We start from the raw sequence: 144,179 nt of genomic DNA, 5'->3' as shown, positions 1-144,179 counted from the left end.
TGTAAGTAAAACTTTCAACTAATGTCAAACATACAGTATTGGTATTAACGGCATGATAACGACACCAAACACACCGCCAAGATGACAACTGCCTTGATAAAGGTGTAGGTGATGGAGTGGCCAGTATGTCTCCAGATCTGAACCCTAATGAGCAACTGTGGGGCTTCCAGATGCAGAAGGTGGAGAAGCGCCATGTGTCTAACAGCCAGCAAATCTGTGATGTCATTATGGAGGAGTGGAAGAGGATCCCAGCAACAACCTGTGCAGCTTAGTCTTAGTGATGGGAAGTCCGGATCATTTTACTGACTCTCTTGTTTGTTCTCGTTCATCAAAATGAACAAATCTTTTTTTCAAGTCATTTCGTTAATTTAAGGGGCTTTAAATGTTATACTTTTAAAGGTGCTCTAAGTGATGTTGGGTGTCGTCACTTCTTGTATGAATGTGCTCAGCACCACTGCTCACTATACACAGAATACGCGCGATTTATTACCACTATAATTTATGCATTTAAGATTGAATTCAGTGTCTGGAGTTATATCCCTTTGTGGTGTGTATTCTTCTAATTTCAGCTCCTGAGTCCATTTTGGGGTGATGGTCAAGACAGAACCAAACGAAAGCTGGACTGTAACCTACTGGCCTATACATGGATTTCTCGGCGACGTCATCACTGCTTGCGCACACAACCAGGAGGCAGAAAAGACCCGCGGTCTTCGTACCAGAGTAAAGGGTTTAGGGTAGTCTAGTAGCATAGTGGTGGTGTTGTCGCTAAGTCAAAATGCTAATTATCATGTTAGACTAAGTTAGTAATGTAACAGCCAATGTTAGCAGTGCAGCATCTATAGAGCCCGAATTTGCTTTTATATAATTTAACCTTGTTTACGTTACTTTACGACCTGCAACATTTCATGACTGCACACACACATATAACGTGGCGATTATATTAAAAAAACTTACTCTCAGCAATGGTGAGATCTTGCCGGATCCCTACGCAATACATGACGATCTTTGGATTGTGGATGACAAGTGGCCAGCAATTGTATGGCCTGATATATATAAATATCTTATTCGAAATCCATGTATAGCCTACTGTTCAAAAGTTTGGGGTTGGTAAGATTTTTTTGTTTTTGAAAGCAGTCTCTTGTGCTCAAAAATACTGTAAAGCAGGAATATTATGAAATATTATTGGAACATACATTTTAAAATGCATTCAAAAAGAAAAAGTGTAATTTATCAAAGCTGAATTTTCAGCATCATTACTCCAGTCTTCAGTGTCACATGATCCTTCAGAAATCATTCTAATATGATGATTTGATGCTCAAGAAACATTTCTGATAATTATCAATGTTGAAAACAGTTATGCAGCTTCTTATTTTTGTGACATATTTTATTTAGGATTCTTTGATGAATAGAAAATTCAAAAGAACAGCATTTATTTGAATGTTTTCTTGTAGTATACTACACACTTGGTATACTAAATGTCAAATTTGCGATCTAAATAGCTGTTTGAAAAAATAAACGTATTTTTTTCACAGTTCATAACTGGCTGAGCAGTTAAACTCTAGTATGTGCTCATGACAGCACATAATCCATCGTCAAATCTTTGATTTACAGTAAAGTAACGTTATATGTGTGCAGTCATGAAATGTTGCAGGTCGTAAAGTAACGTAAACAAGGTTAACTTATATAAAAGCAAATTCGGGCTCTAGATGCTGAACTGCTAACATTGACTATTACATTACTAACTTAGTCTACAAAAAATTACAAACAATGCGAAATCTACGTTAATTACAATGTTCTTTTATTCTTTTATTACAGAACTCGGCATAACATAGCGTTTTTTTGCCTCCTGGATGCGCGCGCATCCGGTATTGTTTGTATACAAGAAACCCGTGTATATGCTTCCTATGCATGACCACATTAATATTAATTTATAATTATAAATATATATATTATTTAAATAATAAATATATATATATATATAATTATATATAATATATAATTTATCTGTTTTTGTTCACACAAAATAAATAAATAAATGACGGATCCCTGCTTTGTGTTTTATCTTTGAATGTGTGAAACGTGCATGCTTATTCCTGATTAAGGTTCTGCAAGAACAAGTGTATTCTAGTTTGGTTCCCTATAGGTCCCTACAGGTCTTTGACACCAGTGGGGACGTTCTGAGAACGTTCTGGGAACATCACATTTCCAAATAAAACATGGTCCCCTAAACGTTCCGATAACGTCACGAATGTTCCGTGGAGGTCCGCAAAATAACGTCCCCCGACCCTTTAAAGAACTCCACATCATGACCGTCTCCGAACGTTCCCGGAACGTTACTAGGCGACGTCTTTGACACCAGTGGGGACGTTCTGAGAACGTCCTGGAAACATTACATTTCCAAATAAAACATGGTCCCCTAAACGTCCCGAGAACGTCCCGAATGTTCCGTGAAGGTCCGCAAAATAACGTCCTCCGACCCTTTAAAGAACTCCACATCATGACCGTCTCAGAACGTTCCCGGAACGTTACTAGGCGACGTCCTTGACACCAGTGGGGACGTTCTGAGAACGTCCTGGGAACGTAACATTTCTAGCTGGGGAGAAGGAAATCGAGTCAGCCGACCTGCTGTATGTAGCAGATTCTGAACGAACTCGTCTTTGAGACGAACGTGTTCTAACGCATTTTAGTCAATAAAATGTTAATACAATAGTACATATTTGACCATTCATTTTTTTGACATTATAGGGTTTAGCCGAGCTTCCCTTGCAGTCTTAAAGAAATCGCCACTGGTGTGAACTGAATTTGGCAACAGTAGGCCTACAGTATATTACAGTGAAATTATTGAATATTCTTAATAAAAATCGGTAACACTTTAGAATACTGTTCCTTCATTAATGAATAACTACACAGGAACAAATGAGTAACGCACTATTAACATTGTAGTAACTACTATTAACTAACTAACAAAAAACTCTGATTAACAAATTAGTAAGTCATAGCATTCAGTCGAATGTGGTAGTTCACTATTAGCTAATCAATAACTACTATTTTTCATACCTCACTGAAGACTACTAATAACTACTATATACAGGTTCATATTAATATTAATAATGCATAATATATAATAATGTAATGGTAACTCATTAGTAATTAATCAAGTGTTACTACATCCTTCTAAAGGAACTAATAATAATTTGGATCAGTATCTAAAGTGAAAAACATGATAATTTGACTAATATTGACTGAAGTCACTGTAAGCTTTTAAGGCTTTTGTAAGGTTTTGGATAGTAATGAATCAAGTGTTACTACATCTTTCTAAAGGAACTACTAATTATTTGGATCAGTATTCTAAAGTGAAGATCATGGGAACACACTAGTAATGACTAAAGTGTTCCCAAATCCATTGAAAGGAATTACTTTTCAAAAGCTTACAAAAATCTCAAAAGCTTACAATGACTTCAGTCAATATTAGGTTGTTATCATGTTTTTCACTTTAGATACTGATCCAAATAATTAGTAGTTCCTTTAGAATGATGTAGTAATTATTGAGTTATTATTAGTGGGTTACCATTACGTTTTATTATAAATTATGCATTATTCATGTTAATTATGAACCTGTAGATAGAAGTTCTAGGAGGTATGAAAAAATAGTAGTTATTGATTAGCTAATAATGAACTAGGCTACTACATTCATCTAAGCACTATACTTACTAATTTGTTAATCAGAGTTCCTTGTTAGTTAATAGTAGTTACTAGAATGTTAATAATGCGTTACTCGTTTGTTCCTGTGTAATTATTCATTAATGAAGGAACAGTATTCTAAAGTGTTACCCAAAAATCTTAGAAATTATACATTTATATATACAATCAAAAATATATTTTTTTTCCTAAATAAGTGTTGTAGAATAGCCAACAGGACAGCAGTGGTGTGTAAACTGAATTTGGTGACATTGAAGTTATTGACTCTTTTCGTAGGTTTTGCACTTTGCAGACGCTCCCTTCAGCTCTGTCTCTCAGCCTGCGCATAGAGATCAATGTATTTTGTCCACTGCGAATAAAAGCTCGTTTCGAGGAAAAATATGTTGAAGCTGCTTGTCTACGTTACTACGATTACAAAGAGGTGTTATTTGTGTATTAAGGACGTTTAGCTCACGAGTTATTGACCCGGGAAGTTCGGATCTGTGAATTTATTGCTAACATAAACATGTCGACTTATTTTCTTAGCATCATTAGCAGGATTAGTTTTCCACAAACAGAAACACAACTATTGGTTTAATCATACAAAAACACACAGACTGGATATATATTTAAAAAAAATAATGAACACTTACTTCTGCATGAGTCTTTTGATCAGGCATTAAAACTTCATAAATTACTGCATTTAGCGAGTGGTGAGACCGAGAGGAAAAAACTAAACTGAAAGTAACTTTCCTGAAAGTTATGTGAATTCCTGAATCCTGAATCTGGGGATTGTCTCCACTAGAGGGCGGAGATTAATCCTTTTTGTCGTCTATGAGGAATGCAAAAACAGTAAAAATCTAAATTCTGCATCTTATCAGAGAATGTCTAATCTTATATCAAAATTCAATCATGCATGTAAAAGATCAAGTACTCTTGTCAACAGCACCTATAGACCAGAAACAGCAGTTTCAAGTTTCAAGTTTTATTTTAATCACACATTTGTATAATAAAAACGAAGCATTTAAGTTAATAATATATTATTGGTCCAGTTAAACAAGCTCTTTATTAAACAAGCTCTTTATTAAACAAGCTCTTTATTTTATAAAATAACACATATTATACAAAAACTTCATATTTAATGGTATTAGATGATTTGTTAAATGTATTTAATAGATTTTACTTTCAATAAAACATTTGTGATTGGCTGGTAAAGCTGTTTTATGCATGTTTTGACTGAGTTTCGCTGCATTTACACAGATTGTGGAAGAGTTTCATTCACAGTTTCTCCCGTCTCTAACCAAAAGTATCCCACAAAGATGAGCGATTCAAGAAAAAAATTAATAATATTTGGCCATTATTTATAGTATGATTGGCCAATATTTTCTTCTACTGGTTATTTTTTCGAAGCAGATTGAGCTGTAAAAAATACAGCATGATGTTTAGTGACTGACATGATTTAGTAAATTTTTTATTTAAAAATTTGCATATGATTTCATAAATTAACCTTTGATACCTTAAAATAAAGTGTAACCAAGTTTTCTTTATTATAAATCTATTTTCTATAAATACTTTATTAGGCTTGTTGCCCTAATGGCAGTTATGCAATAACTCTGTGTAACTGTGGAAACTATAAATTCATAAACACACTTTTGCAGGAACATGAAGGCGTAAGACATGAGCCCACATTGAGTGTGTTTTTTTTGTTTTTGTTTTTACAACTTACTGCATAATAACTTGATATTATGGATGGCATTGCAGTTTTTAAGTACACCAGCTCACCAAATACATTATTTTACTCATAAATGGAAAAACATCTTTATTAATTGACAAATCACACAACAATAAAATAAAAAATAACAATACCAGTAAAAATCAGTAAATAAATAATGATAATAAATACTGGAGGGAAGTGCTGGCGAATCAGTCTTCTGGGTTTTGACGTCATAAACCAGGTTAAACGAACATGTAACGCCACATTTAATGATCAGAAACTTCAGTGTTCTGAGTCTGAGCTTCAAAGAGACGCGTTGAGTTGTAAATGCAGCAAACGCAAACATTTAAACATTCTCTTCATATTTCATCATAATATTACAAATTATTTTATGACATGCTTGCTCACTGTTAATACTGTGAATACATTAAGATTATTATTCTTTTTTTTCAAACAATAATTGATCGATTCAATTCGAAGCAAAACTTCATGCATTAGACTTGGTCATCTTTCAGTTTCCAGCTGATCTTTATAGCTCACTTTAACCAGTGAACACACAGGAGTGCAGGCCAGATGTTGTAAATTACAGAAATGTTGGCAGAATCCTGATCAGATCTGTTGGTTCTCAAGGCAGTGACATTACTGGATGTTCTGGAGAATCTGGACCACTGTACAGCATTTCCCACTGGGATCCTTTGGTCATGATCCGCTTGGGAGGAATTATGTTCTGTTTTCCTGATCAAACATTTGTGTTTGTTGATGACAGCAAATATAATCAGAGCCAGCAGAACGCCAGAAGCACCGGCAGTCCAACAGACACAGTCCAAAACCTCATATCTGGAAAGTGGGAAGAGAAAACAGTGTTTAAAATGTATTTTTTTGTTGTTGTTTTTTTTAATCTCACTTTTTAAAGATCTCTCACTGTCTCCTATTCTACTTACTATGTCCAGTGTTCTCAGCTGCTCTCGTTGAGCGTGCACCAGATTCTGTAGAGAATATCAGAGGTTACTCACAGTTTCATATGTGCTGCTCAAATCATGATGAATAAACCTCAGCTGTCCAAAAATAATATCTCTCCTCATCCACTGATCTTCTCTCACCTGAGACTGAGACTGTGATCAAGATTTCATTATTATAATCCAGAACTCTGTATGTTCCAGTGTCAGTGACTGTAAACTCATTAATGGTCAGATTTCCATCTCGATCAGTCAGTCGATCACTGTTGACCCCGTGACCTCTTTCTCTCCACTTTATAGGCGTTGATCAACAGAACATTCATCTTTACTTTCTCTCCTTTCTGCACAGAGATCTCATCTGAGGAGGAACACAGACATTCATCATTATTATAATGATTATATATTATGCGGGACGTGTCTCATTCAGTGTCTCTGCATGCAGACCAACACTATTACTGAAGGAAATCTAGAACACTAAATAAAATAAAATAAATAAAAATAAACACTCAGTTTTGACTTTACCATGAATATGAAGTTGGTACTTCCGCTCCACTTCTGTTTGAGAATGGATTCTCAGAATGTATTTCCCAGCGTCACTGAAGATCAGATCCTTGATGAAGACGTCACATGATCCTTCTTTAAACACTCGACCATTTTTACTCTTACATTTTCCTTTCTCACAAACAAGGATGTGTTTTGAGAATCTGCTTAAAACTATATCTGAAATGTCTCTGTCCTAAAATTCACACGACAGGGTGGCGTTTCCTCCTTTCTTCCCCGTCACAGATCGAGGGCTGGTTTCTGCAAACACACAGAAAAATATGATGCATTTTAAACACCATAGCTGTGTCCCAAAGTGAAGGCTGCGTCCTTCGAAGGCCGGATTTGAAGGCCGGATGGCCGTATTTGAAGGCCGATTGCGTCACCGCGGCGCGACGAAACGTCACAGCGGCGCGACGAAGGACGTCCCAATTCAAAGACTGCATCCTTTGAAGGGCGCATTTGAAGGCCGATTGCGTCACCGCGGGCGCGATGAAGGCTGTCCCAATTCAGTTCGGCATCCTCCGAAGGCCGTATTCGAAGGCCAGTTGCGTCATCACGGCGCGACGAAGGCTAAAAGCGACGCCAAATGCACCCTTCGTTTCCCAGTGAGAGGAAGGATACAAAAACGGATTTAGTGGCCTATCCTACCCTATCCTACCCCATAAGTCATTGCGCGCCGGTGACGACAGGATTTTCATTTGAAAAAATGGCGTCCTCGAGTTCGGTGGTGGAGGGAAAATTCACTTTTAAATGCAAGTATTATGTTTTCATTTACTTAAATAACTAGCGAAACCACAGTCAAAAGCCACACGTTTTTCTTTCTTATAAACTTCATCTTAACTCCTTAAGATGCGTTAGACGCAAAAGTTGTGCTAATTACTTTAATAACTTTCAGGGAGCAAGGAGCAGACTGCTCAATTTATTAAATTGCGGTCTGAAAATGACCATCTATTTACTGGGGCAAAAAACTCTGCCAGCGTGGCTTGGAGGTAAGACAACAGTTGTAAAATTTGCAGTAGTCTGTCTCACTTGTGTATTATAATAAATATCACTCACCCTAGAAAACCCATAACATTAAGAAAAGCAGTAGATGATGCACAATGGGTTTCACTTTTATGTGTTTTTGTAGTGTTGTCATGCAAGTTATGTCTACAAAGGTTTTAACCACATTTGAGTATCCAGAAATACGATTTCTAAACTATTTTCAATGCATGTCCTGATGTGTCATTTTTCAATGTTAACAATGCACTCATGTTAATATTTCATTTGCACCCCTGTGTTATAATGTTTCATAAGTGCCCTTTTCTGCTTTTTTAGAGCAATTCTGGAGAAAATGAGGCTGCAGGGGAAGGTAACCCCCATGCAGGCAAAGAAAAAGTGGGATAACTTAAAAACAAAATATAAAGTAAGAAAGTTAATACACACATCTTTGCTGAAATGAATTGTGCTGTTGTTGTTAACAAGCCATGGTTAATTTGCTCTGCCTTAGGATTGCAAGTGTCCTGGGACAGGAGAGGGAGTGGATGGGAAACCCACTGCTGAAACTTGGCCCTGGTTTGTCCTCATGGATGAGGTGTTGGGACAGAGGCATTCTGTCAATCCCCCTGTCCTCATCGCCTCAATCAAATAAACATTTTTTTTTTCCATTTTTGTGCATTATTTTTTTAAATAACTTGTTGGGATATGAAATAAAAAGGAATAGTTATTGACGGTGCTTATTTTTTTTAATGACAGGTGCAATTTGAAAACAAACAATATTTTGGAATAACATTTGGAAAAAATAAATAATTATATAGATAAATAACATTTTATAAATAATAAATAACCATTTACAACATAACTTGTATATCATCTGACAACAATGTAAATGAACAGTACATAAAATGAGGTTTCAGCTGAGCAGGGAGACCCTGGTGGAGCTGCTGGACCCGGGTGGGCTCCACAATAGAGACCCTGGTAAGGCCTCTCTGCCGGTGGGTGGGGCATCATCTAGGATTGTCTCCAGAGTGTTTGACTGCATAATTCCCACTGTCCACTGCATTGTCTAACAGCAGGTTTGCAGGGCTGACTCAATCGACGGCTGCCATCTCACTGAGATCATTTCAAAAAGAGGGAAGAATAAAATAAATTAACTCACATCCTCAAATCAAAGCATCAAAAATTTCAACATGTAAACCCATTCTATGGACATTCATTTTTGGTTTTGGCCATTATAGCTTTAAAGTTCTCTGACTTGCCTGTTACAAATAATCATGGTCAATGGGAACCTCCTCCAGGGCAGACACCTCTGCAGACAGCTGGTCACGCCAGGGAGCCCCACTGACCGTCTCCAAAACATGCTCCCCCTCATCCTCCGCATCATCCTCCTCATGCTCCCCCTCATCCTCCACATCATCCTCCTCGTGCTCATCCTCCGGGGCCATGATGTCACCAACCCCAAGGCAGATGTTGTGGAGGATGGCACAGGCTGTGATGACCTGAAATGAAAAAACAAAACAAAAATTTATATGGTCTGGAAGAAAGAAGTTAATTATGTTTTTTGCAAATGTATTTTTCATTTAACTTACATGAGGTACAAAGGTGTGGTGCACCTCCAGCGCTTTCAGGAAGATGGCCCTGAACCTGGTCTTCATCATCCCAAAAGCACGCTCTATAATGGAGCGTGCCCTGGAATGATGAAGATTAAAGCGCTGGGCTCCCACACTCCGTACTGGCCTCTTGTAGGGAGTGATGAGGGGGAGTGGGTGTTGGAGACACGGGTACCCTCCGTCTGCGAGGATGAAGTGCCCTGGAGGAGGGTACACTGACCTCCTGTACAGTGGGCTGTACCGGAGCACCCGTGCGTCATGCACTGACCCGGGCCAGCCCACGTAGGTGTCAATGAAGCGGCCCTGATGGTCACAAACAGCCTGGAGGATGATGGACGGGAACAGTTTCCTGTTCCTGTAGCATTGACCATCAGGGCCGCTTGGAGGCTTGATGCGGACATGGCAGCCGTCGATTGCTCCTGCAGCTTTCAAGAAAGCCCTGTGTCTGGCCAGCCCTGCAAACCCACGGCAAACTGCCTCCAGGTCTTCTGGGGTGTTGGGGAACCGAATGACCTGGTGGCGGATGGCCACCACCTCTTCAGCGACTCGGCAATGCGGTGGACAGTGGAACGAGGTATATCAAATGCTCTGGAGACGACCCTGTAGGATGTACCACACGCCAGCCAGAAAAGAAATACCAGGGTCTCTATTGTGGAACCCCATCCGTGTTGCCGGTCACTTCTCAACAGGTCCAGCAGCACTCTCAGGGCCTCCCTGCTCAGCCGAAAATCAGGTCGTGTGTCCATGTCATTAAAAAACCTGTCCAGCACTGGGACATTCAGGTTTATCCTGCAGGACAGGGGTCTGGTCTGATTTAGAGAAACAAACAAAAGAGAAATTGTTTAGAGTTGTGACAATGTAATTGTTGGAAGATATTAAACTACTTTTAGTAAGTATTAATGGCACATTGGGGAAATCTAAGTAGTTATATTTAAAACCTTACTTATGTACAAGTGTTATCTTGTATATTTGTATTTAATTTACTTAAAATATTAAGAATAAAAGTACAGTTATGTATTCTGCATAAAAAAACTCCTTGTCAGGGTTTTTAGATATGTTGTTGCATTCATATTACTGCTTGGCTATGTGTATATTGCATTTTAATTCTGAATATGTTGAAGGTTGTTATATTTAAAGTAATTTACAATTTACTGTTGAGTAGTTTACTATACAACAATGCATCATATTGTAAAATACCATGGTTTTGTAGTGTTGCTGTCCTGTGAGATTAAAAAAAAAACTCATTACTTCACATTTGTATGTGAATACTTAGCGAATGTACTTGCTTACAGTCAACAACAGGTTATTTTGAAAATGAAACGAGCACAATTTTAAGGAATTGTTGCTATACAGATGCGTGCCATATAAAAGGTTGCATCCGAAGGTGAGCGGGAGTAGCCTACCATATATATATATATATATATATATATATATATATATATATATATATATATATACATTTATTATATATACATTTATTATATATAGGCTATATTTTTTTTTTTTAAATACATGTATGTATTTATTTATTTAAGAGGTATATTTCACTGTGTTTATGTATTATTTTGTGTTTTATGCTTCAACTGCGTAAAAACAAAGCACGCGCAAACATGCCTGAATAAGATCACTATGTTCAAGAGAATAAACTCCATAAAAATCGCATCTTCGTAAGGTTGCCTATAACTAAACATTTGAACAGCTTTATGTGTAATTGTGTATTTTGTATTTGTAGCCTATCATAACATGACAGTACACCCAATACTTGTGTACTCCAGCAATTAAGGACGCAACTTCTGAATTGGCATGCAGCAAACCAGTTTACTTTACCTGGCCACGGTCTTGACAAAGCCGGAGATACATCACCCGGCGGCGCCGGGGATGAAACATCCCCACCATCTCCTCCAATAAAACATAAAATAAAAAAAATAAAATGACGAAATCTCGCTCCATTTTTATTTTTAATAAATGCCGCGTAGGATGGCAGCTCTCCTATCGCACCGTTGCTAGGCGACAGCATAATTTGGAACACCTGGTGGCATTTACAATCAACTCGGAGCGTCCTTCGAATGCTGGGAAGGCTGGGTAGGCTGGGTCCTTCGAAGGACATGTCCTTCAAAGGACGCAGCCTACACTTTGGGACACAGCTTGTATGTTCCAGTGTCAGTGACTGTAAACTCATTAATGATCAGAGTCTCGTCACTGACGGTCAGTCGATCACTGTTGACCCCGTGACCTCTCGTCCACACCTCTGTCCAGCCTTCACTAGAGTTTCTCTCCACTTTATCAGCGTTGATCAACAGAACATCCAACTTCAGATCCTCTCCTTTCTTCACAGAGATCTCATCTGAGGAGGAACACAGACATTCATCATTAATCATTATTATAATAGTGTCATTTAATCAAGACCATAATCACATATAGGATTGGGGGACCAGATGTAAACATATTATTTAGATAAAATCATCCATTGGGAAACCCCAATCCACTCTGAATATTAAGCTTGTCCGCTTCAGTGTTTCTGCTGTTTCTAGTCCTGCACACAATACCAACACTATTAGAGGAGATCCAGAAACACATGATGATGGTTTGATCAGTTTTGACTTTACCATGAATATGAAGATGATACTCCAGGATCTCTCGCTTCACTTCTGTCTGATCATTATTGTAATAAACATGTATAAAGTATTTCCCAGCGTCACTGTAGATCAGATCCTTGATGAAGACGTCACATGATCCTTCTTTAAACACTCGACCACTGCAGATTTTCTTCTCACACACAGGGATGTTTTTTAACACACTCTTTAAAACAGTCGTGAGAGGTCTACAGACACTCGATTTTTATACTTTCTTTTTCAGAGTACTTACATTTTAATTATGTATTGATGTATAAATAAAGTTTAAACAAATTTGGAAAATAAGTTTTTTAGACAAATCCTACCTAAACACATACATGGTTCATGTACACATTGTAATCAACCTGAAACAGTAAAACATGTAATAATAGAATGTCATGCATATGAAAATAAGAGAATAATATTAAAAGAAGTATTTGAAAAATATAAAATTAAATTTACTTTGGAAAATATACTTGGGAAAGCACTAAGGGAAACACACGTACAGTTAATTTCATATCTAAAAGAAATAGGTATACTAGAATGAATATAAAGATCATATTTTTTTAAAAAAAAATTCGTTATCTTTCTCTGTTAAACTTTTGTTCCACACTCCAGTTCAGCAGGTGGCGGTAAAGCACCTTTCAGCTGGTTTGCCAACCGCCAAAAACGCTGAAGAAGAAGAAGAAGAAGAAGAAGAAGAAGAAGAAGAAGAAGAAGAAGGCCCTGTCCCAAATGGCACACTTCATGTGCACTTTCGGTCTTGTGGACTTACAATGGCTGCCGCGTGCGCATGTCCGTTAAGTCCGTGAGACCGCAGTGTGTCCCATTTCTCATTTTTAGACCTCAGAAGGGTGCTCGCGAGCGCCCTCATGTGGTCGATTTGCGCCCTTGATGCGCACTTTTGCCGAGCCCGCGCTGATGCAGCAGACTTCTTCCCAACAGTCAAAGCGGCATTACGTCACGAAAGTGTGGACTCAGAGGAAGACCGCGAGTGCGAGTCCATTTGGGACAGGGCCGAAGAAGGAGAGAGAGAGAGAGAGAGAGAGAGAGAGAGAGAGAGAGAGAGAGAGAGAGAGAGAGAGAGAGAGAGAGAGAGAGAGAGAGAGAGAGAGAGAGGCTCAACTTCATCATTAGTCAGTTTACAGAACAGTCATTCAAACAGCAGAGCCGATATTTTAATAGAAATACAAGTATTATATAGAATTCAAATGATGGGCATTGAAGTTATATTTGTGTGGGTACCAGCACATATTGGAGTCATAGGAAATGAAATGCAGACAAGGCTGCAAAGGAGGCCACAAAAAGAGAGTATGTTGAAGTCACAGTTAACATCAGTAAGATGGAAATGAAAAGCATTATTAAACAGAGGTTGAAGGAAAGGTGGCAAAAACAATGGGAGGAAGAGAGGAAAGGACGGTGGTTTTACAAAATTCAGAGGAGAGTGGGAGAAATGAGATGTGCAGGAAGGAGAAGGAGAGAAGAGACAATTATATCGAGACTTGGGGGCACATTACCTGTTGTTTAATTTGCTCATTGATTTACACTGAGTGTATTTTGCATTTTTATTTTGAGATTGTATTACTGATTTCTTGCTGATACAAAATTGAATATTGATATTTGAGTATTATATTTGAGTTTTGATTTCAGAGGAGCCAAAGGTGATTTTGTGTGAAAGACAATACACAACAGACATTTAAGAATTTCATTCAATTCTTTAATTTTTTTTAATTACAATATTTAATTCTTTCATCTGTTTTTACTTTAAATAAAATCACTTGTTAATTGATAAGAACTTACCTTTTTGTGATTCTATATAACAGTTTCTCAGAAGTATAAATCACCTAACATCTTCATTTAAGTAGTGTGATTAGGGGGACAGAAGAGGGCAGGGGCACTACATTAATCAAATCAAATCAAATCAAGTATATTTGTATAGCGCTTTTCACAATACAGATTGTATCAAAGCAGCTTCACAGTATTAAATTAAAATAAAATAATACAACTAAGTTTGTTTCTAGTGGAATTTATTGATTGATAGAATAAAATTAAATATCCCCAAAATATCCCCAACTGAGCAAGCCAAAGGCAACAGTGGCAAGGAACCGAAAAAACTCCATCAAGTGACCTAATGGTGTCCTAAAACTCATCAGGTGACCTAATGGAGAAAAAAAAAACCTTGGGAGAACCCAGGCTCAGTCGGGGGCCAGTTCTCCTCTGGCATTTATGAACTAGAGGCCGGATTGTAGTTTGAAACTGTGAGATTAACAATATTATATGAATGCCTGGCTGAAAAGATGCGTCTTTAATCTAGTTTTAAACTGGGAGAGTGAGTCCGAGCAAACAGTGTCAGGAAGGCAAATGTGAAAATGCTCTCCCTCCTTTGGTTGATCTGGATATCCTAGGTATGACCAAAAGCCTCGAATTTATTGATCTTAAAGAGCGCGATGGATTATAGGGTGATAGAAGATCCGTTAAATAGACTGGAGCTAAGCCGTTTAGGGCTTTATAAGTCAGTAGCAATACCTTATAATTAAAGGAACCGTATGTAGGATTGTGGCCAAAACTGGTACTGCAATCACTTTAAAAATACTTTAGAGCGGTGTATGTGTGACGATCACACAAGTATTGTAATTGTACTTTAGGTATATTCAAAATTATTGGTTTCATTTTGAATATGTTATTGTGTTATTTTAGAAAAAGAAACATTCGGAAGGGTTTTATTGTAATGTGATTCCTTGTAAAAAAAAAAAGAGAAGTGTGCAATGCTACTCCTGACCGTTAGGGGCAGAGTCGAGCGATGGGTGTTAAGCTGTGCGAGTCGTGAGTTTTTCATTACTCCAAAGAGCTTGAACGTGACACACTGTCTCCTCGTTTCTCTCCTGTGTGTTACAGGTGGGCAAATGTATAAAAACACTTTAAAGTTGAATTTAACCATGCTGAAATGTGTTTAGAGTATAAGTGAATTGTTTTAGAGAAGTGATGGTCGTCAGAGGTTGTTTTTGAGTTTGATTTAAGCAAGAGAGAAAAGCTCGACCGATTAGCGGCCTACTGAAAACGCACATGTAACGTCTGTGAGCGCGTCAGTTAAAAATATACATTTTTCCTTATACAAATGCACATGAAGGTATCCTATAAGCTTTAAAGGTTAATAAGTATTGTTTAATGTACTATATATGTGTGTTGAATGTCAATTGATAATGGTTAATGTGTAAAATAAGGTTTAAAGTTATATTTGAAGTATATTAATAATTCTGAGAGTGATTTGCAGCATCGTATTAATGTGATACTGGTAAAATATTGTGAATAGAAATGTTTAATCATTTAAGATAAGTAATTGAGGTATATTACTATGGTTTTTTGTATTTCTTTTTTGATGAATAGTGTGAAATATAAAAACACAGAGTCAGTGAACAAGAATGTGAAATTGAGAAGTTTATTTTATTGCAGATTGTGAATTGACATGAACACTGAAAGTCATTATAATGTTAAGAAGACATTGAAAATGTGATATGTGAAGCATAATGTGACTCTGAGAAACAGAGATTTGTTTAATGAACATATTGTGAATAAATTTACTCCAAAGAGCTTGAACGTGACACACTGTCTCCTCGTTTCTCTCCTGTGTGTTACAGGAGAATAATCTGTCCCTTTCGGGTGCCGTCGCCACGGTACCCGTTACAGATTTTTGGTGGCCCGTACGGGGAATGACAGTAGATGCGCAGGCTACAAGCACGTCCAGAATCAGCAGTTGACATGTTCCAGGGGCTGACGTCTCTTCAGGCTTGAAGTGAGAGGAAGATTGGGTGATGCATGGGTCCTGCTTTCACCAGAACGAGTACCGGTGAGGTGACGATTGTTCTGCACACGTGGAACCAGACCAGCAGTGGCGAGTGAAAGCGTGACCAAGACGAGCAACCGACGGTGGGGAAGAGAGAAAAGCAGTCATGGCGGATGGTGAGAGAAAAGGCTTGGTGTGGAGCATCAAGAAAAGTCTACTCATGCTGACGGCCGATGAACTTTTCCAACTAGCCCAGAGAGTTGGTCCGGTGCCAGGGAAGGACTCATCCAAACTTCAGGTTGGCGAAGAAGAGAGTTGCTTTGAGTACATTCTAACTTTTATGAACAGTGACATGTTGGTGGAATCTGAGGATTCAGGTATGGCAGTGCTGTTAGAGCTTAATGATACTGTGAATAATGTCATTCAGATTCGTTATGCTCAACCTAAATTAGGTGTTGGGGAGAATGTGAACGAGATAATGTCAATTCCAGTACTGAGTGAGAACAGGACAGTAGGTCAACTAGCGACAGATACTGATAACTTGACAACCGTTAACGTGACAGCCAGTGGTTCGAATATTACTCACACAGCTGCAGTTAGCGTGGACAACCCCCCACTCACACCTACTGAAGTCAAAAGCACACAGAACGCTGACACAGAGTTACAGAGAGTGCTTTCTAGTTACGCTGAGCTTAGCAATAAAGTCATGCAATACATAAACAGCCCCACATCCTCACTCACACCCACACCTCCGCCATTACAACCTACTCAACAATATGACAACACTCCCACACCAGAACAGCAGCCACATGGAAGACACGACCGAATAATTCCCCTTCGAGACCTCTCACTGCTTCGTCGCGAGTTCAAGATCCAAGGTGGACAGATCGGCGACCAGGGCTCAGATTTAAGCTACAATAGCATATGCAGACAAATCGATGAGGGTGTTAAAGAGCGATTCAGCGAGACTGAAATATTGAGAGGCGTTCTCAGAGCCATTAAACCGGGAAACTTTAAAGACATGCTAATACACAAAGACGATTTGACGATAGACGAGCTGAAAGGCTTTCTGCAATCCCATTTAGGTGGGCGAAGCAACACAGAACTTTTCCAAGAGCTCATGTGCACAAAACAAAACGACGGCGAGACTCCACAACAATTCTTGTATCGAGTGATAGGCCTCAAACAAAAGATCCTGTTCGCTTCAAAATACGCTGACACAGAAGTGAAGTATAATGCGAACACAGTTCAAGACGTTTTCCTTCACGCCGTGTATCAGGGTCTCAGCCATAAGCATAACGACATACGTCGAGAACTGAAACCATTTCTCTCAGATAGCAGCGTGTCTGACGAGACGATCTTAAAGCAAATGATGAAGATAACAAACATTGAGAATGAGAGACAGAGACGTTTGGGGTCGGTTGTGAAGCAGAAACAAATAAGTGTGAATAGCACAGAGCTTGGAGCGGCAGCAGTACAAGGCAGTAGTACAAAGAAAGATGTTCCAGACAAACAGTCAAAGACTGATGTACTTCAGCAGTTAACTGAGAAAGTAGAGGAGTTAATGAATAAAGTTGAACTACTGCAAAGACCCCAGCAGATTCAAAACCCAGAATGTTGCCATCATTGTCAAGTTAAAGTGGATCAAAGGAAAACCAGACCAAATAGCTGTGCTAATTGCCTCGAACAGAGCCGCCCAGGTTGCACTCATTGTTTCTACTGTGGTGAGGACGGTCACAGAGCAGTAGGCTGTTTGAAAAAACCCAAGCGTCCGGAAAACTGGAGCCGGTTTCTGCCACGGGACAAGCAGTGACCGGGCTTCACGTTCAGTCCCACAGTGCTGAGGGTAGCCTACGGAGCTCTGAGAGTCGTACAGAGACAAGTTCAGTTAATCAAAGACCAAAAGAAAACAATGAACAAGTCAATAACCAACTTTCTCTCTCTTTACCCACTCAAACCAGTAGACGTCTGGCCAAGTTCATTGGAGCCAAAGCCCTTGCACGATGTGACCTCAATGGGTTGACAGTCAATGCCTTACTGGACACTGGAGCCCAGGTGAGCATGATAGATAAAAGCTGGAAAGAGAAGTATCTACCAAACACACCCATTAGGCCGCTTAGTGAAATCTTTGATGAGAGAGAAGAGCTGGAAGTGCACGCGGTGAATGGAGAAATCCTCCCTTTTGATGGCTGGGTCCTTATTGCAGTCAGTTTCAGTGGAAATGGTGCGCTTAGCCAGTCAATCATGGTGCCTTTTCTCATCTGTAGCATTCCGCTTGCACAGCCACTACTTGGATTTAATGTCCTAGAGGAAGTGATTCAGAGTCGAACAAAAGAACTTGTTCCAGCACTTACCACGCTTCTATCTGACGCAATATCGGTTCCTGCTGAGAAAGTTGAGCTGCTGATGAACTTCATTCAGACTGACAAACCCTCCATGTATCAGAGATTGATAAGAACTGGTAATTATGAGACTACAGTCCCAGCCGGACAAGTAGCCTGGGTGAAGTGTCAGGTCCCATCCGCTGTAGACCAGTCAGACCCTCTTCTCTTGTTTGAACCTAACGAGAACAGTGGCCATCTCACCGAGCTTGAGATTGAGGAGGGCTTACTAGAACTACAGACCGCAAAGAGACCTTATGTCATAATACCAGTGAGAAATATCACGAAGCATCCTGTTACAATACCAAGGAAGACAGCCCTTGGTAGCGTCCAGACGGTGGCTAGAGTGATTGAGAACAATCCATTAGAGAGCCCCAGGCCCAGAGTAACAGTCGTTAAAGCAGCAACAGCCCCAGTTAAACAGAGTGTTCCAGCGTTATGGCAGCCCCGTGTGGACCTCAGCCACCTTAGTGTTGAGGAACAAGAGAAAGTCGAGAAAATGCTGTGGGAGGAATCGGCTGCTTTTGCACAAGACAGTCATGATATTGGATGTATTCCTAGTCTACAGATGTCTATCTCACTCAAAGACGAGATTCCAGTGCAGAGAGCTTACTCTTCGGTGCCCAAACCACTGTTCAAAGAGGTGAAGGAGTATGTACAAGATCTGCTCATGAAAGGTTGGATTGTGAAGTCAAAGTCCTCTTATGCTGCTCCAGTGGTCTGCGTCCGAAAGAAAGACGGTACACTCCGCCTCTGTATCGATTATCGTCTCTTGAATCAGAAGACCATCCCTGATCGACATCCCCTACCTAGGATACAAGACCTGACTGATAGCCTCGGTGGTTTTTCCTGGTTCAGCATCCTTGACCAAGGAAAGGCTTATCATCAGGGCTTTATCGCCAAGGACTCCCAGCACCTCACTGCTTTCATTACCCCCTGGGGGCTATATGAATGGGTGCGTATCCCTTTTGGCCTCTCCAATGCCCCAGCAGCTTTCCAGAGGAGTATGGAAGAGATGTTGAGTTCCTTGAGAGATGATTGCTGTCTTCCGTACCTTGACGACGTTCTCTGCTACGCAAAAACCTTTGATGAGCACGTGGAAGGGGTCCGTAAAGTACTCCAAGCTCTTCAGCGACATGGAGTGAAACTGAGACCTGAAAAATGTGAGTTATTCCGACGAGAAGTAAGATATGTGGGTCGTCTTGTGTCAGCTCAGGGAGTGAGAATTGATCCCAAAGACCTGGATGCAGTGCGGTCGTTAGCCAGCAGAACACCACAGACAGTGGGGAGATGTAAGAAAGCTCACCGGGTTCCTGGGCTATTACCGTTCCTACATTCAGGACTTCTCAAGGATAGCAAAGCCCATCTATGAGCTACTACAAGTCAAGCCAGGACAAGCAGCTGTAGCACGTGGAAAAAGTAAAGGTCCACAACTACCATCCAGAACACCTGTGGAGTGGGCCACCGAGCATCAGAAAGCCCTCGACCGACCGCGATTCTTTATCAATATCAGAATGGCAAGTTAAGAGTCATTGGGTACGGGTCTAGGACTTTGACTGCAGCTGAGCGAAACTACCACCTGCATAGTGGAAAGCTAGAGTTCCTAGCCTTGAAGTGGGCCGTGTGTGAAAAGTTTAGGGATTACTTATTCTACGCACCCCATTTCACAATATTCACCGACAACAATCCCCTGACCTACGTTATGACTACAGCCAAGCTAAATGCAGTAGGCCATCGGTGGGTAGGAGAACTCTCTGATTTCAGATTTGACATAAAGTACAGACCAGGAAAGGCTAACATCGATGCCGATACGCTGTCGCGTCTTCCTTTAAACATTGAGGCCTATGCTGAGTCCTGTACCAAAGAGTGTACCGAAGACGTGGTTCGTGCGATATGGGATGGAAGTAAAGTAGCCAAACTGAAAGATGTACCGTGGGTGGCGGCTCTCAACATCTCTTCCCAAGCCGACTCATCCCCCTCATTTGATCACTTGACTGCAATCAGCCACGATGAGCTTGTGGAGGCACAACATGCAGATGAAGCCATCGGTGAAATAGTCAAGTTAAAAGAGGCGGGTACACCTTTAACTGACGAGATACGGAAGGCGGCTAGTGGAGCCACTAGAAGACTATTTCATGAATGGGGAAAGTTAGTTTTGGAGAATGGTCTCTTGTACAGGCGTGCTAATGAAAGAAGGCAGTTGGTGCTCCCTGCTAAGTACAAAGACATTGTCTTGAAGAAACTCCATAATGAAATGGCCCATGTCGGCACGGAAAGAGTCCTCAATCTAGCCAGAGAGAGATTTTATTGGCCCTTCATGGCTAGAGAGATCGAAGAACATATCACGAGGAAATGTCCATGCATAAAATCAAAGAAGCCAGTTACTCATGTTCGCGCCCCAATGGGTAGTATCACATCAAGCTCGCCACTGGAGTTGGTGTGTATCGATTATCTACACCTAGAGACCAGCCGTGGGGGTTACGAATATATCCTCGTGGTCGTTGATCATTTTACAAGATTCGCTCAAGCATATCCGACAAAGAATAAGAGTGGGAAAACGGCAGCTGAGCGCATCTTTAATGATTTCGTCCTCCGCTTCGGGTATCCATCAAAGTTACACCACGACCAAGGCCGTGAATTTGAGAACGAGCTCTTTCGTACGTTGCAACAGTTGTCAGGTATTCGTCATTCGAGAACATCACCATACCATCCCCAGGGGAACCCGGCGGAACGGTTTAATCGGACGATACTCCAGATGCTAAGAACGTTGCCAGAGAAAGAAAAGGAACGATGGAAAGATCAAATTCCACAAGTCATTCATGCGTACAACTGTACTCGGCACGAGTCGACAGGCTACTCACCTTTCTTCCTTCTTTATGGTCGTCATCCTCGCCTTCCCGTTGACTTGCTGTTTGGGTTGGTTGGAGAAACAGAGCCTGACTCACCAAAGGGATATGCGAAGAAGTGGGCAAAGCAGATGTCGGAGGCTTATCGAATTGCTAACGAGAGTAGTAAACAGGCCAGTGCCAAGGGCAAAGTGCTTTATGATAAGAAAGCAAGGGGAGTGGTATTACAGCCTGGCGACAGAGTCTTGGTCAGGAACCTTGGTGAGCATGGTGGACCAGGAAAACTACGGTCATATTGGGAGAAATCGATCTACGTTGTGAAAGAACAGTTCGCGGATAACCCAGTATACGTAGTCTACCCTGAGTTTGGAGACAAGAGAAAGACAAGGACATTACACCGTAATCTGTTGTTATTAGCAAATGATCTTCCAGTTGAAGCTCCTCCATGCCATGACGCCCCTGAAAAGATCACAAAGAAAAGTAATTGCCAGACTCAACGTACCAACGGCCCAAAACATGCAGATCTGCAGGAAGAATCAGACTCCGACTCAAATTCTGATGATGACTCAGATGGCCATCGTTACTGGCTGAGGGTACCAGTAGAAAGGATACAGGAGATACCTACAGCAGCCCCACAACAACGACCTGCCATCACTCTGGGTCGCCCAACTCCAGTACCTGTCCAGGAAAAAGAGAGAGTTAGAATGCACTACTTACCTGAAGCAGACCTGATGCCCGAAAAAGACGCAGAGATAGAGGAACCCGGAGAGGAGGAAGACCAGTCTGTTGCTGCAGGACCTGAGGAACAAGATGGATATGATGTGGATCCAGCGTTCAGTCAAGAGGAACAGTTTCTAGTCAGTGCAGTGCCAGATAATCAGACCCAGGTCAGAAGGTCAAGTCGGGAGCGACGACCTAAACAGATTTTCACATATGAGAACTTTGGTCAGCCTACACAGACAACACAAGCCACAGTTAATATGGCAAACACACACTTACAATCACCTGTTTACCCTGTACCTCAGACTACTCAACCTTTGCACCCATTTATGCCTTATTCAACCCCAACATGTCCACTTAACCCTTATTCTACCCTTTACCCCCTATTTACATACATGCCTTATACGGTACCAGCAACACCATATATATTGCCAGTTCCGGTTGCTTGTTAAAAGAGGCTTTGAGTTAGATAAGTAGAGAAGAAAATGGTGGGACCCATTTCTTTCTGCTGGGAAGTGTGTGACGATCACACAAGTATTGTAATTGTACTTTAGGTATATTCAAAATTATTGGTTTCATTTTGAATATGTTATTGTGTTATTTTAGAAAAAAAAAACATTCGGAAGGGTTTTATTGTAATGTGATTCCTTGTAAAAAAAAAGAGAAGTGTGCAATGCTACTCCTGACCGTTAGGGGCAGAGTCGAGCGATGGGTGTTAAGCTGTGCGAGTCGTGAGTTTTTCATTACTCCAAAGAGCTTGAACGTGACACACTGTCTCCTCGTTTCTCTCCTGTGTGTTACAGGTGGGCAAATGTATAAAAACACTTTAAAGTTGAATTTAACCATGCTGAAATGTGTTTAGAGTATAAGTGAATTGTTTTAGAGAAGTGATGGTCGTCAGAGGTTGTTTTTGAGTTTGATTTAAGCAAGAGAGAAAAGCTCGACCGATTAGCGGCCTACTGAAAACGCACATGTAACGTCTGTGAGCGCGTCAGTTAAAAATATACATTTTTCCTTATACAAATGCACATGAAGGTATCCTATAAGCTTTAAAGGTTAATAAGTATTGTTTAATGTACTATTAGGCATGTGCCGGTATCACATTTTCATGCTGCGATTAATTGAGTGAGCTTTTATCACGGTATACGGTATTATCACGATATTTTAATTGCACATGAGAAACAGATGGATTGGGGGGGGGGTGTGTAAAAAATAAAATAAACTTGCATCACAAGGTGTAATTGTGATTGTCAAAACATTTGGTAACTAAACTAAATTTTATTAAGTTTAGTGACAACATGTTACAATGATTACATGGTGCAATGACTGGTAGGCTACTGTTTGTATTGCTTAACACAAATTTAACGATTTCAATTCAATACTTGGGATTTGATTTAAATCTTGATTCAATATTGGCTAATTTTGGATAAATATTAGGAAGGCTACAGTAGATAGCCCACAAGTTATTTTTTTCTCATGAAAAAAAATATCTCACATAATGCTATGTAACCATATAGAGCCCTATCAGCTGGTATTATTAAAGGTTACAAATAACTAATTAAATCAAATATACGGTGGTTTTCATTATAATTTACCTATTTATTATATTTTTACTTGTCATTACATAATTGTTATTATTAATAACAATTATGTAATGACAAGTAAAAATATAATAAATAGGTAAAAAAAAGTGCAGTGCACATAATCAGCAAAATACTCCTCTTTATCAATTTGTTTTAGTCATCTAACATGCTGCTGGTCATTAAATGGTTTAAATGTAACGTTCTGTGACACAATTGTTCTCCTGTTTCATATCAAAAGTAACCTGCTCTGTCTTGTTTGACGGTCTTCGTGTCCTCTTTGCTCCGCGATTTTTCTCTGCGTGAGAGAACGGATGTGTGGCGTGAGCGTGTGAAGAGTCTCGCGCTGAATGCGTCGAGTTGGCAGCTCTGCTTTTAGAAGCGGGATGGATCCGGATAGATCGGCGGCGGCCATAGACTGTAGGCGGCGGCGTTCCTCCTTCCACCGCTGATTCTCCGTGTGAGGACTGTTTACATTAGACTAGACGTGCGCACCGGCCGCATGCTTATACACGTGGCGATTGTTTACATCAGAGAGCGCGCGCACGCGTTTCGCGCAGCATATACGCAGTGTTTGTTTAAGTGGTTGATGGAAAATAAGCTATAATGCGCGTTCTAAAAATCTAAATTCAGATCTTTTATTTTTCACGGTATTTTGAAGTGCCCGCGATAACAATATCGTGCATATTCATTACCGCGATTTATCGCATTACCGAATACCGGCACATGTCTATGTACTATATATGTGTGTTGAATGTCAATTGATAATGGTTAATGTGTAAAATAAGGTTTAAAGTTATATTTGAAGTATATTAATAATTCTGAGAGTGATTTGCAGCATCGTATTAATGTGATACTGGTAAAATATTGTGAATAGAAATGTTTAATCATTTAAGATAAGTAATTGAGGTATATTACTATGGTTTTTTGTATTTCTTTTTTGATGAATAGTGTGAAATATAAAAACACAGAGTCAGTGAACAAGAATGTGAAATTGAGAAGTTTATTTTATTGCAGATTGTGAATTGACATGAACACTGAAAGTCATTATAATGTTAAGAAGACATTGAAAATGTGATATGTGAAGCATAATGTGACTCTGAGAAACAGAGATTTGTTTAATGAACATATTGTGAATAAATTTACTCCAAAGAGCTTGAACGTGACACACTGTCTCCTCGTTTCTCTCCTGTGTGTTACAGGAGAATAATCTGTCCCTTTCGGGTGCCGTCGCCACGGTACCCGTTACATATCTCCTCCCCCTACCCCCTGACTCAAGGTTGCCAGATAAGCTGGAGGATTCAGCAGAAACTTAGGCTGCTTCAATGATCTTCCAATGGCAAGTGACGACGAGACGTACACAGAAAGTTTTTTTCTGTTAATTATGTTTATGCTATAGATATTTTGATAAGTAATTATGTATTTAAAATATGTACTAATTGTCATTAGTTAAATATAATCGTAAAGATTTATGCTCGTATATAATCGTAAAGATGTATGCTCGTATGTGACAGCATAATCGTAAAGATGTAACTTATGCTCGTATGTGACAGACAGAACGGTAGCTGTTAGTCTAACTTGTAACGTTATGTATCTGTCATCAATGTAAGTACAAGCACAAGCCTATGTCACTATGTGTAACCATAGATATTATATATGATATCTATGTGTGTAACCAATATCAAAGATACAGCTATTCATGAAGTGAAAGTGGCCAGCTGTATTTTTTTAATACCCTGCAGCACACGTCCATAACACGCTAAAATATGTGAAATACAGGTCAACTTGCAGCATGTGTAACTTAGTCCACGGTATACGTGAAGAACGAATGACGAATCATTTCTTATGAGGTAAAGTTAGGCTTCTGTCTCAATTACGTTTCAAATTGCCATATGGGTGTGCTAATGTTGTTTTCCTCAGCGTCTCAGCATAATGACAGAGAAACGGGCTCCTATAATGCATTGCTGATGTTAGCATACGTCCATGTGAGCTAACGTTACATTACTTTGCACGAACAGGCATAACTTTGTTCGACTGTCATGAATATATGAAATGTCCATTGACATCAAGTACAAGTTAGCCAAGCATAGATGAATCTTACCTGTCCAGGAGAAAATTAGCAACGTTGGCGTCTGTGTTCAAATTCTTCTCCGTTTTCAGCCGTCTCCATCTTTCAAAAGCATCTCCAATACAAATTCTGGTTTTATTTCGGACTTTGTCACGACGAATTTCTGAATTATAACGATGTATTTTTGATTTAGTAACGTTAGACATTTTTATCCGACTAGAGTTAGGGTAGGTTAGAGCAAAGCTGGCAACCCGGATCCTGAAACACTACTGACTTCGTGATTGGTAGATAGGTGGAGGGAGGCGCGTCAGGCCAAAACACAAAATGACAACATCAACATCAGTTGAGGGCTGCAAGTCCACTTTTTAAATGACAATATCCTAGCCATACTACTGTTGTCAGTGATATAAGTATTTGAAATGAACATGATTTCTTAATGTCTAGTGACACATCAGGGCCATTTTATGATTAATTGAAATAGATTTCTTACATACAGCTCCTTTAATACGGAACTTTATAGGTAGCCAATGTAGTGATGATAAAATCGGTGTTATATGATCATAATTTCTTGATCTAGTAAGAACTCTAGCAGTGGCATTTTGGACTAACTGTAGCTTGTTTATTGAGGATGCAGGACAACCGGCTAATAAAGCATTACAGTAATCTAGTCTCGAGGTCATGAATGCATGAACTAACTTTTCTGCATCAGAAACTGATAGCATATTACGTAGCTTAGCAATGTTTCTAAGGTGGAAAAAGGCTGTTTTTGTAACATACGAAATATGATTTTCAAAAGACAGGTTACAACCGAGTATAACACCCAGGTCTTTTATTGTAGAGGATAAAGTAACAGGACATCCTACGATGTCAAAGTTGTATTGTGAGAGGTTCTGTGGGCGTTTTTTTGAACCGATAAGTCTGTCTTGTCTGGATTTAATAAAAGAAAATTACGTGTCATCCAATCTTTTATATCTTTAACACACTCTGTCAATTTGGATAATTTAGCGTTTTCATCCGGCCGTGATGAAATATAGATTTGTGTGTCATCAGCATAACAATGGAAACTAATTCCATGTTTCCTTATAATATTTCCAAGTGGCATCATATATTTTGAGAATAATAGAGGGCCTAACACAGATCCCTGCGGCACTCAATAGTTTACTGGAATTATGATCGATTTTTCTCCATTTAAATCAGGGGTGGGGAACCTTTTTCCTAACAAGGGCCATTTACAATTTTTTAACATTCTTTAAGGGCCATTGTAATGAGCAGGGGCGTTTCTAGGTTTTAAAAACACCAGGGGCTGAGCCCGAAACATCAGGGGCTGGGTAACAAGATAACATGATTCGATACAGAGAATAATGTATATTTTAGGCCTATATGCAGGGGGCAGACTGGTTAAAAAATTCAGTCCTGGCACTGTAGCCACACCAGCCCATATTAGCACACAGACACACACATTGAAAGGTGAGGTAGTTAGGGGGGTTCGGGGGCATGCCCCCCCGAGAAAAATTTGATTTCTCAGACCTACATATGTGCATTTTAAGGTGTTTGAAGGCCAACATTTTTTGATAACAATAGCTTTTAAAGCATGTCAGTGGGCAGTAGCATAAATTATTTGTCAAGCAGATAACAGATTCTTAAACATGAGAATGAGGATAAATGTTGTAATGAATGATCCACACTAGAAAATGGAAATGCAAAATGTTTCTGCTTATTGTTGACAATACACAATCACATATTCCAAACAGGAATGGCCTTAAATGAGAAATCTTTCAAGGATTATTTTGCATAATGTAAACTTTTTAGCATTAAAGATTGGTTTCAGCAACTTGTTTCTTTCTTGAGTTAATCAATGTTTTTGGCACTATTAAATCAGTTCAATTAAATTTCAATTGTTCACTCATAAAGTCACTTGTTGTCACCACCTACTGGCTTAATGATGCAAGTTGCGCAAACACAGACAAGCGGAGTGATACAAACTGTGAAAAGGCTGATGCTGGTGAAATATTCGAACACATTCGAGGACCTTATATATAGGCTACATATCAGAGTTAAATAGGAATACATTGTAATAATGTTATTCAAGCAGACTAAATCACACGACTGTGCAGCAATATTTAAGCTCATTATACAAAGGAAATAATACAGATCTAGACAAATTGGGTTGCTTATAGTTAAAAGAATGTCATGAACGATCATTTAGGCTAGATGTAGATGCTAGATTTTTCACATTTTTGGTCACAAAATATTTAGTCAGTTTTGATGACTTTGCAATATTGATAAAATGTTAGAATATTAATAATGAAAATTGAGTAGGGCTACGCCAAAATGTGTAACATTTATGTAGCCTACAAAGAAATACAAAAGCCCCGACATAGAGTTTTGACGCAGCTTTAATCTCACTTTTGGTTATTTCAATACTTAATTGACGACAGAACACGACGTTACATGCTAGTTTATTTTGCGTGATACAGGGCGCGCCGCATTTGCGTGATTGAAGAGTGCGCGCCGCGAGCAAACGGCTGGCACGACGTAAGTTAGTTTTTCTGAGTTTTACTGACATATAGCCTGACAACATCTGGTCTGACTCTGACAGAAGACTGTGCGGCGGTGCTGACTGCGTTATTTTTTTGAAACCGGTGCGGCGCGCGCGCCCCCGAAGTTCATCCGTGAGAAACTTGAAACCGGTGCTTGAACTTGAACTCAGGTGACTCATTAACACTCGCGCTACTGGCCACGCCCTGCTCTCACGGCTTGTGGACTCGTGCTGCTTGCCACTTTGCCTATTTTGTGTTTTCTATCACAGGAAAAGTAATTGCTGAGATTTTTGTTTCTGAATTTTTTATTTATTTATTTATTATTTTTTGGGGGAATTGACTTGCGGGCCGCATCAAACTCTTTTGCGGGCCGGACGTTTCCCACCCCTGATTTAAATAGACAAAATGGTAGCGGTCAGATAAGTATGATCTAAACCAGCTTAATACTTGTCCTTGAACACCAGTATAATTTTGTAGTCGATCTAAGAGTATTGTGTGATCTATAGTATCGAACGCAGCACTAAGATCAAGTAAAACTACTATTGAGATACAGCCTTGGTCAGAAGCTAAAAGTAAATCATTTGTGATTTTAACGAGCGCAGTTTCAGTGCTATGATGCGGCCTGAATCCTGACTGAAACTTTTCATAGATATCATTTTCTTGCAAGAAAGAGCCCAGTTATATTTAATATAATATCATATGGTCTGTTGTTTGGCAAATATAATTGGATGTGGTTCCCACTTATTTTTTGTGTTTCATTTTGTCTTTAATTTGAAGTGTTACAACGGAAAGCTGGAAATTTCCATCAATGGTGGGAAAAGAGATAATAGAGTTGTAATACAGTGTATTTTTGATTGTAAAATTACAATAATAGATTACCACAAATTAAAGAGGTAAAAGTAATGGTATAAGTAATAGAATAGTACAGATATAATAGAATTGAGACAAGCATTAATATAGTTAATTTGGCAGATAAACCTCACATAGAAGGATCTAGTTAGTTCTTTCTATCTCTCCATCCAGACATTAATGCTGTACCTCAGATCAGTTGATTTCACTGGTTTGTCCAGAACGGTCACTCTTCATGGACACACAGCTGGACTCTGAGTTTCATCTCTGACTGCTGAATTGACTTTGTTTTATGGTGCTTAATTTAACCCCTTGTTTGGGTCTTAAATATAGACACCTTCTACCTTATTTTGTTTATTCTCAGGTTAGGTAAAGTCAGTCGAATTCGTTCTAAACAATAAGTATATAAATTTCCATACTTACAATTCAGTCGAAAGACTGCTCCGTGGTTTAGTTCAGCTCAATAATTTGTAAAACAGGCGAGCTTCTTAATTTCAATTATATGTATTTTTTATTAAATATAGGTTAACTAGTTTACATAAACGGTACTAATATATACAATAAAAATAAAAGTAAATCAAAACCAAATAATTTACAAGCTTTAATCTTCATGAGGCACAATGGCAAGGCATCTAACACCGGAGAGGCCGTCCTTGGTGAATCAGCGTCTGACTGGACATGTCATTCCAGCTCTTTTAAAGTCCATCAACTTTTGGACATCTTTAGAAATCTCCTCCTGGAAACTCCCTAAAACTTGTTCATTGGTCATCCTCTCTTGGAAACCCCCTAGGACTTGGTTATAAAGCCTTTGTCTCTCCGTCCTCCTTTTTCTGGACCTTTTCTTCATCGCTGTATCTTCTGTGTCTCGTCCGCAACACCTAGACGGTAATGATTGCATTTTTCTTCTTTCTTTGGAAAAGCTCTTTTTAATACATTTTCAATTTCTCTCTACTCTGCCATATGCTTAATAAATGCTTACAACATTCAGTGTGGTCTGTTTTTCTTTATAAACCATCTTCTCAATAAATGACTTTACATCACCAATTGCAGTGTCTCTCTATAAACCATCTTCTCAATAAATGACTTTACAAACAACAGTTGTGGTGTCTTTTCTTAATGACAATTTCTTAATAAAACATGTTTATAAAACCAAGTCTCAGTGTCTTTTCTAATGAACCAGATTCAAGGGTTTCTTATAAAAACTCTTTACATTGTTTTTATTAACAATAAGGTTTCTTATAAAAACCTTTTACATTGTTTCCATATAATAAGGTTTCTTATAAAAACCTTATACAGTGTTTCCATATAATAAGGTTTCTTATAAAAACCTTTTACATTGTTTCCATATAATAAGGTTTCTTATAAAAACCTTATACAGTGTTTTCATATAATAAGGTTTCTTATAAAAACCTTTTACATTGTTTCCATATAAGGTTTCTTATAAAAACCTTATAAAGTGTTTTTCTTATACAACACTTTTCTTACACAAAGTTACAATTATACTTAATACCCTATTAGAAGCCTATATATTATGAGGCATAAAAGAACAAATTGCATGTTTCACACAACACGCCCCTTTATGCAAATTTATTCTTTTATTTCCAAAGTCAAGTAAGTCATGTAACACCCTCTCTTTTTGTCATATTTTGACAATTTAGCATATACTTGGCCTGTCTTAGTAGTGACATTCATCTGAAAAATGTTCATATAGTGCTCCACCCAAGGTCTCTTATTTTTGGTTTCATTCATTTACTCTCAATAATTTTTCCCTGTACCGGACTTCCAGAAGGCCAGATTTCTGTACTCTGTTTTATTATAACTAAATAACATCCAAATTTAACTCGCATTAGTTTGCCATTTGTCACTTCATGCAAACAAGCTCCGACCAATTGTCCACCAGGGGTTTCACAGATAAAGGGGCGGCCACATCCATCAATCAAACATTTCTTGCAGAAATTGACAGTTGGAATTTGGGCTTTCGGTATCTCTACCTTCCCATTGGCTGCACGACCCCTCCTGAAAATCTGGTGAGCCCATCGGATCGGGAGAGTCTTCCTTTCTTTCACTTGTGGATCCATCACTGCTTTGCTCTTATAAGATAAAATACCTCATCAAATTTGATTACTTTTATATTGTTCTCTGCACGTCTTGCACGTAATCTATGTACAAACAACTGGTCTTCTTTCCTCCAGACTTTATGAGCTGATAAATCACTATATATTTCTTGGGCCTCTGGCTAGAGCACCTTAAACATGTATTTTAAATTTGTCTGCTATTTCCACATGAAGATGCTCTACTAAGTCAAACACATTTACACAATACTCAATCACGCCTCGTTCAGTATACCAAATCACTATATTTGTTTTTTTCAAAACAGGTGTTACACAGACTTCCCATTGACAAGGCAACTTCTTTTTCCCATAACATTTCATGACATTTCATACATTCATCATTTCTAACTAAAATCCAATAACTCTGATTTTTGGATAACACTTGTCCCAGATATAATTAATGTATATCTACCAGTGTTGAACATGGCATGTTCCTTCAGGCCTCTAAAAGGTATTGTAGAGGTCAGTCTGCTGTATTTCAAGTTGAGATGTGCTGATATCTCAAGTCTCTAGTTCTCTGTCTATGTTATTAGACATTTGTTGCTTTATACAGTCTCACAACACCTATTCTCTTATGTGATGGTATACCCGTACGTAAGTCAATGTCATGGGGATGGCTAGTGCCTACGTCATCGTAGCCAAATACGTCACTTCCGTGTCCAAACCGAATTGGGCTAGAATGGTGCAGTGCTGTGTCCCAAGTTGTAACAACAGAAATGATGTCAATAAAACGATTAGTTACTACCGCTTTCCTTTGGATGACAACGAGAAGAGGAGATGGCTTAAACTGATACGGTAAGCTGGATATCTAACCATGAAAAATACATTTAAGTGCGGGCTAGCGCCAGTATTTGCGCTAAACGTTAGCCGAGATAACGTTACCTGTTGCTGTTAACGATGGAGTGGGGCCACATAAAATAATCGAGATTAAAGTCATTATTTACGGGAATAAAGTTGCCATTTACTAGTTTAATGTGACTGAGTTTAAAGTCGTTATTTATGAGAATCAACTAGCTAGTTATTTATGAAAAGTCATATTGTAAGATATTAAACTTTTTTACAAAAAACAAACATTTTACAAGAATGAACGAGATTAATTACGAGATATACGTAATATTTTACAGAATTAAGTCGTTTACAAGTCCTTTTTTTAGATTTACGTGACAATTTACCAGAATAAAGTCAGTATTTACATTTTTGAGAATGAAGCCATTAACAATATAAAAGTCACTATTTATGTATATACAGTTGCCAAATTGTGTTGCTTTTGTGGAACAGGGGTGAGAGGGACAAGGGTTCTGCACTGGCAGAACCTACTTCTTTTTGTTTATCGCCACAGAGTTCTTTATGTAATGTTTTTTTCTTTTATCCAGGCGTAAAGATTTCACACCTAACTACAACTCAAGGGTCTGTGGATGGCATTTTCCACATGGCAAAGCAGCGGGGCCCACACGGTTTGCCTGGAATGAGGGAAAGGCTTTTCCTCACATCAGCCAGCCGACCAAACGGCAAAAGAAAATGCTCCCGGCGACTGTAGAGGACGAAGGAGGAGCTGAACCAGGCCCAAGTCACCTTGACACTGCTCAGAAGACCCCAAGTAGTTCAAGTGTTTTGGTGCTTGAAATTGAGAATAAGATGCTCAGAAAAGAAAATGACAAACTGAAGAAAGAATTGGAGAAACAAAAACAAACATTTTCATTTAGTCAAATATCCTCCCACCCAGACATAGTCAACTATTACACTGGCTTGCCAGATGCTGCCACAGTCTTATTTTTGGAGACCCTTCTTTCCAAATTTGATCTCCAGTATCACTTTGATTGGAACGTCCAAAAAATGCCCTTAATCGATCAGCTGCTCTTGACTTTGATGAAACTCCGACTGAATTGTGGTCTTGTTGACCTTTCTGTGAGGTTTAACTGCTGCCGGGCCACAGTCACCAACATCTTTATCACCATCTCCAGTGCCCTGTATGACATTTTGTATGTCGGCATGATGGAAAACAAAATTCCTTCCAGATTCAAGAACCAAACCTCCCTGCCACATTGCTTCCAACCATTTCCCAATTGTCGGATTGTGCTCGACTGTACTGAAGTACCTGTGTCCAACACAGAAAGTTTGGACACCCAAAGTCATCTGTACAGTCATTACAAAGGAGGTACCACGCTTAAGGCTCTGATTGGTGTGGCACCTAATGGATTCATTACCTTCGCCAGTGACCTGTATGGTGGAAGCACATCGGACAAAGCAATAACAGCAGACTGCGGAGTACTTCAACAGCTAGAAGCAGGTGACATGGTGATGGCTGACAAGGGCTTCACTATTCGTGACATTTTACCTGCAGGTGTTTCACTGAACATCCCAACATTCCTTGTCAACGGACAGTTCACAATGGAGGAAATCAACCACAACAGACTTATTGCCAGTGCAAGAGTTCATGTGGAGCGTTCTATTCAGCGCCTGAAAACATTTCACATTTTGTCATACATTCCGTACCAGTATAAAAAGCATGCAAACAAGATACTGAAAGTGTGTGTTTCTTTCACAAATTTACAGACACCCATCCTCCGTGAAATAGCATGAATTTCCTCTCACTGTTTGCCACAATGCCATCATCAGCATTGAATTTTTCTTTAACTGTATTCCATATGAACTGTATCAATGTTGTTTTTTACTTGCTAATCAATTTTCCTAAACTCACATGTTAAATGTTATATTTTTTTAAAGGTTTGTTATACATATTATCAACACAACTGTGTTTGATCCTCCATAAGCTGAATGAATAATTTTGTTCCGTTTGACAGCCTGGATGCAACTGAAGCTGAACAAGACAATTAAAAAGTCTTCACACTGATTATGTTGCTCCCACTCAATTTATTTGAACTGCATGTTACTGCTTTTCTTTTTCTTTTTTAGAATAAATAAAACAACAAAACACACAAACATCATTTTAACTGGTACAAATGCACAGATATTGATATATACAAATTGGGAGAGGCTACAACATTCAAACTGAAAATAATGCTTTAGAACTAGGAATGTCAAGATTAACTGATTTTTACAATAACCGCGGTCCATAAATCCACTCAAACGCATGAAGTCAATGGCAGGTTCATAAGTTAAATGTGAAAATCTTATTTTCATAGCGGCCAAAGGAAGAGTTAAAAAAAAAAAGGATCATGTGCAGCCGCGTTTGTCACGTAAAAATGGACATGAACCGTGTAAGCACATGGAAAGACATAGATCTTTCAAAAACATCCACATAAATCTGCTTTCTTATAGCTAGCTAGGTAGGTATAGGTATTGCTAATAATGATAATAATAATAATAATAATAATGATATTCTACTGCCTATTTATAAGTTTACTTTTTATTATATTACTTTTTTATATATATTTGAATCCTGGCATCCCTATTTAGAACATGTAAACAAATGCAGGGTTAATCATTTAATATCGGAGAGAATATGGGGCAGGAAAATGTCCTTATAAAATATTTCTAAAACACTAATGTTGTTTGCCCAAGCTGGATCTTTATGGATGAACAGAATTACAACATCCAGCGGAGTCCATACCACCAGGTGGCATGTGCCAGCTCCCGTAAGGTACAGGTTGCCCTGAATTTGATGCCAGTAGTTGTGAGTCGGCTTCATTTTCAGTAGGCCAGTAACTTCATCCAGTTTGAGATAAAAGTCCTTTGCCTCTGCTGCCTGAATTATGGTCTTGTTTCTGGCTGCATAAGGACATTTCACCTCAATGATGCAGTCAGCAGATACTGTCCCATCTGGAGAGCCACCAAGCAGGCCACTGTCAGAGAGAAACACTCCGCTCTCCTGGATGGTCACACCAGTGCGCTTCATGTACTCTTCTTTAGCCTTTGGCTCATGAACGATTCCCCAATCACAAGCCTGGGGGTTGAAAGGGAATTTCATACACAATGGCATCACAAGGTGCTTTATAAAGGGAGAGAAGGAAAGAAATATCAGCCCAACCCTTGTAGTACAATCTTTGTTTACACTTGTTTGATTTAAAAATTACCCTAGGGTCTCTATGTGGGTTTTTTCTGCCACCAAAGGGTGATATGTAGAACTAATTGACAATAACCTTCACTGTATTTGAGAGTAAAAACATTTTTGGTGAAGAAACTTAATTGTACATAAATTTTGAATATGTGATAAAAAATAATGTAAACGGTCTAAAATACACTGTGGGCAAATTTACAACCCTTTCAAACCTAGTTTTGGCTGTTTAAAAGCCACAACCATTACAGCTGAAAAAACCTCTGATAAAAAAATTTGATCAACCTTTTTTCCCCAAACACTATTCATCAAGCTCAGACCTGATCAAAACAATTATTTTTTTGTTTTTAAATAATGGATTTTAACCTTGTGAATGCCTTTCATATGTGATTTCACTGCAGTGTCATGGTTGAATGAAAAATTGTGGTTATAATGGGAGTTGCTGGGGAGTATTACTTAAAATTTGATGCTGCAGAAAAAGTAATGTGCCAAAGCAGATGTTTTCACAAGTCTTTGGAAGATCCAGGAGTGTGATAGCATATAACAAATATAACTAAAGGATATGTTTTATTACAGTACCCAAGGGTTAAAAGAACTTTGTGTCCATCACTTACATGAGCTCCTTGCTTGAAGTTGTAATGACCAAGCAGCGTTTTGAATAATGAAGGAGGGTAAGAGTTCCTCTTCACTGCCGCCAACACAAGACCAAAGTTGCTGGCTGTAACTCTCTTCTTGCGATATGCCATCCTGTTATAAAGAAACACACAACAGTTAACCTCACAGTCACTAATGACTTTTAGTACACATGAAATCAATCGATCCTTGTATGTATTATTACCATAAGTCATTCTGAGTTTGCCCAACTGTGGCCCTCTCGATGGCTTCCTTTTGTTGTGGGCTCACAGCAAGGGATGAAAGGAGATGTTGAGCTTTGTCCTCACAATACCCGGAGTTGGCCAATATCCCATCAAAAGTTTTGACGTGATGGCAGGGGTCAAAAGTCTGTCCCAACAAATATCATTGAATCAGAATAACAACAATTAGATCCCTTCATGTCAACATTGTTCACAGACATACATATATTGAGTTGCCTTGTGTACGAAATGCGCGGTTTGAATAAAGTTAAAATTAAAGTCTGAACAGGTTTATGTCTGATTTGCAATTTAAATCTGTGGATATGTCAAACTAAATTTACCATCTTACTAGGGATATCGTCAATCTTTGTAACTGATTTAATGTTGTGTACATGTGAAGTTTCTGATAAAGCAGGACATGAAACAACAAAACACAAGTCAAACCTGAGGCAGTGCAGGAGGTTCTGGAGCTAATATCCAACCCAGACCTGTAAAACGGTCAAGCTGTGCCAGAGATGACGATGCCCATTCTCTGTCCTCCGGGGTGACAGGGCGTTTAATTCCAGCTGAAAAAATAGCATAAAGGATATGATGGTAACTGCTATCTAACCCAGGCTTAGATTTTACTATGAAAAGAAAACATATGGTCATTGTTTTTCCAATGATAACAAAACAGAAAGCATGACAGATATTTCCAAGTTACTCGAAGAACTAACCTTGTGATGTGGAAGGTGCAATCACAGACACTTTCTTGGCCGTGATTTGCTCTGTTTTGGGTGTCGTGGGCCTCTTCCACATACACTCGACATCCGTGCGGGTGAAGTTCTTCTCAGCCCAAATGAGGAGGGCTGCAACATGGTGGCACTTGGACCTCCCGATGGCACAAGAGCAAGAACTTGCCTTCACTTCCTGTCCCTCAACGTGTACCTGAGTGAAATCAACTTTGCTAACCCTCACAAAAAACTCTTAACAATGCTAAGAGGCAAAGCTTTGTAGTGCACTCTGTAAGCCTGCACTGCTAACTTTTTTTTATTATAGTATGTTTATTTTTTTATTGTTTATACTTTTTGCCCCCTGAAGTCTGGTAGTCACTGTATAAGATACCTCCTATATTTACTATTTAATTGTTCGTTTCCTGTCTATTCTGCACACCCTGAGTGTTTTCTTGAGAGCTGAATGTAACAAGTGAATTGTGAGATCAATAAAGGTTTTTCTTATCTTTGTGTTGCACTAGGTGGAGCCAACAACTAGTTAGGTAACGTCTAATCTGTATTGGGCGAGCAATACTTTTCCAGAGTTTTAAGTTGTCAACAAACCATAGGTACTTATTCTAACATAGCTAAGTACAATAGTTAACGTTACACTTGTACAGTAAAGTTAGCTTGGTGGCCGACAGCCTTATGTTAGCGAGGTAACGGTAGCTACTAAAAACTTGTAACGTTTGAACCGTGACAAATGTACAATCTTTTTATGGTAAAGGGCGACAGCTTAATGTTTGATTAACAATTTGTTTTATGCTCATATAAAACAACAAAAGTCATAGAAATTTGTGCCATTTGACGAGTCACTCAAGAGTCGGGACCTCACCTCAACCTCGTAAACTTTACTTTTCATTGAAGCCTGTACTTTCCCTTTCAGACTTCCACCTGCCAGCACACTAACATTTACAACTCTGTTGGAGTTGTACGAGTTCAAACCCTTTTTCACGGACTTTGGGGTGTCCGCAAAATACGATGTCACCGTAAAAAAAGTGACCGGTTCCTTAGCTACTGCCATTGTGTTTACATTAGACGCAGCGGCTTGGACACGGAAGTGATGTCGTGACGTCACACTAGCCATCCCTATAGGATTTATTCATACCCCTTTTTCATTCCTTTAACAATTTACATATTCCAGATAAACAAAATATTCTCAAAATCCTTCCTAAACCAGACAACTCAATAATAATCAAAACAGTATTGTAACTATATTTAATTTCATTCTAGTATTATTTACTATCCACTTCAGTGTTCTATATATTTGTTATTTTTCTTATTTAATTAGCAAAAGGATTTTTCTTGCTTCATCATTAAACAATGCCTTGTTTTATATCATTCCTTCTATTATTACTATCCAAGTCTAATGCCAATTCGTATATATGCTTTGATTCACTCCTCCAAAATACTTTACAGTCAAGAATTTATTCAAATTGAACAATTCCTCATCCTCTACCAAATTACCACTAAAATTCCATGTATATGCTTGTTGTGGCATATTTTGTCTTTTACATAATATTTTGTGATTCCTTTAGGAATCTCCCAGCTAATTATTACTTCATCTCATCAAGACTGTAGGTATGGGATACTATTTTACCCATTTTGTATCATTATACTGTATTCTTACTATCATGCCTTAACTTTGAGCCTTTTATCAGACCCTTAAGTTTTATTGTAATTATTTTTCCATACTTGTGCATTACATCATCCAGCACATTAAACAGTCTAAACTGTATTGTCATCTGATCAATACTGTATAATCTATGTTATTCAATTTCTCTACATTTGTAATTGCTTCAACTTTTTTTAGTTCTCACTCTTTGAGTCTTAATTTCATTTTCCTCTGAAAATGTTAGCCTTAAACATTCATCTTTTATATTTGTTATTTTCATTAGTTATTTTCACATTTCCAATTTCCTACCCATATACAGTTTCATCTCTCCAGCTTTTCAAGTTAGATTTTTACTTGATTGCTTAATCTTTCTTAATATCTTACAACTACACATTATATATGATTTCCTATTGCATCTTTAGCACATTGTCATCTAGAGTTATAACTTTAGTCATCTAAAGTAATGCTATCTTTAAAAACTTATTTTTTCCTTACTAAATACTTTTCACTTTCTTAAGGTTACTTCAGCTTTTATCGGTTTCACTATACCATTTTAAATTATAAATTAGATTTCTTAATTAGATTTCTTAATCTCTGCATACTACTTTTGTATACTATTGTATACTATTCCTCTCCATTGTTACTAAAATGTATTCACATTTTTTGTAATCAGGATCTATATATTATGGTATATCTCACTTTTTTTTTTTCAGTGTCTTAATTTATTATAGTCAAATTCTTCTTAAATGTTACTATAACCCAGAATACTAACACAACTACTGCTATGTTTATCATAAAATTTACCATAACATTTGATTTAAACAAGCCTTTCTCTTATCACTGTGTTATTCTGGAACATCTCTGTTAGTCCAACATCTCGATTCTCCCTTTCCTGAAAGATATAACATAAAGTTGAGCTTTCTGTAAGACATCTCTCAGTCATTAATCATTCGGCTTCTTCTTAGTCACTCTTCAGTATTCACTTCTAAAGTTCCAAGTTCTTAAGATTACAAGTTCTTGCTTTATGTGTTAGAAGATTTTTCACTTTAAATTGAGCTTCATTCCCCTTCTAGAAATTTACTAACACATATTCCCCTTCTGTCAAGGGTTGTCTTGTATACTTACGGTGTCAGATGTCCAAGCCATTACCAACAAATTTTACAGTATTTGTTTACAGCCTCATTTACTTGCTCTGCCAATACAGCCTCTTGTTTATTTTAGCTTTATTTCATTCATATCATGTTTTTAACCGGTTTTAATCCTGCATAGCTTTGCTTATTGTATTCCTTAACTTTAACTGGCTCCATCCAGAGACACACAGTAGTTTTATTACCCCATTACTCTGCATTCTTGCTGTCTCGCACACACAATGACAAGCTAGAATGAGTCTGTTCTGTTCTGTTCCATTTTAGGATTTTTAACGCAGTTATCACAACTATAGGTAAGAAACCTATATCTTTATATTGTTTTACTTTCTTTTTTCACACCAGAGCATGTTAGAGGTAATTCATAATCTTCTCTTCTCTATAAGTTATTCTACACTGTTGGTAAGAGCCTTTGTCTTTCCTTCCTTTCTTATTTCATCAAACTCAATTTTTTCTTAATCCAATGCTTCCTTTCTAATAACTTAATTGTATATTTATCAACTTTTTTAATACTTTATCTTTCGTAGTAATTAAATCCTTAAAAGGTTTAGTTGATAATAATGCTTAATTTATATAGCGCCTCTTCCAAGCTCAAGGACGCTTCACAACAATAGTAAAGAACAATCAGTTTATACTTAGATGGCCAATATAATGACTTCTCACTCTTTTCATTCAATCTTATGTTCTTATAATTTGCTCTAAATACACGTTGTAAAGTTCTTACTGCACATTACACTGTTTTCTGGTCCATTCCACAAAGCTTTGTGCAAAACTGTACGCTTTTCATATAACCATAACTTTCCTCTGACAAAGTACATTGTTTTATTAACCCTAATATTCTCGAGTCTATCTCATACTGTCAGTAACTCGATTGCTTTTATAAAGGTATTTACAATAGTGTTTTTAACAGTATTTGCCCAAAGACTATTTACTGCTACTAATATATATTTATTTTCAAACTTTAACCAAGTACTTAAAGGTCCAGCTATTTCCAATCAAACCCCTTGGTCGATTCTTTCTGGTGTGATTCTAACATTATTAATTTTTTCCATTTTACTCTTCCCCTTCTAACACAATTTCAACACATTACTCAAACTTGTCTCTATTTATTCCTCAAATAAAAAATACTAATATGCTTATTTGTATTATCACTTTTAGTTGTACAGAATATTGCATATAATCATGTATTTTTCAATACAACCGTCTCATTTTCTTTAATTTTAATTCTTCGTATTATTCTTGCTTATTTATTTAATTAATTAATTTTTTTATTTCTTAAAGCTATCTCTGTGTTTTACTTTGACTCTGGTAAATCACTGCTAGGTCTAAATTCCTAACGTGCTCATTAATCTTCTTCCTTAATTCAGCATATTCTTTTTCTGTTAAACTTAGCGCACCTATTCTGTCGTTAAATGTCTTAAGTTTTCATTTAAACTTGTCTCAACCTTTTTGTTATCCGTTATAATAATAATAATTTGTGTAGCTTTTATTTCTTTTAGCCCTTCTAGTGCTCTTAAATTAATACAGCTGTAACTTCTACATATTGAGCTGTACCCAGGACTATTCCCTGGTCTCTTATTTCTTCAAGAGTTTTTAATTTATCTATCTTGCCTTTAATTTCCTTTATATTTCTTCTGGCACAGCTTACGCTCTTTATTTAATATCTTCAAATTTGGATTTAAGAGTGTATTATCCTATACTTGCTCAAATAATTTGGGTTTTTGTATTTTATACTTATCTTTAGTTTAATGCCCCTTCATTATTTTATCGGTAGTCTATTCTAGTTCTATTTTATTTTAGTCTATTCCTTTATTTATTTATTTTATTTTCTCTTGCAAGATCTCGTAATTCTGCATATTTTTTACTAATATCTGCTAGTTTCTTCTCTACAGAAAGAAATTTCCTTTTTTTCAGCTTTAACACTTTATACATATTTGTATCATGCTCTTTTTATTCCTTGTTATTAATTGATAACCAATTAAATCTATATCTATAGATCAACTTCATGAGCTTTCTCCTCATCTCTTCCTTCTAAGAGTTTAAAATTGCTTTTTACACTCTTGAAGTGTTTTTCTGTCTATTCACTACAACACAATTTATTGCCTTTTATTGTATCATTCTTTTGTCTATTTTTCTGAATAAATTCAGGAATTATATTTCTCATATGATTCATGAGCCCCTTTCCTCTTTTTGTATCTTTCTAACACTCTCTGGGGTTTTTAGATCTGCTATCTGCTCTTTCATGGATTGCTTAATTCTTTTGTTTCCTACAGATACCCAAGATCCTAAATTAACCATATCTGCCATTACTACACTTTGTTTATTTATTTATTTAATTTTAATCCAGCCCTGGTAAGCCAATTAACTTAAAGCCTTTTTTCCACGGTTTCAATATGTTCTTTTTCCTTCTTTATAACCTAGCTCTAGCCAAATCCAATTTTAAGAGAAATTAACCTTCCCTCAATTGTTCAACCGTATTAATACCATAACGCCTATCTGACTTTGGTACCCTGTTTAATTTTTCATTTGTTCCTTATCTAATAGTTTTATCTATTTTTGCTATTAATTGTACAGGACTGTTTGTTATTACAGAAGTAATCTTCCTTAACTCCTTGCTCAAATAACTTCTGTATTGCCTTATTTACTTCTTCTGTATCCATGATACTAATTGGATATTATCGTGGTAGTTTATGTATCTCACTGAGGTTTTTATGAGCATATTCTTCACCAATTAGTCTTTACTCCAGAATCGTTTTTATATTTTAAGGAATTTCTCGTAAAGCTCATAGTAATTCTTTTTTTTTTTCATTCTATAATTTTACTCCATATTCATTTTTATTCTTATTCAATATTTACTTTTAATCTCAAGACTTTCTTTAAGTCTCTTCCTCCATGTAAATTGTCTGCACTTTCTATAATTTTAATGCCGAATTCTTCTCCTACTTATTCACTTTCTATTCTTTCATTGAATAAAAATTTTCATCTGTAAATAGAATTGGCTCTGCTGTTGAGGACACCTGAGCAGCTTTGTCTAATATAAATTCAATTTATTTAACCTATTTAATTAACAAAACAGTTTTTATTTTTATTATACTCTTTGGTCACACCGGTTTCTTTTTAACAACCTAAATATTTTCAATGTATCCTATCCTTCTTTTATCCATAGCTATTTTTATTCATTGAGCTGTATTTCCTTTTCTATTGACAATTTATTCTGTTCAAGTCTTTTTATACTTGATTTTTCTATTTTACTCATCACATATCTTCTTTGTTCTAGGGTTATCTCTTTCCATTTATCATTAGACATAACTTGTTTATTGTATACCATTTTTATTTTCATCCTCACAAATTCCTGTATAATTTTCTGCCAGGCTCTTGTATTCTATTCTTATGTATTAATTCAAGTCATCTTTATATACATTTTGTGCTATCAAAGGATATACTTTTTCTGTTGTTTTTATATTCATTTATTTGGAGGCTGCTTTTTCTTCACTATTCTCACATGCTGAGAGCTTAAATCATACTCAGCTATATTTTCCTCTATTTGTTTTTCAGTTACAGTATTCAAAATTGTTACTAATTTGTATCTATTTGATATTTCCTGACCTACTTCTCTTATTTATCTTACTTTATCTGTTATAAGTATTTCATCCTCTTTGGTAACCATACACTTAATAGTAATGTGGTCTTTAGATGCATTAACTAACATCTCCTCTCATTGCCAATATTTCACTTCTGTCCCTGGTAAACTTCTCATTTTGTCAATAGCTTCTTGCTTTTGTTATAGCTGTACTGACTTAATCAGTGTTATATCTTCTCCACTTAAATCCGCATTTTTAGATGTTTTAACAATCTGTATTAGCGTTGTGGTCTTCTCTTAAACATTTTAATTCGATCTGTTTTCTGACCGCATCTTTTAACTACAGCTTCAAAAACTTTTCTCCTACACATTTCTTTGGGTTTTTAAATTCCAGTTGTCTGACTGGATTCCTCTCCTATCAGAGGTCAAAGGTCCTCTTCTATCATCCTCCCTCTACTTTACATCTACACAGATATCTCTGAGTTTAAAGGTCCCATGACATGCTACTTTTTGTAGGCTTTAATATAGGACTTAGTGGTCCCTAGTACTGTATCTGAAATCTCTTTCCAAAAATTCAGCCTCGGTGCAGAATTATAGCCACTACAAGCCAGTCCCACAATGAGCTTCCTTCAGACAGGCCGTTTCGGTGTCTGTAGCTTTAAATACTAATAAGGAGGAGAAAGGCGGCGCAAGGTGGGGGATGGGTGTGGCCTTGACCATCTTGCGCAACGGTACCGTGGCGTGCATGTTTACGTTGGATATATTGCAATGGCACGAAGACACGCAGTCTTTCAAGCATTTCAGTTTGACCCAGAATCGGATCCGGATGAAGAAGTTGCAACTCAGCGGCTCCAGCAGGACGTTTCCGAATGGTTAGTTTAAAATATTATGTCTGGATACGGTACTTTATTCGGATGGTTTACAGTTATTATCATGTAGCTAACGCTAACATACTGTTGCCTTTTCATGAGAGATCTGTAACGTCTGTATTTATCTTATTAAAATTACATCAAGCTCTGCGATCTTGAAATGCGGATATCGCGCGCGCCATATAACCAACAGGAAAACGGTTATCCAAATAACAAAGAAATGTACAACACTCACGTTACAGTGTGTGTAACTTGATGCTGTCTACCTTTACATTAGCGCAAGTAACTGCATAGCTGCATAGCTAATGTGACAGCCACATTCTACGTGTAACAAGCTAGGTAACCATAAACAGTAAAGCAACACACTTATATATAATTTGTTGACTTACTTGTCCGAGGTGTGTAGCTGAGCCAAAGAGAGTGATCCAGACTTTAGTTTCAGACGTTCAGCAAGCCCAGCTCTGTATTGACCCTTCAGTGTTCATTTGTACATCCAATTATTGAGCATTTGTTATGCTTCGCTCGCTCAAAAGCCATAATAGCTCTCGTGGACAAACTAAAATCGCGCGCGCGCGTTCCTACTTCCTATCGCATTTTCTCATGGGCGGAAAATATTCTCTGGGCGGGCAAAGCAGAGACAGGGGAGGAAACATTTTCTCCTTATGACGTCATAAAGAGGAGATTCAAGATCAGCGCGTATGAGCCTCCATTTTCTCAAAGGCAGAGAAAGATAGCAAAAGCTCGATTTACACCGATTGAAATTTCTAGAAACTTGGGGACCATATACAGGCTAGGGGAACTCATATTAATGTTAAAAAACCTCAGAAAGTGAAAATTTCATGTCATGGGACCTTTAAGAGCTTTATAGATTGCAGACCTTTTTATTGTTTCCAGCATTCACTTTAGTCTCTTTATTTCAGATGTTTTAATGCTTTAATAACTCTTTACATTTCTCTCACTATTCTTCTGTTAAATTCATAACTTAAAACATAATTGTATTATATTATTCTGTTCTCCTGACTTTCACAATCCCTTTTCTTTAACTATTTTTTGAAGCCGGAGGTATTCGGCTGTTTCTCTTGCCCATAAGTCAAGTCTCTGTCAGGATTTCCCCGTTTCTTATCAGCGCTCTTTTCACTGCTAAGATTCCTATTTAATCCCTTTAACTTATTCCTCAATTTGTTTAGTTATTCTTCTCAACTGCAATATACTTTCTTTTTTTTTTCTTCATAGTTTTGTCATATTCCTAACTTTGTTTCAGTATTTTCACTTTCTGTATTATTTATTGATGAATACAATTCATAATCTTCCTGCTCTCTGTCTGAGCTATTTTCAGAACTCCCTGAACCTGTGTCTGTCTCCCTGGAACTTAGAGACTGCTGTTACGGCAATCATTGCTGCTACTTCTATCTTATTAAGCTACATTTGTTTTTAAGAGATTATTTTCCTGAATTCTCTATTATTCTTCCATTAATCACATTTGTTACTTAATTTCCAATCTGTCCTGTCCCCATTAAGGTTAAATTCATTATTATAACCTTTCCACTTATTTCCTTTTGAATTAAGGACAAAATTATTATTTCAGCTTTTTACTCAAAGCATTTAGTAGTACACCATAGTGTTACAATCTGCCATCATAGCTTATGCTACTCAATTCCAAGTTATTCTTACTGGATTAGACTTTTAATCTCCCTTTTACATCTTTTATCTCTTTAACACCTGTATTTCTAACAGGTTAAAAACTGCACTGCAGTCCCAACAATTGTCATGTGTTTATTTCTATTAAAAACAACCATTCTCTATATAGCCTTAACTTTCGATCATAACATTGTTATTTTTTGTTCTTTAATTGATCATTCATTGTTCTCTTATTCTATCTTAGCTTGGAGAAGCTCTTCTTAGTATTTCCAAAATTAATTATTTCTTCTTCATATTTCTTAATTTTTTCCTCTTCTGCCTATTCACCTGGCATTCTGTCTAGTTTATTATCATATATTGTTATTGTTCTCTCTTCTGGACTTTTCAACAATATACTTTCAACTTCTGTATCATTACAGTGTATACAGAACTGTCTCTGGCACTCTCTACCTCATGTGCCCACTGTATTACTGCTAAGGCTACTTTTGTCTCATTAAATTTTCCTATTTTCAAGTGGTCTCTGGATGAAAACCAATGCACTAATAGATCTGACTCTATTTCTATCACCGATCTATTTGCTCTTAAAGCTTTCTTTTCCCACACAAATACACTAAGATCACTCCAAATATATAGTTTTATGTGGGTCTGTGCTGTCGTGGCCATCCAGTGAAGCGTCCCCCACTGAACAGTTATACAGCTCACACCAAGTCCTTTTCTTCTACAGACTTAGCTAATCTCTACAATTCATGCGTATCCAACCTTTCCTTTAGGTTTTCTCTATAATTCGTATTTTGTATTATTTTCTTTATTAGGTCTATAGGACTTTTATTTTTCCTATTTAATACTTATCAAATCTCAATTTTTTTTAGATTATTATACGCATCTAACCTTTCTTTAGGTTGCTTTAATAATTTTTTCTTGAATTATTGTCTCTATTAAGTTTTCTATAAAAACTTAATACTGTAGAGATTATAGTAGTGTCGTGTGCATGCACTTATAACCCTGACCAGGTTATTTTAATAATTCTACGGCTAATTATTTTTTCCGTCTATAGGATTTTCTTCTCCTTTTTAGACCTATCTCATTCTTTTGAGATAATAACACTACTTTTTTCTATAACCCTTCACTTGGGTTTCTTACAATAATTTGCTTTGAATTATTGTCTTTAGGATTTTTCCATAATCCTACCTAAGCTCATCATGTAATTTACACGACAGTCTTAGTCTTTTGAGCAATTGGTCATTGATCTTGGCCAGAGATCAACGATCAATCTGCCCCTTTCAAGTTGGGCGCCATGTTTTATGGTGCTTAATTTAACCCCTTGTTTGGGTCTTAAATATAGACACCTTCTACCTTATTTTGTTTATTCTCAGGTTAGGTAAAGTCAGTCGAATTCGTTCTAAACAATAAGTATATAAATTTCCATACTTACAATTCAGTCAAAAGACTGCTCCATGGTTTAGTTCAGCTCAATAATTTGTAAAACAGGCGAGCTTCTTAATTTCAATTATATGTATTTTTTATTAAATATAGGTTAACTAGTTTACATAAACGGTACTAATATATACAATAAAAATAAAAGTAAATCAAAACCAAATAATTTACAAGCTTTCATCTTCATGAGGCACAATGGCAAGGCATCTAACACCGGAGAGGCCGTCCTTGGTGAATCAGCGTCTGACTGGACATGTCATTCCAGCTCTTTTAAAGTCCATCAACTTTTGGACATCTTTAGAAATCTCCTCCTGGAAACTCCCTAAAACTTGTTCATTGGTCATCCTCTCCTGGAAACCCCCTAGGACTTGGTTATTGTAACTTAGTCCACTGAAGCAAGCGTATGTTGAACCCATATGCAGTTTAATGAAAATCAGAATCAGACATAGAAACAAAAAACATGGCAAGGCATGGCGAACACAAACTCAGGAACATGAACTTACTAAGTGGTTACATCAGCAATACAAGACACCGACACACGGCAAACATGAGGGCTTAAATACACACAAGACTAATGACTAGACAAGGGACACCTGTGAACAATGATCAAACAATCAGACAATAAACTCATGACAAGACACATGGTAGGATCACATGACTACAAGGGATCACATGACAGACAAGGAAGCAAACATAAGAACAAAACCAGACCAAAACCGTGACAGAATCCCCCCCTCTAAGGGCGTCTCCCGACGCCCTGCAAAACATAAAAGTTCAGGTGGGTGGTGGAGCGGAGGCGGTCTTGGGGGAGGGATGGTGGGCCAGGTCCATGCAGGGGGACAGGACATGGGACGTGGCATGGCGTGGACGGACCTGGGCCGTGACGAAGCTTGGCCGGACTAGGGCCGTGACGAAGCTTGGGCGGACCAGGGCTGTGACGAAGCTTGGGCGGACCAGGGCCGTGACGAAGCTTGGGCGGACCAGGGCCGTGACGAAGCTTGGGCGGACCAGGGCCGTGACGAAGCTTGGGCGGACCAGGGCCGTGACGAAGCTTGGGCGGACCAGGGCCGTGACGAAGCGTGGGCGGATCCGGCAGTGCAGGAAGCCAGCGTGGATCTGGTAGTGCAGGAAGCCAGGGCGGATCTGGCAGTGCAGGAAGCCAGGGTGGATCCGGCTGTGTGGGAGACCAGGGCGGATCCGGCTGTGTGGGAGACCAGGGCGGATCCGGCTGTGTGGGAGACCATGGCGTTGCAGCCTCCATGGTCCCATCAATGACCCTATTACCCCCTCCCAAAATTTTCTTGGGGAGAGCCAGGGGGTATAGGACTGGCTCAGACGTGGTGAGATCAGGCACTGCCTGGGCAGACGAGGCATGGTCAGGTGCTGGCTGAGCAGACGAGGCGTGGTCAGGCGCTGCCTGAGCAGACGAGGCGTGGTCAGGCGCTGCCTGGGCAGACGAGGCGTGGTCAGGCGCTGCCTGGGCAGACGAGGCGTGGTCAGGCGCTGGCTGGGCAGACGAGGCGTGGTCAGGCGCTGGCTGAGCAGACGAGGCGTGGTCAGGCGCTGGCTGGGCAGACGAGGCGTGGTCAGGCGCTGGCTGGGCAGACGAGGCGTGGTCAGGCGCAGTATAGGCCGACCACACACACCAAATGGCTGTGGCAAAAATGGTGAGTGTGGCTGTCATTGAAGGCTCAGATGTAGCGGCAGCCATTTTGTCCGAAGACATGGCGTGGAGAGACTCAGGCATGGCGTGGAGAGACTCAGGCATGGCGTGGAGAGACTCAGGCATGGCGTGGAGAGACTGAGGCTTGGTGAATATTGTGGAGTTGTGGGGTTCTTCATCAAACCTCACGTTCTCCACCTCACCCACTGTGTAATTAGAACCAGTTAAAAACAAAATAAAGTCTATTTGCTGGCATAGTGTAGAATGGTGATCAAATGAAGGCATTAACTCAGCGAGTTCATCATCCAATCCATTTTGAAAGCACCATTTTAAATAAGTCTCATCCCAAGATACCTGATCCGTGAAACATAGAAAATCCTTAATGTACGCTTCCAGGGGACGATTCCCCTGCCGTAGATTTAGGAGTGCAGCTGCTGGGTTCATGGTTGGTCTTGTATTATGTAACTTAGTCCACTGAAGCAAGCGTATGTTGAACCCATATGCAGTTTAATGAAAATCAGAATCAGACATAGAAACAAAAAACATGGCAAGGCATGGCGAACACAAACTCAGGAACATGAACTTACTAAGTGGTTACATCAGCAATACAAGACACCGACACACGGCAAACATGAGGGCTTAAATACACACAAGACTAATGACTAGACAAGGGACACCTGTGAACAATGATCAAACAATCAGACAATAAACTCATGACAAGACACATGGTAGGATCACATGACTACAAGGGATCACATGACAGACAAGGAAGCAAACATAAGAACAAAACCAGACCAAAACCGTGACAGTTATAAAGCCTTTGTCTCTCCGTCCTCCTTTTTCTGGACCTTTTCTTCATCGCTGTATCTTCTGTGTCTCGTCCGCAACACCTAGACGGTAATGATTGCATTTTTCTTCTTTCTTTGGTAAAGCTCTTTTTAATACATTTTCAATTTCTCTCTACTCTGCCATATGCTTAATAAATGCTTACAACATTCAGTGTGGTCTGTTTTTCTTTATAAACCATCTTCTCAATAAATGACTTTACATCACCAATTGCAGTGTCTCTCTATAAACCATCTTCTCAATAAATGACTTTACAAACAACAGTTGTGGTGTCTCTCTATAAACCATCTTCTCAATAAATGACTTTACATCACCAATTGCAGTGTCTCTCTATAAACCATCTTCTCAATAAATGACTTTACAAACAACAGTTGTGGTGTCTTTTCTTAATGACAATTTCTTAATAAAACATGTTTATAAAACCAAGTCTCAGTGTCTTTTCTAATGAACCAGATTCAAGGGTTTCTTATAAAAACTCTTTACATTGTTTCCATATAATAAGGTTTCTTATAAAAACCTTATACAGTGTTTTCATATAATAAGATTTCTTATAAAAACCTTATACAGTGTTTCCATATAATAAGGTTTCTTATAAAAAACCTTTTACATTGTTTCCATATAATAAGGTTTCTTATAAAAACCTTATACAGTGTTTTCATATAATAAGGTTTCTTATAAAAAACCTTTTACATTGTTTCCATATAAGGTTTCTTATAAAAACCTTATAAAGTGTTTTTCTTATACAACACTTTTCTTACACAAAGTTACAATTATACTTAATACCCTATTAGAAGCCTATATATTATGAGGCATAAAAGAACAAATTGCATGTTTCACACAACAACTTATAATAGAATACAGTTAACCCTCTGGGGTCTGGGGTGTTTTTGGGGTCCTTGAGATGTTCTGACATGCCCTGACATTTCTGCTTTTTTCAGTTGCTTATAAACATATTAATGGCAAAGGTGTAAATTCACTCTATATAGCACAAACAGGACTACCATAATATGTGAGCCACATGTATGTACATGTTTTCATTTTTGAGAGAATAATGTTTATGCATGGTTATTGAAAAAACTAAAAATGAAAGTTTCTGAAATAAGGCCACAAAACACATACTAAATATGTGTCAATAAGACTTTTGACTAATGGATGTCGTCGCCTTTCTTCAAAATGATGTGAAAATCATCCTGCCTAATCATTCACATAAAACGATACATTGATTTAAGTTTTTTAAAACACTTTTAGTTTGGAAAGCCAATATGCGGATGGGGCGTAAACGCTCCAACAGCATCATGCATATTTAGTAGTTCACACCTGATGAGACAATGCCCCTGCATACTTAATGAGCCATTCATTCAGGTGTGTCACCTATAGCTAACTTAAACATACAAGCTTCATAAAAATGATCATTCTAGAAAAAAAATTTCAGATATATTTTATATTTTTATATATATACACACACTACCAAATTGGTTCACAGTTGGAAGCATCGCAATTATTTTTTTTTTCTCACAAATTGTGCTTGCAAATTGTATAATATCCAAGGTAAACATGTCTAGTAATAGTGCAGTTAATTGTCATACTGTATTCATACTGTATTTTCAGTTTTGGAATATTTATCCTCTCCCCAAATTTGTCACTAATAAAACACAATACAAATTATTTAGAGAAAAAAAAAAATATTTACCTTTTAATAGTTTTTTTACATCTACCTTGTAAATATATATTTTTTATTAAAAAGGTTACAATTACAACAACAATTCAAGTGTAATCTTTCTTTGTAAAAACTAAAGTATACAAAACATATTATTTGATGACGTTATTTTTGACAAAACATACTATATTTAACATATGAGCAAAATTGGCAAACAAAAGCTTACTTGATGTGGCAGTCTATTGTACAGTAAAAACTTTATAATCTATTCAAAACTAGTCAACGTCTTTCAAAACTAAAGTATACATTTTATCATACGTATTTCAAAGTAAAGGATTCATTAGTTAGTTGATGACTTTATTTTTGACAAAACACATACAGTATATATTCCTCATCTGAGTATAGCAATAGAGTTTGCTAAAAGCTGTTCATTCAATACAGCAGTATTTGAAAATCGATAATATTTTGTAAAATTACATTTATATTTGCATTTATGTCAAAACCTAGACACTTTTAAACATCAAAATGACATTTATTAATATGTATTTGTGTCAAAATGACATATAAACAGATTTTCCTATTCAATTTTCCATGGAAACGCTTCCAAGACGCTTGCGTGTCATGTGAAAAATAGGCATCGGTTCTATTTCTAGCATGCACGCGTTTTCCGCAGTCTCACGCAGGCAGTGTGCAAGCTCTAAACTGTTAACATGGGAGCCGAAATAAAAACGGACACGCCATGCAGCTGAGACGCTTACCACTGCACACGTCTGCGGCGCATTACGGCTGCGACACGGCTACCGGAGCTGATCGCGGCCATTCTAGTCAATGCTTGTGTTTACACCAGCCGCTCTCCGTGGCGCTTCGCTAAATATAGGCGCCTAGTCTATTTTTGACGGATGCGCGTCCAAATCGCACCGGAAATACAAAATAAAAGTAAAAAAACCCTGTCAATTTCAAAATAAACACCCTGTCCAGACTCCCAAATGTATAAAAATAAACATAAACATAAACATAAACATTTAGCCAACTAACTGGTACTAGAAACCCCAAAATCAGAAAAACACGTCGGACAGGCAAATTACGTGGTCTCACGCATCCAGTCGCAATCCGCTTCTGACATGCTCCAGGTGTGAGTTGGCACCGCGTGGAGGACGGAATAAAACCTTCGCAGCCGTAATGCGCCACAGGCGTTTGCAGTGTAAATGAGGGGTAACGCCACGCATCCAGTGTGTCACCGGCCTTATCCAGATGATGTGGGCGTTTCACAGGTTTGTATGGATCGCCTCACATTTGCATTTGAATAGCGTGCGGTCTCCATGGGCGGAGTCACATTAAAACTTAATTAGCTGAGATGAGAACGACTGACATCTCTCTCTGTACATACATATTACATAAACTGTGAATATTTGTTTTTTATAAAAATTACTTCATTTAAAAGTTGAGAATTCAAGCTTCATGCCTGTGTGTCTGTATGCCTGTTTGACTGAGTATTCGCTGAGTTACAGTTCATTTTCGGACGCGTTTCAGAATTGACTTCACTGACGGAGAGTAGGCAGAACTCGCATCATGTTTATTTTTCTTTATTTGGCGAAAAGCACAACACTTTGTTTTTATTATGAGTATAAACAAAAAAAATACACACTAAACAGGATCGATTGATGTATAACACAAGCATATATAAGAAAAAGATTATTATTATTTTATTTTTTATTTTTTGCACTGATAAGGAAAAAAACGAGCCTATCGTGCCGGCACGATAGCCGACCCCAGGGGGTTAATCATTCATATACAAGATTTAATGTGGAGTTGGCAATAGATTAAAGACAGCATATGAGAATGTTTAACTATTCTGCAACAAAATGAAAATATGATTAACCATTTTATTACTGAATGGTGTCCATAGATTAAAACATAGATTTTCATGTAACATTTAAAAGTGGCAATGTATCATTACTTAAAAGGCAATAGATGGTTTAATTGTTAATGTTACTATAATCAAAGGCATTTGAATATGTTCTGTGGGCTGAATTACTCAAATTAAGTCATTAAATAAATATTATATAAGGAGATGTTCATAGTAGAGCGTTTGCAGTATAAATGTCACTTCTAATAATAATAATAATAAATTGAATTTTTATAGCACTTTTCTCTAACTCAAAGTCGCTTTACAGGGCAGATAGATAAAACAACAACAAGAAAGGAGAAAAAAAAAAAAAAATATATATATATATATATATATATATATATATATATATATATATATATATATATATTGGGGCGGGGGGCTATGGATAGGCAGAGGTGAAGAGATGGGTCTTGAGGCGGGACTGAAAGATGGTAAGGGACTCAGAGGTGCGGATCTCAAGGGGAAGGGAGTTCCAGAGCCTTGGAGCTGCCCTCGAGAAAGCTCTGTCCCCAAAACTGCAGAGTTTGGACTTGGGGATGGATAGGAGACCGGCTGAGGTGGATCTGAGGGACCGTGAGGGTTGGTAGGGGGAGAGGAGGTCAGTGAGGTATGATGGGGCCAGGTGGTGGATGGCTTTGTAGGTAAGAACCAGAATTTTGTATTTGATCCGGTGGGAAATGGGAAGCCAGTGCAGTTGTTTTAAAACTGGAGTGATGTGGTGCCAGGATTTGGAGCGGGTGATGAGTCAGGCGGCTGCGTTTTGGACCAGTTGTAGTCTTTTTATGTAAGTTGAGCTTATACCAAGGAGTAGTGAGTTGCAGTAGTCCAGTCGGGAGGAGATGAAGGCGTGAATGAGTCTTTCAGCAGCAGGGGGTGTGAGTGAGGGTCTGATTTTAGCAACATTGCGGAGGTGAAAGAAGGATGTTTTAATGACCTGACGGATGTGGGGCTCAAGGGAGAGGGTTGAATCAAAAATCACGCCAAGGTTGCGTGCCTTGGGAGATGGGGAGACAATGGTGCCATCGATGGTGAGAGTGGGGTTATTGGTTTTGCCGAGTGTGGATTTGGAGCCAATGATGAGGAATTCTGTTTTATTGCTGTTGAGTTTGAGGAAGTTCTGTTGCATCCAGATTTTAGTAGCTGACAGACAAGAGTTGATGTGGGAGAGTGGAGGATTGTGGGGGGACTTTGTGCTGAGGTAGATCTGGGTGTCATCGGCATAGCAGTGGTAATTCAGGTTGAAATGGCGAAATATCTGACCAAGGGGAAGGATGTAGATGATGAAGAGGAGGGGGCCAAGTACGGAGCCTTGGGGAATGCCTTGGGTGACTGTGGCAGAGGTATGGTTATGGAGAGAGATGAAGTGGGATCTGTTGCAGAGGTGGGAACGTAGCCAGCTGAGTGCAGTGCCTTCGATACCAAGGTTTTTAAGTCTGGTGAGCAGAGTGTTATGGCAAACGGTATCGAAGGCTGCACTCAGGTCGAGAAGGATAAGAATGTTGAGGGAACCAGTGTCAGCAGAGGTGAGGAGGTCATTGAGGACTTTGAGGAGAGCGGTTTCTGTACTGTGGAGGGGGCGGAAACCAGATTGGAGGGGTTCATATTGATTATTGGCATGAAGATGGGTTTGTAGTTGTGAGGCGACTATACGTTCCAGGGTTTTAGACAGAAAGGGGAGGTTGGATATTGGTCGGTAGTTGTTGAGTGAAGAGGGATCCAGACCAGGTTTCTTGAGGATTGGGGTGACAGCGGCAGTTTTGAAAGCAGAGGGGACAGATCCAAGGGACAGTGAGGAGTTGAAGAGGTTAGTAAGGTAAGGGCAAAGGACAGGGAGGCAGGACTTTAGGAGTGGAGTAGGGAGGTAGTCAAGTGAGCATGTAGTAGGTTTGGAGGAGCTGATGAGTTTGTAGATTTCAGGAGTGGTGACCAAGTTAAACTGGGAGAGGAGGCAGTGTGGAGCAGGGTGAGTAAAGTCAGGAGGGAGGTGGGGAAGGGCGGCCATGTCCGATGCTGGAGTAGTTACTGGGAGGTCGTTTGCAGAGGATAGAGACTGATAAATTATGTTGATTTTTTCAGTGAAAAAGTGAAGGAATGAGTTGCACAGATCAGGAGTAGAGGTAGGGAGGGTGATGGTCCGAGGCTTGATGAGGTTATTCAAAATGGAGAAGAGGGTTCTAAGGTTTTGACAGGGGTTGGTGAGGATGCTGGAGAGGTAGGCAGATTTGGCAAGAATGAGGGCGTCTTTGTAGGAAGTGAGGTGGAGTTTATAGGCTTCATGGTGTACTGTAAGAGCTGATTTTTTTGTCAAACGTTCGAGTTGGCGACCAGTTTGTTTCATTTTTCGGAGTGCAGGTGTGTACCAGGGTGACGAAGTGTTAAAAGAAACACTTGACTTCTGTAGAAACAAAAGTCAAGTCACCTTTATTTATATAACGCTTTTTACAATACAGATGTTTTCAACACAGCTTCACAGTGATAACAGGACAATAATGCAAAAAGTTTGTTTCGGCTGTACAACAGATCTAGAAGAAAATAGTGTCATAGTCCAGCTTAAGTTCAGTGTTGATTAATTTCTGTTATAATAGAAAGTTATTACTTTAGTTCATTTATCTCTACAGCCACTCTGGAGAAAACAGTGATGTCATTGTCCAGCTCAGTTCAGTTCTCATATACTGTAATTGTAACGGTCACCAGCTGGAGTGCCCTTGAGAGCCACCAGAGGGCACTCCACATAAGACTATTATCACTCACAAACTACATTTCCCATAACTCACTGCCCGGACTTATCATCACTTATCACTGATCACATTCACCTGTACCTCATTCACTGATTGCATTCACCTGTGTCTCATCATCCTGTTAGTCTCAGTCTATTTATACCATGTGCATTCATTCACTCACTGCAAAGTCTTGTTTAAGTGTTACACTGCAATTCCGAGCATTTTCCCTGGTTTCTTGTCTTTTGGTTTATTTGGATTTCTTGCCCCGTTCCCTGGATTACCCTTTTGCCTCTGGTCCCTGCCTGTTTTGTTTGTTTCTTTGTTGGTTTGTTTGGACTGCCTACCTGTGTTTTGACCTTTTGCCTGTACACTGGATTATGCCTCTGGATTACCCACAATAAAGCTGCGTTTGGATCTTAACCCTCGTGTCTTGGAGCAAGTTCGTAACAGAAGACTTCGCCACACCCAGATCCAGCAGCTATGACCTCCAGGAATCCAGCAGTACGGATCTCGCCTGATCTTCCCAGCATGAGCCGGGAGTTTGCTGGACAGATCGCGGCCTTAGCCCTGGATAGCCTCATCTGTTCCAGTACACCTGGGGGTTTGTTCCTCTCGCTGCCTCTTGCTCTCTGGGTGATGAGGCAATTAAGTTGTGTTACCGGCTGGGGGCTAAGGAGGTCGACCCGAGGGAGCTCCCCGATCTCTCCTGTCTGGATTGGAGAGAGGCACTCTCCAGATGTCTAGAAAGCTTCCTTCCGTGGCACGCCATGTCACCATCTGCACTTCCAGCCGAGCCCGCACTTCACGCCAAATCTGCCGAAGCCAAGGCAGTATGCGTCATGCCCGCCGCCCCTGAGACTGAGAGCGTCATGCTCGCCGCAACTGAGACAGCAAGCAACATGCCCGCCAAGCTAGAGCCTTCACCGCTGGTCCCGTCCAGCACAGAGCCTTCACTGCTGGTCCCGTCCAGCACAGAGCCCTCTTCATCGCTTGTTCCATCCAGCTCAGAGCCCTCTGCGCCGCTGGTCCTGCCCAGCTCAGAGCCCTCTTCGCCACTGGTTCCGTCCAGTTCAGAGCCCTCTTCATCGCTGGTCCTGTCCAGCTCAAAGCCCTCTTCATCGCTGGTCCTAACCAGCTCAGAGTCCTCTTCGCCGCTGGTCCTACCCAGCTCAAAGCCCTCGCCGCCGCTGGTCCCGTCAAGCTCAGAGCGCGCTGATCCTGATCCAGAGACTGAGCTTCACGTCACGTCAGCCGATCCAGAGACATAGCTTCACGTCACGTCCGCCTGTCAAGAGTCTTGTCCCGCCGAGACTGAATCTGTTCCTCTTCCTCTTTCTGCGCCTGTGTCTCCGGACAAGATGGCCTACACCGATCCAGTGTCTGTTCAAGTCACGTCTGCCGTGCCAGTGTCTCCGGACAAGATGGCCGCTGTCGTGCCAGTGTCTCCGGACAAGATGGCCGTCACCGTCGCCGTGCCAGTGTCTCCAGACAAGATGACCGCCGCCGAGCCAGTGTCTCCGGACAAGATGGCCGCCGCCGATCTAGAGTCTCTGGACAAGATGACCGCCGCCGAGCCAGTGTCTCCGGACAAGATGGCCGCCGCCGATCTAGAGTCTGTTCAAGTCACGTGTGCCGAGCCAGTGTCTCCGGACAAGATGGCCGCCGCCAAGCCAGTGTCTCCAGACAAGATGGCCGCCACCGAGCCAGTGTCTCTGGACAAAATGGCCCCTGCCACGTCGACTGAGCCCTCAGCAGTCACGCTGTCTGTTCCTGTCGCTGAGCCGGTGTCTGTTCCTGAGCCGGTGTCTGTTCCTGTGCCATGGTCGCCTCCCTGGCCGCCTGAAGGGTCGTCTCCTCCCTGGCCGCCTGAAGGGTCGTCTCCTCCCTGGCCGCCTGAAGGGTCGTCTCCGCCCTGGCCGCCTGAGGGGTCGTCTCCTCCCTGGTCGCCTGCACAGCCTGATCCGCCCTGGTCACCTGCACAGCCTGCTCCGCCCTGGTCGCCTGCACAGCCTGATCCACCCTGGTCGCCTGCACAGCCTGATCCGCCCTGGTCGCCTGCACAGCCTGGAATCCGCTCCTTAAAGGGGGGGCTATGTAACGGTCACCAGCTGGAGTGCCCTTGAGAGCCACCAGAGGGCACTCCACATGAGACTATTATCACTCACAAACTACATTTCCCATAACTCACTGCCCGGCCTTATCATCACTTATCACTGATCACATTCACCTGTACCTCATTCACTGATTGCATTCACCTGTGTCTCATCATCCTGTTAGTCTCAGTCTATTTATACCATGTTCATTCATTCACTCACCGCAAAGACTTGTTTAAGTGTTACACTGCAATTCCGAGCGTTTTCCCAGGTTTCTTGTATTTTAGTTTATTTGGATTTCTTGCCCCGTTCCCTGGATTACTCTTTTGCCTCTGGTCCCTGCCTGTTTTGTTTGTTTCTTTGTTGGTTTGTTTGGACTGCCTACCTGTGTTTTGACCTTTTGCCTGTACACTGGATTATGCCTCTGGATTACCCACAATAAAGCTGCGTTTGGATCTTAACCCTCGTGTCTTGGAGCAAGTTCGTAACAGTAATGGTGTCAATGCAGATCAATAGTATTGTTGAATATTAACCCCCTGAAGTCGGCTGTCGCGCCGGCGCAATAGGCTTGTTTTTTTCCTTATCAGTGCAACAGAGATGAAAAATACTCTGTTGATTTTGATCTTACATACTTGTGTTTTACATCCCTTGATCCTGTTAAGTGTGTATTATTTTTGTGTATACTCACAATAAAAACAAAGTGTTGTGCTTTTTGCCAACAGACACACAGGCATGAAGCTTGAATTCTCTTCTTTTAAATGAAGTAATTTTTATATAAAAAATATTCTCAGTTTATGTAATATGTATGAAAAGAGAGAGATGTCAGTCATTCTCATCTCAGCTCATTAAGTTTTAATGTGACTCCACCCACGGAGAGCGCGCGCTATTAAAACGCAAATAATCTGAGGTGTTCCAGGCAAACACGTGAACACCCACATCAGCTGGATAACACACACAGCGAGTTCACTTTCAGACTCATGTACTTTATGACGCTGTGAGGAATAATACTAGCCTGACTACGTCAGACTTCCTACTTCCGCTCAATTTCATTTCGCTTCTGTACTCAGTCTGAGACAGCGTCATAGCTTTCCGTTTTTCTCCGGTTTGAAAACAGCCAGCCAATCAATGAACAGAGGGCGGGCTGAGAGCCATGACATAGATGCTGATTGTACCGTGGATGCGTAGATTTACTTCACATAATCTGCAAAAGTCGTTTACAGCCATGTTTACTCCGGTATTTCGCTCGATGGTTCGCATCATACATGTGTTTACAGTGGAAGTTAGATGCGGCTTAGCATGCGCATAACACACGCCATAACCAAATGTTATGTGATTGGCTTACGGGTAACCAACTATGCAAAGCGAAGTAGCAGAATTTGGTATTACCAGGCTAGAATAATACTATCTTGATAATAATCCTGGAAAATTTACCTCAGAAGTGCTGGAAGGTTCATTTCGAGGAGCAAAGGGATCCGGCTGAGGTATAGGTCAGTTCTATATCTGCTTTATTCTAATCGCAAGTGTATGTACACGCTGAATGAATGAACACACAGATGCGTGCTGTTATGTAGCTACAGCTGGCAAAAAGACTGTTTAAATATGAATTGCGTTTCTATGTATGAATGAATGAACGCACAGATGCGTGCTGTTATGTAGCTACAGCTGGCAAAAAGACTGTTTAAATATGAATCGCGTTTCTATGTATGAATGAATGAACGCACAGATGCGCGCTGTTATGTAGCTACAGTACAGCTGGCAAAAATACTGTTTAAAAATGAATCGCGTTTCTATGTGTAAATGGATGAACAGCTTTTACCAAACTCTATTGCTATACTGAGATGAGTAAAAATAAATCTGACGGATAGATTATAAAGTTTTTACTGTAAAATACTGCCACATCAAATAAGCTTATAATGTTGCCAATTTCTGCTCATATGAATTGAATTACGTATGATAAAATGTATACTTTAGTTTTTACAAACAAAGATTACACTGGAAATATTGTTACAATTTTAATTGTTGTTGTAATTGTATAACCTTTTTAATAAAATAGCATGTATATATATATATATATATATATATATATATATATATATATATACATACAAGGATAGATGTAAACAAAATCTTAAAAGGTCAATATAAGCCTTCTCTTTAAATAATTTTATTATGCTTTATTAGTGACACATTTGGGTAGAGAATATATTCCAAATCTGAAAATACAGTATGAGAATTAACTGCACAATTACTAGAAATGTTTACCTTGGATATTATACAATTTGCAAGCACAATTTGTGGAAAAAACAACAACAACTGTGAACCAATTATATATTGTCCTTGCATTCTTTCCTGTGGCTCAGTCACACACCTGAATGAAAGGCTCATTACATATGCAGCCTCATTATGCGGGGGCCCATTTTCTCCTCAGGTGTGAATCATGCCCATCCGCATATTGCCTTTCCAAACAAAAAGTGTCGTACAAAATTTAAATCAATGTATTGTTTTATGTGAATGATTAGGAAGGATGATTTTCACATCATTTTGAAGAAAAAACTCTAGGCGACAAAATGCATTATTCAGAAGTCTTATTGACACATATTTAGTATGTGTTTTGTGGCCTTATTTCAGACAATTTAATTTTTTGTTTTTTCAATAACCATGCATAAACATTATTTTCTCAAAAATACAAACATATACATACATGTTGCTCACATATTATGGTAGCCCTGTTTGTGCTAAATAGAGTGTAATTACACCTTTGCCATTAATATGTTTATAAGCAACTAAAAAAAGCACAAATGTAAGAGCATGTAAGAACATCTCAAGGACCCCAAAAACACCTTAGACCCCAGAGGGTTAAGAGTCTCCAACTAAGCAAGCCAGAGGTGACAGTGGCAGGAACTCAAACTCCATCAGTGACAGAAAGGAGAAGAAAACCTTGGCAGAAACCAGACTCAGTCAATTAGTTCTCCTCTGGCCAACGAACAGTGTATGATTATGATTCAGATATTACAGGTCATAGGTCAGATTTGATCTGAACATTCAGAATATTTATCCAGTTCCATCTGGTTAAAGGTTTCCTTGTTTGACTTTGGGTTAAGGATTGGATCATTCTGTAAGTTACACAAACACATGTGTGTGTGATGATCACTGTGGGTTTGTGTCTGTTGAATCTGTTGAATGTGATTGTGTCTGTAGAGGTAGAGGCTCTGTAGAGGCTCTTTATGCTCCATCAGCTGATCCAGAGAAGGTCAGACTAACATCTAAACCTACAGTCAAAGACAGTCAAATTTGTGCAACATTATTGCATTATCCACTTTAGAACAACTAAAAGAAACTACTTAGATGATTAAGTTAGAGATTATAATATAACACTGAGATACACGATTGTTAAGGCTGTTTTTAAACATTCAGATTTTGATTTTGCTTCTAAGTCACCATGAATGATGACCCTTGACCCTTATCTATAATCCTGTATGACAATCCTTTTTCTGTGTCACTGTGTCAGTTTTATTTATGATAAAGAAACTAGTGATCAATATTTACCATTATCTTTTATTCCCATTGACAATGATAAAAGCAAAATATTGAATTGTTTGAAATAAAAAGAAACTTGAAGATATTTAATTGTTGCTATAAACCATTATTTTAAAAAAATGAATTAAACTCTTATTAAACATGTTTATAGTGAGTAATTCACCATCACAATTAAAGTAAACAAAGAAACTAAATTAACTTTCAATTAAAATATGAACAGTTTTAATAATCACTACTCACAGAAGCGTCTCCAGTTTATAATATGGATCCTCCTTCAGATCAGAGAGCAGCTTCACATCTGAGTCTCTTAGTTTATTTCCATACAGATTCAGATGTCTCAGGTATGAGGGGTTTGATCTCAGAGCTGAAGTCAGAGCAGCACAACCTTCATCTGTAACACCACAATCCCTCAACCTGTAGAGAACAATGACACTCTTCAGTCTCTCAGTTCAGGAAACATTGATATAAATAATATGACATATGAATTTCTCCTTTCTGCTCAACAGATTTGTATATGAAAGCAGTTGTCACCTCTTCACATCATCCAATCATGCTTATAACTATGAAAAACTTATCAAAAGTAAAATGACCTCAGAATTTTTGGAAAGAATCTTCTGAAGATTGAACATCCTTTTCAGTTACTTGTTGGTAAACATTTTTTGTATATATTATTTTTGTATATCATTCATTATTCACCACAGAAGAGAAACAGACAACATTGAGACTTTTATAAAATCTTACCACAGTATCTCCAGTTTACAGTGAGGATCCTGAAGTAGATCAGAAAGCTGCTTGACTCCTGAATCTCCTACTTTATTCTCAGACAGACTTAGTTCTCTCAGGTGTGAGGGGTTTGATCTCAGAGCTGAAGTCAGAGCAGCACAACCTTCATCTGTAACACCACAATCACTCAACCTGTAGAAAACAATGACACTCTTCAGTCTCTCAGTTCAGGATCTACAGCTCAGGGCTTCGTTTCCCAAAAGCATCGTAAGCCAAAGAAGATCGTAAAAACCATCGTACAACTAATCTTAATATTATGGTCTGTTTCCCAAAAGCATTGTAATTTTAGTAGCACTTGAAAATCATCGTAGATCTACGAGTGCTCTGGAGTAATCGTAAATCGTAAAGACAGAGTTATGAGGTCACCTGCAGGTCAACCGGCAGATTACACCTTTATTCAAGTGCAATGTGATTATAAAGTTTTGATTGTACTTTAAAGTTATTGTACACTTTATTACTCGTTTTTTTTGTTTAAATTAATTTCTAAATGAAATAATTAAAAAGGGCAAAAAACAAAAAACAATATGAATGAACAAACTTTTTTATAAAAGATTAAATATGCTTCAAAATATGCACCACCTCTTCATTCTCTCTGTTAAGTAAGAAGATGGAAGCTGAGGCCTGGGAGGGTTGTTCAGTTCAGAGTTCAGAGTTCCTTTATTTGTACCCGTAGGTAAATTAAGTTCCAGAGAACAAGTTTAGGCAGTTTCTCAAACATATAAACGATAAAACAACATACAAACAAAAACAAGACATTGAAATCACACTAAAACAATTTACTCCATCTTAGTACTATTCATAAAATTAATCGCTACTGGAACAAAGCTGTTTTTGTATCGTTTGGTTGTACACCGCAGTACTCTGAACCGTCGATTGGACGGCAGACACTGGAACTCATAATGCAGCGGATGCAGCTGATCGCTCAGAATTGAAGTACCCAAGTTGTTTGTAGAACTAGGAGATGTGCTGGGAGATGGCAGATTAAACTGATAGTTCCTCTGAACATGAAGGACCTGACTCAGGCTCAGGTTGAGTTACCTCTACTCCTCCATGGATGTCAATACCACCACAAAGGCCATCTGAAGCACTTGTGCCAAGTATTGACAAGGCCTTTTCTTCCTCTGCTGTGAGAAGGGAGGCCCACTCATTGGGCCCACCACCTGTTTTATTAAATGTTGTCCTCTGCAGTGCCCTTTTCCTTTTAGAAAGGCTTGCCACTTCTTCCTGACCTCCTTCCCTGATCTTTTAATGCCCCTAGTTGCAGTCAGTTTTCTAGCAATATTCTCCTAGATTTTTTGTTTTTGTTTATTTGTTTGAGTGTCTTTAAACCTGCTGAAAATAATACGTTTGTATAGCTCCACCTCATCTAAAATGACATTAATCTCCTCTTTTAGAAAAATGTTTTTTTTTTTTTTTGGTTCAGCCATTTTGCTGGTGTCTCCACCCAAAAGTTTGTGTTTTTTATAGATTTCAAAATACAAGCGTGTGCTACAATTACGAGCCACAAGGTGACATTTCAGCACTTGACAAATGGACAGCTACTCTTAAGTAGCACGTAACCCTTGGGGGTCTGAGGTGTTTTCTGGCCCTGGAGGTGTTCTGACATGCTCTGACATTTGTGCTTATTTCTGTTACTTGTGACATTTTCATGGCTAAAGTCTGATTACACTGTATGTAAAAGTTTGTAGTTTTGAGATAATGACATTTATGCGTGGTTTGTGAAAATACAAAAAAAAAAAAATTGTCACTGAAATAAGGCCATGAAACCCATACTGATTTCAAGATCTTGTTACTATCTTGAGACCACGAGTTACTATCTTGAGGCCACGAGTTGCTATCTTGAGGCCACGAGATACTATCTTGAGGCCACGAGTTACTATCTTGAGGCCACGAGTTACTATCTTGAGATACTATATTGATCAAAGATACTCATCAAATATGTAATTGAATAATATTAAATGTATCATTTTAACAACACTAACCCTTTTGTTCATTGTAAATAGCTCATTTTACCAACATTAGCTAATTTTACCAACATTAGCTAGCTTCTCTACCATAAAATAACAACTCAACCGTTTGGTAGAGCATGTTTTGAAAAAATTATTTGACCCTTATAAGACTTATTTTTGTTTAATTAAGTTACATAATTCTGTTTAACAACTCCTCTGAAACGATAATATGTCAACAAAATAGTTTTACCTTTAAAAGTCCCGCCGATATGCGTCATCAAAGGATGAGTAAATTTTCGCTGTGTCACGTGCTGTTTGAAGGAACAATGAAAAGGCATGCTGCTCACAGACACAGTGCCATCTAGTGGATTTTTTTTAGCATTGCACAACTACACCAAACAATAGAGATGGCTCATTCAGGTTGAGTTAAGCTTGATGCATTTTTCAATTAAATATAGTGACTTAAAGTGTGGTCTACCAAACGGTTGAGTAGTAACTTAAAGGGTTAAAATAAAGTGTAACCGAATATTCATTTTTTTTATTCAAGTACCCAAAAATCATCAACATATCTGTATATGAACACGGTTGTCACGTCTTTACATCATCCAGTCATGTTTAATCTATCATTAATATTGTAAAATGATGTCAGACACATTGGAAAGAATGTAATGAAAATAAAAGCAACATTCCCATTAATAATTTCACAGTAGATTTTTTTGTATGTCAATCATTGTTTACCATTAAAATATAGGAGTATGTTGGAAAATTTTATACAATCTTACTTGAGTTTCTCCAGTTTACAGTAAGGATCCTGCAGTAGATCAGAAAGCTGCTTGACTCCTGAATCTCCTACTTTATTACATGACAGATCCAGTTCTCTCAGGTGTGAGGGATTTGATCTCAGAGCTGAAGTCAGAGCAGCACAACCTTCGTCTGTAACACCACAATTCAATAACCTGTAGAGAACAATGGCACTCTTTAGTCTCTCAGTTCAGGAAACACTGATATAAATGATAAGATATGAATTTCTCCTCAACAGATTTGTATATAAAAGCAGTTGTCACCTCTTCACATCATCCAATCATGCTTATAACTATTGTTGTGGAAAATATTAGGGGTGTAACGATACACAAAACTGACGGTTCGGTACGTCCCACGGTTTTGACGTCTCGGTTCGGTTCATTTCGGTGGGGTGGGGGGTTTAGAAAGCTAAAATTGCTTCTTTTTTTAAACAGTGCTTTAATTAACAAATTGTGTCCTTGTCTTTAAATTAATTCAATTACAAGTAAACGTTTCGCAAGGATAAAAAAATTATCTGCTAATGCTGTAAACCAGGGATGGGCAACTTCGGTCCTGGAGGGCCACTGTCCTACAGAGTTTAGCTCCAACCCTGAAAAAAATCACCTGCTTGTTATTTTCTAGTAATCCTGAGGACCTTGATTAGCTTGTTCAGGTGTGTTTGATTAGGGTTGAAGCTAAACTCTGTAGGACAGTGGCCCTCCAGGACCGAAGTTGCCCATCCCTGCTGTAAACTATATAGGAGCTCTTACTTGCACATTACTATAACATTAAAGCTTAACAACAGAGCCTAGACTTTTAGCCTGAATTCAGTTGCTATTTATTTTTAGATATAATAATAATAATCAACACTCAAGTAACAAATTGTATGAAAACATGTATACTGCACATAAGGCAGTTTTTACATTAACATATGTTTTTACTCTAATTTATTATTGAAATATAATAATTTACACAGTTGCTGTCATTTTCATGACAGATATTTTAAACATACATTAAATAATCAAGATTTCATTAACAGGTTAAGTAAAATATAATATATATGCTAATATAGTGCATTTATTTAGTGAAAGAGTTCATTTTCTTAGCAAACCAACAAGCTGTGGACACTGAATGACTTGCCAGAGTTAAATAAAGCTATATGAAAAACTAAGCATTTTATTGACGTATTTCCGCTGTTGAAACACTGACTGAGCGATTACACGAGTTATGATGCCTTTCAGTAAATATACTGTATCTTTCAACATACCTTCAGGTGTCCATTCATGTTTATTCTGTAACTGAGGAAGAGAATCGCGTTTACTTGTGCTCCGCGCTGCCGCTTACTGCCTAGTACGGTGATCTGCCACATCAACATCAAAGAGTGCCAAAACTACATTTAATGTTTGGATTTCGTGATCAAATAGATAGAATTTGAAAGATTACACCGTGCTTATTATCGAAAGTAACAAAACACTGAGCTTATTGCGATTAATTTTTGCATGCGAGGCGGGCGTCCTTGGTACGCCATGAGAGTATCGCGATTCGTATCGTGGGTGGTGTATCGTGGTTTTCGGTTCGGTTTGAATATCGTTACACCCCTAGAAAATATGCAATTGTCCTGTTACAATTATGCCTTTTTGTAAACTAGTTAACCTGTAAATAATAAAACTATATTTAATTGAAACTAAGAAGCTTGCCTGCCAAAAGTCTTTGATTTCTAAAAAACTGAACTGAACAGACCACGAAGAAGTCTTCTGACCTATAGATTGTGAGTATGAAAATTCAGATGCTTATAATTTAGGACAGATTTAACGTACTTTACCTAACCTGAAAATAATCAAAATAAGGTTAAAGTTGTCTAGAAATATGCACCATAAAACACTATCAAAAAACTATCAAAAGTAAAATGACCTCAGAAGCTTTGGAAAGAATCTAATGAAGATTAAACATCATTTTCAGTTACTTGATGGTAAACCTTTTTTTGTATATTTTTTTTTGTATATCATTTATTATTCATCAGAGGAGAGAAACAGACGACGTTGAGACTTTTATAAAATCTTACCCCAGTTTCTCCAGTTTACAGTGAGGATACTTCAGTAGATCAGAAAGCTGCTTGACTCCAGAATCTCCTACTTTATTAAATGACAGATCCAGTTCTCTCAGGTGTGAGGGGTTTGATCTCAGAGCTGAAGTCAGAGCAGCACAGCCTTCATCTGTAACACCACAATTACTCAACCTGTAGAGAACAATGACACTCTTTAGTCGCTCAGTTCAGGAAACACTGATATAAATAAGATATAGGTAACACTTTACAATAACAGTACATGAATAATCATGTACTAATACCTAAAATAATAGTTACTTCAACATAAACTCAAGGAAGATATGAACTAATAATAAACCAATGAAGAGCAATCCTTAACTACGACAGGAGCCATAAGGATTCATACATGAATAACAGAAGCCTTAACAACATGTTAGTACATATTTGATAATTAATGCATTAATTAACATATAGGGTTAAACTAAACCAATCAGGCTCCGTAAGAATAAATAAGTACTCTGAATTTGAATTAAACATGTGATTTAATACTGTCATAATTTAAAATGTAATATCATTATCTGCTGCTTTGTGACAAATAATTGAAATGGCACATAATATATAATAGACTAATAACTACCACTTATAAATTTAATTTGATCTAAACCATTTTCTGATTTTTATTGTTCATTTCAGTGTAGTGATATCTGCTTTTCTTCCCGGAACTACAGTATGTAGGGTTTGTTTCTGGTGGGACACTCTAGATGCTCTCCGGGCACGTTAGTTGTGTTCCTACAGTAATGCTGGCATTTTAATCTAATAAATGTTGACAGCTTTGAGAAACCAAATTAATGATTAAAAGACATGTTTGCATGTATGTTGTTGGGATTTTTCATGAGGTTATGTACAGTAATTAACTGTATTTTGTGTTATTTAAATGTATATGCTTTGATTAGCATTAGCTTATGGATGTGCCTTATTTTACATATAGGGTTTTTTTTTCTTTCTTTTTTGTACCAGGGGTGTAAATGAATAAGGATTGCACAGTGTAGTTTATCCAAGGAAATTTTAATTTGGCATTAACAGTTTTACTGACTTTGGAACTTTGTTGTACTATGCTGGAGTAAAGTTTATAAACAATCTTTCACATAGGATTTTGTAAAATTATGTTGGGTGGACCTCTGTCCTTCATGGGGGGTCCGGGGGTATGCTCCCCCGCAAATGCATCAATCTGGCGCTCTTTGAGAGCTCAAAATTAAGAGCTTCAACCCATGAACTGTGAACATTGAACAAAGAAAAGGCATTGACTTGCTGGACATTAAAGAGGGCTCAAACATCTTTTTAGTTATGATATAGATTCCCAGTCTACATTACATTATCACTGATGTTTTAGAATGTTAAACAATTATTAATAATAATATAATAATGATTTATATAATTATTCTTATGAAGTAAAATCCATATAGCCTATAAATGTACTGTATAAATGAAAATGAATATTTCAAATGTATATTTTAAATTATAGTATAGGGAAATTACAATAATTTGTCCTAATTTCTTCACTTGCAAGAAATAACTCCTTTATCTTTTATTTTGGAGAAAACACCAGATCACCATGCTGATCACGAGAGCAAAGTGTGCACTTTTCTTTAAATCACACAGCACAAACACAATGCCTATAGGACACTTAATTAAAGTCTTGTGCTGTTTTATAAAGGCACAAAGCCATATCATGATTTCGAGCTCGTGGCCGGTGGAGTAATTACTGATGAGCGACACCTGCACGTCGCACCGGTCTCGTATCTCTCACGGAGGAGTGGAAGCATAAAGGAGGAGCAACGACAGTGAAGAGTGAGAGAGGACAGGCCTGAACTTGTGTTATGTTTTGTTTTATTTTATTTTATTGTGTATTTGCTTTTACTTTCATTTTGTATTTATTTTATTTTTATCATTAAAATATTTGAATGTTCGCCGGTTCCCGCCTCCTTTTTCCCCTAACATCTGAACGGCGTCACACTGGTGCCGAAACCTGGGAAGAAGGAGGAACGCGCTATCAAAGAGCCCTCGCCGCTGTGGGGAATCCGCGGTGCCATCGAGCATGGCGGGCAGTTTCCATCGCCATGGATGCTCGAGGTGGTGCGCTGTGAGTTGCGGGGGGGTGGTCGAGCTCGCTGCTGGCTGCCTGGGTGCTGGAGGGGCGGCTGCCGATACGAGATACGAGACCGGTGCGTCGGGCAGGTGTCACTCATCAGTAATTACGCCACCGGCCTCATGTCGCTTTCTCACAGCCCTCGGCCTCGTCCTGCTCGCCACATTTAGTTTGTTGGCAAAATATAACGCTAGAGATTTATATGTTAGGCTATACATTTTACATCTCATATGTGTTGGAAAAAGGGAGAAGAGCGAGCTCAGAAAAAGGCGGATTTGAACTCGGATCAAACGCATGAAAACACCCAAACACTGTGCAAATGCACGCTCCGTTATCGAAAATGTAAAAAAAGTGATCTCAGCAAAGGTTCCCCTTAACCCTCTGAGGTCGGCAATCACGCCGGCGTGATCTGCTCGCTTTTTTCCTTATCAGTTGAATTGAGACCCGAAATACTCTTTTGACTTTGATTTTACAAACAAGTTTCATACATCAATCGATTCTGTTAAATGTGTATTATTTTTGTGTATACTCACAATAAAAACAAAGTGTTGTGCTTTTTGCCAAATAAAGAAAAATAAACACGAAGCGAGTTCTGCCTTCTCTCTGTCAGTGTAGTCCATTCTGAAACGCGTCCGAAAATGAACAATAACTCAGCGAATACTCAGTCAATCAGGCATACAGACACACAGGCGTAAAGCTTGAATTCTCTTCTTTTAAATGAAGTAATTTATATAAAAAAAAACAAATATTCTCAGTTCATGTAATCTGTAAGAAAAGAGCGAGATGTCAGTCGTTCTCATCTCATCTAATCTAATCCACGGAGAGCGCACGCTATTCAAACGCAAATGACTGAGGCAATCCACGCAAACTGTGAACGCCCACATCAGCTCGAGAAAACAGAAGTTTAATCAGATCATTGTAGCCTACTTGTTTACACCGTCTCGCAGCGCTGTGAGGAATAATAATAATGGAAAATGTACCTCAGAAGTGCGGGTATTTCGAGGAACAAGGATCCGACTGAGCTAAGGAATACTGTAGTAAGTTTTTTTTCCCTTCTCAAGTGATTCGCGTTTCTGTGTGAATGAATGAATGGCAGAGATGCGCTGTTTACCACGGCTCAAGTGTACGCACACTCGCGTTTCTGTGTGAATGAATGATGATGTTTTAGCAAACTGTATTGCTATACTGAGATGAGTAAAAATCGACTGAAATATGTTGAAATAAAATGTAGGCTATTTGTATAAGCAACGTATTAAACTGCAAATTAACATTTATATGCCCTAATATTTAAAAAAAACAACGTTACAGTCAGGCGAAATATGAAAGACAACATTTTGTTGACTAGATTTGGGTACAGTTTTTACTGTAGAATATACTACCACATCAAATAAGCTTTTGTTTAGCAATTTCTGCTCATATGTTATATATATACTGTATATATATATATACACACACATGTACATGTACATATGTATGTATGTATGTATGTATATATATATATATATATATATATATATATGAAATACTATTTTTGTCAAAAATAAAGTCATCAACTAAGATGTTAGCTGTTCCAATGTTGGCTATACTCAAACTAATGAATACATAATAAAATGTAGGCTTTTAATCATTTTTTTACAAAGAAAGAGTACACTTGAAATATTGTTGAAATTGTAATTAAGTTGGCTTGAGAGAGCCAACTTACTGAAATCCTATTTAAACTTATTATTATTATTCTGAGACTAAAATTTCTATATCAAACTCCTCCTAGAGCTTTAACTCTACATACTCCAAACTCGGCTCAGACACTCAAACTGATCTGACCAGGTGTGCTATATCTTTTCAGACTGATCGGACTTACGGTTCTCCTAAAAATGACGATCAAAACTTGGAAAAACTCCCATTGATTTGCATTGGGGAGTTCTAAAAAATTCTAATCCAGATTCAAACTCACCAACCGACGAAAATTTAAATCTAAACACCTTGAAGACTAAACCAAACTACCGTTCTATATTCACCTTATTTTCCATGACAACAAGTGCGACACCATTAGTTTCTAGCGTAATTCTATAGTTGTATTGGTAAAATATGTTAAGTATTATATGCTCAGTTAGGGGCTGACATAACAATTGGATTAAGAGGATAGAACAATTTAACCAACGGTGTTACGAACACAATGTAGGCTAAAGCGATCGGAATGTTGTGGTGTACTTTACGATTTACACGAGGAGCACCTGAGGCAATGGCGGAAGGCGCTAAACTTGAAGTGCTCACCCAAGCGCTGTGTGTTCGTACCATGTGTGTTAGTACCATTTTATGGACGGGGAGCAGACTGACGAACGAACACCCTTACCCCGAGTAAAGGCTCGGCTACGATGTTCTGGTAAAGAAGTCCCGGCGGGTGCTGAACAGGTTGTCAGATTCAGGTAAGCTAACTTACCTAACTGTTGTTTCCTAACTTACCTATCTATGTGCTTTTTAGCCTTACGTTAGATGAAGTCCGTTCTATGAATACATTTAAGATTAGTAACGAGCCGTTCACAAAATACAACGAATCTTGCATGATTACCATTGGCCACCTATATGTCAAATTTCTTATATTTCGTTTACTTTGTGATATGTCGACCTAAGGGTCTGAAATAAAGAATGAATGAACATTCACGATAGTACAATATATTATGGTACATTACAGTCTTACAATAGCTCACATTATTCCTGTAAGGAGGGCAGCTAGCTACATCTCTTATTCAGATATTGATATTGACCTACATAGAGTTAGGAGATTGTGTGTATACTGTCTCGTTTTTAATGCATCTTTCTTTTTCACACTGTTCTAAGTATGAGTGCCATCATAAATTAATTAATTCTCATTTTAAGTACTAATTTAAATTACATTTTAAGTACTAATTTAAATCTAATTTAAAAAGTACTATTTAAATCTATTTTAAGTACTAATGTAAAAATGTTTATGGTTCTATTATTTCCATAGAACATCGATGAGAGTCAGTGTTGCAGTGGACAACTGTGAGGATGATCACAGCCACATGCCCCAGACCTGTGATGCAGAAACACAATGGGAGGATCCATCTGTCTCTGACCACAACTACGCTCCAAATCTCAACTCTGCTGAGAAACGACCACCTTTGTCAGCTCTACACAGGGTCGACATTGATGCATTCCACTCAGTTGCTGAGCACCTTACCAATTCATACACCAACAGCTTTCAGCTACACACTTGGTATCAGCTCCTGATGACTCTGATGAAGCTGCGTCTTAAAGGGTTAGTTCACCCAAAAATGAAAACTCTGTCAGTAATTACTCTCCCTCATGTTGTTCCAACCCCGTAAGACCTTCGTTCATCTTCGTAACACAAATTAAGATATTTTTGATTAAACTGAGAGCTGTCTCACTCCTCCATTTTTTTTATTTTATTTTTTGTTTCTTAATTTGTGTTCCGAAGATGAACGAAGGTCTTGCGGGGTTGGAACAACATGAGGGTGAGTAATTACTGACAGAATTTTCATTTTTGGGTGAACTAACCCTTTAATTTATTGCAGGGTGATCTTGCTGAAAGGTTTGGTGTTTCTCAGTTCATTGTAAGCAAGGTGATTTCGCGTTGGCTTGACATCATGGAGAAGTGTTTCAGAGAGCAGTTTCCAAACACAACATGTAGAGCACAATATATCAAAATATCGCAAATGTATATATCGCAATATGCATTTTTTTTTTTTTTTTGCTTTAATAAGCTTTAATCAGTTTATATAATTCATACAGTGGAAAAACTAAGCAGTGTTTTACTTTTACATTTGATTATTCAGTTTCTGTTGTTAAATAGACCTAATGTAGGATAACCGGAACCCCGTGGTTTACACTGATGTTAAAATAACACTTATATACAGTAAAACACTGATGTTCACTTTCACAAGTTGAAGGGATGTTTTCTTGTTACAAAAAGAATGTGAAACACATATGTAGGTTATATAATTTTAAATCTAATTTAAGTTAATTTTATATACTTTAAGCATTATTGTATCGAATATCGCATTGTTTAATGAGTTATCGCATTTTTTTTCAATATTGTGCACTTAATAACCTTGTCCAGGTGATGAAGTAATGGCAGACAGGCTTCACCATTACTGATCTCCTCTATGAAAGGAAGGTCAAATTTGTCCTCCTTGTGAATCTTGTAAAACAGATGTTACCTGTTATGAATAGTTATTTTTATAAACCTTTACAGTGTGAGCAGATGTTATCTGTTATGAATAGTTATTTGTATAAACCTTTACAATGTGCCCAGATGTTACCTGTTATGAATAGTTGTTTTTATAAACCTTTACAATGTGCCCAGATGTTACCTGTTATGAATAGTTGTTTTTATAAACCTTTACAATGACCAGATGTTACCTGTTATGAAGTTTTTTTAAATAAACCTTTACAATGTGCCCAGATGTTACCTGTTATGAATAGTTATTTGTATAAACCTTTACAGTGTGAGCAGATTTGACCTGTTATGAAGTTATTTTTATAAACCTTTACAGTGTGAGCAGATTTGACCTGTCAGTCATTTATTATAAAACAATATAATGTGAGCTCTGTAGATTCCCCTTTCTAGTTAGAAGGAATAAGTCACGTCAAGTTTGCAAATGAATACCATCTTGGTTTATTACTTATGAAATTTAAATGGTGAAATGTATCTACATGAAGGTCAGTAGAAGGTGTCTCTAGCTTCCTGAAAACATCAAACACTTCTTACAACTGATTTTATACAACTTATTTAATCGTTCATATTTAACCAATTACCTAATCTCCTATCCTTAACCCTAAATATTCTCATTCCTTATTATTTACAAATAATTTTTTATTGCTGCTCCATCAACTCCTGATAGGACATAGTTAAATATTCCCATTACCTCTGGCCACGTTAACAATGACGATGAATGAGACAATGTGAGACGAACTGATAGTCGTACGAAGTTTTCTCCGTGCTCCCAATTTAAAACATTTACGGTATTAACGTTATTTGTCATTTTGATAAAGTTTTGGCTAACTATAAACAATCTTCTAACTACTGAAATAGCTACCGGATGTGCCGTGTCAGTTTGGCGGAAGTCGGATGACAAAATGCGGAAGCGCAAAGTATTAAAAGTGGGCGGGGCGGAATAAGGTGAATACTATATGAGCCATTGAGACTCATTTAAACTAATAAACTCTAAACTCATACACTTATAAACTAATTAACTTATAAACTCATGAATTCATAGACTTATGAACTCTTAAACTCATAAATTAATAAACTCTGAACTCTTAAACTCATTTAAACTTATAAACTCTAAACTCAAAAACTCGTACACTTATAAACTCATCAATCTATACACTTATAAACTCTAAACTCATAAACTCTGAGTGTGTGTGTGTGTCTGAGTGAGTGTGTGAGCGAGTTAGTGTGTGTGTGTGTCTGTGTGTGTGTGTGTGTGTGATTGAGTGTGTGCATGCGTGGGTGGGTGTATGTGCGTGTGTGAGTTAGTGAGCGTGTCTGTTTGTAAGTGTGTGTGTGTCTGAGTTAGTGAGCGTGTCTGTGCATGTGTGTATGTGTGTGTGTGAGAGAGTTAGTGAGTGTGTGTGTGTGTGTGTCTGTGCGTGTGTGTGTGAGTGTGTCGTGTATGTGCGTGAATGTCTGTGTGTGTGTCTGTGCGTGTGTGTGTGTGAGTGAGTGTGTGCGTGCGTGGGTGGGTGGGTGTATGTGCGTGTGTGAGTTAGTGAGCGTGTCTGTGTGTAAGTGTGTGTGTGTCTGAGTTAGCGAGCGTGTCTGTGCATGTGTGTGTGTGAGAGTTAGTGAGTGTGTCTGTGCATGTGTTTGTGTGTGAAAGAAAGTGTGTGTGTGAGTGAGTGTGTGATTGTGTCAGTGTATGTGTGTGGGTGTGTGTGAGTTAGTGAGCGTATCTGTGCGTGTGTTTGTGTGTGAAAGAAAGTGTGTGTGTGAGTGAGTGTATGATTGTCAGTGTATGTGTGTGAGTGTGTGTGTGTGTGTGTGAGTTAGTGAGTGTGTCTGTAAGTGTGTGTGTGAGATTTAGTGAGCGTGTCTGTGCGTGCGTGGGTGGGTGGGTGTATGTGCGTGTGTGTGTGAGTTAGTGAGCGTGTCTGTGTGTAAGTGTGTGTGTGTCTGAGTTAGCGAGCGTGTCTGTGCATGTGTGTGTGTGAGAGTTAGTGAGTGTGTCTGTGCATGTGTTTGTGTGTGAAAGAAAGTGTGTGTGTGAGTGAGTGTGTGATTGTGTCAGTGTATGTGTGTGAGTGTGTGTGAGTTAGTGTGTGTGTGTGTGTGTGTCTATCTATCTAACTTATTTATCTATCATAAACGTCAAACTACTTTAAACTACTTTAAACTTCAAACTTCTTAAGTTTAAAGCTCCCAGCTCCCAAGCAACTCCATAGCAACCAAACTTGAGTACCCTAGCAACCATTTTGCAAGACCTATATCTCTGTATTAGAACATCGTATAGAGATGAGGTTTGGCTCTTTTGACTCATGCTAGCAAACAGCACTTCCAACATGCTACTCATGCTAACAGTGAATAGCTACATGCTAATAGCGATAAGTTAAGTGCTAAATCATGCCAAGATCATGCAAAGAACTCTATCAAAACTCCATAGTAACCATCTGTGACAACTACCAACCACCTAGCAACACCATACCAACCACCCAGAACACCCTAGCAACCGCCTAGCAACCACCCAGAACACCCTAGCAACCGCCTAGCAACCACCCAGAATACCTTAGCAACCGCCTAGCAACACCATAGTAACCACCCAGAACACCCTATCAACAGCATAGCAACCACCCAGAACACCCTAGCAACCGCCTAGCAACCACCCAGAACACCCTAGCAACCGCCTAGCAACCACCCAGAATACCTTAGCAACCACCCAGAACACCCTAGTAACCAACCAGAATACCGTAGAAACCACCTAGCAACAGCATAGCAACCACCCAGAATACCCTAGCAACCGCCTAGCAACACCATAGCAACCACCCAGAACACCCTAGCAACCAACCAGAATACCCTAGCAACCACCTAGCAACAGCATAGCAACCACCCAGAACACCCTAGCAACTGCCTAACAACACCCTAGCAACCGCCTAGCAACCACCCAGAATACCTTAGCAACCGCCTAGCAACACCATAGCAACCACCCAGAACACCCTAGCAACAGCATAGCAACCACCCAGAATACCATAGCAACCGCCTAGCAACACCATAGTAACCACCCAGAAGACCTTAGCAACCACCTAGCAACCACCCAAAATACCTTAGCAACTGCCTAGCAACACCATAGCAACCACCCAGAACTCCCTAGCAACCGCCTAGCAACCACCCAGAACACCCTAGTAATCAACCAGAATACCGTAGCAACCACCTAGCAACAGCATAGCAACCACCCAGAATACCCTAGCAACCGCCAAGCAACACCATAGCAACCACCCAGAACACCCTAGCAACCAACCAGAATACCCTAGCAACCACCTAGCAACAGCATAGCAACCACCCAGAACACCCTAGCAACCGCCTAGCAACCACCCAGAATACCTTAGCAACCGCCTAGCAACACCATAGCAACCACCCAAAACACCCTAGCAACCGCCTAGCAAAAAACGTTCTGGTCCAAACTTTCTCAAGCCAACTTAAAGTTTGTCTCGACTAACTTTTGCATCTAGTTATTGTTGTAATTGTAACCTTTTTAATAAATTAGCAAAAGATATTTACAAGATAGATGTAAGCAAAATCTTAAATGGTCAATATAAGTCTTCTTCTAAATATATCTTTTGTCCTTGCATTGTGGCTCAGTCAGTGTCACACCTGAATGAATGGCTCATTATGCAGAGTGGGTGGGACATTGTATTCTCAGGTGTAAACCACTCCTCGTTCACGCCCCCCTCGCATATTGGCTTTCCAAGCAAAACCTGTCTTACCCAATTTAAATCAATGTATTGTTTTATGTGAACGATAAAGCAAGACTATTTTCACATAATTTTGAAGCCAGAACTCGAAGCGACAACATCCATTAGTCAAAAGTCTTATTGACACATATTTAGTATGAGTTTTGTGGTCTTATTTCAGCAACTTTCATTTTTATTTTTTTCAATAACCACGCATAAACATTATTCTCTTAAAAATACAAACATCTACATACACAATGCTTACATATTATGGTAGCACAGTTTGTGCTATATAGAGTGAATTTACACCTTTGCCATTATCATGTTTATAAATAACTGAAAAAAGCACAAATGTCAGGGCATGTCAAAACATCCCAAGGGCCCCAAAAACACCCCAGACCCCAGAGGGTTAAACTTATTGTCATGTTTCCTGTTTAATATAGTTCCTGGAAACTATATTAACCCTCTGGAGTCTGAGGGGTTTTTGGGGTCCTTGAGATGTTCTGACATGCCCTGACATTTGTGCTTTTTTCAGTTGCTTATAAACATATTAATGGCAAAGGTGTAAATTCACTCTATTTAGCACAAACAGGGCTACCATAATATGTGAACAACTTGCATGTACATGTTTGTATTTTTGATAGAATAATGTTTATGCATGGTTTTTTAAAAAACAAAAAACTAAAGTTTCTGAAATAAGGCCATAAAACACATTCTAAATATATGTAAATAAGACTTTTGACTAATGGATGTCGTTGCCTAGAATTTTTTCTTCAAAAATATGTGAAAATCATCCTGCCTAATCATTCACATAACACAATACATTGATTTAAATCTTGTAAAACACTTTTTGTTTGGAAAGGCCATATGCGGGTGGGCGTGATTCACACCTGAGTCAATGGGGCCCGCATAATGAGGCTGCATACGTAATGAGCCTTTCATTCAGGTGTGTGACTGAGCCACAAGAATGCAAGGACAATATATAACTGGTTTGTTGTTTTTTCCACAAATTTTGCTTGCAAATTGTACAATATCCAAGGTAAACATTTCTAGTAATTGTGCAGTTAATTGTTCTCATACTGTATTTTCAGATTTGGAATATATTCTCTTCCCAAATGTGTCACTAATAAAGCATAATAAAATTATTTAAAGATAAGGCTTATAATGACCTTTTAAGATTTTGTTTACATCTATCCTTATATATATATATATATATATATATATATATATATATATATATATATATATATATATATATATATATATATATATATATATATATAATTTTTTTTTTTTTTTTTTTTTTTTTTTTTTTTTAAGGTTATACAATTACAACAACATTTAAAATTGTAACAATATTTCCAGTGTAATCTTTCTTTGTATTCGCGATTCATATTAAAACAGTATTTTTGCCAGCTGTAGTAGCTCCACAACAGCACGCATCTTTGCGTTCATTCATTCATAGTAACGCGATTCATATTAAAACAGTATTTTTGCCAGCTGTAGTAGCTCCACAACAGCACGCATCTGTGCGTTCATTCATTCATAGTAACGCGATTCATATTAAAACAGTATTTTTGCCAGCTGTAGTAGCTCCACAACAGCACGCATCTTTGCGTTCATTCATTCCGATTAGAACAAAGCAAACAGAACTGACCTAATTCCTCAGCGGGATCCGTTTGCTCCTCGAAATGATACTTCCAGAACTTCTGAGGTAAATTTTTGCAGGATTATTATCAAGATAGTATTATTCCTCACAGCATCGTAAAGTACATAAGTCTGAAAGTGAACTCGCGGTGTGTTATCCAGCTGATGGGCGTTTTACAGGTTTGTTTGGATCGGCTCACATTTGCGTTTGAATAGCGCGTGCTCTCCGTGGGCGGAGCACATTAAAACTTAATTAGCTGAGATGAGAACGACTGACACCTCTCTCTTTGCATACATATTACATAAACTGTGAATATTTGTTTTTTATAAAAATTACTTCGTTTAAAAGAAGATAATTCAAGCTTCATGCCTGTATGTCTGAATGGCTGTTTGACTGAGTATTCGCTGAGTTTTGGTTCATTTTCGGACGCGTTTCAGAATGGACTACACTGACAGAGAGGAGGCAGAACTCGCTTCGTGTTTATTTTTCTTTATTTGGCAAAAAGCACAACACTTTGTTTTTATTGTGAGTATACACAAAAATAATACACATTTAACAGAATCGATTGATGTATGAAACTTGTTTTGTAAAATCAAAGTCAAAAGAGTATTTTGGGTCTCAATTCAACTCATAAGGAAAAAAGCGAGCAGATCACGCCGGCGTGATCTCCGACCTCTGAGGGTTAAGAACACTTATTATTCTTAATTTTTTTTATCTGCCTGCTTTGACAACATTGTATGAGAACTGAACTGAGTTTGATGATGGCATCACGGTTTGCTCCACATAATAAATGATTTTGTACAATGGAAATGAATCAATGCTGAACTTACTTAACCCTAAAACAGGCAATGTGACCTGGGAGTCACATAGTTTTTATTGTCTTTTTTGGGGCAAAATAACTATTTTTTCATCAAATCCTTTTATCATTTATCACAGCCTGAGTATGCTGATCACATGATTTGCTTCAAGTTTTCTGTGATAAATTAGTCAGCCTGACCTAAATCCAACATGTCTACCGGTGGTGCAGGACATTCAGATTTTGAGGAAAGTAAATATATATTAAACTTAATAATAATACTGCTAACATTAATTGTGAACATTGTCTTAAGGTGCTGAAGAATAAAATTAATTAATATGTTGTTCATGTTGTTATTTAGCATGTTTTGAAATATATGTGACTCCTGAGGCCTGTTTAGGGTATAAAAAAGAATCAAAAAATCAAAACCCTAATTTTAACCATCTTTGTATTTTGAGTTTTTAATTCACTATATTACAATTAAATCCTAATCTAATCATGACAAACTATATATCGTTGGAAAGGTCTAAGACTCCTAAATAGATATTTTAGCACTGTTAGTTTTTTGTTACATATTATGTAGGAACAGTAATAGATGAATTTATGACAAGACTGCACCTCAAAAAAATCTACATCATAACAGGAGTTCTGGCAATTGTCACAAAAAGTCGATGCACACACTTTTAATAATTGAAACTTTGGTTTTCATGCTGAAAGTTAATAATAAAACATGTAATCCAGTATTTGACAATAAAAAATTATAAAATAATATTATCGTCTAAAAAGTATAATATCTATATTATCCTCTAAAATATATTATCTTTTTTATTGCCTTTTTTATTACATCACATATTTTAGTAGTTATCATAAATTAGGTATCATTTGAAAGCTTACAAACACAGAATTCATATTGTGAAAACCGTTTTGAAATTGGACATTGCATTACCATAGAAACGGTACTCTAAATTCTTTTATCTGGCTCCACCCCTTTTGGGCGTAATCATGTTTCATAATTATGATCAAAACCTTTTCAAATCTTGACAAAATATTGTCAGAAAGGTCTGAGTCTCAAGGTTCGATATTTTGTGACAGAAGTGATATTTGGACAGAAATGTATTAATTTGATACGGCAGCATGCATACAATTAAATTCAATGGAATGTATATCACCTGGTGGCTATTTTTGGTATTACGCCTAAACAAAATCTCATGGGAACTTCAAGTTTTGTGATATCAACCTCAAATTTGGAACACAACTTGGTTAAATATATGGCTTTGATTTAATATTAATTTTAGAGTAAAATATTTTATATAAAATAATATTAAGTACAGTATATTTGATTTACTGTAAATTTAAACTTCCATAACTTTTTCATACTTTAATTTTTTTTAAGTGCTTTCTCTTCAGCAATAATTTGCTGAGTGTTTTCTTTAAAACAAGTCCAAACTTAGGTATATACCCAAATGCATTCTTGAATTACAACCATTTAAGTTTGAATAGTGCATTTTAATGCATTAGCCTAATTATGAAACATGTACTAACATGTAGTTAAGGTTGCTGTTATTTATGTATGAATCCTTATGACTCCTGACGTAGTTAAAGGGGGGGGTGAAATGCTATTTCATGCATACTGAGTTTTTTACACTGTTAAAGAGTTGGATTCCCATGCTAAACATGGACAAAGTTTCAAAAATTAAATTGTACGTTTAAAGGAGTATTTCTATGCCAAAAATGCTACAGTGTTGTTGAATTGATCAAACACACAAAAAAACATATTTTCATGTGTCAGACGGAGTTGACAAATGTCAAGTTACTAAGTGAGTAAATGTCCATTTTTATAAAAAGTGGTTAAATAAAAAACCTGTTCCTTTTCATGGTATGATAGATGAGACCCGTGTTTATGAAGATATCCAATTCAAATGAATGTAGTATCGATTTTTTGTTTGTCACTTTTCAAAAGTACTTTTGTCCCTTATCTCAAGAATCAGTGAGTTAATATGTTCGCTAATCATGAGTTCATGTTTAAATAACTATTAATTCAGGTATTATTACATGATTATTTTGGTACGAAAGCACATTCCAAAAATAATAAATGTGATCAAGTTCTATCAGTGTAATGATTGTTGTCAGAGTGACTTACTGAACTGATCTGGATTCTATAACCACAGGCTGGAGCTTCTGAAGAACTTCATCTGCTGTATTTTGTGCTCCAATAAACTGATTTATATCAAAAACATCCATCTTCTGCTCTGATGTCAGCAACACATAAACCAGAGCTGACCACTGTGAAGAGGAGAGTTTGGTTTCTCTTATTTCTCCAGATTTCAGATAATGTTGGATCTCCTGCATCAGAGAATCATCACCCAGTTCATTCAGACAGTGGAGCAGATTTATGGATCTCTTTGGAGAGCGATTCTCCCCAATCTTATGTTTGATGTTATGAACTGTTTCCTCTTTGTTGTAGGAGCATCTTCCAGTCTGTGTCAGTAGTTCTTGTAAGAGAGTGTGATTGGACTTCAATGAGAGACCCAGAAGGAAACGCAGGAAAAGGTCCAGATGTCCATTCTTACTCTGTAAAGCCTCATCCACAGCTCTCTGATGCAGCTCAGATAATGAATGGTTTAAGATTTTAGAAAAGAAACTTTGTTTGGTTTTGTCAAACACATTTCTGTTCTCATTTGTAAAGTGAATGTGTGCATATAGAGCTGCTAGATGTTCCTGGATGCTCAGATGAACAAAGCAGAAGACTTTCCCCTGATACAAGCCCAACTCCTCTCTGAAGATCTGAGTGCACAATCCTGAGTACACTGATGCTTCTCTCACATCAATGCCACACTCTCTCAGGTCTTCCTCATAGAAGATCAGGTTGCCTTTCACAAGCTGCTGGAAAGCCAGTTTCCCCAGTTTGAGAATCATGTCTTCTTCATCTTTCACTCTCTTCTTATAGTCCTTCTTATGTTTGATGTTGGTCTGAATGATCAGGAAGTGTGTGTACATCTGAGTGAGAGTCTTGGGAATCTCTCCTCTCTCTGCTTCACTCAACATCTTCTCTAGAACAGTGGCTGAGATCCAGCAGAACACTGGGATGTGGCACATGATGTGGAGGCTCCTCGAGGACTTTAGGTGTGTGATGATTGTATTGGCCAGACTCTGATCATTGATTCTCTTCCTGAAGTATTCCTCCTTCTGTGGCTCATTGAAGCCTCGTACCTCTGTCACTCGATGGACACACTCAGAAGGGAAGAGATCCGCTGCTGCTGGTCTGGAGGTGATCCAGATGAGAGCAGAGGGAAGCAGATTCCCCTCAATGAGGTTCATCAGCAGCTCGTCCACTGAGGCTGATTCAGATATATCACACAGTTTCACTTCGCTCTTGAAGTTCAGAGACAGACGACACTCATCCAGACCATCAAAGATGAACAACACTTTATATTCATCACTGGATATTTCCATTTTTTTTGTTTTAGGAAAAAAGACATGAAGAAGATCTGAAAGACTGAGTGTTTTGTCCTTCATCAAGTTGATCTCTCTGAAAGGAAGTGGAAATATGAGCTGGACGTCCTGATTCTCTTTCCCTTCAGCCCAGTCCACAATGAACTTCTGCACAGAGACTGTTTTTCCAATGCCAGCGACTCCCTTTGTCAGCACAGTTCTGATGGGTTTGTCTTGTCCGGGTAAAGGTCTAAAGATGTCATTACATTTGATCGGTGTGTCCTCTGTTGATGCTCTCCTCGATTGAGTCTCAATCTGTCTCACCTCATGCTCATTATTGATCTCTCCACTTTCACTCTCTGTGATGTAGAGCTCTGTGTAGATCTCATTCAGGAGTGTTGGGTTTCCCTGCTTTGCTGTTCCTTCATACAGACACTGAAACTTCTTCAGCAGATTTGATTTGAATCTGCTTTGGACCAGTGAAAGATTGACAGATTACAACATAAAGAGATAAGTTTTAGTAAAATAACAACACTCTCTAATTAAATAATTAGACAATATCACACAAGCAACAGTGCTGTTGGCCGTTTGCACAATCCTCTAGGAATTGGATATCGATATAAGTTTCATTATTTGATTGTTCTCAATTCAAATAAATCTGGAAATATTTGAGATACATGTACATTTTGTAGGGGAAAAAAACTCAACTAAAGGCGGGCGTACACGGTGCGAGATCGGACCAGGTTCGGACACTCGGGAGGTCGTGAGATATTGCACACGTTGCGAGTCAGTTTAACTGATAATCGCGTCAAAGCAGCTGGTACGCGGCACGACTGTCCTGCACGAATTTCATCCCGAGCCGCCAGCAATCACGTGAGCTTTCGCGCTAAACACAGAGACCGTCAATGTTGCATGCATGCAAAGCTTCAGATAGAAAAAATGACAGAAATGTGTGTGCAAATGATTTGTTGTAAAGCAGAGAACAGTAGCCTTTCAACATAAAAACTTAGGAGAGAGAGAGGGAGAGGGAGGTGTGTGTGTGTGTGTGTGTGTGTGTGTGTGTGTGTGTGTGTGTGTGTGTGTGTGTGTGTGTGAGTGAGTGTGAGAGAGAGACAGTGTATGCGCACGCTGTATGGTTGCTGCCACTGAGGTATAGCTCCATCGACGTGGTTGTGTATGATTTGGCAATAGGGGACAGCAGGTGAAAATCGGGCTGACTCCCCGAATTTTTTAAACATGTTTAAAAATTATCGGGAGGTCGGGGAGGTGCTCATAACGTGCTCGGCTCGGCTCGTAATTCCTCTCACACGCTGCGAGCCGCGACCATGCGAGTATCACCGATTCCACTCGATTTCTCCCGAGTGAAAAAAATCATCTGCGAGCTCATAAAAACAGCAAAAATCGCACCGTGTACGCCCGCCTTAATGCAGTAAAATATTTTTTACGTCACGGTTTGGGTCATTGTCATGTTTCTGTGTCTTGTCATGTGATTCCCTGTTTGTCATGTGATCCTGCCATGTGTCTTGTCATTGGTAATCGTCTGATCATTATTCACAGGTGTTCCTTGTCTTGTAATTAGTCTATGTATTTAAGCCCTCATGTTTGCCCTATGTCCTTGTCGAGTATTGTTTGTTCTATGTCCCAGAGCCGGTTTATTGTTTTCTAGTCTTGGTTTTGTGTTCCTGTTTTAGTTTTGAGTTTTCCATGCCTGTTCATGCTTTTGTTTTGTGTTTGTTTTGTTTGATAATTAAGTTTGCGTTTGGGTCCTCATCTCAACTTGCCTCCAGTGAATTTGTTACAACTATACAGTGGACCTGCTTCACTTGGATCATTACTATAATATTAAAAGGTAAAAATGAATAACAATGTCCAAATTATTGAATTCAATTGAATTCAGACAGAATAAACATTAAATTAAATCTGAATTTTGTAGATGACACAAGGCCGGTTTAATTAATTCACATAACCTGCAGCTCCTGAACTTCCTGAAAGAGTTGAGAGGCTCTGAAAGTCTTTCAAACATTGATGGTAACAATAATGAACTCTTTTTAATAGAAAAAGAAATGTGACCCGCTTCATCATTAGCCGCGTTTCCACTGTCGGGCCAGGGCCGGGCCGTGCTAGTGCGTGCCAGGGCCAGACGCGTTTCCACTGTCACTTCCGGGGCTTGATCGGGGCTTACTCGGGGCCAACGGCCAGGATTTCTGGCCTGTCGAATACCTTGGGCCAAAGCGGGCCAGCTCGGGCTAGAGGAGTGGTTACGAACAGAGGCGGAGTTCACCAGAGGCGGAGTTCACCTGAGTTCGGGAGACGGCAGCGCCAGATGATTCTGTCAGCATTAAAGACTTTTAAAATAATTTAACTCGTGTTCATGTTTGAATTCCTTCTGTTTGTGATGCAAAAGACTATGCACGCTAACCATTACCATAGTAAACATAGTAAATGCTTGAATATACGCATAGTAAAAAAAACATAGTGAACGCTTGAAGAAACCAGACCAATCATAAAGGCTATCACAGTCATGTTTTTATTTTATCTGTCAGTAGCCTGCCTACGTCTCATCTCTTTATACTGACCTTGGAGAACTATGATAAAATAAAGCAACTTTTTTTTCGGGAGCTTCCTCTGTTTCTCTGACTGAAAATATCTGTATGGGAGTCGAGAAAGTGCTACAGCTCCTCAGATCGTATTTTTGGTGGCATCGATGCTTAGGTTTTAAATATTCAAGTAAACAACAAAAATGCCAGCAAACGGACGCTTTTATCATGTTTGTTTTCAACGCTATTTCCAGTGATTTCTGATTAGTTTTCTGATAAAACTTCCATTTGTTGGTGAAATGATGGGTTAGTGTGACGTTGTTCCAGAGAGGAGTGTTTTAGTGAAGTGCTGTGGAGCTTCTGGCCCGACAGTGGAAACGCAGGCCCGGTGCTATTGGCCCGAGGCTATTAGCCCGGCACGGCCCGTTTAAAGCCCTGGCCCGGCCCTGGCCCGACAGTGGAAACGCGGCTACTGTGACACTTTGACACAAACTAATTATTTGCAATTATTGAACCTTTTATTTAACAATATAACAAACAGATAATGACGTGCATTAAATAATGAATACATCCCTAATAGTTTAACCCTCTGGGGTCTGAGCTGTTTTCTGGGCCCTGGAGGTGTTCTGACATGCTCTGACATTTGTGGTTATTTCTGTTACTTGTGACATTTTCATGGCTAAAGTCTGATTACACTGTATTCAGCACAAACTCTGCTACAATAATATATCAGCAGCATGTATGTAAAAGTTTGTAGTTTTGAGATAATGACATTTATGCGTGGTTTGTGAAAATACAAAAAAAAATTCTTACTGAAATAAGGCCATGAAACCCATACTGATTATTTCTTCACAAGACTTTTGAAAATTGTATCACGTAGCCTAGAATATTTGCTCCAAAACTATGTGAAAATCACCCTGACTGCTCATTCAGATAAGACAATATATTGATTTAAAATTTTTACAACGTGTTTTGTGTGAGAAAGCTTTATGCGGGAGGTCATTAATATGTATTGTTTTCACACCTGAGAAAGACAAAGACCCTCCCCTAACGGCTCTATTAGGAGCTATCAGGCCCTGTCATTCTGAGCAACCTTGCACAAATAATGAGTAGATTTAAAAAAGAATGGCTTTTAAATTGTTTGGATTTATTTACAACACAGCATAATCCAAAGATACACAACAAATTACAAAAAAGCACTTATTGAAAACAATGATCCAAAGACAGAGACCTTTGTGCCATTCCTAAAAACATTGTACATACCTTTCATTTCCAAGGTGTTTGATTTTCACTTTACCATGTTCATGTACAGAGACTCATGTGAATGTTGAAGTCAGCAGGACTCAGTGGCATCTGGGCCCTGAAAAAAAAAAAAAGTGAACATACTGATATCAAGAGAAAGGCCTGCACGATTTTGGGAATTTTTTTTTTTTTTTTTTTCTGGTTAAAATTGCTTTTTAAAATTCACAGAATACACACACACACACAGAGAGAAATGTTTCCAACAATATATAATATAATGAACACCAGGTTTGTTGTGCCTTGTAGGCATAGGCTATGCGCAGTGCTGGATAAAATAATAATAACAATAACCTATATAGCAGCCTAAATCTTCCAAAAGATTTCAGTAACAACTAAGCTAGAGAAAAATATATTGATTATCATGTTACTTCAAATGTTTCCATTCGTTATGATGATATGAAATGAGATAATAGTAAAAACATGAAGCCGTTTGGTCAATATATTTTTTTGTGCGTTTTGCTTTTCAAACGCGATCGCGATCCAAAATATGATACATTAAAACGCGATCACGATCCAAAATATGATACATTCAAACGCGATCACGCTCAAATATAAAACATTATGGTTACCATATACATAGGCTATATACGTTTGAGCAGATATCCACAAACACAGTAACAGTAAACACGGGTCTAAATATTAAAGGGGGGGTGAAATGCTATTTCATGCATACTGAGTTTTTTACACTGTTAAAGAGTTGGATTCCCATGCTAAACATGGACAAAGTTTCAAAAATTAAATTGTACTTTTGAAGGAGTATTTCTGTGCCAAAAATTGTCCTTCCGGTTTGTCACAAGTTTCGGAAAGTTTTTTTCGAGTATGGGCATGTGTGACGTCAGATGTAGCGGAATTTCCTTATACGGGTCCTAAGGGCACTTCTCCGGTAAGATCGCGGGCGCGCGAGCACTCGTAGACCAGAGCAAGAGAGTGAAAGCAGTACGCCATCAAAGCGCCCTGCCCGGCTTTTGGGAAGTCAATGTCACCAAAGAAGTGTGTTTTTGGTTGCCAGGGCAAGACAACCCTGCACAGATTCCCAAAGAACCCAGCATTAAGGGACCCGTGGATGGAGTTTGTTTTCCTGAGCATAAACAGAGTTGTGTAAGACTGTTTGTTCCCTGCATTTCGACGATGATTGTTTTATAAACAAAGCCCAGATCGACGGATTTGCAGATCGTCTAATGCTTAAGGATCGAGCAGTCGCAATGATAAATATCAAACAACAAACTAATATGTAAGAATTTCTTACCTTACATCTTTCTTGTCTTCAAATCGCGTTCTTCTTCTTCTGAGGTAAATCCAATGTAAGCTCACGGTGCCGTCAAACTCGACGAAAAGCAGAGACTTGTGAAGTGTTTTGGTGTTTTGTTTTTGAGGTAACTTAATGAGCGCGATCGCGTTCCATGTGGAGATTTGCATGTGAATATCTTTTGCGCGAGTGGGCATGGTCAAATTAAAAATAATTAGGAAGCGTTTGAGAAGCTGGACATCTTGTTGGTTTTATACAAATTACTTAAACAGAGAATATTTGTTTTCAGTTTGAATCCGATCATTTAAAAGTACACACTTAAATGTGTATAAAGGTATATGGCTCATAAATGTGTAACAAGTATTCGCTGAGTTTTGTTTCAGTTTATAGATGTGCTCAAGAAAAAAAGTTCACCGTCGCGGAGAGGCAGAACGCACACCCTGTTTATTTTCTTTATTTTACAAAAGCACAATGTTTTGATTTGATTGTAAGTGGACACATTCAAAAGTAGAAATATCACAGATTCTTTTTTTATATTTCTTTTTTCTGTATGACCATAAATGGCGGAGTAATTTAAGTTTATATTGCTACAATGTGGAGAAAATCCAACAAAACGCGCCGGCGCGTTTGCCGACCTCAGAGGGTTAAAGCAGTTGTCACATCTTTATATCATCCAATCATGCTTATAACTATTGTTGGGGAAAATTTGCAGTTGTCCTGTTACAAGTATGCCTTTTTGTAAACTAGTTAACCTGTAAATAATAAACCTATATTTAATTGAAACTAAGAAGCTCAAAAACAAACAACATCCCTAATAGGTTAAGAACATAACTCTCTAGTGTTCTTTCTAGCTTACTAATGAATTACTGTATGACCATTGTATAACTTTTCTGAGTTAAATGTAATGTTACTTGGTTCACAAGCTGTTTAATCTCTCCATGGTTGTACTTTATATTTCAACATATATTATTGTGTTCATGGTTCATTCATGCTATAACTAACAATAAAGAATCTGTCATGCCACATTAAAGAGCGGCAAAACGTGTTTGTCACAATTATGTTCGTCTTCTCTGCATCTGTTCTTGTTTTTCCCTGATTAGTTCACCTTCATCCACCTGTGTCGAGTTACAGCAGTTCCCTCATTTACCCTGTATATATATTCTCCCGTTCAGTTCTGTCCTTGGTCGGTTATTGTTCATGTCTATGTTAAAACACACTGTTGCTTGTGTACATTATCTTTGTTAGCGTTAGGAATCGAGCTTCGTCTGTCTGCTTCATCAACCAGCGTGACAGTATTTGTAATTTGTGATTAAATTGAATGAAGTTGAAAGCGTACGCTCTGTTTTATAAAAAGTAACAAAAGTAACATACTGCAATTACTGAACTTTTAGTAAAGTTTTATTCTTTAATCAAGTTTGATTAATCAACTGAAAAATAATAGATTAAAAGATCAATCTTGGTAAATGATCTTCAGATTGTTCAAATGAAGAATGTAATGCATAAGAAAATCTATATTTATAACCACCCCTAAAAATCATGCTGATATTCAGACCAACAGCAAGACTGCATGAGTGTTATAGCACTTGTAACAATACTTCAATAAACAAGAAGTTAACTGGCGTTAAAAGTGTTGCTAGTTACCATTTACTTTATCTGTTATTAATAATGGATAGTCTGAGTACAGTGAGTTACTATCAGGATGAGTCTGTCTAGACAGAAATGTTGTACCTCATTTGAGTTGATTTTTGTCTTCTCTTAAATGTCATGTTGTCCATAGACCGGTCACTCTTCATGGACACACAGCTGGACTCTGGAGCCTGTGATCTCTGCTGGGGGAATCCACTTCAACAGAATACAGACAAGAATATATATATAGTTCATTTTACATGGATAGATTGGTCTCTATATGAGGTTTATCTACATTTATTCATCCATCTGTCTATTCAGGTCTTGCAGTCTCTACTAATGAGCTGATGAGCTGAAACAGGTGTTTTATATGAGGGAGACATAAGAAAATGTGTCGTGGTTGTGTTCGGGGATCCAGAGAAGATCTGGGAAGAATTGATCTAGTCTCTCTAGACAAAAATGTTGTACCTCAGATCTGTTGGTGTGTGTTTTTCTTTAAATGTTATTGGATGCTTTATAGACACGTCACTCCTCATGGACACACAGCTGGACTCCGGTGGGTTTGATTTCTGTCTGCAACTTTGGCTTCAATAGAACAGACAATTTAAAAATAACAGATATGACATAATAGACAAGAATTCATATTGCTAATTTTACATGTAGATAAACTTTATATAGACTAGCTATCTATCTATCTATCTATCTATCTATCTATCTATCTATCTATCTATCTATCTATCTATCTATCTATCTATCTATCTATCTATCAAATGTTGTACCTCAGATCAGTTGATGAGTGTTTTCCCTTAAATGCTATTGGCTGCTCCATAGACGCCTCACTCTTCATGGACACACAGCTGGACTCCGGTGAGATTGATCTTTCACCCTTAAACTGACTTTAACAGAATAGAGACAAGAATCAACTTGGCTGATTTAACATGAAAATAAATCCCACATGAGAAGATTGTCTAAGATCGTATACCATACCATACCAACTTTATTTGTTAAGCACTTTACAACAACCAAAGTTGACCAAAGTGCTGTACAGGAAAATTATGCAAAGTTACATTTAACGACATAAACATGCATACAAATAAATGTATGTTGAGAGAGATGAGACTGTCCAAGGATAATGTCATATATCATCTAGCTGTCTACTGTATCTGTGTGTCTTTGGACAGTGTTTAAAGACCCTGAGTGTCTCCAACTACTGTATATCCCGGCACCAGAATATGATAGAGACAACAGATCACTATACAGACCCTGGCAAACACACACAACACCCTGTTATGTGCAGAAAATGAGTCTTCTATAACATTAAGATCATATGAAGATTGAAGTACCTGAATCCTGGAGAAGAATCTCCATGTCTGAATGTGTGTGTGTCGTCCATGATTCATTCAGTCTTCATGGAGCTGCTCGAGTAAGAGATCAGAAACACTCATTCACACACACTCAAATACAATACATTTCATTTGACATTTTCTTCAGTGTGTTTATGAAGACCAAACAAATCAGATTTCTAATCAATAATTATCAACATTTAATGTGATTTTCAATCATGTAAATAAATGTTCAGAACTGGCATCATCTGAATCAGCAGATTCTCTTCTTCAGTCAGATCTGTAGCGTTTGCTCCAGTATTTCATCTGTGTGTGTTTAAAACAGAAATATCTCGGCTGAACAGACTGGGAAGTTTGTAACACTAGAGTTTAATGCTCTTCCACTGAAGCCTCAAATATTGTACAAATGGGCAGGGCTGGACTGGGACAAAAAATCGTCCCTGGCATTTTGGCCCAGACCGGCCCACTATATGATCATAAACACCACCATCTTTGCACACCCTTAATTATATGCATACCAACTCCTATTCATTAAAACCACTAATGCCATGTAATGAGTGAGTATAGGAACGAGTGAGAGTTATCAGATGAAATAAGTAAAAATTTGACATTTATTAATACAGTTGAACTATACTCCACTGTTAGGATTGTGTTGGTTTGGGTGTTTTGGTTTCTTTCTTTTCATTGGCAGGTTCTGTGATTGAGGCGTGATTGGAGTACACCTGATGCTTGTCTTGGCTGTTATTTAAACCTGGTGCGAGAGTTTGTTGGCACGGCTGCTCTTTTGTTGCTCGAGCAGTTTGCCAGAGCCATGCTCCAATTATGTATCATTGTGTTTTGTTGTAATAAATATTATGTTAAAATGTGATTCCGCCGTGTCGTCTCCCTTTATGTTACATCTTTGAGCCAGGTGTAACACCACAGTGATGAATCCTAAAACAAGCTATAAGCGGCTCTGGCATAGCAATACAAGTGTTTCTGTGGTGGGTGGACCTCGGGTCTTCTAGGGGGGTTCGGGGGCATGCCCCCCGTGAGAAAATTTTGTGCATTTTAATGTTAAAGGTGCTGTATGTAGTTTTTAGCGGCCTCTAGCGGTGATGTTTCAGATTGCAACCAATAAGTTTACAAGCGCGTGCTCTTACGCGTGCTCGAATTTATGAGCGAGCACTGTGGGTACAGGCCAGGGCTGCGTTTCCCAAAAGAATCGTAAGCCTAAGTTGATCGTAAAAACGATCGTACGACTGATCTTAATATTACGGTCTGTTTCCCAAAAGCATCGTAGCTTAAGTAGCACTTGAAAATCTTCGTAGATCTACGAGTGCTCTGGAGTAATCGTACATCCTCAAGTTCATCATAAGAAGACAGATTTATGAGGACACCTGCAGGACAACCGGCAGATTACACCTTTAACTTTATTCAAATGTATGTGATTATAATATAAGGTTTTGATTGTACTTTATTGTACACTTTATTACTCTTTTTTGTTGTTGGTTAAATTAATGTATAAATTAAATAATTAAAAAGGTCAGAAAACAAAACAAAAAAATTGAAATAATTTAATTTAATAATTTTAATCAAAATGAAATGAATGAACAAAAAATAAATAAAACAAATCCTTTAAATCTGTTAAAAATTACATCTTTTTTTTTTTACGGTTTTTTTTTCAGCCATTTTGTCAGTGCCTCCGCCTGTAGGTGCTTTATATAGACTTGTCTTGATTGCTAATCCATAACAGATGACAATTATTAGGTTAAACGTTCAGAATACGATTCCATATAAGGTTATGTTTCAGAACTTCACGAATGGACAGCGACTCTTAAGTAGCACGTAGAGCGCGTTCTCGTGCGTTCATGTTAAGTTCATTTTTGGGAAACGCTCGTGGAATTGCTGCGAGCGTTCGTAATCTTGCATGTAGAAAGCGCTCTTAAGAACTAAGATACATCGTTATCGGGAAACCCGGCCCTGACTGAGACGCAACACACCAGAGAAAGCATCACACAACATGCTGTAAACTCAGGTAAACTCCCACTGTAACGTTACAATAATAGGCTACTTTTATCAGCTTGACGTTGAACTAATGCTCCATGCTCGTACCATGATAAGTATGGAACCCTATCAACCGTGCCGAATTTTGCCACTGCAAGCACCACTTCACATTTTCTTCAGGAAATGTACATTCTAGGTTTGTAGATAAGGTTTCTCCATGATTCAAATGCCCTGCCGATGTTGATCCGTGTTTTTTACCCGAAGTTCATCCGATTCACGTCTGGCCTTTAATACGAGCTTCAGCAGAAAAAACTTTTTTGTTTGTTTTTTATCAATATGTGGAGTTTGTGTTGGAGTCTGTGTTTTGCTGGGCGCAGGTCGTTTCTTAGGTTGCATAAGTCATAAGTCCATGTCATAAGTTGCATAAGTCATAAGTCCATGTCATAAGTTGCAGTGTCGTCGCTGTTGAGTGCAAAGTCAGTAGGCTAGACGAGTCGAGAGGCTCGGGAGCGCGCATGCAGGTGACGTCACTGGCGATAAATCCGACCCAGGACCTTCACATAAAAATAAGAATACTTGCTTTCAGAGGTAATAGCAAAACCCGCAACGTGGATCATTTTAATGTGAGATTACAACCCTTTCACACACAGGCAATAAAACAAGGATTCGTTTTGGTAGAAAAGCTACATACAGCACCTTTAAATTCATCAATCTGGTGCACGTTGAGAGTTCAAAATTAAAAGCTCCAACCCATATTCAGTGTGCAAATTAAACAAAGAAAAAATCAAACCTCTTTTAGTTACAGTGTCTATTTACATTACACCTACTACATAGTTATAATATTAATCCAATGACAGTATTATTACTGTCCTAGCCATATTTTGTAAAACAAATGCACTAAAAAATAAAGGAAACTTTCATAATTAGTTTTGTACCAATTTCTATACTTGAAAGAGATAAGCACATGATCTTTTATTTTGACGCAAACTGCATCAAGCTTTTATTTTGGCGGAAAACATGTTTTACAAACGCCTCTCATTAAATTTCTAGTGAATTGCGGTAATCGTCAACTATGCAGATGTGGAAATTATCTGTAACTGGGTTATGGGTTCCTACACTCATGACAGAGCCTAAGTGTTTTGAAAGTAGTTCTGCTTACCGCGGACTCTACACTCTCTCATCTCTCTCCTGATCCTCCTCACTATCATCATCTGCCGCTGGAGCTGATGAAGGTCAGAAAACATATATTTTGACACATAAATCGTCTGCTTTAAGGGCCTGGTTCTATTTTTTTCACGCTATTTATCTGCACATTCCTTGCGTTTCTTCTCCATCTACACTCACCTAAAGGATTATTAGGAACACCATACTAATACTGTGTTTGACCCCCTTTCGCCTTCAGAACTGCCTTAATTCTACGTGGCATTGATTCAACAAGGTGCTGAAAGCATTCTTTAGAAATGTTGGCCCATATTGATAGGATAGCATCTTGCAGTTGATGGAGATTTGTGGGATGCACATCCAGGGCACGAAGCTCCCGTTCCACCACATCCCAAAGATGCTCTATTGGGTTGAGATCTGGTGACTGTGGGGGCCATTTTAGTACAGTCAACTCATTGTCATGTTCAAGAAACCAATTTGAAATGATTCGAGCTTTGTGACATGGTGCATTATCCTGCTGGAAGTAGCCATCAGAGGATGGGTACATGGTGGTCATAAAGGGATGGACATGGTCAGAAACAATGCTCAGGTAGACCGTGGCATTTAAACGATGCCCAATTGGCACTAAGGGGCCTAAAGTGTGCCAAGAAAACATCCCCCACACCATTACACCACCACCACCAGCCTGCACAGTGGTAACAAGGCATGATGGATCCATGTTCTCATTCTGTTTACGCCAAATTCTGACTCTACCATCTGAATGTCTCAACAGAAATCGAGACTCATCAGACCAGGCAACATTTTTCCAGTCTTCAACTGTCCAATTTTGGTGAACTCGTGCAAATTGTGTGAAACTGGTGATCTTTTTCCTATTTGTAGTGGAGATGAGTGGTATCCGGTGGGGTCTTCTGCTGTTGTAGCCCATCCGCCTCAAGGTTGTGCGTGTTGTGGCTTCACAAATGCTTTGCTGCATACCTCGGTTGTAACGAGTGGTTATTTCAGTCAAAGTTGCTCTTCTATCAGCTTGAATCAGTCGGCCCATTCTCCTCTGACCTCTAGCATCAACAAGGCATTTTCGCCCACAGGACTGCCGCATACTGGATGTTTTTCCCTTTTCACACCATTCTTTGTAAACCCTAGAAATGGTTGTGCGTGAAAATCCCAGTAACTGAGCAGATTGTGAAATACTCAGACCGGCCCGTCTGGCACCAACAACCATGCCACGCTCAAAATTGCTTAAATCACCTTTCTTTCCCATTCTGACATTCAGTTTGGAGTTCAGGAGATTGTCTTGACCAGGACCACACCCCTAAATGCATTGAAGCAACTGCCATGTGATTGGTTGATTAGATAATTGCATTAATGAGAAATTGAACAGGTGTTCCTAATAATCCTTTAGGTGAGTGTATTTTGACAGATACACACTGACAATGCTGCACGCTCGCTCACTCGTTTAAAGTTGTGATTGGGCCAGCCCAGTGTCAATCAAGGAAAGAGCCAATGAGCCGCTGATCTGCGTGTTTCATGGGCTGGTCTGTCAGGAAAAAAAAACTAACACTGACTTTTTTTGACCAATGCATTACACCGGCACAAACCCAGCGCCGCCAATTAAGCAAAACAAAACAAAACGAACGGGCCGTCGATGTACACATTTTATGGGCCGTTAAAAAAAATAAAATAATAATAATAATAAAAAATATGTATTTATGAGATGGATCGGCCCACAAAGCACGTCGGCCCACCGGGAAAATGCCCGGTATGCCCAATGGCCAGTCCAGCCGTGCAGATGGGACAGTTTACTGTAAACCCACATTTAATACATCTGTGAAACTGACTAATACAGTATACACAGGTCCAAGTATTTTAAAATGTTTCCTATTGATTTTTATGTAAACCAATAAATGTATTTATTGGTATTAAATTTTCAATAAAAATGACGTTACATAAAGGGAGATTGTAACAACAGCACTCTTTGTAATTGACATTCATTTACACAGAAAACGATATCAAAGTTTAAGAAACACAGCACAAAAAAGTTTGAAACAAACTCTACAGAGGTTAAAGAGAAAAGTTTGGTTTTTAGTAGCCTAATGAAAACGAAAATTAGACCTACATAAAACGTGTAAAAGTGTATTCTAACATACAGGGTCTAGGCTATATGTCTATGTCCAATAATTGATAAGTTAAAAAAAAAAACTGCATATTAAGAATTTCATGTGTAATGTACTTTAATATTTCATGGTTACTTACGTTAGTGAGGAAGTAAGTTCATTTTCATGCGCCACACCGGAACACTTGCTCTGAATATAAAGTTATTAAACACCTCGAGGCTCGAGTTCTCCATCAACAGCACGTTAAAGCAAACTTACATATACAAACATCACTTGATACTATGATCCGTTGTTCTCATTTAAAGATTCTTAAACCGTTACCCGGGTGTAAAATGGCGCTTGTAAATAAAACACACTGTAATGTACTTTCACTTTCACTTTCACTTAGCCCCTTTTGCCCCTTATTGTGTAAATGTATTGTGCCCCTCTCTGATAAATGTAAATTATTATTATTATTATAAATATTATAATAAATATCAATACACTTATACACCATTGCCACTAAAAAATAATAATACAAAAAAATATATTATTTAAAAAAAATTGGCGGAAGTAAGCATTTGGCGGAGGTGACGTCATAGGCGGAGTTTCCTTTGCAGCGGATCTACAGCAGTTCGCCGCGAGTCTTCAAACTACACGAGCAACAGGTAACATTCAGCTAATATGGAAAAGTTACATTTATCCTACTGTAGGAGTTAGGACATTAGGACCCAGTAGACGCCACCTCCGAGCGCTTCTTTTTTCTTTTTTTTATGCTTGCAAACAATACAGAGATGACAAACATGCCACAAATTTGTATCAGAATTACAAAAATGTCAATACAAAATATAATAATATGTACAATGTCATCTGAACATACATAATAGCAGTGCATAACCAAGACCAATAAAAATAAAGAAAAATGAAGAAGAAGAAAAAAGGAATCATGAGGGTAAGACATCTTATATATCATTTAGTGTACACAAATTAAAGTCATTACAATTTAAAATATTTACTGTTTTTCTTATTTACTGAGGATGAAATAATGTTAAGGTACATTTTAAATTATTAAAAAAAAAACAATAAAAATTGGTTTGTTATTGGTGAATTTACATTTATGAATGTAAAATTTGCCAATAAAATTAAATAAATTAATAACAAAACAAGCTTTTTTTTATTGGGGTCAGACTCAGTATCCAAAAATAATGTCTTTAAAGGTTACTGATATATCTTGCTGGATATTATCTTTAATAAATATTTCCATAGTTTTCCATAGTTGTTCAGAAACATGACCAAAATAAATGATAAACAGTTTCTGTGTGAACTTGGAAAAATGAGCATCTTGTGTCAATATTATTTTTATATTTAATCATAAAATATTTAACAGGGTAGAATTTATTTATTATTTTAAAGGACACTTCTTTTACTTTATTAGTTAGAAAATATTTCTGTTGTAAGGACCAAATCTTTTTCCAATTGAAATTTGTTAATTAATTACTCCAATAAGAGATTGCAGGAGAAAAAGGGATCTAACTTTATTATTTCTATCTTTTTTTCCTGAAAAACATATTTTATATTGGAGTTTCAGTTGGCTCAGGAAAAGTAGTAATTATAGAGTGAAAACAGTTTTTTAAGAGAGTACAGATTGTTGGTATTGCTCCCATAACTATGGCAAACTCTTTGGGGTCACTGGCATATTGTATTCAGAAAGAAATTCAGTGTAAGTCATTAAAAAGCCTTGGTTGTTAAATAGCTGACGTACTAAAAGTAAGCCGTTATTAAACCATTTATCAATAAAGATCTATTTTTGTATAAAATATTTTGATTATTTCAAATAAAGAATTTATGGGGGGGGGTGAAATTGTGTTTATATATTAAAGCCCGTGCCAAAAGTACCTGTTGGTGGAAATTTGAAAGTTTGATGGGAATTTTAGATATGTTGTAATTGCACATTAATAAAAATCTTATACCCCCAATATGTGAAAAAGCTTGTTGTGGGAAGATATTCCAGATGGAGTCTTGATTTTTCAAATAACGATGAAGCCAATTTATTTTAAAAGTATAATTTAAAGAATATAAAATCAATCAAATTTAAGCCACCTTTGTTATTATTGTTTAGAATAACCGATTTCTTCATATAGTGGTTTTTATTTTTCCAGGCAAAATCTGTCAGATCTCTATCAATCAATTTACATGTGGACTTATCAACATAGAGAGATTGAGCCGCATACGAGAGACGTGAAAGTCCCTCGGCCTTAGTGAGCAAAACTCTTCCTTTAATAGATAGATCCCTTTGAAGCAGCGATTCAGTTTTCTCTTTGTTTTAGCAATAATCGGATTAAAGTTTGTTGCACATCTATTTTTATCTTTAGTTATTTCTATGCCAAGATATTTTACAGTGCTTTTAACAGCTATGCCACATATTGAAGAAACATTAAAATTTTTAATGGGCAATAATTCACATTTATCATTATTCAGACTTAGACCAGAAGCTCTAGAGAATGACTGAAGGATATTTAAGGCTATGGGGATTTGAGAAGAGTCTTCTAAAGACATCTCTGTGTCATCAGCTTATGACTTATGATTCATTTTTTAGTTCCTACAGTGATGCCTTTTAGGTTGCTCCTTGTAATATGCAAATTAAGAAATTGCACTGCAATTAAAAATAAATAAGGAGACACTGGACAACCCTGTCCAACACCACGATTAAGGAAAAATCTGGGAGAGGTACCGTTTTTTTAGTTTAATAGAACTATTTCCATTTACAAACAGTTTAACCGTCTTACAGAAAGAAAAGGAAAAAAAAATCACCAAATCCAATTTTTTTAAGAGCTTGAAATAAAAAACGTGTTCTAAAGTATCAAAAGCTTTGCAATAATCTAAGAAAAAAATTAGGCTGTCATTATTAATTATATCAGAATAATCTAAAATATCTAATATTAATCTTATATTGTTAGATATGTGTCTATCTTGCATAAAGCCAGACTGTGCTTCATCAATAATAGAATGTAATACTCCTTTTAATCTTTTGGCTAATAAAGCAATTATTTTATAATCATTGTTTAGTAACGTTATAGGACGCCAATTATCTATTAAATTAATATTTTTATTTGGTTTGGGAATTAAAGTGATCAGCCCTTGGCATTATGTCGGAGGGAGAGACGATTTGTTTATGCTTTCCTTAAAGACATTTAATAAGAAAGGAGCTTTATTTTCACTGAATACGTGATATAATTCTGACATTAGTCCATCTGTACCAGGGGATTTATTTGTTTTTAAAGATTTAATTGCTTCATCAATTTCTTTTAAAGTAATGGGAGAATCACAGAAGGCTTGATCAGCATAATTGATTAATGGAAAATAACGAATCAAAGAAATTATGAGCATGTTGCTTGCTAAATTTAGATGTGTATAAATCATGATTGAATTTGGCACAAAACTTAGCAATGACTCTTTGGTCTTCACGGAGAGTTCCATCAATCATAAGCTTTTCAATCTGATTTTTTTCCATTTGTTGTCTTTCCAATCTAAAGAAATAAGAAGAGTTTTGCTCACCTTCCTCAATCCATCTTTTCCGTGATCTAATACATGCCCCCTCAGCTTTTTGTTTATAAGCCTCATCCAACGCATTTTGAAGATGAGCAAGCTCAACCTTTTCAACATCAGATAGAACCATTTCAGATAGAAGATTTGAGATTTTACATATTATAATACTCTCATACATCTTTTTCTTTTTAGCCAATTTGCTACCAAAAGTATGTATGTATTTACCAATTTCATATTTCACTAATTCCCAATTACTGCAAAAATTGTTTTCCTTATTTGCTTTTCCCCAATAACTAGTGATTATACATTTAATTTGATATTTTACTTCTTTATATTTAAACAATGAATTGTTCAGTTTCCAAAAGGAGGTAAATCTTTGCAAGTCAGCAGTATCTGAAAGAGGAATGAAAATGGATATGCATCTGTGATCAGAGAGAGGTGATGGAGTAATATTAGAGGATACATTATTTAGATCTCTAGAGATATCCCACATATCGATACGAGACTGCTTTGAAAGAGAATTGTTGCTCCATGTAAAGTGTTTTTGAGAAGGATGAGTTTCTCTCCAACAGTCGAGTAAAGGAAATCTCTGCATAAACCTCTTTAAGTACAGACTCCAGTTATCAGGGGACTCTGGAGGCCATCTATCGAAGACGTTATCCAGAGCCACGTTAAAATCCCCTCCAAAAAGTAGTAGTAGTAATTAGTAATTTCAACACATGTTCTTCTACTTGATCAATAAGTTTTTCGTTGTCTTTTTGTTGATTAAAACCATAAATATTGACAATAATACCCGTTACATTCGAAATATCCAGTACGAGACAGATATATCACCACCTGGATCACAGTCAGAGCATACAATCTTCCCATTAACACACAGAACGATGAGAACAGCAAACTCTATACTAGTACAAATTATATAGTGCAAATCAGAATTTAGATTTCAATATTCATAACACATGAATAATCTATGTTCTTGTAGTTCTTGTATCTTATTTCTACAGTGCAAATGCAGAGTCTATAAAAATATAACTAACAAGAGCTAACTTCCTTGTTTTTGTTGTTGTTTTTTTCCCCATAAGGAGCGAGATTGAAAAGAACAAATTCCTGAGATTAGGATGCCTTCCAAAAAAATAAAATAATAATAATAATAATAATATATCATTAGCATTGCTTTCACATAACTGTATAAGTTATAACTTAGGATGGCATTAGAATATTGGTTCAAAATATCAACCTAGCCTAAATTATATTTTTCTTCTCTCCCTTTCCCCTCTGTAGGGACGCAAATGGCTTAGTCTGTTTCTGACGCGTGCTTTGTCTTGAGGAATAAAATATTCATTGTCCATACCTTCCCAATATTCGGATATGCCAAATCCATTTATTGTCCATTTTGGCATTGCAAATAACAAATAAAACGAACAAAAATTATACTCAACACATTACTTTGACTTATTGTTATATATATATATATTTATTTATTATATTGACTCATACATTAAAGGGATAGTTTGCCCAAAAAATGATATTAAACCCATGATTTACTCACCCTCAAGCCATTCGAGATGCATACGTTAATCTTTTTTCAGACGAACACATTTTCAGTTATTATAGAAAATGTCTTAGATCTTTCAGTGGTTATAATGTGAAGCAATGGGGTCCACATCGTTCAAGTCCCAAAATGTACATGCATCCTTCTCAAAAGTAATCCATCCGGCTCCAGGGGGATAAACGAAGGCCTTCTGAGGGTAATCCGTGCGGTTTGCACGGATATCATTTTTGGGTGAACTATCCCTTTAATGTGCTGTGTTTGTTACAGCTGTGGTTTATTACACTTCAGTTTTATGTGCATTGTGCAATGCCATAATTATAGATAATATATAATATATATATATATTTATATTATTGGATGTGGTCTATATCATCATGAATGTCTGAAACGAGCATCTTCCCTCTCCTGTCAGAGACTGGACATCATTTACCACACATTTATATTTTACACAGGCCATGAAACTGTGTGTGGATTATTTCATTAATAAAAGGCAGAACCAATATCTAATCTAATGGCAATTATTATTCTTAATATTTGTATTTATTTTGTTGTTATTTAATCAAATAATAATTAAAATGTAAACAAATGAATAATGAAATATGACTATAATACTATTATACTGTAAACCCATTTATAATGCAAATCATTGTCCAGCAAGTGTTGCAGTCGCTGTATAATTTACAGCTTTCTTTTCATAAAGAGAAAAAATAGTGCACAAAACACTTAAATATATACATATTTATTATAAATATACATACAGTGCAGCATTTTTAACATTATAAAGTGGCAGTGTAACTTGTTGTCAAATTCAGTATAAAAATAACAAACAATAAATATGAAATTTGATACAAAAGCATATAGTTTATAGACAAATGCTCTACAACAGTCGATTTAATGCACTTTTGGTCATAATCCTGATAGTTTGGTAATGTTCTGGTGATCTGAGGGCTAAGATGATCATGTGTTGTAATGCTGTGTGTGTATAAAGATGATCATGTGTTGTAATGCTGTGTGTATAAAGACATCCATCGTTGACTTGTTCCAGTGGAGAAGAGCAGGATTAGTCTGGCACTAGAAGCTGGTGTGTGTGTGTGTGTGTGTGTGTGTGTGTGTGTGTGTGTGTGTGTGTGTGTGTGTCGTCAGCTCCTCAAGGTGGGAGAAGATGGAGAAGCAAAGACGCCAGCAGAACCAGGAGTGTGTGAGACACATTCCCATCTGGATCTGGAACACACACACAACTCGCATCAAGTCCTGCTCATTCAACACTAACAGTGACTGTGTTTACATGCGCACCAATAATGCAGATCATCTTCAATAATCAGAGAGGAGTTAAAGTCCATCTGTGGTGTAAATCCAGCTTTTAATGTTGTTTATATGTCTATGTGGTGTTTTTAATGTGCTTTAAGACAAACCATGTGTAAATTCATAAGTCGACAGCATTGCTGAGTATTTTCTCCTTAAAACTGCAGTGAACCAAAGACAGTCTCAAAAACACGCTTTGAAATCGCTGGTGTTTCTGACGTCACAAACTACCTTGTAACCAATCAGATCAACGTGTGATCGTCAACCAGTGGATCTCTGAGCTGAGTGAGTGAGTGGAGGCGGGGCTCATTTGCATATTCAGAGAGCCGCACATACTAAATTACATTCAAGCTATTTTAAAGACATTTCATTCAAGTAAAAAACGTTTACATATGTCGTTTTGTTGATCAAAGATGAGTTTTAAGGGATAAAGTTATCGACTACAGGAGGATTTTAATGTCATGTCTACATGAGCGCCTCAAACCTCTTCTGATTATCCACTAGTTGTGGTTATTTAACAGCTCAGATGATGAACTGCAGACAGTGAGAGTGTTTCTTCACTGAAGACTTTGATTTATTCGCCGGTTCTTCAGTTTCTGCATTTCTGGTGAAGCTGAAAATATCTCTGAGCAACACTGTCAACATCAACTCAGTTTCTGGCCTCTTTATTATTATTTATTCAGCATATGTTTTATTATGATTATGATTACTACAAATATGAGTCATACTGCATTAATTTGATCAAAGTATGGTGTTTACACGAGGTAAACTTTAATTGCAATAATGCATAATGAGGGTGCATGTAAACAACACAGTCATCGTCACTTCAATTATAAAGAAGAGTTTAGGACGGACAAAACCAGTCAAATATCAACTGAGTTCTGCTCATATTTTATTACCATAAATATATATGGTAAATATATATACATATATTGATTTATTTGGTGGGTAGCCATGTAATAAGCGGGATAATTTAGAGCGAGGCGGTTGTTAAAGCGAATACAACCCCGACAGGCTTCGCGGAGGGGTCTTGAATCCTGAATTATTACATGGCTACCCACCAAATAAATCAATAATTTGACACAAAATATTGATTTAAAAAGGAGTTTATTGATTTAAAAATGATTGTATTGCTTCCGCTAAAGAAAATAGTCCGTTCCGTCTCTACGGTTAGAATCCTGCGTCCATAGCAACGCTCTGTTTTTCATGGCAACGGTGTGTTATACTTCGCAGCGTCTGATATCAAGGAATAACACACCGCATTCTACATTAGAGTTCAACCAAGCCATGTAATAATGAGTAATAACAGTTAACAGATTGTATTAATCTTAGGTGATGTCCATTTATACCTTTATTACTTAATCTGCACTCTTGTGCATTATTAGTCCATAATGCTTTAATGTTAACATGTACTTGTTTGTTTGAGTTGATACTATAGTGTTCTTACTGCAGAAAAGAAAGAATACATGCCTGTTCTTGGACGATGCCGTCTCTGTGGCTCACTCGTGCAGGACGGTGGTGGTGGGACAGACTGTAGATTCAGCTGCACATAGAGGACCGTCTGATACACAAGTGCTGTCCAATGGTTGCACAACCCTTTACCAGCTGCACATAGGCAGAAATACAAACAACCTCTTCTGTCTCCAATGACACCTGTTTGAGAAGACAATAGTTTAGCTAATGAATTGTAATGTTATGCTGTGAGCTACATTAAAGGGATAGTTCACTTCAAAATGTAAATTAATACCGAAAAAGTTTCTGTTGTCCTCATAGTATTTGTTGCCATATTTGTCAACACCCACTAAGGCTCCTGTCTTGATATCATTTACCCTGAGAAAGACATTTCAATTATGTCTTAAATCCCATTGACTTCCATAGTAGGAAAGAAAAAATACTATGGAAGTCAATGGGACCAGTTAACTGTCTGGTTCCTGACATTCTTCTAAATATCTTCCTTTGTGTTCAGCAGAAGAAAGAAATTCATACAGGTTTGAGACAACTTGAGGGCGAGTATATGATGACAGAATTTTCATTTTGAAGTGAACTATCCCTTTAAGTGCTGTTAATTGAAAGCTGCAAACAGCAGCAAAAGCAAGAAAGACAGCTGTAGTCCGCAACCGCAGAAGCAATGAAAGAGACATCACTAAAAACCAACAAAGAAAACCTTAAGACAGGTGAAATTAAAATAAAGGGAAATAAAAATCTGCAACCGCAGTAACTTGATATCAGAACGATCTGACTAACTCATATAAGCACATTCATAGGCGTAATTTGCGGGTGGGACGACATGTCCCCACCACTATTTTCTAAGGTCGATATTGTCCCCACCACTTTTGAAACATCTCGCGGCACGAATGTACCAATACAAATAAACAAAACATCTCCAGTTAACTAGCAGAGCATTCATTTTGTTTGTTTTTTAAATAAGAGGCGATCTAGCGCTGAAATGTGTTGTTTTTTAAATCAACTGATCAAAGTGCTCGTTGCCGCTGCGATCAGTGGCACGGATAGTTTGTTTCTGGCTCGCGCACAGCCTTCACTCAGACGCGCGCTTCAATCCGTTGTGTTAAATCAGTCGGATCAACATATAATAGCCCTCATTGAACGACCACTTAAACCCAATCAATGTACTATTTAAATCGACTGCTGGACATCATAATGTTATTGTACATCTGTTTTATGATTAAGCATTGTGTTACCCCCACCCCCGCCCCCCATCTGTCCCACCCACTTTTTAAAACAAAGTTAGGTCACTGAGCATATTACATATAACCTCAAGAGTGAGGGGAGGTTTTCCTCATAGACCGATAACACCTAGCTCTTATTACCACCTTACTATCAACAACATTAGAGACTGAACACATAAAAATGGTTAGCAATTAGCATTCATAATGTTGCAAGTGCTAGCGCCAGATAGTTGTCAACTTACCTTGATAATTGTGAATAAATTCCTCAACGAAGAATTTACAGCCCTTGCTCAGCCTTGCTTCTTTAACTGTGGAGTGCCTTCCAACATCCTCAAATCTGAGTCGTGGCAGTGTCGAGAGAGAAGCTGTGAAATAACGCTGCATGTTCACTCTATATGAAAACACTGTAGTTTCAGCTGTGGCGGAAATCCGTTTACCCGACGTGATGTAGTTTCCGGATGCGTGTGAAAAAGGTGAATAAACGGCTGGTAGAGACTACACGACATTCCTCCCGGGTTAGTGACATCACCAACCCTAAAATGTACATAAACCCCGCCCCCTGAGCATGATTTATAGATTATCAAGACAGAATATGCTTATCAATGACTACAAGATAACTACGCATAAGCTTCATAAATTCATCAACTAACCATTCAGAAATGTCCTGTTGTCTACATGTTGTCACTTCTTCTTGAGTCTCTCCTTCATTGTCTGACTCCGGTTTGAACATAAAATGAACATTGAGCAGCTCATTTGCATTTAAAGGAACAGACACAAAACCCTTTAATCCTGATGTTGCTGGTACATGGACTCATCCGCCGCTGTCGTCTCCAGACTTAGATAAACTCCTCTGGTCATGACCACTCCTCAAGCCGCTTTGGACTGAGATAATCGGCGGTCCAGAAACCCAGTCAAGATCTGGAAGAGACAGTGGAAACACGACTATTGTCCTCAACACTTCTGGATCCCTGAACTCAGTGCTTTCCCCCTCGAGTAATCTCTGTGGAGACGTCTGTGCATCACAACAGCAGTCAGAGCCAGCAGAACCAGCAGAACCAGCAGAGCCACAATCAGTCCAACCGGCAGCATCCAATAAACTACAGGTGGAAGGAAAGAGATTGTTTTTTTTTTCACCATTTAAGAATTTTGATTAAGAATGCCTCATGTTTTACTCACTTCGATGTTCAGTGTCGTCAGTTTTGTCTTCATCTGTGTCGATTAGATTTCCCTTCCAGTCTAGAACAGATTCTGTGCAGAATATTGAAAGGTTAGTCGTGCAGTTTAGGATTAATTTACTGATTAAACATAATATCTCTCCTCATCCACTGATCTTCTCTCACCTGTGACTGAGACTGTGATCAAGGTTTCTCCTTCATGATCCAGAACTCTGTATGTTCCAGTGTCAGTGACTGTAAACTCATTAATGATCAGAGTCTCGTCACTGACGGTCAGTCGATCACTGTTGACCCCGTGACCTCTCGTCCACACCTCTGTCCAGCCTTCACTAGAGTTTCTCTCCACTTTATCAGCGTTGATCAACAGAACATCCAACTTCAGATCCTCGCCTTTCTGCACAGAGATCTCATCTGAGGAGGCACACAAACATTCATCATTAATCATTATTATAATAGTGTCATTTAATCAAGACCATAATCACATATAGGATTGGGGGACCAGATGTAAACATATTATTTAGATAAAATCAGCCATTGGGAAACCCCAATCCACTCTGAATATTAAGCTTGTCCGCTTCAGTGTTTCTGCTGTTTCTAGTCCTGCACACAATACCAACACTATTAGAGGAAATCCAGAAGTACTTTTCAATGGACTCAGGATGGAGGTCAGCGGACAATGGTCAGTGAGTAGGGTGAACTTATTACCATAGAGGTACTGGTGGAACTTGCGTACTCCAAAGACTATAGCTAGCGCCTCCTTCTCGATCTGAGCATAGTTTTGTTCCGCCTTGCTGAGTGTTTGTGATGGCCTCTAGCCTGCCCAGGACTGCATCCAGAGTTTTTAGGTGAGTCTGTTCGTCAGGACCACTGATAAGGATGTCATCCAGGTAACAGTGTGTGTATGGCAGTCCGAGAAGCACTTGGTCCATAGCCTTCTGAAATAAGGCAGGCGATGATGCTACTCCAAACGGTAACTGTTTAAAACGAAATAGCCCTTTTTGTGTAGAGATGTCAGCTGCTCTCTAGACTTCTCTTCTACCTCCATCTGTAGATAGGCATTTGATAAGTCTAACTTACTAAAGCATTGGCCTCCTGCTAGAGAGGCAAAAAGGTCCTCAATGCGTGGAATTGGATACTTATCCACGCAAAGAGCTGGGTTGAGGGTGACCTTGAAATCTCCACAAAGTCTCACTGTGCCATCCTTTTTGCTGACAGGCACCACGGGCGTGGCCCAATCACTATGCTCCACTGGTGAGATCACCCCAAGCTCAGTCAGTCGTTTTAGTTCGGCCTCAACTCGAGGTCTAAGAGCATATGGCACATTACGAGGTGGACAGAATTTGGGTACACTGTTAGGTCTAATAGTCAATGTGGCCTTAATTCCCTTCATTGTGCCTATATTTTTAGAGAAAACAGAGTGTCTCTTTAACACCGTCTCCAAGTTGTCTTTCTCTCTTTGCTCAATTGCATGCACAGTCTTTAAGTCTTTCCAGTTCAGTTTAATAACTCTCAGCCACTCAGTGTGGGTGCATCAACTTTAACTACATACAAGGGCAAATCAGCACATTGCTTGTTTAACTTTACTTGCACCTTGATGACCCCTTCTGGTGCCAAAGGCTCACCAGTGTATGTCTTGAGCATGATATCAGTGGGTTGCAGAGGCAGCTGGCCCAGCATGCTTTTGTACTGTTCCCAAGGAATCAACGACACAGCAGCCCCTGTATCCACTTCCATCTCCATTTTCTTTCCATTTACTACAGACCGCACTGAGATTCGTGAATATTTCCCTTTATGCGACATGGAATACAGTCCCAACTCACAGTCAGTGTCAGATTTAGTTTCCTCACTTTCATTTTCATCACCTCTTGCCTCAATGTGATAAATTCTCTTCTTTCTATTTTTTACACTGCGCTTAATTGAATTACCTTTCTGTTCAGGTTTTTCCACTTTCTGTTTCCATTCTCTGTCTTGGCTGCTTCTGGCTTTGCTCTTACACATGCGCTTAGTGTGGCCTTTCCTCCCACACTGGTGGCAATCACGATCTTTGTACCAGCAGTCCTCATCAGTATGGTTAATTTTCCCGCAACGACGGCATTTATAGGAAAACACCGCGTTCACTTTGAGCGAGCCACTGAAATGCTGCACGTCGCACACTGCTGTCTCTGCAGATACAGCGTAATTGACTGCTTTCTGAAATGTGAGATCTTTCCATCAAAAGGCGCTTCTGCACAGATTCACTCTTAAGTCCACAAACAAATCTGTCCCTTAGTGCGTCTTCCAAGTAAGCACCAAACTCACAATGTTCTGAAAGTTTTTTCAATACCGCGACATACTGTGCAACGGTTTCCTCTTCCCCCTGATTTCGCTTGTGAAACCGGAATCTCTTCGCAATCACGAGTGGCTTTGGAGCGAAATGGGCCTGCAACACTCTCACAATATCATCTTAATCCATATCTCCAGGCTTGTCGGGAGCAACCAAACTTCGAAGTAGTCCATACGTTTTCGATCCCAGCACACTTAACAGCACAGGCACTTTCTTTGTGTCCCTAGGCAAGGCAAGGCAAGGCAAGGCAAGGCAAGGCAAGTTTATTTATATAGCACATTTCATACACAGTGGCAATTCAAAGTGCTTTACATAGAAGAAATTAAAATAATAAAAAGAAAGAAGAATAATTAAAATAATAAAAAGAAATAGGCTAAGAATAATTAAAACAGTTAAAAAAATAAAATACAGTACAGTACAAACATTCGGACGAACAGTGGCACAGTGCTCATTCATTAAATGCATAGTTAAACAGAAGTGTTTTGAGTCTGGATTTGAATGTGACTACTGTAGGAGCACATCTGATCTCCTCTGGAAGCTGGTTCCAGCTGCGGCTGGCATAATAGCTAAAAGCGGACTCGCCATGCTTAGAGTGAACCCTTGGTATTTCTAGCTGATATGATCCTAATGATCTGAGTGATCTGTTGGGTTTATATTCTGTGAGCATGTCTGCAATGTATTGAGGTCCTAGGCCATTAAATGATTTATATACCAGTAATAATACTTTAAAATCAATCCTAAATTTAACTGGGAGCCAGTGTAAAGACCTGAGGACTGGTGTGATATGTTCATATTTTCTGGTTCTGCTCAGAATCCTGGCGGCAGCGTTCTGTATGAGCTGCAACTGTCTTATGGTCTTTTTGGGAAGGCCAGTGAGGAGTCCATTACAGTAATCCACCCTGCTGGTGATGAAAGCATGAACAAGTTTCTCTAAGTCTTGTCTGGAAACAAAGCATCTAATTCTTGCAATATTTTTTAGATGATAGTATGCTGATTTAGTTATTGCTTTGACATAACTACTGAAACTAAGGTCTGACTCTAGTGTCACACCAAGATTCCTGACTTGATGTTTAGTTGTTTGACCCCTAGAGTGAAGGTATGTGTTCACTTTGAGAACTTCATCTTTGTTTCCAAATGCAATGACTTCAGTTTTGTCTTTGTTTAACTGAAGAAAGTTTTGACACATCCAACTGTTGACTTCATCAATGCATTGGCACAGGGAGTCAATGGGGCTGTAATCGTTAGGCGATAGGGCTAAGTAGAGCTGTGTGTCGTCTGCATTGCTGTGGTGAGCAATTTGGTTCTTTCTCATTATTTGGCTCATTGGGAGCATATACAGGTTGAACAGGAGAGGCGCAAGAATTGAGCCTTGAGGGACTCCGCATGTCATGGATGTCCACTCAGACTTATGATCTCCTATACTCACATAATAACCTCTCCCATCTAAGTATGACCTGAACCATTTTAGGACTGTCCCAGAAAGCCCCACACAGTTTTCCAGCCTGTCAAGAAGTATGTTATGATCAACAGTGTCAAATGCAGCACTGAGGTCGAGTAGTACCAGCACTGATAATTTGCCTGAATCAGTATTTAAGCGAATATCGTTTATTATCTTTATGAGCGCTGTCTCTGTGCTGTGGTGCGGTCGAAAACCAGATTGAAAATTGTCAAAGTATCCATTCGAGCATAAGAATTTGTTCAGCTGATTGAAGACAACTTTTTCAATGATCTTGCCTATGATCTCATTAGCCAGGATGTAATGTTCAAAACGTTCAATATACGTTGCCCACAGCTCACCGGCCTCATCAAAGGGATCCATATGTCCAATTATTCCAGCCATGATGTGTCTGCTTCTGGTGGCTTGCACTGTAACGTTAGACTCTTCGGAAGAAGACCGACTCATCCCCTCTTAACAGCTAACACTAGCTCACTAACTAGTTGTTTCCAGCGTGGTTGTTCTTTTTTTTCTTCCTCTCAAACTTGACCAACACCGGCTGTTCACTCGGCGATGTAGTGAAAAGTCTTCAGAACTACACAACTCGTTGCCAGTTTATATTATGTTGCTTCCTAATGTCTTTATATAAACTATTCTATATTCGCACACAGAGCAACACTCACACGCATTTAGCTGTTTACTCACTTCTTCATGAACTGGTTTATTAACATCCGAGAACTCCACCACTTACAGAACACTGATGCGCCCTAGTGGTCACTCTTCATATAGCACAACATTTAGATACAAATATAACAGAGTTATTTTAATAAACTGGATTAAAATAAATAAATAAATGAAGACAGCAAGTAGCCAACAATATTAGAAGTGCCACATTACACGTTTCAAATGTTGATGACAGTATAAACCTAGAGATGAGCTGAGAGACACAACAGAAAAACAGTCCACTAGAATAACTTTAGCTTGAACTAAAAAATAATAATAATAACATAAATGACACTGACCGCTATAACTGATAAAGCACAGCAGAAGAAGAAGAAGATTCATCCTGATGAGAAAACAGAAGGTTTGTTATGTGACAGATACACACATTATACACTTACTTTCATTTCAGTTAAAGATGTTCATCCACATGTAGATCTTACATCATTAAAAAATATCAAACTATAATCTTTTTTTTTATCTTCGTTTCTCCCATCATAGAAAGCACAATGGACGTACGTGTGTGTGTGTGTGTGTGTGTGTGTGTGTGTGTGTGTGTGTGTATCATGCGGATTCACTGAATTCGTCCTCATCAGCGAAACATACAAGTGTCTATGGTTTTTATCTGATCTCTGATCAGTTTTATTAATTTGTAAACGTTGTAATTAGACATTAGTATAATTATAAGGAATAATAGTAGTTAATAGTCTCTTATTGGCCTGTTTATCTGAGACATAGGACCAACAAAACAAGCCCTGAACATTAATATAAGAACACATATTATACAGACACTTAATATTTAATCTTATTAGATAATAAGGTAATGGAATTTGATATTTTACTTTGGTCTGAGTTTGTTGCTTTACTTTGGTCTGAGTTTGTTGCTTTACACTGTTTGACCAGCAGGAGTCGCCAGCGAAACACCAATTGGTTCAATTAATTTGAAGCTTTGAAAAGTTTCGTTTCTCCCATCACTACAGGACACTACTAAATAAAACTAACATGCATTTCGTACAACTGCAAAAAACGTGCATAATAATACTAAAAAAAATGTTAGGCTACTTAAAGGTAAACAGTTTAGACATAAGTCAACGCGACGTTGAAACTATAGTTACCTTGATGAAATAATCAATTAAAGGAGAACTTGGTAACTTTTTTAACTTAATAAAACTGTCTAGAAATCATTTGGATGGTTAAACAACCTGTTCTGGTGATATTGGTGACTTTCCCCGCTCCCCCCAGCGTTCCCAGGCGGAAAACCAACCTTGCAACTTGGGGACTACCGTCCCGGCAAGATAGAAATTGGAAGTCTCGTGAGAAGCGAGAACGAGAACGAGAACGAGCGTGAAACACGAATTGCTTTACGGCAATTCGACATAAACACACACGCATGTATGATGTATTACCAGATTACCCACCTCGGTAGACATAGCTCCACACGATACAGCTGGCTTGCTCCGATCAAAACAAATGCACATGAGCAGCGGTAGAGAGGGGGAGGAGGCCGCCGCAAGTGAGTTTTTTACGACCGTGTTGTGAAATATACGCCCCCCCACAGCTGTAGGGGGAGCTCGTGGGGAAAACATGCGACAACAAAAGGGAAAATCAGCGAAGAAGTGACTAGAGTTCGCTAGAGTTGCCGAGTTCTCCTTTAAACGTGCTGATGACGTGAACAATTCTCAGCTGCACACACACTCGAGCTTGTCTGAAAAACTTTTTAATATTCATGTTTGCTCCTCTTTCGGAAACCAAAATCAACTCTGTAAATCAGCCAACAACAGTCCCGACACATTTCCTGGTTTATACCTTGAACAGTCTTATCATTAGTTATAGCTGAAATTAGTTGTTCATGCTGTCAGGAAATCTTAATAGGTTAGTCACGTAACATCACCTCCACAAATTATTCTTTTAAAAATATAACAGAGCCAAATGACGTCCAGCTCCGCCTCTGTGGACCTAAAGCTTAAGTGAGCAATACATGCGGAGCATTTCATCATGTTTAGCGAAAGTATGCATGCGCAGTATGCACTCTGGCTGCTCTGTCAACAACTATTTGAGGAAACAGACATTTGTAGTGGTGTCCGAAATCAGAAATCAGAGTGGACGTTATTGAGTGCACTCATTCAATCCCACATTGCACTGCAATAACGAGTGTGTGTGTGTGTGTGTGTGTGTGTGTGTGTGTGTGTGTGTGTGTGTGTGTGTGTGTGTGTGTGTGTGTGTGTGTGTGTGTGTGTGTGTGTGTGTGTGTGAACTGCTGTCCGGACTCGCTCACTCATCTTGGATTCAGCCAGTGTGTCGGTGCGAGAGTTGAGTAAAGTTGGCAATAAAGTCACGGACTTCCCGGGTCAATAACTCACGAGCTAAACATTGTTCTACAAAAATAACACCTATTTACTATTTAGCTTTCATTCTCAGTGGACACATCTAAACACATTTATCTACAGCGCAGAGAGACAGATCAGCCTTTAATAAACTATTGCCAACTTATAAAACATAATCATATCATTGTCATCATTGTATCTGGAAAAAGTTCAGCAGACTTTGACTCTACTTAACATCACTTGCAGGTTTAGTTTTCCAAACACAATACAAAACCCTTAGGCTATTAGAACATACAAACTCACAAGCTGGCGTTATATATTTAAAAATATGAAAACTTACATGGTAATAGTTCTGCATGTGTCTAATGTTCAGGTTAATCAAAATCACACAGTTCGCGGATCAGTAACAGAGGAAGAAGTTGTTGAATACAGCAACAGACAGAGGAAGAAGTGCCTCTGTTGATGAAGTCTCTCAGGGTTCCTCCCTCTCAACTTCATTGGCTGTATTTTTAAAGGCTTGTTTGAGATGCGCCTCTCCTGAACTGTAGTCGAGAGTAGACTGCAGTGAGAGGAGGAGTGATGAAGCGCAGGCAAGCCGGACAGTTCTCTCTTCTCGCAGTGGATCTGACACCTGCGAGATCAAAGATGGATATCGCGGGATTCACGCTCGTGCACAGTGTTGCTAATAAACTGGATGTAATTCAAGTTCTGTTGCTTTTATATGAAAATAATTATAATGAACAAGACACCCAAAGTACTTATTTAATTCCATTCCAAATACATGTTTAACAATTTTATCTGTGCATCATAATTATGAGCGAATGTTTGACTATTCTTTTTAACTCTTTAATGAAAATAATGTCAAATTTAACAATTTAATATGTCAGGTAAATGTTTCATGCCAATTACATAATCAATTCAAATACAATTGATACAAAACATCAAATGCTCTGGAATAAAGAGAAAAGATGAAAACCCAACAATAAGAAATACATGAGGCTGATGCGGTCTCCCTCTCTCTCAGCCTCACGGGCGAATCTGAGGTACAGAAAGGCCTCGATCTCCCTGCTGCATTTCATTATATAGTCAGGACCTCTTTCACTTGGAAATATCTTTTAACAATGGAAATTTGCATTCAAAGGTTACACCTTTGGGTGTAGGAGACCATTTGTCTAGAGGCCAACCCCTCCCTCTGTGCCAGCTATCTCTAAACTCCTAAAAACCTTATTAACTTTTGTTTTACTTACTTGGAAATGAGACATCTGTACCAGTCGCACTGTGACGTGATAATCATTCACATTAAACTATACATTTTCTTGGGTGATTTACATGTGGTCTCAGCATGAGAGAGGAGTGAGGAAGAGGGGGAGTGAGGAAGAGGGGGAGAGATGTGTTCTGAGGTGAGACTTTGCCTCTCACATGGTGAGTTCAAATGGTAATTTCCAGAGAGGTCCTTTGTCCTCTCACTCAGGGTCTGGTCTCTCTTCAACCAGACTGTCCGGCAGCATTTCCTAATTTCTCAATTCTTACAGTTTATTAGTGTATGTATTTATGCTCTGTTCTTCTGCTGTTGTTTAGCACACTGTTACAAGTGTTTTTGCGGATTATCTTGCATATTATAGTGCATCAACCACAACGTGACAGAAATATTATATTTAAAAAAAACATCAAAACAAAGGGAGAAAAACAGTACAAATTCATTAAAAAAATACATATCAACAAAACAATACTTTAAATCTTCTATAAAAGTGCTTTAATGGGTTTAGTTTTCTCTTTCAAAGCAGATTTAGTGCAAATACTATTTTATACTATTAAATGTTGTTTTATTAACAAGGTTCGGGAGGAGCACGTTCAGATAATTAACACAGGTGGAGAGCACTCAGCAATCAATGGTAAGAGGTGTATATATACTCAGCAGTCTCACCTCATTTCATTGACAGTTTTTGCAGCATCCCTCCACCACCCTTTCTCCACGCTTCTAGTCCTAAAACACTTACATACGGGAGGAGTACTCTGGGTTCGGGCCGAACTCCGAGCTCGGAGCCCTCCCTCCGGACAGCACGCCAAACACGCATTAAACTTTACCCTCTCAAATTGTATGTAAGTGTGAACTCGTGAAACGGGTAACAAAAGCAACAAGGGTAAAGGAAAAACTCTAGATGATGAAGACACTTGAGTAGAAGCAAGAAACTGCCATGTTAAATGTAAATATTATTTAACCATATATATGTCAGGTGCAGGCAGAAGAAGATGAGGAGACAAAAGTTCCAATACAAACTTTTCCTTATAATAATATCCAACGGGTACAGACAGGCAGAAGGTTACAAACACCAAAATAGGACTGACTATGGACAAGGACAGAGTGAACTGAAGGAACTAAATACAAACACTGATTAACATGATTACCTGAAAACAGGTGATATAGAATAATTAATAAAGGTTTACATGGAAACGGAAGAGTGGTGTGAAAGACATGACTAACAGAACACAACTGTGACAATATATTACAAATCTTTACAGATACAATACAGTACAGTGCTTCAAAGCAGATTTACAACAGGAAAATAATGATCAGTGATGCAAACAGAATTGATTTCTGCAGTAAAGCAGCTCTACAGAAGACAATAGTCATTATTCATTTTCAGTCAAAGTTGAATCAGCTGTCAGCAGCTCTACAGTCATTATTCATCTCAGATCAGTTTAAGTTTTTTAATTGTGCAATCAAATCAATAATATTACATTTATTTTAAACCAACTGAGCAAAACAAAGGTGACAGTGGTAAGAACACAAAAATATATGCTGTACATAAAGTATACATGAACATACACATTTTCTTTCTTTCAGAGTTTAGAATAGATATGCTTGCTCACTGTTTAAATACTTTCATAATTTGTTTAGAAACAGTAGTTGATGGATTCAATTGAAACAATTATTTCTATATTTTATGTAACCTTTCAGTTTCCAGTTCTGATCTTTATATAGGTCACTTTAACTAAATGCAGACAGTCAACAAACAGAACATTGGTGTAGGAGTGCAGTCCAAATGTTCATATGTGTTGTAAATTAAGTAGGGGAGAGCGGGGCACAAAGTAACGCTTTTTGACTTTCTCAGTTTGTGTAAATCTACTTATGGTTCAGAGTATTTATTTTTTTCCCACATTAATTTCCCACATGTCTAGTACAATTATGTGTTTTTGTTTTATTAATACTGTGTATACTTTTTTCTGGATATACCCCGAAAGAATGAAAGTGAAATGTGACAACATGCCCCATAGGTGGGGTACATTGTAACATGTGTGGGGCACATTGTAACATGACATATGGCAGCTTAAAATGTTATCTGATCTAATAAAAAAAATATACAAAACAAACTAAAATATTTTCTAAATAAAATACAATTAAAAAACTTTTTCATATAAAATAATGGCAATTTTTAATAATTAAATAGAAACTCATTTTTGAGTTTTGACTACGAACACATGAAAACACAGCTATACAACATAGTTCAAAACAAATAAATAATTAGAAATTTCTGAACATTGACTCTCAGTCTTTATTCACTTTTTTCTCACGTTTTCTCAATAAAATTAATAAAAGTATAGAATATAACAGCATATTTCTAATAGGGGCACATTGTAACGCAGTGTTACAACATGCCCCCGCCTGCACAACTGGGATTTAAACCCTGCTAGTGTCTTCTGCTAGTTAGCGAAGCATTAAATAACTATCTCAACTGTTAAATAACATCTTGGAGATTAAAATAATATCAGATTTGTCTTATTTTAAATAAACACAAAAAATAGAGATGAAAAATTAACTTAAGTAAGAAATTTACTTTTGCTATGGTTTAATAAATGTCTATGGATATCTTCCAAAAAATAAATAATTTTGGCGGATTTTTTATTTCTATATAGTGTTGATATGGCAACTAGTAAATACACAAAGTTTCATCATCCAAGCATGTGCGGAAGTATTTAAAACAAGCGTGTTGCAACTAACCCCGCGTTAGGTTGTGCCCCGCGCTCCCCTACATATTGCAGAAATATGTTGACAGAATCCTCTGCAGATCTGTTGGATCTGAAGGAAAATTACAAGTAACCAGTGACATCACTAGATGCTCTGAGATATATCCAGTTTCAGACCAGCAGCCTCAGGATGGGCGTGAGGGGCGGAGTTTATACAGTTAATATAGAGTTGTGCGGCCCATACACTTCCTTATACTCCGCGCCTCACTTCCATCCTGAGGCTGCGGTTCTAGCGCTGCTGGCCTGAAACTGCTGCGATGCTGCAACTGGACACTACTGGGTGTTCTGGCTCCTGTACAGTTCATTTTATTGCAACCCCTTAGGAGGAATGTTTCATGACTTTAAGTGCAATCAGAGTCAGAACCAGCAGAAGCGCATACATAATCATCCCACCACTCGAAATCCAATACCACACACCTGCAAATAGAGAAGGTGGGAAGAAAGCACAATTTTTTTCAATGTTTTTCTTTTTGAAACTCACTGCTTAAAAAAATCATTAAAGCTATCAGTAACGGGATTCATTTTTCATCAAAAGTATTGCAGTCACGGATCAAAAAATAATGTGTGTCAATCAAAAATGTAAAAACACGTGTAAATAAATATTGCACAAAACTGAAAAACAAACAATGTGGTCATGGATTAAAAACAGCATGAATCAAACAATTAAAATGCATTTAAAAAATAAGCATAAATCAAAATTTTAAACACATTTAAAATGATATTGCACAAAACTGCAACATGAATGCACAATTATTTTGAATTCATAGTTTTCAGTCACGTGACTGGCACAGAGGCCAAAACATGCATGGGACTGAATTACAGACCTGTCAATTTTCCATCTCAAAAGAAGAAAATCAAAAACATGAATAAAATGCAAGTTTGTGGTGTTTGTGATCCATATCCAGTCCCCGCTGCATTATTTCAACTACTAAAAACTACGGTGTGAAAAACTCAACTCGCTTAATGTACTAAAACAGTGATATTAAAACATCAAATTCAGTATAAACCTTATTGAAGATGCAAACTATATACAGGTGAGTAGTTGAGCCCAGAATATGAACGCAACACACTAAATGGTTAAAATGGTTTTTATGGAAAAACGCACTAAACGAGAAACTGAATGTTGTTTATATTCTGTGTTCATCTGTTACGTGTCTGAACGTCAATTGTTTAATTCATATTGTTCTGCTGTGTGTGTGCGTGTGTGTGTACACACGTGTTTTTCCAGAACTGTGGTGTGAGATATTGCCAGTTGGCTGAGTTGTGCTCCTATTCCTGTTAAAAGCTCCTTGTGAGGGGCCGAATTGTTAGCGGTATAGACCTTATGCGCCAGAGAAGCGAGGATGCCGCCATCTTTAGAATATTGTCTTTGAACTTCCGTTTTTGCGGTCGCTCTGTATATTCCTATGGCATTGCTGTCCAGGAGTAATTAGCTTTTGAAGTGAATTTACTTAATATAAAGTCAACAAAAGTTAACGAAAATTATCATGAGGATTGTAATGTTTAAACCAGATGTCTTAACAAAATGTCAGTAGACCGGGAAGATTTTAAAACGAGCCGTTCATTTATAAATACGCAAGATCGATGTGAAAATAAAACCGGAAGTCAAAAGACAACGAGCGCAGCGCTGAAAAGGGGTGGAGCTACATAAGGTCTATAGGCCTGTAAATGTAGTAGTGGCCATTTCACTTTTCAAGACTGATTGTGTGAGAGGTGGGAGGCCCTTTTTGTTTATATATACAGTGCAATGCATAAGTGAATACACCCATGCTAAAGTTGACTAAAAAGAGGAATAAAAAATCATATTTTGGAAATTGAACTTAATGCCTTAATTTAAAAAAATAGGAAAAATCCAAACTTTAAGGACACCAATTTTCTTTGTGAATGAATAATGTATCGTAAATAAATAAATGTTCTTCCTTAAAATACAGGGTGCATAAGTGAGTACACCCCTATGTTAAATTCCCATAGAGGCAGGCAGATTTTTATTTTTAAGTATTTTTTTAAAAAAAAAATTTAGGATACTATGCATCCTGATAAAGTTCCCTTGGCCTTTGGAATTAAAATAGCCCCACATCATCACATAGCCTTCACCATACCTAGAGATTGGCATGGAGTACTTTCCATAAGATCATCTCTCAATGCAAATCAAACCAGCTATTAGGCTAACTGAAATAAAACCATGCCAATCTCTAGGTACAACAAACGGCTGGTAGAGACTACATCACATTCCTCCCGGGTTAGTGACATCACCAACCCTAGAATTTACATAAACCCCGCCCCCTGAACACGATTTATAGATTATCAAGACAGAATATGCTAATCAATGACTAGAAGATAACTACACATCAGCTTCATAAATTCAATTTGAATTCCAATTTGAACATAAAAGGCTAAAAGTTTTTGAAATGTTCAGTGCAGTGTGTGTGAGTGCAAGCTGTTGAAGCTCCGCCCCCTGTGCCGGGAGCAGCAGCTCATTTGCATTTAAAGGAACAAACACAAAAACTGTGCGTTTTTGCTCACCCTCAAAAAGTGACAATTTTAACATGCTATATAAAAATATCTGTGGGGTATTTAGAGCCAAAACTTCACACACACACTCTGGGGACATCAGAGACTTATCTTGGGAAAAGTGCATTACCACCCCTTTAAAGGTGGGGTATGTAATTCTCTTTTTTGGCCATTTTTTCAAAATCACTTGGAATCCTATTCCTAACCCACTTACAGCCACTGAGTTAGAAGCACTGAAATAAAAATTAAGCAATTTAATCATCTGTGGAATGGGCAGGACTCGAAAAACTCCAGCCAATCATTTCCAAGACTACCTAGAATCATTGGACAGTAAGTGCGTCAATCAAACGGTCGTACCATCCCCCCTCCCCCATCCATGTCCATGTTCTTCGAATGGGTGGAGTCAAAGGAAAGAAGGTAGGACTATTTGAGTTGTGTATTTTCAAAATCTGCCGGCCGTTTTGCAAATCACATACCCCACCTTTAAGGTTGAGCCACTGTAGTCACTTGGACTATTTTAAACATTGTCTTTACTAACTTTCCTGGGATCTTTACTAACTTTCCTAACTTTGAGCCAGCTCTCAGATTTCATCAAAAATATCTTAATTTGTGTTCTGAAGATGAACAAATTTTTTTGAACATTAATAACACATTATTTTTTTTTATCACAATATGACCACAATACTTAAGTATTATGGCAAAAAGAAAATAAAAAATCCATATTAGTGTCTCCTGTTTTACTTACTTATTTGTCCAGTGTTATCATCTGTGTTGTCCAGTTGTCCCGATTCTGTACTAGATTCTGTAGATGATATTGAAAGGTTGGTCACAAGGTTATGCATCAATTTACTGTTCAGACCATGATGAACAAACCTCAGCTGTCCGCTTTATAAATAATATCTCTCCTCATCCACTGATGTTCTCTCACCTGTGACTGAGACTGTGATCAAGGTTTCTCCTTCATAATCCAGAACTCTGTATGTTCCAGTGTCAGTGACTGTAAACTCATTAATGATCAGAGTCTCGTCACTGACGGTCAGTCGATCACTGTTGACCCCGTGACCTCTCGTCCACACCTCTGTCCAGCCTTCACTAGAGTTTCTCTCCACTTTATCAGCGTTGATCAACAGAACATCCAACTTCAGATCCTCTCCTTTCTTCACAGAGATCTCATCTGAGGAGGAACACAGACATTCATCATTAATCATTATTATAATAGTGTCATTTAAAGAGATATTTCACCTCTGGAAAGATTAATGTGTATTTAAAATGGGTTATTTGTGTAGAATAATTGTGAAGATTGAGAAAAGCCAGAAAATGTATTTTTGGCTCATGTGGATGAAAGACAACAACTCCCAGAATGCACTTGCTTCGCTGCCCTAGGAGGCCATTCCCAAGCCACGCCTACCGGTAAGAGAGCGCAGTTTAAAACAACAAGGTTAGGCTACTAGTGAGTCTCCGTGACGAGTTTGCCCGGGATTTCGAGATCGCCCCAAATGTCCGGGATTCGGCTTTTGCGTTCTACATTCGCCATTCATCATGTTTACTGTGGCGAGCAGGACGAGGCTGAGGGCCGCGGGAGAACGACGAGAGGCCGGTGTATCTCTCACGGAGGATCAGGAGTTTTCTTAGCAATGTTAAAACGCACATCAACCGATCACTTGTTTAGCGTTCATGTAAACACTACATTCAGATTCACCAATCAGAATGAATTCAGTTAGACTGAAACAAAAGGTGTGCATGTAAACAATGAATGGCGACCGCAGAAAGTAAAAGCTGAATCCAGGACATTTTGGACGATCTTGACGGCCAGACATCTCCGGGAAAAAGAGGATGGTCACCGCTACTACTCAGCTTTCTCCACAGAACAAGAGCCTGCTAGCTTAGCATCCAAAGAAAGTCGACACTATGTGTAAATTCTGTGAGTGAGATCCCCCTATGGGCGGGCTGAAAACATGCGGGACAGCTCCTTCTACTGGCTGGAGTCTCTCGCCTCTGGACAAAAAAATCCTCTGATGATGCAAAATGAAGATTTTTGCATCTTTGGAGGATTTTTTCCAGACAAAAAATACATACATCTCTCATCTCAGGGGGATATGAGGGTGGAAAGCACGGTAATTTGAAAATACTACAGGTTTTCTGATACAAAGCTTAATGCTAAATCCTGAAGTATCCCTTTAATCATGACCATAATCACATATAGGATTGGGGGACCAGATGTAAACATATTATTTAGATAAAATCAGCCATTGGGAAACCCCAATCCACTCTGAATATTAAGCTTGTCCGCTTCAGTGTTTCTGCTGTTTCTAGTCCTGCACACAATACCAACACTATTAGAGGAGATCCAGAAACACATGATGATGGTTTGATCAGTTTTGACTTTACCATGAATATGAAGATGATACTCCAGGATTAGTCTCTCCACTTCTGTCTGATCATTATTGTAATAAACATGTAAAAATATTTCCCAGCGTCACTGTAGATCAGATCCTTGATGACGACGTCACATGATCCTTCTTTAAACACTCGACCGCTGCAGTTTCTCTTCTCACACACACGGATGTTTTTAGACCGACTGTTTAATCTGATCTCCACAATCTCTCTGTCCTCAGATCCACATGAAAGAGAGACGTTTCCTCCCTTTATTCCTGACACAGCTTTAGTGGAGGATCCTGCAAAACAGCAATATTCACTCAATACAAACTAGCAATACTGGTAGCCAACAATATTAGAAGTGCCACATTACACATTTCAAATGTTGATGACAGTATAAAGCTAGAGATGAGCTGAGAGACACAACAGAAAAACAATCCACTAGAATAACTTTAGCTTGAACTAAAAAACTAAATTAAATAAATGACACTGACCGCTATAACTGATGAAGCACAGCAGAAGAAGAAGGAGATTCATCCTGATGAGAAAACAGAAGGTTTGTTATGTGACAGATACATATGGCAAGCCATTTTAGCTTAAATTGTACCCAGCGTTACTCGTCGTAATTGCATTTTTACAAGTAGAATTAAATTTGAGAACTCAAATTGATAAAAATGAATGGAAGTCAATGGAGACATATGACTAGTAAAACAATCATTTGTAGAGCTCTCTAATTGAATTCTTACTAGTAAAAATGCAATTACGACGAGTAATGCTGGGTACAATTTAAGCTAAAACGGCTTGCCATAGATACAGACATAATAAACTCACTTTCATTTCAGTTAAAGATGTTCATCCACATGTGGATCTTACATGATTAAAACATGTTTTTATCTTGGCTTCTCCCATCATAGAAAGCAGAATGGACGTGTGTGTGTGTGTGTGTGTGTGTGTGTGTGTGTGTGTGTGTGTGTGTGTGTGTGTGTGTGTGTGTGTAACATTTTGTTTAGGAAAATGTCTTTTTGCATGATTTTTTATATTTTTATTATTAAAAATATTCAATAACTTCACCCTAATTCACTATACTGTTGCCGAATTCAGTTCACACATCACTGCTCTCCTGATGGTTATACTACAACACTTAGTTTGAAAAAATATTTGTATTGTATAACCAGCAGGACAGCAGTTGCCTCTTTCTTCTCTGAGAAAATCAATAATATCAGAAAGGTGATCAGCACATCCTTGAGTTGCACTGGGGTCAGACAGACCAGACCACCTGAGAAAGTAGTTACTATGTCTGACTTCAAAGAAATTGATGTCAAAATTTTGGAAGAAACTGTACAGCACCTTAAAACATCAACCTGCGCTCTTGACACACTTCCTACATCATTTTTCAAAAGTGTGTTAAACAGTTTAGAAGCAGATCTTCTAGAAGTGGTAAATGCCTCACTTCTCTCTGGGAGTTTTCCAAACTCCCTGAAAACTGCAGTTGTCAAGCCCCTCCTGAAAAAGAGCAATCTGGATAAGACCATATTAAGCAACTATAGACCGATCTCAAATCTTCCTTTCATAGGCAAGATCATTGAAAAAGTTGTCTTCAATCAGCTGAACAAATTCTTATGCTCAAATGGATACTTTGACAATTTTCAATCTGGTTTCCGACCGCACCACAGCACAGAGACAGCGCTCATAAAGATAATAAACGATATTCGCTTAAATACTGATTCAGGCAAATTATCGGTGCTGGTACTACTCGACTTCAGTGCTGCATTTGACACTGTTGATCATAACATACTTCTTGACAGGCTGGAAAACTGTGTGGGGCTTTCTGGGACAGTCCTAAAATGGTTCAGGTCATACTTAGATGGGAGAGGTTACTATGTGAGTATAGGAGATCATAAGTCTGAGTGGACATCCATGACATGCGGAGTCCCTCAAGGCTCAATTCTTGCGCCACTCCTGTTCAACCTGTATATGCTCCCAATGAGCCAAATAATGAGAAAGAACCAAATCTCTTACCACAGCTATGCAGACGACACACAGCTCTATTTAGCCCTATCGCCTAACGACTACAGTCCCATTGACTCCCTGTGCCAATGCATTGATGAAGTCAACAGTTGGATGTGTCAAAACTTTCTTCAGTTAAACAAAGACAAAACTGAAGTCATTGCATTTGGAAACAAAGATGAAGTTCTCAAGGTGAACACATACCTTCACTCTAGGGGTCAAACAACTAAACATCAAGTCAGGAATCTTGGTGTGACACTAGAGTCAGACCTTAGTTTCAGTAGTCATGTCAAAGCAATAACTAAATCAGCATACTATCATCTGAAAAATATTGCAAGAATTAGATGCTTTGTTTCCAGACAAGACTTAGAGAAACTTGTGCATGCTTTCATCACCAACAGGGTGGATTATTGTAATGGACTCCTCACTGGCCTTCCCAAAAAGACTATAAGACAGTTGCAGCTCATACAGAACGCTGCCGCCAGGATTCTGAGCAGAACCAGAAAATATGAGCATATCACACCAGTCCTCAGGTCTTTACACTGGCTCCCAGTTAAATTTAGGGTTGATTTTAACCCTCTGGGGTCTAAGGTGTTTTTGGGGCCCTTGGGATGTTTTGACATGCCCTGACATTTGTGCTTTTTTCAGTTATTTATAAACATGATAATGGCAAAGGTGTAAATTCACTCTATATAGCACAAACAGGGCGCAACATGCGAGCAATATGTGTAATATGTGAGCAACATGAATGTAGATGTTTGTATTTTTAAGAGAATAATGTTTATGCGTGGTTATTGGAAAAAATAAAAATGAAAGTTGCTGAAATAAGACCACAAAACTCATACTTAATATGTGTCAATAAGACTTTTGACTAATGGATGTTGTCGCTTCGAGTTCTGGCTTCAAAATTATGTGAAAATAGTCTTGCTTTATCGTTCACATAAACCAATACATTGATTTAAATTGTATAAAACAGGTTTTGCTTGGAAAGCCAATATGCGAGGGGGGCGTGAACGAGGAGTGGTTTACACCTTAGAATACAATGTCCCACCCACTCAGCATAATGAGCCATTCATTCAGGTGTGACACTGACTGAGCCACAATGCAAGGACAAAAGATATATTTAGAAGAAGACTTATATTGACCATTTAAGATTTTGCTTACATCTATCTTGTAAATATGTTTTGCTATTTTATTAAAAAGGTTACAATTACAACAATAATTACAATTTCAACAATATTTCAAGTGTACTCTTTCTTTGTAAAAAAAAATATTATAGGCCTACATTTTATCATATGTATTCATTAGTTTGAAAATAGCCAACATTGGAACAGCTAACATCTTAGTTGATGACTTTATTTTTGACAAAAATAGTATTTTATAACATATGAGCAGAAATTGCTAAACAAAAGCTTATTTGATGTGGCAGTATATTCTACAGTAAAAACTGTACCCAAATCTAGTCAACAAAATGTTGTCTTTCATATTTCGGCTGACTGTAACGTTGTTTTTATGAAATATTAGGCCATATAAATGTTAATTTGCAGTTTAATACGTTGCTTATACAAATAGCCTACATTTTATTTCAACATATTTCAGTCGATTTTTACTCATCTCAGTATAGCAATACAGTTTGCTAAAACATCATCATTCATTCACACACAGAAAGCGATTTAAATTTAAACGGTCTTTTTGCGAGCTGTGGTAAACAGCGCGCATCTCTGCCATTCATTCATTCACAAACAGAAACGCGATTCACTTGAGAAGGAAAAAAACTTACTACAGTATTCCTCAGCTCAGTCGGATCCTTGCTCCTCGAAATACCCGCACTTCTGAGGTACATTTTCCATTATTATTATTCCTCACAGCGCTGCGAGACTGTGTAAACAAGTAATGATCTGAATAAACTTGTGTTTTCTCGAGCTGATATGGGGGCGTTCACAGGTTTGTATATATGGAGATGTTTATAGTAGAGTGTTTGCAGTATAAATGTCACTTCTGTAGAAACAAAAGTCAAGTCACCTTTATTTATATAGCGCTTTTTACAATACAGATGTTTTCAAAGCAGCTTTACAGTGATAACAGGAAAATAATGCAACAAAGTTTTTTCCTGCTGTACAACAGATCTAGAAGAAAACAGTGTCATAGTCCAGCTTATGTAAGTTCAGTGTTGATTCATTTCTGTTGTAAAAAAGTTATTAATTTGATTAATTTATTTATACAGCCGCTCTGGAGAAAACCGTGATGTCATCGTCCAGCTCAGTTCAGTTCTCATAATGGTGTCAATGCAGATCAATAATATTGTTGAAAATTAAGTGTCTCCAACTAAGCAAGCCAGAGGCGACAGTGCAGGAACTCAAACTCCATCAGTGACAGAATGGAGAAGAAAACCATGGCAGAAACCAGACTCAGTCGCTCAGTTCTCCTCTGACCAACAAACAAACAGTGTATGATTATGATTCAGGCATTACAGGTCAGAGGTCAGATTGGATCTCAACATTCAGAATATTTATCCAGTTCCATCTGGTTGAAGGTTTCCTGTTTTGACTTTGGATGAAGGATTGGATCTTTCAGTAAAGTTACACAAACACATGTGTGTGTGATGATCACTGTGGGTTTGTGTCTGTCGATCTGTTGAATGTGATTGTGTCTGTAGAGGCTCTTTATTCTCCATCAGCTGATCCAGAGAAGGTCAGACTAACATGTTAACCTGTAACTAAAACACAGACAGTCAAATGTGTGCGACATTATTGCATTATCAACTTTAGAACAACTAAAAGAAACTACTTAGATGATTAAGTGAGAGATTATAATATAACGTCTCGGTTACGTATGTAACCCTCGTTCCCTGAGTAGGGAACAGAGACGTTACGTCGGATGACGACGAATGGGGTTTCGCTTAGAAAGCCTATCATCTTCGAGTATATAAAACGAGCCAATGGCAATGAAATGCCATGGGTCTGCGGAATTTGCATAGCGTAACTCCGCCCTACCCTGGGGGTATATAAGGAAGTGCGCTAGCAACATGCAGATATGTCTCCGCTGAGGAGCCGAGACTGAACTCAGGCGTTCCAGCAGTACAGCGGAAGTGGCAGGGAGACGTAACGTCTCCGTTCCCTACTCAGGGAACGAGGGTTACATACGTAACCGAGACGTTCCCTTTCGTAGTCACTCCGAGTTACGTCGGATGACGACGAATGGGGTTCCCAGTGTAATCACGCCACCTCTCGACTGTCCTCCAGTGCCCTGCGTAAGTCTGAGCTCCCTGTCGTGAGACTGGCACGGACGAAGGACTCCTACTTAACACAGGAATACCAAGGTACACTGGGAAGCATCTCAGTGGAAATATGCAATTATGCCCAATCCGAAGGGGGGGACTTGGAATACACATATGACCGCTAAGGGCTGCATATGGAGAATCACTGGGGTGTCCAGCCGCAGGTGGAATATTTCAACCCCAGGGGTGGCAAGGTGGCTTGCCAAGGGAAAGACACATGCTCAAGAGGCTTACAGTGGAAATACACATGTGGGGGTCGCCCGGAGGGGGAACCATGCACATGGAGGCACCTAGCCAAGCGCGAAAGCTGCCAGTGGCATAACTCTGGCGTTGACGTCAACAGTGCTGGAGGAGACTCAGGGCTTATGAGGCTCACCTGAGGAATATATCGCACGTATCCCGTCCGTGTCGAGGAACCGGGTCCGCTCGGCCTCCCGCATATCGGCCAGGTTGAGCCACAGGTGTCGTTCCTGGACCACACAAGTGGACATCACCTGACCCAGCGAGCGTGCGGTCACCTTCGTCGCCCGGAGAGCGAGGTCGGTGGCGGCATGCAACTCATCATAGAGTGCTGGGTCAGTCCTCCCCTGGTGCATGTCACGTAACAACTGGGCCTAGTAGACCTGCAGTGTCGCCATGGCATTCAGTGAGGAGGCCGCCAGCCCCGCAGCTCTATAGGTCTTCACCACGAGAGTGGAGGAGAACCTACAGGCCTTGGAGGGGTGCTTTGGGTCGCCACGGGAAGAAGCACTCTGAGGACACAGTTGCATCGCAACAGAGCGTTCAACCTGGGGAACCCCAGTGTACCCTTTGGCAGCCGCCTGATCGAGAGGAGGCAAGGCGGAGGAGGTCGCAGAGCGATCACGGGAAGACAATGGTGCCTTCCAGGACCTTGTGACCTCCTCATGCACATCCGGGAAGAAAGGCATTGGGGTTGGGTGGCGACGAGGGTCAGCGGCCGCTCCCAAAAACCAATCGTCCAGCCGCGAGCGCACTGGACCAGGTGGCGGGGACCACTCTAGACCAATGGCCAATGGCCCGGGAAAGCATGGCCGTCAGCTCGGGATCAGACTCGGGCAATGCGGGGACAACCGAGGGTGGCAGCACAGCCGAATCGTCACTTCCCAAGGACTCCTGCCCACCTTGTGATGCAGCGATCGACAGACGGTCTTCCTCTGAAGCGCCGAATGAGACCTGCGGCAAGTCAGTGGACTGTACTGCAGGCTCATTCGGAACACTCGCGTGTTGCACAGTGCTAGAGGGGGGTGCGGAGCGTGGAATAGTCGGCGCCTGGTTCCACACCGTAACCCTCAGGTCACCCTGGCCGCCAACCGAAGTACTAGCTCTCGTGGAGCTCGTAGATCGGGGTGCGGGTGCGGGGACTCTACCACGAAGGTCATTGAGTCTCGACCGCAACCGTGCGATGGGCATGTTCCCGCAATGGGAACATGACTCATCCACAAACGCTGCCTTAGCGTGCTCGACACCCAGACACACAAGACAGCGATTGTGCCCATCAGAGTCAGACACATACAGACCGCAACCAGAAATGCACGGGCGAGGCATCTTTAAAAAGACGTGCCGCGTGCAATGCTCTTTTTGTGAAAGGAGATTTCTCCACAAATGTTGAAGCGACCAGGGAGATGAACACACACACTCTGGCAAATCACTGCACAGATAAGCAGGGAATGTGCACTCACTGGAACTCGCTGTCACACCAACACTTGGAGAGAGGCTCGTCTCGAAGAGAATGGAGAGATGAACTCAGAATTGGCTGTGGAGTGAAGAATCAACTTGGCTCCGAAGCGAAAATATATCTGCATGTTGCTAGCGCACTTCCTTATATACCCCCAGGGTAGGGCGGAGTTATGCTATGCAAATTCCGCAGACCCATGGCATTTCATTGAAGATGATAGGCCCATGGCATTTCACTGAAGATGATAGGCTTTCTAAGCGAAACCGCATTCGTCGTCATCCGACGTAACTCAGAGTGACTACGAAAGGGAACACTGAGATACACGATTGTTAAAGCTGTTTTTAAACATTCAGATTTTGATTTTGCTTCTAAGTCACCATGAATGATGACCCTTGACCCTTATCTATAATCCTGTATGACTGTCCTCTTTCTGTGTCACTGGGTCAGATTTATTTATGATAAAGAAACTAGTGATCAATATTTAACATTATCCTTTATTGCAATTGACATTCTCTCAAAATACATAATTTAGCAATAAAAAGACAATGATAAAACCAAAATTTTGAATTGTTTGAAATAAAAAGAAACTTGAAGATATTTAATTGTTGCTATAAACTATTATAAAAAAATAAATAAAAAAAAATCAAACTCTTATTAACCTGTTAAGCTGCAACCCCACTTTTGAAAAATCCCCAGAAATGACATACCCAAACTGAAACAGATACAGTTCAAGAACCCTTTGTACTAAAAGCACAAGTATGATCTCATTTGAAAGCTGACACCTGGTAGTTTATTGTAAATGTAGAATTAATTATTGTCATAATGACATTTTTTTTTTTTTAAATAGCTTCAAAGTTTTGTAAAGTTATTAGAAATATATTTTTTTGAAACATCCTCATGAAAATAAAATTAAAGTTGACCCTGAGGCAATCTAGAAATGCACTACAGCTAAAGCCATATGTCTGACCATGTTATGTAAAATCTGGAGATGGTAAGTCTAAAACTCTGTATTTAGTTAAATGTTTTTCAAGATCATGTCATGTGACTTTTTTAGAGTCTTATCAAAATATGCAACTGATGTTTGTCATCATCTAAGCATCCATTCAGTCTATTGTCTCTATTTGTTTGTGGTGCAAACGAGCCCCATGCACACATTCACACCTCTCCAGCCTGGTTATGGCTCTAAATATGCATTTCTTTTGTCTGCATTATAGTTACTAACGACTGGCTATTCACATGCTATTCATAGGGTTTCAATCCCTAATTTCTTTTATCAAAGTTCTCAATTCAAATGCCCTTCTTGAATAAAGAAACATTTCAGTAAGCCTTGCTATTTAGAAAAAAAAAATCATAAAAGAATAACTGCTAACTTAGGTGGCAGGTGCACCTGGGCTAGCTAGCATGTTAGCTTAGCACACCATCAATACACAACCATTTATGAGATTAAAACCATGTTTGTGCTCCAAACTTACTTTAACGCAAATCGAGTGTTTTAAATAATCTTCTGTGATCTAATTTGGCTTCAGATAAAAAAATCTGACAGAAAATATATTATTTTATAGTATTCTACACAATGATAAAGTCTATATCGATTAGCATTACATTATAAATATAATCTATTATTATGAAAATACCTGGCATGGCTTGAAGAACACAGGCAAAGCAAATATCATTGCAATCATGTTTATTGTCTTCAAAAAGTCTAAATCTGCATGTTACAGCGCGATCTCTGTAGCTTTGTGTGTATCAGTGACGTCCGCGAATGTCACATGATCATGGCTCTTCTTCATGTTCCATATATGGACTAGTATTGTGCATATAGCGCCCTCAGGCTGCTGGTATGAATTGAAAACACAATAGATCAGAGTATGAAAGCGCTCATAATGATTATGTCGACGCATTTGGGTATAAATTCAGTAAATATTATTCCTGTCTATAGAAATATGATGTAAATCTATGAGAATCTATCAATATTTCTCCAAATCTGCACATTTTTGAGCTAAAGCCCTGAGGCACGTTGTTTTGTGAATCGCTGTCATGACGACAGCACAGGAGTTTTTTTATGAATGAAAGCGGCTGACGGTCATAATTCATATTAAAGGTATCGACGTATTTTTCCATTTCATAATTCCTGACACAAATTAAGACATAACTGTCACTATAAGTTTCTCAGAATACAATAGTGGTCAAATACTGAAACTTGAGTCTTATATCTTTTTAATGATGTATAGTTTGTCAAGGTATAACATTAAATCTGATTAAGCTTAACAGGTTAAACATGTATAAAGTGTGTAATTCACCATCACAAGAAAAGTAAACTAAGAGGAAACCAAATTAACTTTCAATTAAAATATTAACAGTTTTAATCATCACTACTCACTCAAGCTTCTCCAGTTTATAATGTTGATCTTTCCTCAGATCAGAGAGCGGCTTCACACCTGAGTAACTTAGTTTATTTCCATACAGACTCAGTTGTCTCAGGTGTGAGGGGTTTGATCTCAGAGCTGAATTCAGAGCAGCACAACCTTCATCTGTAACACAACAGTTTCTCAACCTGTAGAGAACAATGACACTCTTCAGTCTCTCAGTTCAGGATCACCAGTGGTGAAGTATCCCTTTAACCCCCTGGGGTCGGCGGTATCGCCGGCGATACCAGCTCACTTTTATTCTTATCAGTACAAAAGAGAGTCTAAATAGTCTGTTGATTTTGATTTTACATGTAAGTGTTATACATCAATGAAAACGCTTAAATGTCTTCTTTTATTTGTGTACACTCATAATAAAAACAAAATGTTGTGTTTTTCGTAAAATAAAGAAAATAAACATGATGCGCGTTCTGCCGTCTCTCTCAATGTGAAAATCATTCTGAAACGCGACAGAAAATGACCTGTAACTCAGCGAATGTTTGTCACACAGACTTGAAATGCATGTCTATACAACGCTTGGGGTCTCTATTTTTAAAGTATGTAAATTATATAAAAAACAAATATTCTCTGTTTAAGTAATCTGTATGAAAGCAGCGGCATGTACAGTTTCTCAAACGCTTCCTCATTAACTCTAATGTGACCACGCCCACGCGCGCACGAGCGATTGACATGCAAATGATCCACGCGGAACGCAGAGCTGTAAACGCCCTCATCACCTTAAAACAAAGAATCAGAGACTTCTGTAACTTACTCCTCTGCTTTTCATCGAGTTTGGAAGACTGTGTTTGTGCTGTGCTGTTTCACTTGGATTTACCTCAGAAGAATTAGAAGAACGCGATTTGAAGATGAGAAGATTTTTAAGGTAAGACATGTTAAACTGGTGGTTTAACAGATTAAAATGTATGTTATGAAATGAGATTGAAGTAAAAACATGAACTAAGCCTAATATCGGACATGTATATGTATCTATAAATAGACAACATGTTGAAATGTGAACTAGACTGGTAGGCAATACATGTCCGACACAAGGATGTTTTTATATTCTATAATAAAACACTGCATGATAAAAGTAGGCTAGTATGAGTGTATACTATGGTGAATATTATAATGTTTAGAACCGTGTTTACTGTTAAATACTGTGTTTATGGATATCTGCTGAAACATAGATGTATACCAATAATTAGTTTAATAGTTTTGAGCGGCTTGATCGCTTCAGTAAATGTTCTCTGCACGCGTTTGGAAAGCAAAATGCGCCAAACAATCGGCATCATTTTTTTTTACTCCAAATGTTTATTTTCGTTATGACATTATGGAATGAGATTGAAGTAACATATGATTATCAATATATGTTTCTCTAGTGCAGTGAAGTGTTGAAGTGTTCCTTTTTAACGATTTATAGGCTATTGTTATTATTATTTTATGCAGCACAGTACATAGCTTATGCCTACAAGGCACAACAAACCTGGTGTTCATTTTATATATATACGAATGCGATTTGAAGACAAGAAAGATGTAAGGTAAGAAATTCTTAATTTTTAGTTTATGTTATTGTTGCATAAACTTCACATTGCAGTTGAACTGTTGTTATATGGTGAATATTATAATATTTAGACCCGTGTTTACTGTTAAATACTGTGTTTGTGGATATCTGCTCAAACGTAGATATGTATAATATGGTAACCATAATGTTTCATATTTTGGAGCGCGCTCTGCATTTGAATGCTTCATTAATTTCTTTTTTTTTTTTTTTTTATACAGGGACCAGATGCCACTGAGTCCTGCTGACTTCAACATGAGCATGAACATGGTAAAGTGAAAATCAAACACCTTGGAAATGAAAGTAATGTACAATGTTTTTAGGAATGGCACAAAGGACTCTGTCTTTGGATAATTGTTTTCAATAATGTGCTTTTTTGTCATTTGTTGTGTATCTTTGGATTATGTTGTGTTGTAAACAAATCCAAACAATCAAAAAGCCATTCTTTTTTAAATCTCCTCATTCTTTGTGCAAGGTTGTTCAGAATGATAGGGCCTGATAGCTCCTAATAGGGCCATTAGGGGAGGGTCTTTGTCTTTCTCAGGTGTGAAAGAAATTAAATATTCATGATGTGATCACACCTCCCGCATAAAGCTTCCTCACACAAAACATGTCTTGCAAATTTTAAATATAACAATATAGACAATATATTGTCTTATCTGAATGAGCAGTCAGAGTGATTTTCACATAGTTTTGGAGCAAATATTCTAGGCTACATCATACAATTTTCAAAAGTCTTGTGAAGAAATAATCAATATGGGTTTTATGATCTTATTTCAGTGAGAATTTTTTTTTGTGTGTTTTCACAAACCACGCATAAATGTCATTATCTCAAAACTACAAACTTTTACATACGTGATGCTGACATATTATTGTAGTTTGTGCTGAATACAGTGTAATCAGACTTTAGCCATGAAAATGTCACAAGTAACAGAAATAAGCACAAATGTCAGAGCATGTCAGAACACCTCCAGGGCCCAGAAAACAGCTCAGACCCCAGAGGGTTAATACTGTAAAATTATGTCAGACACATTGGAAAGACTGTGCTTGAAAATAAAAGCAACATTCCCATTAGTAATTTATTTATTTATTTATTATTATTTTTTTGTATGGCAATCATTATTTACTGTACCGTTAAAATAGAGGAGTACATTTTATACATTTTATATAAACTTACATAAGTTTCTCCAGTTTACAGTGAGGATCCTGCAGTAGATCAGAAAGCTGCTTGACTCCAGAATCTTCTACTTTATTTTCAGTCAGACTCAGTTGTCTCAGGTGTGAGGGGTTTGATCTCAGAGCTGAAGTCAGAGCAGCACAACCTTCATCTGTAACACCACAACATCTCAACCTGTAGAGAACAATGACACTCTTCAGTCTCTCAGTTCGGAAAACACTGATATAAATGATGAGATATATATTAATTTCTCCTTTCTCCTCAACACATTTGTATATGAAAGCAGATGTCACCTCTTCACATCATCCAATCATGTTTATAACTATCAAAAACTATCAAAAGTAAAATGACCTCAGAAGCTTTGGAAAGAATCTAATAAAGATTAACCCCCTGGGGTCGGCGGTATCGCCGGCGATACCAGCTCGCTTTTTTTTTTTATCAGTGTAAAAGAAACTCATAAATACTCTGTTGACTTTGATTTTCCATAGGAGTTTCATACATCAATCGATCCTGTTAAATGTGTATTATTTTTGTGTATACTCACAATAAAAACAAAGTGTTGTGCTTTTCGCCAAATAAAGAAAAATAAACACGAAGCGAGTTCTGCCTTCTCTCTGTCAGTTAAGTCCATTCTGAAACGCGTCCGAAAATGAACCATAACTCAGCGAATACTTCTCACACAGACACGTGAGATATGTCTTTATGAAGCTTGAAATTTCTTCTTTTAAATGGAGTAATTTATATAAAAAACAAATATTCTCAGCTTATGTAGTCCCTTTAAAAGCAAGGAGAGGTACCATTTTTTCGTTCTCCCTTCATTATCTCTTAATGAGCTGAGGCAGCCCCAGCACTATTCACATGGTAAATAGTTTAGGTGATCTATGCATCGCACACGCCCCCCGATCAATGCCATACAAACACAGTTTCTTCATCAGACTCACTGATAGTTCATCGCGTTTTGAGTATGGCACGCTTCTCCGGTAAAGACGCCCTTCAGATGATTCTGGACAGCGAGGAAGAATTCACCTTTTCCTCAGAGGAAGATTGTAACTCGGACGACGAACGGCTGCATTTTGAAGAGCGAATTGATCCTGCCGAGGACACAATTTCGGAGTAAGTTTTACTGTTATATAATTATTTTTCTGATAATATAGAACTCATATGAATTTTCAGACAATATTTTGCTTAGTTTTGGCTAGCTTTTGACATCTTACAGGAAAGATTGCCTTACAATATCCTTAACATTCGTGTATATGCTCAAGTGTAAACTTTTTCAATGTGATAGGCTATTACTCTCTAAACATATTTGTATATTAAATATATTTCACTCAGTTTTGATTAGCTTATAACACTGATTATCATGCTAAAATACTGCCTTATGTTTAATGTAGCTTATTTGCAAATATCTGCTTAAGTGTAATGTAATTTAGTCAAAATATATTTCAGCCTCCGGTAAAATATGTGATAGCCTAGGCCTACTGTCTAAATACTAGACATATATATATATATATATATATATATATATATATATATATATATATATATATATATATATATATATATATATATATATAAATGTATGGTTTTGGTTAGACTATGACACTGCTTATCATGCTTCCATACTGCCTAATGCACAGATGTTTGTGAATACAGGTGTAAATGTTTGAAATGCATGTGTCGTTCGTTCATTGCGTTCGTCACTAAATACGTGCGGTCATGGCCCATAAACAGATACTCGCAGTGATATTTCTCTGTCCTATGGACCATCAACAGATATATACATACATTGTGCGTCCATAACAATTAATTGCCCATCAGTTTACTTTGGATAATGTATGCTAACAGTTTTTTTTGTTGTTGTTTTTTAGGAATGTGGCTGCAGCTAGCTCTCCTTCTCCAGCACCTCGCAAAGGGGCACGCAGAGGGGCACGTTCAGTTCTCAGTGTGATGGAGAATCTTCCCGAGTAAGTCCACAGACGTAATATTTACAGATGAAATATAATTGTTTACATTGTTTACTGTGAGATACCTGCCTTTACTTTTGTTTATCGCTCACAAATGCTTTGTTTATAGCAGACTGATTATTTTTTTTATTTTGCTCACATTTGATTCTAAGCAAGCAAATTTAGAACATTATGTTCCTCCACATAGAGGAATTACAATAAAACAGATTGAAAAACAAAACCTTTGAATCTCCTCTCAATCTTTGTTCTTTGTTCAGGCTGCCTCACTTGATGGCCCATTAGCCACGGGGGGAGTGTCTGTCACATCCCTGGTCTGAATCTCATTAATATTGATAGGCCATTACCCCTCCCATGCATAAACCTCTTCTGACAAAAAAACTGTTTTACAAAGTGTAAATCAATGTATTGTGTTATGTGAACGATTAGGCAGGATGATTTTCACATCATTTTGAAGCCAGAACTCGAAGCGACAACATTCATTAGTCAAAAGTCTTATTGACACATATTTACTATGTGTTTTGTGGTCTTATTTCACCAACTTTCATTTTTATTTTTTTCAATAACCACGCATAAACATTATTCTCTTAAAAATTCAAACATATACATGCATGTTGATCACATATTATGGTAGCCCTGTTTGTGCTATATAGAGTGAATTTACTCCTTTGCCATTAACATGTTTATAAATAACTGAAAAAAGCACAAATGTCAGAACATGTCAGAACACCTACAGGGCCCAGAAAACCCCTCAGACCCCAGAGGGTTAAATATCCTTAGAGAACATCCTTAATCAACCTGTAGAGAACAATGACACTCTTCAGTCTCTCAGTTCAGGATCTACAGCTCAGATAAGCAAAACTTCACAATCAGAGACTTAATCCACGGCACCATTAACAGGTCCAGTCTAAGGTTCAGACACGAAAAAATGAAGATTAATGAAGATTAAACATCCTTTTCAGTTACTTGATGGTAAACCTTTTTTGTATATATTATTGTTGTATATCATTGATTATTTTCCACAGGAGAAAAACAGACGACGTTGAGACTTTTATCAAATCTTACCACAGTATCTCCAGTTTACAGTGAGGATCCTGCAGTAGATCAGAAAGCTTCTTGACTCCAGAATCTCCTACTTTATTCCATGACAGATCCAGTTCTCTCAGGTGTGAGGGGTTTGATCTCAGAGCTGAAGTCAGAGCAGCACAACCTTTATTTCTAACACCACAATCACTCAACCTGTAGAGAACAATGACACTCTTCAGTCTTTCAGTTCAGGATCTACAGCTCAGATCAGCAGGAACTTCACAATCAGAGACTTAATCCGCGGCACCATTAACAGGTCCAGTCTAAGGTTCAGACCCGCTTCTACAAACTGCTTGAGCGGGTTAGTTTCCATATCATAAAAAATACAAGAATATTCAATAACACTTTATTTAACAGTGTCCTTGTTACATATGTTACATAAATTTACCATAGTAATAACAGTAAATTATGCAAAATTACATGCAACTAACCCTCAACCAAATCCTAATCCTACCCTTACCCTATAGTAAGTACATGTAGTTGCTTAATATTACTCAGTACTTAACCCTCTGGGGTCTAAGGTGTTTTTGGGGCCCTTGGCATGTTCTGACATGCCCTGACATTTGTGCTTTTTTCAGTTATTTATAAACATATTAATGGCAAAGGTGTAAATTCACTCTATATAGCACAAACAGGGCTACCATAATATGTGAGCAACATGAATGTAGATGTTTGTATTTTTAAGAGAATAATGTTTATGTGTGTTTATTGAAAAAAATAAAAATAAAAGTTGCTGAAATAAGACCACAAAACTCATACTAAATATGTGTCCACAAGACTTTTGACTAATGGATGTTGTTTCTTCGAGTTCTGGCTTCAAAATTATGTGAAAATAGTCTTGCTTTATCGTTCACAAAAAACAATACATTGATTTAAACTGTGTAAGACAGGTTTTGCTTGGAAAGCCAATATGCGAGGGGGGCGTGAACGAGGAGTGGTTTACACCTGAGAATACAATGTCCCACCCATTATGCGTAATGACTTGCATAATGAGCCATTCATTCAGGTGTGACACTGACTGAGCCACAAGAATGAATGCAAGGACAAAAGATATATTTAGAAGAAGACTTATATTGACCATTTAAGATTTTGCTTACATCTATCTTGTAAATATGTTTTGCTATTTTATTAAAAAGGTTACAATTACAACAATAATTACAATTTCAACAATATTTCAAGTGTACACTTTCTTTGTAAAAAAATGATATATTATAAAAATGATATATTATATATATATATTTTTTTTTTATGTATGTATATGTATATGTATATGTGTATATGTATATATGAAGAGTTCAGATGCAAAAGCCTCTAAGTGCCATCTGAAATTTCCTTCTAGAATGATCATTTTTATCAAGCTTGTATATTTAAGTTCAGTAATTTCACTTAAATGACAATTCATAGGTAATTTTCATTGCCATTTAAGTGAAATTACTGAACTTAAATATACGAGCTTCATAAAAATGATCATTCTACATGAAAATTTCAGATGGCACTTATAGGCTTTTGCATCTGAACTCTTCATATATATATATATATATATATATATATATATATATATATATTTATGTATATACATATACATATACTGTATATATATATATATATATATATATATATATATATATATATATATATATAGAACATATGAGCAGAAATTGGCAAACAAAAGCTTATTTGAGGTGGCAGATATTTTACAGTAAAAATGTATAATCTATCCAAAACTAATCAACGAAATGTTGTCTTTCATATGTCTGTAACATAGGTCTTTCGTTTTTATTTTAAGAAATATAAATGTTAATTTGCAGTTTAATACGTTGCTTATACAAATACATTTTATTTCAACATATTTCATTCGAATTTTATAGCAATACAGTTTGCTAAAAGCGAAACATTCATTCACACACAGAAACGCAATTCAAATTTAAACCGTCTTTTTGCCAGTTGTGGTAAACAGTGCGCATCTCTGCCGTTCATTCATTCACACACAGAAACGTACGCCGATTAACTTGAGAATGAAAAAAAAAACTTACTACAGTGTTCCATAGCTTAGGATCCATTGTCCTCGAAATACCAGCACTTCTGAGGTACATTTTCCATTATTATTATTACGATAGTGTTATTCCTCACAGCGCCGCGAGACGGTGTAAACAAGTACAATGATCTGAATAAGCTTGATGTGTTTTCTCGAGCTGATATGGGGGCGTTCACAGGTTTGCGTGGATTGCCTCAGTCATTTGCGTTTGAATAGTGTGTGCTCTCTGTGGGCGGAGTCAAATTAAAAATAATGAGCTGAGATAAGAACGACTGACATCTCTCTCTTTTAATACAGAGTTCACAAGATGAGAATATTTGTTTTTTATATAAATTACTTCATTTAAAAGAAGAGAATTCAAGCTTCATGCCTGTGTGCCTGTGTGACTGTTTGACTGAGTATTCGCTGAGTTATGGTTAATTTTCGGACGCATTTCAGAATGGACTTCACTGGCAGAGAGAAGGCAGAACTCGCTTCGTGTTTATTTTTCTTTATTTGGCAAAAAGCACAACACTTTGTTTTTATTATGAGTATACACAAAAATAATACACACTTAACAGGATCGATTGATGTATGAAACTCCTATGGAAAATCAAAGTCAACAGAGTATTTATGAGTCTCTTTTACACTGATAAAAAAAGCGAGCTGGTATCGCCGGCGATACTGTCGACCCCAGGGGGTTAAATATATAATTACACTGTAATAATGACACCTTAAAATAAAGTGTAACCGAATATCTTTTTTTTTGGCAAATACCCAAAAATCATAAACATATCTGTATATGAGCACGGTTGTCACATCTTTACATCATCCAGTCATGTTTAATATATCATTAATATTGTAAAATTATGTCACATGAAAATAAAAGCAACATTCCCATTAGTAATTTAACAGCAGATTTTTTTGTATGGCAATCATTATTTACTGTACTATTAAAAATTAAATTAATTATTAAAATTCAAATAGAGGACTATTTTGGGACATTTTATACAAACTTACCTCAGTTTCTCCAGTTTACAGTGAGGATCCTGCAGTAGATCAGAAAGCTGCTTGACTCCAGAATCTCCTACTTTATTCTCAGTCAGATCCAGTTCTCTCAGGTGTGAGGGGTTTGATCTCAGAGCTGAAGTCAGAGCAGCACAACCTTCATCTGTAACACCACAATCCCTCAACCTGTAGAGAACAATGACACTCTTCAGTCTCTCAGTTCAAGAAACACTGATATAAATGATATGATATATAGGAATTTCTCCTCAACAGATTTATATATGAAAGCAGTTGTATCCTCTTCACGACATACAATCATGTTTTTGACTTGTAAAACTATCAAAAGTAAAATGACCTCAGAAGCTTTGGAAAGAATCTAATGAAGATTAAACATCCTTTTCAGTTACTTGATGGTAAACATTTTTTTGTATATATTATTGTTGTATATCATTCATGATTCACCACAGAAGAGAAACAGACACCGTTGAGACTGTTATAAATATTACCTGAGTATCTCCAGTTTACAGTGAGGATCCTGCAGTAGATCAGAAAGCTGCTTGACTCCAGAATCTCCTACTTTATTCCCTAACAGATCCAGTTCTCTCAGGTGTGAGGGGTTTGATCTCAGAGCTGAAGTCAGAGCAGCACAACCTTCATCTGTAACACCACACTTCCTCATCCTGTAGAGAACAATGACACTCTTGTCTTTCAGTTCAAGAAACATATATATATATATATATATATATATATATATATATATATATATATATATATATATGAATTTCTCCTTTCTCCTCAACAGATTTGTATATGAAAGTAGTTGTCATCTCTTCACATCATCCAAACATGCTTATAACTATTGTTGTGGAAAATATGCAATTGTCCTGTTACAAGTATGCCTTTTTGTAAACTAGTTAACCTGTAAATAATAAAACTATATTTAATTGAAACTAAGAAGCTCGCCTTCCAAAAGTCTTTGATTTCTAAAAAACTGAACTGAACAGATCATGAAGAAGTCTTCTGACCTATAGATTGTGAGTATGAAAATTCAGATGCTTATGATTTAGAACAGATTTGACGTACTTTACCTAACCTGAGAATAATCAAAATAAGGTTAAAGGTGTCTAGAAATACGCACCATAAACACTATCAAAAGTAAAATGACCTGAGAAGATTTGGTACAAATCTTATGAAGATTGAACATCCTTTTCAGTTACATGATGGTAAACTTTTTTTGGATATATTATTTTTGTGCATCATTCATTATTCACCACAGGAGAAAAACAGACAACGCTGAGACTTTTATAAAATCTTACCTCAGTTTCTCCAGTTTACAGTGAGGATCCTGCAGTAGATCAGAAAGCTGCTTGACTCCAGAATCTCCTACTTTATTCTCAGTCAGATCCAGTTCTCTCAGGTGTGAGGGGTTTGATCTCAGAGCTGAAGTCAGAGCAGCACAACCTTCATCTGTAACACCACAATCCCTCAACCTGTAGAGAACAATGACACTCTTCAGTCTCTCAGTTCAAGAAACACTGATATAAATGATATGATATATAGGAATTTCTCCTCAACAGATTTATATATGAAAGCAGTTGTATCCTCTTCACGACATACAATCATGTTTTTGACTTGTAAAACTATCAAAAGTAAAATGACCTCAGAAGCTTTGGAAAGAATCTAATGAAGATTAAACATCCTTTTCAGTTACTTGATGGTAAACATTTTTTTGTATATATTATTGTTGTATATCATTCATGATTCACCACAGGAGAGAAACAGACACCGTTGAGACTGTTATAAATATTACCTGAGTATCTCCAGTTTACAGTGAGGATCCTGCAGTAGATCAGAAAGCTGCTTGACTCCAGAATCTCCTACTTTATTCCCTAACAGATCCAGTTCTCTCAGGTGTGAGGGGTTTGATCTCAGAGCTGAAGTCAGAGCAGCACAACCTTCATCTGTAACACCACACTTCCTCATCCTGTAGAGAACAATGACACTCTTGTCTTTCAGTTCAAGAAACATATATATATATATATATATATATATATATATATATATATATGAATTTCTCCTTTCTCCTCAACAGATTTGTATATGAAAGTAGTTGTCATCTCTTCACATCATCCAAACATGCTTATAACTATTGTTGTGGAAAATATGCAATTGTCCTGTTACAAGTATGCCTTTTTGTAAACTAGTTAACCTGTAAATAATAAAACTATATTTAATTGAAACTAAGAAGCTCGCCTTCCAAAAGTCTTTGATTTCTAAAAAACTGAACTGAACAGATCATGAAGAAGTCTTCTGACCTATAGATTGTGAGTATGAAAATTCAGATGCTTATGATTTAGAACAGATTTGACGTACTTTACCTAACCTGAGAATAATCAAAATAAGGTTAAAGGTGTCTAGAAATACGCACCATAAACACTATCAAAAGTAAAATGACCTGAGAAGATTTGGTACAAATCTTATGAAGATTGAACATCCTTTTCAGTTACATGATGGTAAACTTTTTTTGGATATATTATTTTTGTGCATCATTCATTATTCACCACAGGAGAAAAACAGACAACGCTGAGACTTTTATAAAATCTTACCGCAGTTTCTCCAGTTTACAGTGAGGATCCTTCAGTAGATCAGAAAGCTGCTTGACTCCAGAATCTCCTACTTTATTCAATGACAGATCCAGTTCTCTCAGGTGTGAGGGGTTTGATCTCAGAGCTGAAGTCAGAGCAGCACAACCTTCATCTGTAACACCACAATCACTCAACCTGTAGAGAACAATGACACTCTTCAGTCTCTCAGTTCAGGATCTACAGCACAGATAAGCAGAACTTCACAATCAGAGACTTAATCCACGGCACCATTAACAGGTCCAGTCTAAGGTTCAGACCCGCTTCTACAAACTGCTTGAGCGGGTTATTCTCCATTTGATAAAAATTGCAAGAATATTCGATAACATTTTATTTAACAGTGGCCTTGTTACATAGCTTACATGAACTTACCATAGTAATAACAGTAAATTATGCATAATTACATGCAACTAACCCTCAAACAAATCATAATCTTACCCTAACCCTATAGTAAGTACATGTAGTTGCTTAATATTACTCAGTAATTAAATATATAATTACACTGTAACAATGACACCTTAAAATAAAATGTAACTGTATAATAATTTTTTATGCAAGTACTAGGGCTGCACGATATTGGAAAATAATTACATTGCGATATTTTTTTTCCCAACGATATATATTGAGATATTGCGAGCCATCAATCCAGGCTAAAGTCAACAATTACCATTCCATGATATTAATAATTTCACTAATAAGCAAGCTACATTACAAGTGACAAAACGGTCACTTAATATTTTATTCCAAAATTAGAACATATTTCTGTCAGAATTCGGTGAACGTTCTACGCAATCCAACGTGGCGGCGCTCTTAACAGATGTTTGTTTGTTCATTAGGCTATAATTCCTCAAAATAAGTGAAAAAAAAATCTTATTCTCTCTCTCTCTCTCTCTCTCATGCAGTGACACATTCATGTAAACGGCACCTAAAAGCTGTCACAAAGAACCAGCAAAAGTAATGATTATGAATAGGGCTGGGCGATTTAAATCGTGAGATTGTTATGCGCATCTTGTCAGTAAAGCCGGTTCCTTGATTAGTAGTAAATCGCCATCACCTGCTTTCAGATGGAGCGGCATTTACTACAAAGAGCCGTAGTTAACTGACAAGCTGAGCCATATCGCATTAAAATCACGGATGTATCGCCAGCGATTATTAATGCGATATGGCTCAGCTTGTCAGTTAACTACGGCTCTTTGTAGTAAATGCCGCTCCATCTGAAAGCAGGTGATGGCGATTTACTACTAATCAAGGAACCGGCTTTACTGACGAGATGCGCATA

General features: G+C 38.1%; 7 protein-coding genes and 1 long non-coding RNA gene across 22 annotated transcripts in view; 4 read left to right on the top strand and 4 right to left on the bottom strand.

The window, feature by feature from the left end:
* The window catches only part of LOC311094034, a 1,597-nt gene extending 919 nt beyond the window's left edge, over positions 1 to 678 (top strand). For all 3 annotated transcript variants that reach the window (XR_014608534.1, XR_014608535.1, XR_014608536.1), the window contains 2 exons: position 1; positions 570 to 678. The exon at position 1 is cut by the window's left edge and continues 79 nt beyond it. This is a non-coding gene — a long non-coding RNA (uncharacterized lncRNA). The remainder of the gene's footprint in view (positions 2 to 569) is intronic.
* Positions 679 to 7,301: 6,623 nt separating this feature from the next.
* Positions 7,302 to 8,598, top strand: LOC311094012 (uncharacterized protein). The gene is made up of 4 exons (XM_084131756.1): positions 7,302 to 7,643; positions 7,787 to 7,880; positions 8,209 to 8,296; positions 8,381 to 8,598. The coding sequence occupies exons 1-4, from the start codon at positions 7,478 to 7,480 to the stop codon at positions 8,519 to 8,521; spliced, it is 489 nt and encodes a 162-aa protein (XP_083987882.1). The 5' UTR covers positions 7,302 to 7,477; the 3' UTR covers positions 8,522 to 8,598.
* Positions 8,599 to 31,600: 23,002 nt separating this feature from the next.
* On the top strand, positions 31,601 to 34,364 carry LOC311093956 (uncharacterized protein). Its single transcript, XM_084131656.1, has 2 exons — positions 31,601 to 31,762; positions 32,341 to 34,364. Exons 1-2 carry the CDS (start codon positions 31,647 to 31,649, stop codon positions 33,545 to 33,547), a joined length of 1,323 nt encoding a protein of 440 aa, XP_083987782.1. The 5' UTR covers positions 31,601 to 31,646; the 3' UTR covers positions 33,548 to 34,364.
* Positions 34,365 to 34,372: 8 nt separating this feature from the next.
* LOC311093967 (uncharacterized protein) lies at positions 34,373 to 37,661 on the bottom strand. Of its 2 annotated transcripts, none has more exons than XM_084131675.1 (5): positions 36,553 to 37,661; positions 36,281 to 36,402; positions 35,821 to 35,984; positions 35,597 to 35,729; positions 34,373 to 34,916 (listed from the first exon to the last, which is right to left on the bottom strand). In XM_084131675.1, the coding sequence occupies exons 1-5, from the start codon at positions 36,632 to 36,634 to the stop codon at positions 34,410 to 34,412; spliced, it is 1,008 nt and encodes a 335-aa protein (XP_083987801.1). In that variant the 5' UTR covers positions 36,635 to 37,661; the 3' UTR covers positions 34,373 to 34,409. The 2 variants fall into 2 exon arrangements, with proteins under 2 accessions (XP_083987801.1, XP_083987802.1); XM_084131676.1 differs by having other exon boundaries at positions 34,373 to 34,871.
* A 22,244-nt stretch (positions 37,662 to 59,905) lies between these two features.
* On the bottom strand, positions 59,906 to 96,475 carry LOC311093937 (protein NLRC3-like). Of its 8 annotated transcripts, XM_084131620.1 has the most exons (12): positions 96,253 to 96,475; positions 94,001 to 94,064; positions 90,856 to 90,927; positions 90,292 to 90,408; positions 89,981 to 90,097; positions 89,615 to 89,728; positions 81,510 to 83,270; positions 66,869 to 67,042; positions 64,809 to 64,982; positions 62,036 to 62,209; positions 61,535 to 61,708; positions 59,906 to 61,026 (listed from the first exon to the last, which is right to left on the bottom strand). In XM_084131620.1, the coding sequence occupies exons 3-12, from the start codon at positions 90,903 to 90,905 to the stop codon at positions 61,014 to 61,016; spliced, it is 2,868 nt and encodes a 955-aa protein (XP_083987746.1). In that variant the 5' UTR covers positions 90,906 to 90,927; positions 94,001 to 94,064; positions 96,253 to 96,475; the 3' UTR covers positions 59,906 to 61,013. The 8 variants fall into 8 exon arrangements, with proteins under 8 accessions (XP_083987746.1, XP_083987744.1, XP_083987742.1 ...); XM_084131618.1 differs by lacking the exon at positions 94,001 to 94,064; XM_084131616.1 differs by lacking the exon at positions 94,001 to 94,064 and having other exon boundaries at positions 90,292 to 90,404; positions 96,253 to 96,454.
* On the top strand, positions 71,055 to 74,261 carry LOC311094010 (uncharacterized protein). Its single transcript, XM_084131753.1, has 3 exons — positions 71,055 to 71,419; positions 71,983 to 72,273; positions 72,454 to 74,261. Exons 1-3 carry the CDS (start codon positions 71,310 to 71,312, stop codon positions 72,455 to 72,457), a joined length of 405 nt encoding a protein of 134 aa, XP_083987879.1. The 5' UTR covers positions 71,055 to 71,309; the 3' UTR covers positions 72,458 to 74,261.
* Positions 96,476 to 101,913: 5,438 nt separating the features above from the next.
* LOC311094005 (uncharacterized protein) lies at positions 101,914 to 120,913 on the bottom strand. 5 transcript variants are annotated; one of them, XM_084131747.1, is made up of 6 exons: positions 106,520 to 106,836; positions 106,356 to 106,427; positions 105,830 to 106,276; positions 105,422 to 105,738; positions 103,963 to 104,145; positions 101,914 to 102,411 (listed from the first exon to the last, which is right to left on the bottom strand). In XM_084131747.1, exons 1-3 carry the CDS (start codon positions 106,797 to 106,799, stop codon positions 106,131 to 106,133), a joined length of 498 nt encoding a protein of 165 aa, XP_083987873.1. In that variant the 5' UTR covers positions 106,800 to 106,836; the 3' UTR covers positions 101,914 to 102,411; positions 103,963 to 104,145; positions 105,422 to 105,738; positions 105,830 to 106,130. The 5 variants fall into 5 exon arrangements, with proteins under 5 accessions (XP_083987873.1, XP_083987871.1, XP_083987874.1 ...); XM_084131745.1 differs by lacking the exon at positions 106,520 to 106,836 and adding an exon at positions 120,622 to 120,913 and having other exon boundaries at positions 105,422 to 106,276; XM_084131748.1 differs by lacking the exon at positions 106,520 to 106,836 and adding an exon at positions 120,622 to 120,913 and having other exon boundaries at positions 105,422 to 106,191.
* Positions 120,914 to 126,078: 5,165 nt separating this feature from the next.
* Positions 126,079 to 144,179, bottom strand: part of LOC311093928 (uncharacterized protein) — a 773,523-nt gene continuing 755,422 nt past the window's right edge. The window contains exons 8-14 of the mRNA XM_084131602.1: positions 141,575 to 141,748; positions 140,765 to 140,938; positions 140,271 to 140,444; positions 137,219 to 137,389; positions 134,190 to 134,363; positions 131,430 to 131,603; positions 126,079 to 126,786 (exon numbers count right to left, since the gene is read on the bottom strand). Of these exons, the coding sequence (XP_083987728.1) occupies positions 126,774 to 126,786; positions 131,430 to 131,603; positions 134,190 to 134,363; positions 137,219 to 137,389; positions 140,271 to 140,444; positions 140,765 to 140,938; positions 141,575 to 141,748 (1,054 nt within the window). The 3' untranslated portion in view covers positions 126,079 to 126,773. The remainder of the gene's footprint in view (positions 126,787 to 131,429; positions 131,604 to 134,189; positions 134,364 to 137,218; positions 137,390 to 140,270; positions 140,445 to 140,764; positions 140,939 to 141,574; positions 141,749 to 144,179) is intronic.

This window comes from Abramis brama, assembly GCF_963993115.1.
Source record: "Abramis brama genome assembly, chromosome: 12".
Classification (NCBI taxonomy): Eukaryota; Metazoa; Chordata; class Actinopteri; order Cypriniformes; family Leuciscidae; genus Abramis; species Abramis brama.
This window is presented reverse-complemented; position numbering and strand designations above follow the sequence as displayed.

Excerpts from the sequence above, each read along its gene's own strand:
- LOC311094012 (XM_084131756.1), top strand. The coding sequence starts at position 7,478 with ATGCACCCTTCGTTTCCCAGTGAGAGGAAGGATACAAAAACGGATTTA. Across the intron at positions 7,881-8,208 it reads TCTGCCAGCGTGGCTTGGAG|AGCAATTCTGGAGAAAATGA; the intron begins GTAAGACAACAG and ends CTGCTTTTTTAG. Across the intron at positions 8,297-8,380 it reads ACTTAAAAACAAAATATAAA|GATTGCAAGTGTCCTGGGAC; the intron begins GTAAGAAAGTTA and ends GCTCTGCCTTAG.
- LOC311093956 (XM_084131656.1), top strand. The coding sequence starts at position 31,647 with ATGGTGCAGTGCTGTGTCCCAAGTTGTAACAACAGAAATGATGTCAAT. Across the intron at positions 31,763-32,340 it reads AGATGGCTTAAACTGATACG|GCGTAAAGATTTCACACCTA; the intron begins GTAAGCTGGATA and ends TCTTTTATCCAG.
- LOC311093967 (XM_084131675.1), bottom strand. The coding sequence starts at position 36,634 with ATGTGGAAGAGGCCCACGACACCCAAAACAGAGCAAATCACGGCCAAG. Across the intron at positions 35,985-36,280 it reads AACCTCCTGCACTGCCTCAG|ACTTTTGACCCCTGCCATCA; the intron begins GTTTGACTTGTG and ends TTGTTGGGACAG. Across the intron at positions 34,917-35,596 it reads ACTTCAAGCAAGGAGCTCAT|CACCTTGTGATGCCATTGTG; the intron begins GTAAGTGATGGA and ends CCCTTTATAAAG.
- LOC311094010 (XM_084131753.1), top strand. The coding sequence starts at position 71,310 with ATGGACGGGGAGCAGACTGACGAACGAACACCCTTACCCCGAGTAAAG. Across the intron at positions 71,420-71,982 it reads GAACAGGTTGTCAGATTCAG|AACATCGATGAGAGTCAGTG; the intron begins GTAAGCTAACTT and ends TTATTTCCATAG.
- LOC311093937 (XM_084131616.1), bottom strand. The coding sequence starts at position 90,912 with ATGAATCATGGACGACACACACACATTCAGACATGGAGATTCTTCTCC. Across the intron at positions 90,405-90,855 it reads GATTCTTCTCCAGGATTCAG|TTTAAGGGTGAAAGATCAAT; the intron begins GTACTTCAATCT and ends TGTTAAAGTCAG. Across the intron at positions 90,098-90,291 it reads CACTCATCAACTGATCTGAG|CCAAAGTTGCAGACAGAAAT; the intron begins GTACAACATTTG and ends GTTCTATTGAAG.
- LOC311094005 (XM_084131745.1), bottom strand. The coding sequence starts at position 120,901 with ATGATTAATGATGAATGTCTGTGTTCCTCCTCAGATGAGATCTCTGTG. Across the intron at positions 106,428-120,621 it reads GATCACAGTCTCAGTCACAG|AATCTGTTCTAGACTGGAAG; the intron begins GTGAGAGAACAT and ends TATTCTGCACAG. Across the intron at positions 106,277-106,355 it reads TGACGACACTGAACATCGAA|TTTATTGGATGCTGCCGGTT; the intron begins GTGAGTAAAACA and ends TTCCACCTGTAG.